This window comes from Leptodactylus fuscus, chromosome 7, assembly GCF_031893055.1.
Source record: "Leptodactylus fuscus isolate aLepFus1 chromosome 7, aLepFus1.hap2, whole genome shotgun sequence".
In the NCBI taxonomy this organism is placed as follows: Eukaryota; Metazoa; Chordata; class Amphibia; order Anura; family Leptodactylidae; genus Leptodactylus; species Leptodactylus fuscus.
This window is the reverse complement of record NC_134271.1, coordinates 7,184,566-7,328,744: the sequence shown is the minus strand read 5'-3', so window position 1 is coordinate 7,328,744 and position 144,179 is coordinate 7,184,566. Positions and strand designations below refer to the sequence as shown.

At 45.5% G+C, this 144,179-nt stretch overlaps 4 protein-coding genes across 5 annotated transcripts in view; 1 reads left to right on the top strand and 3 right to left on the bottom strand.

Moving 5' to 3' along the window:
* The window catches only part of DEPDC7 (DEP domain containing 7), a 14,027-nt gene extending 7,145 nt beyond the window's left edge, over nucleotides 1–6,882 (bottom strand). The window contains exons 1-2 of the mRNA XM_075283611.1: nucleotides 6,802–6,882; nucleotides 1,286–1,697 (exon numbers count right to left, since the gene is read on the bottom strand). Of these exons, the coding sequence (XP_075139712.1) occupies nucleotides 1,286–1,697; nucleotides 6,802–6,874 (485 nt within the window). The 5' untranslated portion in view covers nucleotides 6,875–6,882. The remainder of the gene's footprint in view (nucleotides 1–1,285; nucleotides 1,698–6,801) is intronic.
* Nucleotides 6,883–25,197: 18,315 nt separating this feature from the next.
* Nucleotides 25,198–55,577, bottom strand: QSER1 (glutamine and serine rich 1). 2 transcript variants are annotated; one of them, XM_075280895.1, is made up of 13 exons: nucleotides 55,298–55,577; nucleotides 40,678–40,790; nucleotides 40,093–40,296; nucleotides 35,370–38,888; nucleotides 33,929–34,194; nucleotides 33,454–33,570; nucleotides 32,536–32,669; nucleotides 31,925–32,139; nucleotides 31,163–31,303; nucleotides 29,688–29,785; nucleotides 29,161–29,313; nucleotides 27,400–27,495; nucleotides 25,198–26,610 (listed from the first exon to the last, which is right to left on the bottom strand). In XM_075280895.1, exons 1-13 carry the CDS (start codon nucleotides 55,399–55,401, stop codon nucleotides 26,470–26,472), a joined length of 5,301 nt encoding a protein of 1,766 aa, XP_075136996.1. In that variant the 5' UTR covers nucleotides 55,402–55,577; the 3' UTR covers nucleotides 25,198–26,469. The 2 variants fall into 2 exon arrangements, with proteins under 2 accessions (XP_075136996.1, XP_075136997.1); XM_075280896.1 differs by having other exon boundaries at nucleotides 40,135–40,296.
* Nucleotides 55,578–70,448: 14,871 nt separating this feature from the next.
* On the bottom strand, nucleotides 70,449–81,509 carry PRRG4 (proline rich and Gla domain 4). Its single transcript, XM_075280908.1, has 6 exons — nucleotides 81,390–81,509; nucleotides 77,168–77,274; nucleotides 76,110–76,273; nucleotides 74,578–74,620; nucleotides 73,884–74,016; nucleotides 70,449–71,174 (listed from the first exon to the last, which is right to left on the bottom strand). The coding sequence occupies exons 1-6, from the start codon at nucleotides 81,428–81,430 to the stop codon at nucleotides 70,943–70,945; spliced, it is 720 nt and encodes a 239-aa protein (XP_075137009.1). The 5' UTR covers nucleotides 81,431–81,509; the 3' UTR covers nucleotides 70,449–70,942.
* Nucleotides 81,510–93,487: 11,978 nt separating this feature from the next.
* LOC142212815 (solute carrier family 13 member 1-like) lies at nucleotides 93,488–120,723 on the top strand. The gene is made up of 16 exons (XM_075280869.1): nucleotides 93,488–93,827; nucleotides 101,458–101,586; nucleotides 102,340–102,476; nucleotides 107,008–107,183; nucleotides 107,714–107,750; nucleotides 109,569–109,614; nucleotides 110,807–110,845; nucleotides 112,644–112,792; nucleotides 113,338–113,457; nucleotides 114,490–114,588; nucleotides 115,759–115,860; nucleotides 117,434–117,534; nucleotides 118,205–118,332; nucleotides 118,430–118,591; nucleotides 118,779–118,916; nucleotides 120,084–120,723. Exons 1-16 carry the CDS (start codon nucleotides 93,651–93,653, stop codon nucleotides 120,222–120,224), a joined length of 1,881 nt encoding a protein of 626 aa, XP_075136970.1. The 5' UTR covers nucleotides 93,488–93,650; the 3' UTR covers nucleotides 120,225–120,723.
* The last annotated feature ends 23,456 nt before the right edge of the window (nucleotides 120,724–144,179 follow it).

Sequence of the window (144,179 nt, the reverse complement as noted above, 5' to 3'; positions counted from 1 at the left end):
GTCGCTGCATAAAACAGAGAATTGTGCAGAATTATCCAGTGCACGGCCGAACACCAACAAACCTCACGACTGCTGAAAAGACCAGAAAAACCGCCTGAACTGGATAATTCACACAATGCCGGACTAGATAAGCGATCGTAGACGAGGAGGTCATGAAAAGAAGTCAAAATACTAAAAAGGACACAAAACAAGTCCTAGGAACTGGGTCACGAAACGTCCGTGTGCTCGATGTTCAGGCCAGACAAGTGTCAGACTGCAGAGTGAAAATTGCAAAAAAATAATTGCAAATAATCGAGTTTTAAAAGGATTTTTGGAATTTTAAGCTGCCCCAAGAGTAGGTTGCAATTCTAAAAAAGAAAGTTGCAATACTAAGGAGCGAATACATTTCTCAATCTCCAGCTCTTGGTAAACCTCCTAGAAGGCGTCTAAATCCCTAAATCATCCGTCAACCTTAGAAAGTTATTTCAGTGCAGAAAAATTTCATAACATTTAGGATTGATAACATGTTCGATGGCTCCTAAAAATATCTAAATTATGGAGTGCGGCGCTCGCTGTTGGCGCAGAGCCATGATGGAATCTCAGAACAATAGACACCGCCCGGTGCCAGGTCCGCACAAGATGTGACCTGGACTACAAGCTTCTCCGCTGAGGACCCATCAGGTCATCGACTCTTGCCATTAGTATTTTCTTAAAAAGGGCATCTTTGTGGGATTTTTGGCTTCCAATGAAGAGGGGTCAAGGAGTCTACAAGTGAGGTTAGGGTAAGATCTGTCAGCACCGTCATTAGAATTCCAAGACGGGTTATCAGGTCAAGCAGGGAGAGCGACGTGTGCGAGACATTATACAGAAGGAAAATAACATGGCAGCACCCCTGTCCACAGGATTGGGTATTACAGCTCAGTCCCGGTTACTTTCCAGGGGTGCAGGGTTCCTGTATAAGCCCTATTGAGACCGGCCTCAAAGGGGTTGACCAAGGAGGGTTTTTTCAACTTCCCTTTTTGACCCGAATCTCGATCATATGATTGGATTGGGTCCACCTCCTCTATAGTCTTTGCAGATCGGTTCCTATACTATGGGGTCTGGCAGACTATAGTAAATCCAGCCCCTATAGGACAAGTAACTAGTAGTAATGATGGGAGGGGGGCGAAAAGGAGTAACAGCATGATCCAGGGTCGGAACCCCTTGGTGCAACATCTAAAAAGACTCCCTGAACAATCCCTTTAACAGAATGGGGCACTTCTAGACCACTCTTGTCCAAGACATCATAAAGCGAGTGCCCCCTTACCTTCCGGTATACCTCTGTGGCGTGCAGTGCCCGTTGCCCTTCTCGATCATTCCTGCGGGGTGACTGGGCACATTGACAAATCTGTACAGGCTGCAGCTGCTGTCCTCGAACACCGAGCGCTTCTTGTCCTTCCCGAACATACAAGTGGTCAGCACCGACTCAAACACTTTACAGTCCATGAGAGCCTGGCACACTCGCACCACTTTGGAGCGGGAGATCTCGGCATCCCCAAAATACTTGTGCTGCACCAAATGGGCGAATATAACGTCCACGGCATCGGAGCCAATGAAGCAGTCGGGGTGAGACTTCAGGTGGTGCCGTCTCTTCTTCACTTCGACCTGGGTGTGAAGAGCGTGGATGATGCTGCTCCAGATGTACGTGGCTCTGAAAGGCTTGTTGCTCAAGTTTGGACCTGGGGGTAGAGAAGAGACATAGACTGAAGGCCAGAATACAATATGGAGAAGGTTGCTGGTCTACTGGAATCACAGAGTAGCCACGTAAGGATCCAGTAAGCAGCCAAGTTATAGGTGCTGCACAAGAGGATCGCCCGCACCATATGGGAAAGCAGATGCCATCAGCATACACTACACTTTTTTGGGGGGGTTAATCACTGGATCAACTTTTTGCTACAGATCAAATACAAGAGCAATTTCAGTTCTGATATTAATGCAACATTAGAAGTTATAATAACGGGGGCCCTTTGTCTTGTTACCCCCACAACTGCTAAAGCAAAGGCAGTCTTGGGAGCGACAAGCATGGCCATATACATTGCATTCATTCCTACCAAACCTGCAGATTTCGCAGAAAGACAAACCACCAAATGTATACGGAGACCTCCCAAAAGCAAGGCAAGAAGGATCGGGCTTTTGGATTTCAACATGTGCAATTATTTGGTCTATCAGTCGGTTATTCCTTTATCTAGTGAGTGCACATGCATGCTTGACCAAGCAAACATACGGTATGCAGAGGGTACGGGATCAGGAGCAGAGGCGTACCTTAAAACTTATTGGCCCCAGTGCAAAGTCTATAATGGGGTCCCTATTAGATGAAGTCCCTATATAATATGAGGTGTACATAATAAATACCGCAGTCTTACAATACTAGGGAGAAAATCCAGGACAGGATCTCCATGACGGGGCCACAACTACGCCCAGCACTCCGCACTTGCCCCACAGACATGGAATATTACAGATTTACTTCTGCTCTCCGCTATATTTCACCACTTGACATTTTTACAGGTAGAAATAACAGTCGAGTTCCTTGTTCTGCAGAGAAGAGAAGGGAATTCTCAGACAGCCGTAAATCTCAGCGCCATTACAGAGGTATTAGAGAGCCCGGAGAGGAGAAGTGCCGGGACCACCGTGAGAAAACTGCAGGGGACAGACGGGAAGGGATTGCAAAAAGTTACAAAAACATGGCAGAAAGAAAATAAAAATAATCGCGCCTCCTGTCCTGCGGGCTGCGCCTGGTAGTGCAGTTTAGGTAAGGGGGAAGGCCGCTTTGGTCATGCAGGGGTTAAGGTGAATATTCGGCTTTGCACACAGAGGTAGCACCATGTAAACATAGACCGTCCCTATGGACCAACTGGTTACTAAACACAAGAATACCCAGAGGGAGAGATTAGAGGAGAATACGAGGCGGCCGCACGCAAAAAGTTACAGAGCGCTCTAACTAGTATGGGGAGGGGTAAACCAAGTCATGTGACCCGGGTACTGGTTGTTATGGGGGTGCCAGTAACTATTTCTATGGCGAAATCTGCAGCAACAGCGATAAGAATTCTGCATTGATGTGGCTTTGGCTGCAGCGGCTTTTCCACTACAGGAAGTCTGCAGCATATCGCTCCTGTATGGTGGAGTTAACGCAACAGTCTGCAGTGGGATAAATTGCTACAATGTAGACAACAGGAGTCAATGGAACGTCAGAATCAACGTTTTTAATGGCTTTCCATCGACTTTTGTTGTCTGATCAGATACAACGTTGTAGAAGGTAATCCCAGTGCAGAAAGTTGGGTTAACTCTGCCACCTTTGTACCGTTAGAGGGGTCCGGTCACCTCTCTGCACTTGGCACATCCCTGCAGTCCCCTAATAATTCTGATGCATCTTTCCTTAAAGTTCTGACGTACCTGGAAGTTTAGGAAAATCTGGGACACGTCCTTATACAAACCTATCAGCAGCAATGGTTTCAGATTTACAAGGGAACACAAAGTTGTCAATTATTTTGATACATTTCCAGGAGGAACAACAGAGGAACGGTGCAATAAAAGTGTTAAGGAATGGTTTGGTTTTTAATAGAGCAAAGTATTTACTGACACAGAGGTGCCAGGGGAGCGGACAGGTTGTTTTTCGGGATATTCTTGCAGGGTATACATCACCATTACTATATGCAGGTCTATAGGGACACAGACAGATCTCACATCCACGTTCTTCACCTTAGCCAAGTCGTCTTCACATACAGACTCTACAAGGGCCATTATATTCTGCCAAAAGGATTTGTCCTGCTCGGACTTGACTCAGATTAAGATGCGCATACAAGGTGTGAGAATACAGTGGAGGATAAAGACACTTCTGGCATTGCTCAAGGAGGAACAAAGACACATAAGCCCATATTCAGGGAGGCCTTACTATAGGGAAAATGGTGCACCAGCCCATAGGGCAGTAGGGGGCGCCTTTCAGCCATCCCACAGTCAGTGGGACAATACCACATTTCAGGTGCAATCCCAAACCAGAGAGGAGAAAACTCCACTTACAAGATGTAGTCTATTACTGTGTCACCCAAATATATGGCTAGTGAACACGGTGTGTGACTAGGCTGACATGATCCTGGGTAAGGAGCAGCTTGCTGCCTCAGAAATCTCCCCCATCAGTAACAGAAAACATACAAAGCAAAGTACGGTATATTCTATCCAGCACATTCCAATGAGAATTTTTCTGCCCCTTTAAGAACACATTTTACAACTGCGCTGCAAAACTGATCAGTACAGTAAACAGCAGGTAAATCATAAGGTGGCGGACTCTGGACTTCCACAGAACGCAAGGTCACATTCAGATCATGCAATAAATACCTGCGCTTTGTCCAGGTCTTATCTGTGTCCCAGGCGTTCACCTATATTGGGACATTCCGCAGATTGTTACAATATTGTCAAATCTCATCAGATACTGAAGCCATTTCCACGTCGTGTAACTTATTGGGGTTCTATAACAAGGAAGGTAGTTGCTGGGTCTCTGACTAGGGGGTTGGGTGCAGACCACAATAAAATTTCCTCTTTTTGGGGTGTTGGGGTCTCGGTTCTGTAGAACAGATTTCCTCCATCATGTTGCCCTAGGATTGTAAGGGACAGACAAGATTCTGCACCTGCTATGACCAAAAACCAACCTGTCCAATAAGTGGCAGATCAAATCTACCAACCAGGCTATAGAAGATTAGATGAAGATTTGTAAAATCTATCACCTTGCTCGGCTGCTTCCAGATTATCAGGCAGGTCTGAGTTGGATTTCGGATCATTTAGTGCCAGGTTACTTTATCCCTTCTTACTACATTGGTATTTGTAGCAAACATGAAACCTATGGATACAATGGAAGTCTAGAGAGATCAGATCCATGGGCGGGAAGCCTCTAATCTGATGGCGGCCGATCAGCTGTGTGTGCCATATGGAGACACAATTCCTGGTGCCTGAAGGTTTACACAGACGCATCCAAAGAATTTTCTGTTTAAATATGTGAGCGGCGTCCTCAGGCTGACAGGAAGGCACAAGCAGCACAGAGGAAATGAGCACATTCAATTCAAAAGCCGCCCCAGTCACATTCCGGCAGCTGAGACATCACATACCTGGAGCACGTAACCGGCAGGGATGGCGAGGGCGACTGTGTCACCGCCATAGGTGAGCGGATTATTACAGGGACTATCCTACGAAAGCATAAACTACTCAAACACTGACTAAGGCTGCAAAAATCAATGAGTGACAAACAAAGAGTCCAAGGAGATCTGGAGATGCAGGGGAAGGAAAGATACAAGGAATGTAAAAAGTAACTAGATAGAGAAAAGAATATACAATGTATAAAGGAACACTATAGAGAGAATATACAATGTATAAGGGAACACTATAGGGAGAACAGAATATACAAGGTATAAAGGAACACTATAGAGAATATACAATGTATAAATGAACACTATATAGAGAATATACAATGTATAAAGGAACACTATAGAGAATATACAATGTATAAAGGAACACTATAGAGAGAATATACAATGTATAAAGGAACACTATAGAGAGAATATACAATGTATAAAGGAACACTATAGAGAGAATATACAATGTATAAAGGAACACTATATAGAGAATATACAATGTATAAAGGAACACTATAGAGAGAATATACAATGTATAAGGGAACACTATATAGAAAATATACAATGTATAAAGGAACACTATAGAGAGAATATACAATGTATAAGGGAACACTATATAGAGAATATACAATGTATAAGGGAACACTATATAGAGAATATACAATGTATAAAGGAACACTATAGAGAGAATATACAATGTATAAAGGAACACTATAGAGAATATACAATGTATAAAGGAACACTATAGAGAGAATATACAATGTATAAAGGAACACTATATAGAGAATATACAATGTATAAAGGAACACTATAGAGAGAATATACAATGTATAAGGGAACACTATATAGAAAATATACAATGTATAAAGGAACACTATATAGAGAATATACAATGTATAAGGGAACACTATATAGAGAATATACAATGTATAAAGGAACACTATAGAGAAAAGAAGAAGATGTGTAACAGGAAAAGTAACTAGAAATGGATACAATACAAATATAAATAAATACAAATTGTTACATAATAACCTTGTAATAAACCAGATTAGAAGTCTCTACGTGACAAACCCACAAGATGATAAAGTAATAAACTGAATTGTTTCGCTCACTCCATGGGATAGAAGTAAAACCGACAAACATGGAAGAACCAACAATATAACCGGCAACAACATAAGGGGGAATGTGATCATTTATATTCGAGAAGAAAGTCATTAGTGATGTGGAATATATTCCTCGTGCGTCAGCGGGCCGCACATTATACTGAAATAAGACATTAGAACGGACCCTGCGGGGCAAAGGGGCAAAACACAATAAATAAAGGCGAGAGCGAGGCCAAGGCTCAGAATATAGAACAGACGTAGGGTTAATAGTCCATTCATAAATGCAAGAAAAAAGAAATAGAGTTGTGATGTTTTGTGTAGGTGGAATGTATAATATAGATTATATGGAGTGTGTGTGTATATATATATATTTAGATTTTTATACACACATATCTGACTAGCTCCCTCTACCAGTATACACCTATATACAGCTATATACCACCCAATGCCTTGTACATACTATAGGTGACCTATACACTACACAAGCTCCCGGCCAGCAGTACAATGTCTTCTCCTCACACCGGCCATATATACCGTCTCCCAGCCCCGGGTTCTGCTCTCACCTGGCGGCCTCTGTACCGGGCTATAAGCCGAGCTCAGATTCAGGGCCAGCGCCTTCTCCCGGACCGTGGCCATCGCGACCTCCTGCAGCCCGTCTGAGCGGGAGGGCGGGGCGTCTGGTAGACTTCTACTACAGGAGGGGGCGGGGCCGGCGACGTCATCATGTCAATAGAAGCTCGCGCTGTGCTGAGGCCACGTGCTGTGTGCATACCATGCGGTAATTGACAGCTGGGCTCAGACTGACCGCACACGACGTCTGATGCCGCATCATGGCCGCTATAGACAAACATTAACGCTGTGTTACATTTAACCCTGCCCATATACAATTGAAAATTATTTAGTGGGGCCAATAGCCCTGTGTCGCCCCCCCCCCCCCCCCCCCCCCATATGATATACTTGGGTCTTTGTAATTGCCCCATTCCTGGCCTTCCTATTGCCCCGGTGTGTTTGAGCATCGCACTTTGTGTCTGTTGTCCCTTTAAATCTCGGGCTTCACGACCACTTTGGCAACCACAGCTGTTTTACGAAAAAAGAACAACAGGTTTCCCCTCGACGCCATCACTAATGTTACTGAATGGCTTCGCCTTGCGACCCCCCAGTACACGGAGACTGCGACTTCTAGTGTGACCATTTCATAATACGGGGACACAGTGAGAGGTCATTCACTAAGTTTTTGGAAGGTGTTGGAGGCGTCTACAGAGGGCATCCCTGGGGGGCTTCACTAGACCCCTGCCTGCCATGTGAAGGCGACGAACCACTATGACCTCATTCACAAAGGTACCAAAGCCTAGAGGAGGAAGTCCTCTCCCTCCAGAACCTTTTAGATCCTGTGGTCACTATTGGCAGGGGCATCTAAAAGGTTTTTGATGGAGGGATCTTCCTCTTCTAGGCCTTGGGAACAAGATCATATAGGTCCGAAACCTTCACGTGTCATTTCAATGCTCTGTAGGAGGAGAAGACAACTCAAGATGAAGAAACAAGGAGGAGTGAAGGTCAACTTGCTTTTGGAGGGTCCTATAGTGGGGGCAGCAGCCACCAAACCCAAGCAAATTTGGAGAGCCATTGACTGCCATGTTCGTAGTGAGGACAAATGGAGTCACCTAAGCTCCTCAAGGTGGCTCCTCTGTGGAAATATGTCTCTGATGTCCCAGACTTACCATATTTCACCATTTGCAGTGTGAACCAGGTGTCCATTCTTCTCCACTGGAGCTCCAGGTGACCTGCAAGGGGTGGAACATCCTGGTGGTGGCTTTGCAAGTGCTGAATGGAGAAAATTTGTGACGACTAATATGGGAAGGAGGAGCGGTGCCGAAACATGGAGCACCATATCACCAGTCTGCCCTGGGACACCACGGGACCCCCCACCATTACACCGTGGTCATCTCACCCAGACCCCACCCAGACCCCGTCTATTGATGTGTAGCATACAATAGAACTGTATACCGAGCAGCGCGGTGTATATTGTGGCAACCAGTTGGCTACTGAGTATACTGTTAGACAAGTAATAATTTAGGCTGCCCTTGTTTGGTTGCCACAAGTAACAGCCCGCTCGGGACCTTTGTACTGTGTTTTAGAAGTTGTATAAATCTTTAATGGCTGCCCATTATCCAGGCTCAGCTCCTGCACACGACCACCAGAGAAGGTCAAATGAAATAACATCTTTTGGAGACCCCATTTAGATGACCCATGACTTCTCTGTGTACATGAACCCTAAGGCTGGGCTCCTGGTTGGTGGGTGTTGGAGGTTCCCTCAGTGTCGCAACTGATCCCTGAAATGTTCTAGGTGATTTAAAGGGGGGTTTGGAGGCCAAATTCATTAACCCAATTCTGAAGAACTTTCTGTCCTTTAGTCAGAGTGTCTCTTGCTTTGGAGGACCCAACAGATTCTCGAAGGACTGTGGCAACATATTGAAACATTGAGCACTGTGTAATACTCTAATTCCCCTGTGGAGGAGCTGTGGAGAAACTGAACACTTGCAGATAAGTTCTTCATTACACTACAGAAGTCTTCTGGAAGTCCAAGCAGATCAATTTATCAGGAAATGCCTCTAAGGCTAGGTTCACACTGCTATTTTTCAGCCTGTTGTTCTGATCCAACATAGGATGGATGAAAATGAAACACTTCCCGTTTATATGTGTCACCGTTCACTCATATTTTAAAACAAAGATGGAAGCTTTCTAGAGTAAATGGTTAAGAATGGAAACAGGGCGTTCTCTATCTGTCTCCATCATTCTGTCAATGGTTCAGTCTGTTGTTCTAATCCTATAACAGATCAGTATAACGGACAGAATGACAGCAGTGTGAACAGAGCCTAACAAAGAGGAAATGTCTAAAGTAGAGAACCCCTTTAAGGGTATGTCCACATAGGATGTATCTACTGCATACGTATTGGTCAGGTGACATACATCACCGATTCCTTACCGATGAGGCCACGGATTGGTTCATGGCTTCTGACTCTGCAAGCCCCAGTACGTGAAGGGAACGAGTGCGGGACAGTGTCGGGACAGGCGCGGCCGCCTTTGTTTTGTCTTTTACATTGACCCCTGATGTTGCTCCAATTCCTGGACATCCCCTTTAAGGCGCCTTGTTTTTTGTTTTTATTCTTTTTGTTTCGGTAACAACATCGTCACTTTGTAAAATTCCACAGCGAATCTGCCACGTATAAGAAGCGAAACGTTCCGTCTTCTATGGACATTCCTTGGATACTTTTTGTGTTGCGCAATCCTTTGTTTTTGTTTAATTTGGAAAAACAAAATTAAAAAATTTCCAGTTTGGGTCAGAAATAAAAGCCCTCAATCCTGCCCCATCTCCTCCGCGGGAACGACTGGCGCTTCGGAATAGGTTTTTGTGTCTGAACTTTTTAATAAAAATTTCATTTGAACATAGAAAGCGAGAAAATGAATGGCGTGAAGGAGGTCTGTGGGCTCGGTGCGTGCGCTGTTTGTGCTGGCGAGCGCCTGCCCCCCCCCTCCCCCGACAGCCGGGCTTAATTGTGTTTAATCACTTCTGTCCTGATTAAGTAATAAAGCAAACATTGTCCTGCCTGCGAGTTTACCTGCGAGGACTTTAACTCTTGACAAGAACGTCCTGTGACGATTCTTCCAATACTTCGCCCATTGTCTCGTGTTTACGTCTTATTACCGGGTCATTAACACCTTGGTTACTGTTAGGTGTCATGTCTATTGCACCTTGCGGTATTACTAATCCACTCCGTTTCCTTATGATATGGCGCCATCATCCAGTGCCAGGGAAATTTCCGATACTATTTCTGCACAGTCAATGGAGATGGAAACAAAATGGATTCCGATATTTCATCCTTGACTTGAGAAATTGTTTTGGAACCCATAAGGGGCTCCTACTCCTGGGCGGCGTCACCTATATGGATGTCAAAAACATTTCCCACCCCCGACTCCCAGCATTAGAGACCTTCCCCGGAGCTCTACTGTCCTGTGCCAAAACCTTACAGAATGGGCCCGGGGACCCGCAGGGACTCGTAGCACTGTAGATGACTATGATGCTTTGAGTCAGAGTCCCAGCTCGGGGTTTGGTCCTGAAATTGCAGCCAACGTGGCCCAAATCATGTTTCATACTGAGGACCTATCAAGGCTGGGAGGACCCGCACCTGATACTAGATGTCCTACAAGGATCAGGTGCAGGTTCTATCAATGAGGACCGTGATGCAAAAAATGGTTGCACTGATTGTGGCTCATGGCCACCTATCTGTGCCAAATATGGCCCTCTGAGAAGGAAATGTTGGGGGCCATTACTTTAGGATATGCTTTGACTTTAGGATCAGTGCTGGGTTGGACCTTTGGGAATGAAGGGTCTGGGATGATTTAGCAATGCATCGCCTCCTGTGTTCCTTGCATGGCAGCGCTCCCCGCCATTGACGGTTGCAGAATTGGACTTTAAAACTTTAAAGAGAGAGTCCAATAATTTGAGATAATCCCCTAATCTACTAGACAGGGGATAACTGTCCAATCGCTGGTCATCTGACTGCTGGGGACCCCACTGATCATGGGAACGGAGCAGTTGGTTGCACATGAGTGTCCACTCACTTTAATGCCAGGGATAGCAGAGTACAGTGCTCAATTATGTCTATGGCCTAGTGCATAGGACTGAGTGTGCAGGTCTATGGGGGGATTTGATGTTCTGGAATGGAACTCCCAATTAAAGTCAATGGGGTCAGATGGTCAGAGGATATCATCCCAGTGTATTCCACTATAAAGTCAACCCCCCTTGACATACATGCTCAACCTGCCCCTCCAGTAAGACGGGTATACAGGACCTGTTTATCCTTCACCTGGTTCTTGCTCAGTCTCTTCAGTTACATCTACATACAGGGTCTAATAGGGATCATTTTCATCTGACTATCCAATTGCTTTTGTGTTTTTTTTCCCTATTGTCTTCGGTCTTGTTACTGTATCTGTCTTGTATATATAGGATGAGTTTAATGCAAATGAAAGTTTATGTTACAATGAGCCAGATAGCGACAATGTAAATGAGGGGCCGCTCCCTGCCCGCAACGGTTTCATCTCTGCACCCGTTGTATTGTGACACTGTTACCCATTACCTTCCATTGTATGAATACATTTGACCATAAATCGGGTGCCCCTTTAATAAGGACCATTACTTGTAGTCTGTGCATTTGTGCTTATGTAGAAGTTTTAGAACATGACATGTAAATCCAGCAACGACATAAACCAATCCGCACCACTAGTCCTAGGGCAAACCGTATAGACAGGGTGCGGGACATGTAAAAGATAAGAAAGGAGGGGTGTAGAAGGAAAGGAAAAGGATACGGGGAAAGCAACGGAAAAGGGTCATATCATAGACGACGCACCTCCAGAAAAAGGAAGTAGAGGGTGCCCGGATTTGGCCGTATCACAGACACCCCTGAATGCCATAGGCAGGAGGCAATGGACGTCCATGGGAGCCATATTGGGTCGACCTGGGAAGAACAATCGCCGCTCTTCAGCACACAGAGGTTTCTTTACCAACAAAACCCCTCCAAGACCTTTCTGACAGTGGCGCTGCCGCCGGGTCCTTTCTCAACACAGAGAATTCAGACCAGAGCAGCAAGAAACCGGGGAAGTGACTATTGCTCCTTATTAACCCCTTCCGTTTGCGGACCTTTCTCCCCACCAGACGACCCTTTTAACCTTTCCTCCTACGAGACGCCGGAGCCTTATATGCTCACCGTAAAAGTTTCCAACCTTGCTGTTGTTTTTGGCCGGCGCCGCACATTCTAATATCACTTCATAGAGAAATGATTGCAAAACAATTATGAATGCAGAGAGGTATGCGGGAGAAATCACTTTATGACACGGAGCGCGAGCGGCTGGATTCATTATAGGTCACCTAGACGGGGGAGAAGTAACAGCCAAACCTGGGGCTTGTGGCAGGATCGGCATCTTATATGGACGGGACCCCCGAATCTGCTCCAATAAATAATGTCAGGACAAATACGGGACAGGCTTATCCCCCCTCCCAAGTGTGCATGTATATGGGGGAAGGGGGAGGAATACCTGTCAGCTGGGCCATATCCAGACACCAGAGTGTATACTAAGATATGAATGCCTTATGTATCCCAAAACATGACGTGACCCCGGGCAGTGCAGGCAAGAAAACACATTCAGGTGGAAATTATTCTTATTACTCAGGATCTGAAATATGCAACAGGCTGGTGAGATCGGGGGCAACGAATATGTCGATATCCAGTAAGTGCACCCTCGAGGTGCTCACCTGAGGTGCGGGGTGCTTATTAGACCCCATAATTATCAGGATTTGGTGACACTTGTGTCTAATCTGATCTGCAAATATCCAGAGATGCAAAGTGTCCAGGAGATAAGAGCGCTGGTGACTTCATGTCAAGGTGACCGGCGCTAGGAACCGGATCAAACACCATTGGAAGGATCTAGAAGCCTCCACTTCACACCTACAGCTAATCTCAGCAAGTCATTTATCACAAACACCCATCGACTTCCAAGGACATGGAAACGTACATATAGGCTGCGGGGGCAGATCCGTAATGGGCAGGTGGGAAAGTCCTGCAAGTCCACGATGTCATCCAAGAACGGATGTGACGGATTCAGTTATAGTAATGGGGTCCTTCGGCTTGTAGGGGGTTGTGTCACTATGGACAGGTATGCCTTATTGACAGGACAGGGGATAAATGTCTGATCAGATGGTTCCAGGACAATTGAAGGTCCCCCTAAAACCGCCTTGTGAATGGTGCTCCAATGTCCCACCAATGCTCCATCCTCTTCTATGGGGCTGCTGGAGGTTACAGTCACCCCGACACCGATGGGATCCCTGCCGTACACATATCTTTATACAGACAGCGCCTTGTTTTCTGGCCTGTCATAAACAGGGCGCTGGACTTAGCAGGGTGCTGTATATAGAATGATGTAGATCCTTGGCCAGAGACCCGCACCGGGCAGGATACATACATTGTGGACCCAGAACACTCTGCCCTTTGTTTACCTACCATGCTGTGACCGCGCTCACGGGACGCAGGGTTAGTCGCGGCCCACACTAACAGTTATGTGACTTATATGAATATTTATGAAGGTTTCGCTTTATACAACAAAGGACTCCATTGGTGGAAAATGTTACACAAAAAGTTACCCCAAAGTCCAGATCACAATAAAAGCGTCTGTGCATTGATGGAAACACAAAAATATAATAGACTTTATCAGCTTGCTTACAGGATAGGGAGAACTCAGGGGGTCTTAAAGGGAAGGTGAGACCAGAAAATAATAAATATAACAATTTTTGATGATAAACTAAAGAATTTTCAATGTCATTATTTACAGTTTAATAAAAACGCAAATTCTGCAATTTTCACTTTGGCCACTAAGCCTAATAATAGACTGACACTTGTTACTTTTGTAGGGCTCACCATAGACAGGATTACAATAGACAATAACACCTTTATAGATAACACCACTAACTCATCATTACAATACTACTGACCATAGAGGATGTCACAGCCCCTCCCCTTCCCAGAGCACATCTAGAAACAGGGTGAACACGAGTGAAGGGGTGCACTAGGTGTGACCACACCCCCAATGCACCAAGAAGCTAATTTGCATATGGATTAAAAGTGCAATTTTTGACAAATGCCAACACGGTCTTACAACATCCGGGGTTATATTTGGAAGCCTATTATTGTGTCCTGCACAGCTCTGTAATTACTGGTGCGGGGATCGACTCCCTATAATACTGGAATTGGCCGGAGCCGTCAGCTGTGTCCAGGAATCCGAAAGAAGAGATTGATCCTGATAGATCCATAGCGAAGGGCCTGAGGAAGTGCAAGGATTGGAAAGTTATTGGCTGCACCCAAACTGATAGCAGGAGAGCAGTCACTATGTGGCGGAGTCAGCGGGAATCTCACTGTCTCTCCCAGGATTTACTCTGAATTTTACTCCAAATTTCTGCTTCAAATTGTATAAACCCGTATATCCTACTATTAGGCTTCTCTTCCTCACATGTAACGCCATATATCACACAGCTCAGCTTCTCTCCTCTATCCTATACCCCTATATATCACACAGCTCAGCTTCTCTCCTCTATCCTATATATCACACAGCTCAGCTTCTCTCCTCTATCCTATACCCCTATATATCACACAGCTCAGCTTCTCTCCTCTATCCTATACCCCTATATATCACACAGCTCAGCTTCTCTCCTCTATCCTATAACCCTATATATCACACAGCTCAGCTTCTCTCCTCTATCCTATAACCCCTATATATCACACAGCTCAGCTTCTCTCCTCTATCATATACCCTATATATCACACAGCTCAGCTTCTCTCCTCTATCCTATACCCCTATATATCACACAGCTCAGCTTCTCTCCTCTATCCTATACCCCTATATATCACACAGCTCAGCTTCTCTCCTCTATCCTATACCCCTATATATCACACAGCTCAGCTTCTCTCCTCTATCCTATAACCCCTATATATCACACAGCTCAGCTTCTCTCCTCTATCCTATACGCCTATATATCACACAGCTCAGCTTCTCTCCTCTATCTTATACCCCTATATATCACACAGCTCAGCTTCTCTCCTCTGTACTATAACTCTATATATCACACAGCTCAGCTTCTCTCCTTTATCCTATACCCCTATATATCACACAGCTCAGCTTCTCTCCTCTATCCTATAACCTATATATAACACAGCTCAGCTTCTCTCCTCCATCCTATACCCTATATATCACACAGCTCAGCTTCTCTCCGCTATCATATAACCCTATATATCACACAGCTCAGCTTCTCTCCTCTATCCTATACCCCTATATATCACACAGCTCAGCTTCTCTCCTCTATCCTATAACCCTATATATCACACAGCTCAGCTTCTCTCCTCTATCCTATAACCCTATATATCACACAGCTCAGCTTCTCTCCTCTATCCTATAACCCTATATATCACACAGCTCAGCTTCTCTCCTCTATCCTATACCCCTATATATCACACAGCTCAGCTTCTCTCCTCTATCCTATAACCCTATATATCACACAGCTCAGCTTCTCTCCTCTATCCTATACCCCTATATATCACACAGCTCAGCTTCTCTCCTCTATCCTATACCCCTATATATCACACAGCTCAGCTTCTCTCCTCTATCCTATACCCCTATATATCACACAGCTCAGCTTCTCTCCTCTATCCTATACCCCTATATATCACACAGCTCAGCTTCTCTCCTCTATCCTATACCCCTATATACATATCACACAGCTCAGCTTCTCTCCTGTATCATATAACCCTATATATCACAGAGCTCAGCTTCTCTCCTCTATCCTATACCCCTATATATCACACAGCTCAGCTTCTCTCCTCTATCCTATAACCCTATATATCACACAGCTCAGCTTCTCTCCTCTATCCTATACCCCTATATATCACACAGCTCAGCTTCTCTCCTCTCTCCTGTTCTCAGATGGCAGGTCTGATATAACTGATGTTGTGATTCTGGATTGTTTTCTTGCCCCGCTTTTCTCTTCTTGGGGAATGTTTCGGCTCTGGGTCAGTGACCTTCAGTAGTTTCTATTTATTGGCTTGTGATGTATTTTATGAGCTTTTATGTGGCCAAACCAGTATTACAGTCAGGTCGATATGTTCATGTTTATACCCAGATCCTCTCCGTGTGACCTTACACCATGGAAATTTCTGTGAATCGGCAAAACTATGTTTTTCCCAAAATACGTCTGCCATAAATACAATAAATTCCCTGTAACGCTTAAAACCTCGCAACCGTCCCGGATACCACAACCTGTCCCGGTCAGCTTATCTGCACCCAGAGGGCGTGAATGAGTCGAATACAATGATGAAGCCTCTGCCCGGGAGCTGCAATACCAAGCATAGCCACTATATAATGGATGGCGCTGTACTTCATATTTGGTGAAGACACCATAGAACTTGTCAAACCTTGCAGCCCCATAAATCTGCTGATCTGTGAGGGTTCCGGGTGTGAGACCCCCAGCGACAGGTAAGAAATATCAGTCATGGCGCGGTTCAGGACGGTCTAGTCCGAGTTTGCATTTTCTAATATGTAGACAGAATTAGTAAATCTGTCCAAAAAATATTTTGGAATTCTCTAACGAAAACGAAGGTAAAAACCCAAAAAGAAACAAACGAAACCCCAAACAAATCTTTGACAATAATCCACATTGTTGCAAATTTTCAATAAAAAGCGGATTCTGTTTAATGTGTTTCCGTTACAGCAAATTATAATACAAAACAGTTCTATTTACAATGATCGATATGAAGAACGCAGATCTATATCTACATAGGACAGCGGCAACGTCTGAGACGCCAACGCCAAACCTACACGTGGACGAGACTCAATAAGGTTCCCTGAATGCATGAGGGAGGGCTAGGAGCGAAAAATAAAGGGGCGAGACGGGGCGTCTTGTAGTATTTAAGGAGTTGTATCATATAATATATTGTAAGACATAGCTGATTTTTTTTTTCCCCAGAAAGAGCGCCACCCATGTCCATAGGCTGTAGGTGGTATTGCAGCCCATCACGATTTAAGGTGATAGGGTTGAGTTGCAATACCAGACACGGCCTATGGACAAAGGTGGCGCCATAATCTCATACTAAACCGAATAAGATGCAATGACTATAGTAGAGCAACTCTAAAAAGGAGATGAAGCTTTGGGGGGACCAAGAGACGTGCCCAGAAACCAGGGACGGACCAAGACACGTGCCCAGAGACCAGGCATGGACCACAGGGACCAAAAAACCTGGAACTAAACCAGACGACGTGTAAGACAAAGCACAGGCTCGGGTCGTATGTACCAGAGTCATAAACACGTATCGATGGCTGATATCATTGAATGCAACGAGAAATCCGAGGACAGTAACGGTTGGCCCATTTCCAAAGAGTGGTGGTGTCAGACCCTTGTCCCACTCTTAAAGGGGTCATCCATGATTTATTAAAGGGAGTGACACCAGCCTATCAACCCAGCCCTGCAGATGGTTTGACTTGGGTGATCCTAACCTCATGAATCGGCTCCTCCATTGCTGAGATATCACAACGAGTTCTTCGGAGCAATGGGGGCGTCGTCGTTGCTCCATAGAGTTAGGCATTGCTCCAAACAGCAACGGCGGAAGCGGCTCACAAGGGGACAACACTGATTTAGATGACCCTGACCGATCTATATGCGGGGCCGGGTGCCCTTTAAGAAATCACACACAACCCCTTTAAGAGTGGGCAAGTCCTACGGTTTCCAGTCGATAAGAAAAACAGCTGATGAAGCTTTAACCGGAGGGAAGAAAATCCATTAAATAAACTTACTAAAATTTCATTTCTGGCACCAACAAAGGACATTTTCGTATCGTATTCACGACTCCGGTCCGCGGTTTTAACCCCTCACGTGTACAATAAAGGCTGCTCTACCTGTATACGCCACATAAAGGAGGCAACCAAAGCAAAACCCTCCCCGGCCAGGTGCAGCGATGGCTAGGGGTCATGCATTTTTGGCCCGCTTCTTCCCACAAGGAATCCTTTGTCTCCCCGTATTTGACGTTACCAAGTAAATAAAGGATGAAGAAGATGTCGGACGTCTTACTCAAGAAGCCGGAGATTTATGCAGGGTAATTACGGCATCGGCGTTGCGGCAGATTTGGCACAGCTTTGTTGCTGTAGTAAATCTGAGGCTGAATGAGCCAAACCCTGAAGTCTACAGTAAGGTATTGTTGTCTTCTGCAGCCCTGAAACGACCAGAAAAGGAAAGAGCGGGGAGAAGACGAGATCCAAACACATCGCAAGACAAAGGCTGGATTCACCCAACTGGTTCCCCTCGCAGATGTGCGACGTATGGATATTGTGGAATAAGACTATAATGTTAGGAGCGCAGGGGGGCAGTAAGGGAGCGTGCACACTGGGCAGCTGGGCGCAGTTATAGGGGTTGTACAGGGAGTAGTCATTTACTTACCAGGACCCGGGGGATTTGGTGACGTCACAACCCTGTGATCCGAAGCAGTGTTCCATCCCATGCCCCCATTTCATAGGAGGAGGGGGCAAAGCACTGCTTTGCATTACGTGACCTGGAGGTCGTGACATCCCCGAAACTCCTGGATCCAGGTAAGTAAATTACTACGCACGTGAAAACCCCTTTAGATCTGCAATGCAAAAAATGCATCAGGTTTTAATAAGGTTTTTACAAAGTTAAATTTTGTAAATTAAGAAACTGCATGCAATTATTACTGCAACATGTAAATGAACCCTTAAAAGGGGCTCTCCCACCTCTGCATTCAGTATATAGGCATGTTCTGCTGCGCTGGGCATGCACATAAGGGTAAAGTAAGAGTAAGTGCCAAATACACTGGGAGCAGAGACACGGTGCTCAGATTTACCTTCACCTATACAGAAGCAAAGAGGCACAGAGATCCGGGACAAACCCTCAACATACGCCACCCAACAGAGATCCATCCTCTACTAGTCCGAACAGAGAACTACTACAGAAGACCTGCTCCTGATCTGTATCCCACGGTTATTACCAAGATGGACACCATGTAATACCACACTCCGCCAGTAGGGATCACTGCAGCAGAAATGTGTCTGTCCACAGCCTGACTTACTGATCACAGCTGATGAAGAGAGCACCGGAGCAGAAGGTGCACGTAAGAAAATTAGGCAATGGAGCATGTTCCAACCAGTCGTTGTCTTGCGTAAATTTGGTTTGACCAGTAATACTGAATTTGGGCCTTCACTCCGAGGCCACGGCAGTCACCTAAATGGTCAATTAATTACATTTATGTTCAATTCAGACAACAAAGTCTTTCCACGCTTTGCCCATTAAGTCGATTCCTGTTTCTGCGCCGCACGGAGAATTCCCCGGACCAAGGAAAAGAGATGGGAACAACTGGCAAGAAATAAGAAGCTCCTGCGACTCCTGGAAGACGTTTGTTTAAATAAAACTTTTATTCTCATGTTAAAAAAAAAAAAAGGTATAAAAATCCATCTTCATGTAGTCAGAACATCTTAGGTGTTACAGAGGACGTGGCGCCGTAGTCATAGGGTATTGAACACACGGATACCAATAGACCCTGCACCAATACTATGGAGGTGAAATAAACGTCGCTCTGAGTCCACAGTCTTGTAGGAGAAGTCTATAGGAATAAGAAATGTATAAGACGGACAGGAGAAAACCACAATGTTACCAAATCACAAGTGAGTCTGTGCAGTAATGTAACCCACATGTAGCATCTCAGGGATACCAAGCAGAACGTTACATAATAGCAGAGTAAGATACAAATACAAATGTATCAAACATCCGGTCAAATAGTAGGGGTGAGCGATCAGAACCTGATCGGTGATCGAGCAAATTTCATAATCGGCTGGAAAATGATCGAAAATCTGATTTTAAAAATGATCCTGAAATCTCAAGATCGGCTCAATCCCATCCAATAGACAACTCTAAGGGACTGACCACATCAATCCAGAATATCTGACACCTCAGGCCCTTCCTATAATCCGCCAGAAGTGACCTCCTGTATACGAACAGGGCTGGAAAATACAAATTCTCATTGTGGCCGCGAGTTACGACGTAGAACCAAATTGTGATAGCTGGTGGAACACAGCAGATCAGACCTGGGCATTGTACGGACCCCCGCGGGCCACATCCGACCCTTTAACTATCTCTGACCGGCCCGCTTCAGATTGTTGAAGTCAGAAGTAAATGTGTAACCACAACACCTTATAATCCTGAGCGTTCCCTGAACCATGTGCAGGCGCGCTACTCTGATCCCAGTGCGCAGCCGCAACCTATCGGCCTTAGGCGTTTTTGGAAGTAGCGATGGGTAAGTACAACTCAAGATGAAAGAAAATGAACGTATAAACCTAAAATTTCCATAGCATCAGTCCAATACATCCAAATTTATACTTCAGTGCGCTCGGACTATATATTGTACTATGATTGTATTAAAGAGAACTAAGACAGAAGATGGCACACGGTAATAACTAGGACAGAAGATGGCACACGGTAATAACTAGGACAGAAGATGGCACACGGTAATAACTAGGACAGAAGATGGCACACGGTAATAACTAGGACAGAAGATGGCACACGGTAATAACTAGGACAGAAGATGGCACATGGTAATGTGGGTGACGTTATTACAGTGATTTGGTAAGAATGTATCTAGGCAGTCTCGCTTATAAACCACAATATCTTCGGCTCTGGGATCCCTTTCTGTGGTTTTAAGATGCTTTTTCGTACTTCACTTTCGTAGAGATTTGGTAACATTGTGGTTTTCTCATGTCCATTTTATACATTGCTTGTTTCTATAGACTTCTCCTATAAGACTGTGCGCTTGCTTATCTCATCTCTGTTGTATTGGTGCGGTCTCTTGGTATCCGTGTAGCTCAATGTGCTAGGACTATGAAGCCGCGCTCTGACACACCAAAGACGTTCTGACTACATGAAGATGGGTTTTTCTGCTATTTTTTTTTTAAACACATCAATAAAAGTTGTAACAAATGTTTTCCTCGAGATGCTGGAACTTTTTTTTTTTTTTCCTTGCCAATTAATGACAATTATACGCCAGTCCACGATAAGGTCAAAATAGGAAGGGAAGGACGCTGGTCTCGCTAAGGATTTGGTTTTTGCGTGCAGATTTTTGAGGCAACTCCTCAAACCTCTCTCAATTCTCCCGTTCGTTTCAATGGGAGTCGGAAGGAGTGACAGAGGGATAAACGCTCGCTTTAGGATGCAATTTTTGCAAAAACATGGGAGCCTTGTTTTAGCCAGCTCCCATTCATGTCAATGGTCTTTGCAAGGTGAAATCCGTCCAAAGATCGGTCTCATGTAGCCAAAAAGAGAGAACAAAAAATAAAAAAAAAAAAATCTGCAAAAACTGGGTGAACTCCCCCTTTGTTATTTTCGGGTCTCCCCCGATTGCCTTGTGTATGGGGACATCGTAAATACTTCTAGATGTCACCTGGCAGGGGTCGGGGTGCAGCCCCACATGGATCAGACATCCACATAGACGGCCATTAGATAATATCCGCACACGGAACATTCTGCTATAATGGAAACACTGTATCAAATTATGTAGGAAGTGACAGAATCTCTCAGCGACATATCGTCCATTCACCTATAGATACTGCAAGGGGCACAAACTAACCCTGTCCAAAACTGCTGCTGCTCCGCCCCATATTACACATGTACATATACTGTATAAGGAACAGAATGATATTCCCTACGCCGATGACAAAAACTGGACGTCCCCTATACCGGCCCATACCCTATAGGATTGCTGATGAGAATTAGAGTGCTTGACTATCATTGGCAGCCCCATAGGATGGAACGGAGGGACCGAGCACAAACAAGGGGATGCGGGACCCAAGTTCTTATGGCCCAGCGGCTGGACCGCCACCGATCAGACATCCCTGATACAGACACACACACCACCACTTCAAAATAGCAAAACAAAAACATCCACCCTGTACAGAACAGGATAAGATCGGCCACACTTTCCATGCAGAAAATAAAAAAATAAAATTTTTTTTTGCCTTGCTGCAGGCTACATCTAAAATATGGATCTGATATTTGGGTTTCGGCCTGGGCCCTTCCTGAGAACTCGAGGAAATTTTTAAAGAAAACAAAAATACCCCTCATACAACACGTCATGACAAAATAAAAAAGTACCAGCGAGATATTTGCACATTTTGGGTATTTTAGCATTTGTACCAGTGACATATACACTTACTGCACGTCCACTGGTGAATAGGAATAAAAAAACAAACATAAAACTAAAAATACAAAGAGGCGGACTCAGTCAAAGCATCGGACCGGATCACTCACAACCAACAAGTAGATCAACAACAAACAAAATTAGATTATAGGCCCAATGCACACAGATGGCGTTTCTATAACGGTCACATCAGTAAGTGGACTTAAAGGGCGCTCTCACCACCTTAACTCATTACAGCATTCCATAGCCGCCGCTGAACGGATTCTGGATCAGTTGGAATTTTTTCTCTAGCCCCCACCGTTCCCAAGTAATCATCACTATTAGTTTCTGCACAATTATAATCTCTTCGATCAGGTGGGCGGTCCTTAGCTGCAGCAGAAAGTCAAGGACCGCCCACCTGATGGCTTGCAGCATAATTGTGCTGAAACTATCAGAAAGGATTGCTCGGGAACGGTGGGGGCTAGAGAAAAAATTCCAACTGTGCTGGAATCAGCGGGAAGGCGACTATTAAAAGCTGCACCGAGTTTGAGTTGGTGGAGGAGGAGAGAGATCCCTTTAAAAACATGTAAAAGGTCATAATGGAAAAAATGAAAACAAAAAGTGACAATAAAATTTATAGGCAAGTCTGGAGGATTATTTGCCATTTGGTTTCCCCAGTTCCATTGGGGAGGGGGGACACACACACATGATCTGTGACTACGTTTCTGCTACAGAATCTACAGGGAGTCTAAGGTAATCTGAGACACGCCTTGCCTTCTTCCATCAATTATGGCAGGGTGTGGCAGAGCAATGACAAGACAGGGGGCAGGTTTCGGACACCCCAGTCTAGTTGTAGACTCTGTAACCAAATTCAGTCACGGACCAACGCTCTGGGGAAATGGAGGCTATAAAGTAGCCAAGGAGCAAGATATGAGGACACACCCCAGTGCTTGCACAAAGTATAACTTAATGGTAATGTCTTGACCAATGGACCCGAGCGAGATTTTTCTCCAGATTCAATATCTGATCAATTACCGACCACACTGAATAAACGGAAATTAAAAGCAATTTATGTAACAGCTGAACCCCAAAGTAATAGAATCCACTGCACAGAAAAGCAAAAACGGGGGGAAATCTAACCTTAATAGGGACCTCCAGGCACAGCCCTGAATCTGTGACAACACCTACAGGTGAATTTTGGGCTATGTTCACATCTGCACCAGGTGTCTGCCCTGCACTGAGGCCATCAGAACCATGGATCAAACAGCCCCGTCCCCTGCGAGGTAAGGGCAATAAAAATAATGCACCCTGACCGTTTCTATTATAAGTGAATGGGGCTCCTCGGGATTCGTTATCAATTATTAGACGGACCGGTTTTCCGGTCATGATGATGCAGATGTGAACATGACCTTACCCCTTATCCATGTCAAGGGTGAAATACACAGTAAAAACCCAGACATGCCAACATCAGTCACCTGGTTGCCACTGTGGCTCTCCCATGCCACGAGGTTTAACCTTTGCAGTGCAAAGCTTAAAGCCATGGCCGAGCCCTCAGCAATAATGGACATGTTGCTGGTTTTGGACATGATGTATGGATGAGGCTTAAAAGGGTTACAAGGTTGAATAATTTAGGACCTATCAGTTAAAGAAAGGCAGGGGAGAGGGGGTCTGGGACCCAGGCTGATCAGCTGTCTGAAGAGGCTGCAGCCACTTCACTACTTACCAAGCACAGGATTGTAACACTTGTATAGCAACACAACTTAAAGGGCTTGTCCAGGATAATCGCTTTTTTGTAAGGCAGTCGATTCTGCTGCTCTTGGGGTCTTCTCCTTGAGGAAGTCCCCACTATAGGTGACCATTAAGGAATAGAGATGTGACATCCCGTGTCCTTTCCTTAGGCCGCAGATTGGCCTCAGAGGTCACGTACGGTGGGAATGTCCTGTGCACCAAAACACGTTCTTGGGGCAGCAGAACTGGACCTCGGTCGGAGACATCACAGCATGGCGGACAGGAGAGTATGGCTGTTTTTTTGTTTTTTTTTTTTCACCTTCCCCGGCCCCGTTGCAGAAAACTGATTATCCTGGGCAGCCCCTTTAACCTACTCATTTAATGGGTTTGAGCTATTATCTGGCCATGTGGCTGATGGAACGCGACATCACGTGGCCGCTTTAATCAGCTGATCCGCAGGGGTCCTGGGTGTCGGACCCTTGCTGATCCCCGTTTGATGACCTATTCCCAGGGAAAAATATCCATTGATTCTCATTCTCTATTATGGTACTGCACATCATAGCGGGATAGAAACCGACGCCACTGCAACCGCACCCTGTATATCCCTGCACTGCTCAATGCTGTGAGCGCACCCTGTATGTGCCTGGCCTTACTCAGTCAATGCTACGAGTGCACCCTGTATATCCCTGCACTTAGTCAATGCTGTGAGCGCGCCCTGCATGTCCATGGCCTTACTCAGTCAATGCTGCGAGTGCACCCTGTATGTCCATGGTCTTACTCAGTCAATGCTACGAGTGTACCATGTATGTGCCCAGCCTTACTCAGTCAATGCTGCGAGCGCACCCTGTATGTCCCTGGCCTTATTCAGTGAACGTTACGTGTGCACCCTGTATCTCCCCGGCCTTACTCAGTCAATGCTGCGAGCACACCCTGTATGTCCCCAGCCTCTATATATCCCTGCAATTAGTCAATGCTGCAAGTGTACCATGCATGTCCATGGCCATACTCAGTGAACGCTGCAAGTGCACCCTGTATTTCCCCGACCTCAGTCAATGCTGCGAGTGCACCCTGTATGTCCCTGCCCTTAATCAGTGAACGTTACGAGTGCACCCTGTATGTCCCCGGCCTTACTCAGTCAATGCTGTGAGCGCACCCCGTATGTCCCCAGCCTCTGTTTATCCCTGCAATTAGTCAATGCTAGTTAGTCAGTCAATGTCAGTGCACCCTGTATATCCCTGGTCTTAATCAGTGAACACTGCGAGCGCACCCTGTATGTCCCCGGCCTCAGTCAATGCTACGAGCGCACCCTGTATGTCCCCGGCCTTACTCAATGAACCTCATCTATCTCTCCCTCAGAGACCTCACTCGCCACATCTGCAGCCTCCCACATCCTGCGACCTGAAGGGAAAAAAACCACGAAAACACGCGATAAAACTTCCGTCAATCAAGGCTCCATTCATGAAATACATGTTAAGTCATTTATTTCCAAGGATCAGAAAATCGGTTGCATTGTCTACATTGTAAAAACTATAATAACCCGCTATACATTTTGCCGGTTAAAACTGCAGCTAACATCTAGGTGGGAGGAAGAAGAAGGAGGAGGAGGAGGGGGAAGGGCAAGGAGGGGGATAGAAGCATTGCTTAAGATATATTGCATACAATGTGAAATCAACATGTAAAATGAAGGGGACTTACTGAAGAAAAAAAAAAAAAAAAAAAAAAAAAAAAGAATTAAAATAATAAAAAAAAATAAAAAAAAATAAAACACAACGGGGGAGGGGTATTATTACAAAGACCCAGGAAAACAGAATTATAACCACAATATTTTCTCTGTGAAAAATACAACTATTCGTGAGATAAAATGTACAATTGATTTTTTTTTTTTTGCTTTTTTTTCCTTAAAGAAAAAACACAGTATAAAGGAAAATAGTTTTTCTTCAAAACAGGGAAAATAGTTAATGTCATTTTTTGTGTTTTTTTTTTTTTTTTATCCATTATAATATAATTTGACACAAAAAGCAGTCAAAGGATTGCACCAACTCCGCGTCCAGTCTCCTGAACCGAAAAAAAAAAGAAAAACTTGTAAAAGGAGTCCGTAAAGCATAACCAGTTTTTTTTTTGTTTTAGTTTTTTTTTTTTTTAATCACGTCGGCGATCATAAAGTGATTTCTCGCAAAACTCTGTTTTACAAAATGTACAATAAATGCGGCGGCCTGGAAATAAAATGCAGATATTGTTCCGGTTACCTCCGCGCCTCTCGTCGGTTTTTAGCAGGGGGGGGGGGGGGAGGGAGAGGAGAGAGGGATTATTTTTTAATTTTTTTTTTTTTTTTAATTTTTACAGATGAAGGGGGGAGGAAAAAAACAAAACAAAACGTAAAGCAGTTAAAGTGTTAACGCTATAGGTAATAAAGTAATTAATTCTATACTTTAGTGCATGCTGTATCAGTTTGCCTGGGAAAGAACAGAAAAAATTGCAACAGTGTTACAAAATGAATGGGGGGAGGGGGGGGCAGGAACGTGCTCGACTCTCCCAGGGGGGGTCCGGCTCCGTACGAGGCTGTGTTCTGCAGGGATCGGCCAGAGTCTCTTGTCTCTCTTTTCGGTAGGTTAGTGCTGTCTGAGAGGGGGTGGGTGGGATATACTGGGAGGAGAGCGGTGAGAGATGTACATAAGGTGGTGCGGGGGAGGGGGGTGTCCAGAACTTTAAGAAAAAAAAACAATATAAGCCTGGCTTTTAAGAGCATGTCTGTTGCACCCGGCTTAAAAGTTCACCAAATTTTTCAAAAAGATCCTCCACCCACTTCATGTTTTTCAGACAGTGGTTAACAAGGTCTGCTTGCTGTAGGTCCCGATTCGATTTCTGAACAGAGGTCACCTGAAACGGGAGGGGAAAAGAAAAAAAAATAGCAAAGAGATAAAATATAAATTCGGAGGTAAAACGGAAAATCAGCTCAACACTGCCCCCTAATGTGCAAAGTTGGAACTGCATTTATGCATTAAGGCCCGGGCAGAATGGATTGGAAAATCCAGAACCTATATCAAGTGAATTTCCCTGTTTGAAGCCAGTTATAGTGATCCATGATGATGAGGGGAGCAGGGAAGGGGACGCCTTGGTCTCAGGAGTCCTACCCGACATCCTCACCAACATAGATTTTAATTGTGGTGCATGAGACCTCCCAGGGTGCACCAGAATTATCAGAAGGCCAGAGCCTGATATGTCATGTCTACCACCAGCCCTTACAATATTATGGCTGACACATGATATGACATGATAGTTTTCATAAATGACCCCTTGCATGCATGAAAAATCCAGCTGACCATACACAATAGATAGAAGTCGGCCAGACAACCATCTAATGCAGGGGTAAGGAACGTACGGCTCTCCAGATGTGGCAAAACTACAACTCCCAGCATGCATACTTGCTCTGCTATTCTTGGAACTCCCATGGAAGTGAATGGAGCATGCTGGGAGTTGTAGTTTCACAGCAGCTGCAGAGCCAAAGGTACCCTGATCTAATGTGTATGGGGTCTCTTGGTTCTCCCACAACAATACATGTCAGGGGAGAGCAAGAGGGGGCAGATGGCTTTACCATCCCCGATCTATTCTGAGGAAGAGAAGCCGCCATAAGGCGTAGAATATTAGCGGCATTGGTAAAGGACTTACCTCATCTTTGCATATAAGGTATATGTGGTACTTGTAATGGTGGAGTGAATGATAGAGGGAGCACAGCTGAGATTTCTCGGGATCTACAGTGAACTCCTGGTGCAAAACAGAAGAGAAGAAGTCAAATAAAACAGGTCAAGAAAAGACAATGCAGCAGGCTGCAAAGTACAAGGGCTCAAATACATGGAACAGAGCAGCACAGGGGATAGATTACCAAGGCTGTATCTATATAAAGCTAGAGTACTCATAAGAGGGTGCACAGGGTGCAGTCACTCAGGCCCAGGACCGCAGGGGCCCATAATAGGTCTCTTTCTGCTGTATACAATACATTATACAGGTATGTTGGGGAGCACGGGGCAGATTTTGCATTGGGGCCCAGCTCAGACAATGGCCTGGTTAGTTGAGACTTGTAAATGGCTGAGAACAAGCAGCAGTGGTGCAGAACGGTCCTAGGACAATCCCTCCTGGCAGGGCTATACAGGGAAATTGGCACACGGCTTCCTCTTAGGCAGGCAGCCAAAGTCTTGTGCTCAGTCCTGGAAGAATTTTCTTTTTTAATTAATTTTTTTTTTTAGGATTATACAGCAGGTAGAAGAGGCCATCACTTTATAATCATTGGGACCACGATGATCCCCAGCAATTCTGAGAATACAGGGGCTGCAGTGCAGAGTTACAGCTCTGTCCCCATTGAAGTTTTCCCGACACAGAGGCGCTGGCAGTCACCCAGTCGTGCCCGCCCAATTTACAGCAGTTTCCTGCACACTGGGTGGCCGGGTCGCCTCTGCTGAGCAGGGGAAAATGAGTGAAGGAGCGACAAAGCTAAAAATGTAGTGAGACCCCTTCACTGGGTAGAGATCACTCACAGTAACGGCATACGGATTCCCCGGGGATGACCCCACTGATCAGGAGAGAGAATACTGTATTCTTCACGGGCAACATCACTCATCGGGGCAGAGAAGTGACACTACTGTATTGCCCAAGGGACTGCATTCCTTATAGGAAGGGGGTTCAGGGGGTAATACTACACTATTTCCCCAGGGGCGCCACCAGTCATTGGTATTGATACCCCTGTATTCCCCAGAGGTGACCCCAGTCATTGGTATTGATACCCCTGTATTCCCCAGAGGTGACCCCAGTCATTGGTATTGATACCCCTCTATATTCCCCAGAGGTGACCCCAGTCATTGGTACTGATACCCCTGTATTCCCCAGAGGTGACCCCAGTTATTGGGGTTGATACCCCTGTATTCCCCAGAGGTGACCGCAGTTATTGGTATTGATACCTCTCTATATTCCCCAGAGGTGACCCCAGCCATTGGTACTGATACCCCTCTATATTCCCCAGAGGTGACCCCTGTCATTGAGGGTGATACCCCTGTATTCCCCAGAGGTGCCCCCAGTCATTGGTATTGATACCCCTCTATATTCCCCCGAGGTGACCCCAGTCATTGGTATTGATACCCCTGTATTCCCCCCAGAGGTGCCCCCAGTCATTAGTATTGATACCCCTGTATTCCCCAGAGGTGACCCCAGTCATTGGTATTGATACCCCTGTATTCCCCAGAGGTGACCCCAGTCATTGGTATTGATACCCCTGTATTCCCCAGAGGTGACCCCAGTTATTGGGGTTGATACCCCTGTATTCCCCAGAGGTGACCCCAGTCATTGGTATTGATACCCCTCTATATTCCCCAGCGGTGACCCTAGTCATTGAGGGTGATACCCCTGTATTCCCCAGAGGTGACCCCACTGCTTACACACCTGCGATTGCTTAGACGCGGTTTTCGTGGGCCGCATCGTCTTCTTGTTGTACCACTTGCCGTGCACTTTTATTTTACACACCGCGGCTCCTCCCGATTTTCCTTTCGCGTCACGATTAATTGTGGTTATATCTGGATAATTTTCCAAGGCATTCTAAGAAAACACAAAGTCAAAATCAAAACGAGAATTAAGCAGTCGGTGCAGAATCCCTGCGTGTTAATATTTCATGACTTCTCCGTCCTGTTGTTCCAGTGAATTGTTTATAGTGAGTGATGGCCGCTGTGTGCGCGGAAACGCAGGCGCCGGCTGTCAATCCCTGCAGAGACGGAGAGGGGGGATGGGGTGGAGGCGAGCGCTCCTCTTATGTCTATACCAGACTCATCGTCTGATCGCTCCGATTAGGAAAATTGCTCAATTTTGGTGCGGTTTTGGCACATAGGAGACCGGTTTTGCCCCCGTTACAGAGGCCGGACAAGTCTAATAGGAGATCCCGAAGGTAACTATAATAAAGTGCTAAGTGACTCTACCTTCAATGGCTGTTCCATCTGCAGTTTTGCGAGCAGTCGCCTCCTGTTCTCATTTAACATCCCTTCGATCTTCCTCATGTGAGGCAGAAGAACGTCGTCTACGGGGCAAGAAGAGTCAGGAGTATAAAGCAAAGGCAAACCAGAAGCGATGACGTAGAATGAAGTATACAGGTAACACAGTATGTATAGGTGTGTACTAGCACATGGCAATGTCACATGTACGGGCCGTGTACAGTCCTGAGGGTCCGCCGCTCACTGGTACATCCTCTATAAGTGCACCCAGTAATATGGCCAGCAATACAACCCACCACTACTTCTTCTAAACCTCCTGTGCTTAAAGGGGTTGTCCAGGCTTACTCCATTTTTGGTTGTCTGGACCACAACCAATCAGTAGGAGGCGACACCCGGCCCCCAGACTGATCAGCACCATACACAATATGGTTGGAAGCAGAAAGCTCCGTCCTGTGTATAGCTTCCACTGCCCATATAGCTGATCAGTCCAGGTACCCGTGGCCTGTTCTCAGGGTGAAAACAAATTAAGACCCGGACAATCCCTTAAATCCGAGGTCTTGGGGGTTTTTTTGGTTGCAGATTTTGCTGCGGTTTTTTGGAGCCAAATCCAGAAAAAGGATTGTGCAGGAGGGAGAAGTAGAAGAACTTCTGTAAAATTTCCCATTCCTTCTATAGTCATTCTCGGGTTTGGCTCACAAAACCGTAAGCTATGGGGCGACGCGGTGGCTCAGTGGTGAGCACTAGAGACGAGCGAGTAGTATTCGATGGAATACCTCGCTCCCATAGGAATGCGTGTAAGCGGCCAAACACCAAGGGGTTAAGCGCAGTGAAAATTCGATGCGCTTAACCCCTTGGTGTTCGGCCGCTGACACGCATTCCTATGGCAGCGAGGTAATTCATCGAATACTACTCGCTCATGTCTAGTTAGTACTGCAGCCTTGGAGTCCTGGGTTCGAATCCCGTCAGGAACAACATCTGCAAGGAGTTTGTATATTCTCCCCATGTTTGCGTGGATTTCCTCCCAACGCAGCATTTTTGGATGTTGCAAAAACACAGTCAGAATAAAACACAGATTTTCAGAAAAAATGCTGCAGAAAAGGTTGCATATTCATCGTACCCCTGCAAAAATGAAAATTGCATTAAAAAACCAGCAGCATTTATGGCCGTGTTTCGCTAGGTGTGGCCTCAGCCTAAAGGGGCTTTCAGTGCTTTATTAATGGATGACCTGTACTTAGGATACGCAATCAACTGAAGATGATCAGTGAGGGTCTGAAACCTGGGACCCCCACGGGTCAGCTGCAGCGGCCGCCCCACGACCACGGCGTCACAGGCCAGGAGTCTCACCGATTTATAAGCAGTCCATAACAAAATCGGAGGCACAAAAGGGAACAATCCGGGACCACAGCAGGTGATGGAGTCGTAACACAGATCAGGTATAGGATATAGGACTGTGCAGAATTTACCGTTATCTTTCTCCAGGTTTTGCATCACATCTGCGTCCAGTGCAATCCCCACCAGCAGCTCGACATATCCCTTGAAAGTCTCTTTCATGGCTCTTGTGTTTAAGAAGCGAGTAACAATGGGGGGTGGCGGAGGCTCAAACTCTGCAAATAATACAATAAGGGACAGTAAAACTGTAAGATCACATGGTAGGAACAGGGGGAAACCCAAAAAATCGAAACCATAAACAGAATCCTAATACAAGTCACTGGAGTCCATAAGCCATATAACTAAACTAGAGAGATTAAAGGGTGCCCCTGGTTTGGCATGTTAAAGGGGATGTCTGGGATTAGAACACATGGCTTGCTTATTCCAGAAAAAGCACCGCACTTGTCCTTGGGTTGTATCTGGATTTTGCCTTCGCTCCAGTGAAGCTGCAATACCACACACAATCTCGGGTCAGCCGTGGCGCTGTTTCTGGCTTGGTTTATCTAATCCTCTACAACCCCTTTAATGAACTGACATAATAAAACAGGATAAAGCAACAGCAGCTAACCTGCTTGCTGACAGTTTCCAAATTTTCTTTTTAATGCAGTTAAAAGGATATGTGCAGGACTTCAAAAACATGGCTGCCGTCTTCTGAGGAAGGGACAACATAACCCTTGGTCACATGGCAATGCCCATTAAAATGATTGGGACTGAACTGCAGCATGGCCATGTGACCAAGGCAGCCATGTTTTTGAAGTCCTGCCCCATTGGATTGGATGGCGGCCCGTTCCCCTCACCTTCCTCATCGCTCTGCATGTCCGGTGAGGAGTCAGACTGGGACGATGAGAATTCCTCTTTCCACTGTTTCCTCTTCTTTGGTGGAGGTTCAGCCTTCGTCTTTGGCTGTTTGGCTTTTGGTTTTGCAGCCACGACTTTTGGTGGGGGGTTTTTCTGTGCGGGGGGCTCGGTGGACGTCTTGTTACTTGCATTGACCTTTGTGTGAGTGTTTCTACTACAATGAGAAGGATTAGAGGACAGGTCAGCACCAATGGACGTCGCTACTGACGGGAGGGTCACAATACTGACTAGCCCAATATCTGATCTGTGGGGGTCTAACCCTCAGCAACCCCGCCAATCAGCTGTTTAAAGGGGTCATAGCACTGGGCTGAATGTGGCGCCCTCTTCACTCTACCAGGGTGCCCTGTCCTCAGTGACACCAGCGCTGGCTCTTGCAGTTTCCTTCCAACCTTGAGAATAAGAAGTAGTTGTAATATCCTGCACTGGCGCTACGAAGACGATGGAGCGCAGGCGGACAGACCGAGGTAAACACCACAATGGCGGCCATTACAATACAACATCCTAAACTATCAGGAAATGCATGAGAGACCTCACAGGGCGGGCAAGTTACCTGGGCACGGGAGCAGCCTTGCTTTTGGGTTTCTTCGAGCAAACCCTCACGTACTCCTTTTTGTTTGCGTTCTCCACGAATTTCACGTATACTCGCTTGTATTTCGTTTTGGCATCTCCAAAGTAGCCGAGATACTGCGCAAGAGAAGAAGAAGTGCAATGTGAACGAGAATCGCTTATATCTGAGCGTCAACTAAGACGGAGATACAGAAGATACGAGGAGGTCTCTATATTGGGGAGAGAGTCCGGAGGGGACAGAACCATTGATCGATATAGATAGATAGATAGATAGATAGATAGATAGATAGATAGATAGATAGGAGATAGATAGATAGATAGATAGATAGATAGATAGATAGATAGATAGGAGATAGATAGATAGATAGGAGATAGATAGATAGATAGATAGATAGGAGATAGATAGATAGATAGATAGATAGATAGATAGATAGATAGATAGATAGATAGATAGGAGATAGATAGATAGATAGATAGATAGATAGGAGATAGATAGATAGATAGATAGATAGATAGATAGATAGATAGGAGATAGATAGATAGATAGATAGATAGATAGATAGGAGATAGATAGATAGATAGATAGATAGGAGATAGATAGATAGATAGATAGATAGATAGATAGATATATAGATAGATAGATAGATAGATAGATAGATAGATAGATAGATCATAGATAGATAGATAGATAGATAGATAGATAGATAGATAGATAGGAGATAGATAGATAGATAGATTACTAGGACTGATCGATCGATCCCATGGATTGGTCACCAGTATCAATAACCTTCATCCCCTTTATTATACAGCAGTGATGTCGGTCTCCCGGTGCACGGACGTTCCTACAAGGCGCTCTCTTACACCTGCATTGCCCCAGTTCTCTTATGATCGCAGCACTTACACTGTTTGTGGCAGCAAATGACCTCTGACCTTCTCGGATCTCGGGGATAAATTTCTGCAGCAAGGCCTTTTGGACTTTCCAAATGGCTGGAGGTTCCTTGCCTGTACGCAACGCATCCTTAAAGGAAAGGAAAAGAAGTAATGGCAGATTAATAAATGTTCATCAAGTGGTCTCAGGGCAGAGGGGTTTTGCAGGGTGTACAGGTCTAAGGACTATCCTAAGGGAATATCTCATTGTGGGGGCTGACGGCTCTCCCCGCACCAGTCAGGGCACTCATACTATATACAACATGAGGATGGCAGAAGAGGAGTCCATGTTCTATATAGGAGCCGGGCGCTGGTCCTGCACCCACAGGCTCCAAAACCTTCCACCCACCATGTCACCCTAAGCACTGGATCAGTGACATAGGACTAGGATCGGGACCAAGTGCTCAGGAAAGCGTGACCATCACCTTAGTGTAGGTCTGTAAACTTACTTTTAGCAAGTCTATGTCTTCGATCTTGACGACAAACTCGTCCCGCTCCCGGTAAATCCCCTCGCCGCCGCTTTCCGTGCCCTCTTCGTCGGTGAAACCTTCGAGCGCCACGGTGTCCTGCGGCTTGGCCTGCGGGTCGGTCTGCGTCAGCTCGCTCTGAGTGCTCTTCTGCGCCTCTGCCACTTTCGGCTTCTCCTGTGCGGTTCTCGGGGACGAGACTGGAGGAGAATCCTGCTTCGCCGGAGCCGCCGCCTTTTCGCCACCGCCTAAGGAAAACAAAAAAAAAAAAAAAAAAGCGTAAAAATCTCTGAGATTCCCACATGTAGAGCGGCAGGAACGGCTTTGAGGTTACAGATCAACCACGTGCTAATATTTTCTTGGCTCGGTTCCCCCCGGAGGGATTAACCTCGTAGCTCACCCTTAATTTATGGAAGGCAGTGACAAGTGAGCGGAGTTATTACCAGTATTAGTCTAACGCGGCGGCGGCGGGATTAGACAACGCTGCCAACCCGGCCTGTCAAAATGTGATAAACAAGAGAGCAAAAACATTCCCCGTGATGTATCGCTGCTATAAATCACGGCCGGGGTAAAGGAATCCTCTTATCCGACAAGACACCGGAGGACCTGAGCTTCTCCTCTGCAATACTGATCTACTTTACAGCACAGACATGGCCATAGGCAGCCATAGTCTGGAGCGGACTCAATGAGGTCTATGGGAGAGTTCTCTGGGCACGCTCTGTGCAGGGAGGGGGCGGAGATAACCTGTGACACCATCTATGGTCACTCTATTATTAGGTTTAGTAGCCAGAGTGGAAAATTGCAGAATTTAGTAAAGCTTTACTCTCTATTCACTTCAATGGGAGTTCCAAGAGTGGCCAAGTCCGTCTGCTCTTCTAGGAACCCCCATATAAGTGGATGGAGAAAGCCACCAATGCACAAAGGCCTCTCCGATCCCAGCGCCCACCAGAGGGGGGTTAGGAGAACCCCATTCGCTAAATAGTGGGAGATTCTATCCTGTTAACACGTCAAATGGGAATGACCCTTTTAGGGGTAGCCTTTCAACAGTTGTACCCCCTAATAACTGCAGACGGCACTATATAGAGGATATGTAATCCTAACGGAGATGGCGGCCATGTTGGCTTCATGACCAAGAAATCCACATTTTAATGGCCCCAGTGCCCAGAAGGTAGCCCTATCATGTGCCGAGAACGCTCCCCAGCACCGCAACGGCTCTCTCAGCCCCCTGACCGAAGAGGTAGGGGATCCTCCAGCATATGAATGGCCCCCCACCATACAGATCCTCAACCAAGCCCCCCACATAGGTTTACCTTGCTCTCCCCATCCTCTATCCAGCACAGACCAATAACTCGGACCTAAGCTTTTTGCTTTTCGGCCAGTATTGGTGACCCGCGGCGCCCGCAGCTCTTCAGGACACACTCACCTGCTTTAGCCTTCTTGTCTCCGTTCTCGTCCAGGGCGGACAGCGCGGTGCTGATGCTCTTCTGCAGATCATTATTTCCTCCGACAGAATCATCATCGTCAGACGAGAAGGACGGCAAAGCCTCCAGGTTTTTCTTGAACTCCTCCTCTGTCTTTTTAGGAGAGCTCCCCATCTCGGATCCCGCCGTCTGAGGCGGAGGCAGCGGGCCGGGACACGGGGTCTTTATTACTGGGGTGCACGGCCTCCTGATTCGGTTCGGTACCCGTACGGCAGGAGCCGAAAACTGCTGTTTTGGTCCGGTCTTTAAAAAGTCCAAGAATGAGGCAATGAAGCCGGTCTTCACTTCCGGCTGCTTCTCCTCCACTTCCTTGATCTTCTGCCTCATCCTTTCTTGGTGCTGGTAGCTATCGTAGTAACCCTCAGAAACGTGGGTGGAATAAGTCATGCCCACCTCCGGCCCTTTCGACAAGGGCCGTTTCATTTGCACGTTGCGTTTCGCTTGCTTCACGTTCGAGTTTTCGTCGTCGGGAAACTGTTTCATTGGCATTTTGTCTTTTCCCTTGATCTTTTGAAGGCCATCTTGGGCGAGATCTTGGCAGTCTTCTTCCATTTGGCCGCTAGAGCTGCTCCCTGCTTGAGCGTCGGTCTTGGACATGTGCCCCGCGCTTTCATCCGTGTTCATAATAAAGTCTCCATCGGACGTTGCGTTCTCCTCATTGAGGTTCTTCGTACTGGCCAAGAACTCGGTCTCTCCCATATCTCCTCCGCCATCATTAGTGTCCTTGGATTCGTTCTTCTTACCCATCTCAGAATTCTTCTCGTGTTCCTCCTGACTGGTCCCGAGCACCGGTGAACCCATACCGCTTGGTAAGTCTTGCTCTAAAGGCTGAATCTGGTTTTGATCAAGACTTGAGTTTTTGGAATGAGTGGTAGAGACGGTAGAGAGGTTTATTGCTGTTTGGCCACCATTTAACGAAAGCGTGTTTAGATTTTGCTGCTGCTTTGGGGGTGTAAAGTTCGCGGGAGAATTCCTTATATTCAGGGACTGGAAACGGGACTTGGAGTCGTCCGGTTTGACGGACAAGTTTTCCTCACCAGAAGACTTGGCAAACTCTTGGGCTGCTGTCGCGGCTAAAATGTCATCAACATGAGACAAAAAGTTCCTTTCATCGCTGAGCAATATGGACTCGCTAAAACACATTGGGTTCAAAGACTCAAACTGGTTCTTCGGCCTCTGGCCAAAATCTTTAGGCTGTAAGTGTTGCTGCAGATGCTTTCCGTCGGAGGTGTCCATTTTGATGACATCGGAGCTTTGGGAGTGGAGAGACTGTTGGGGTTGCCCTCCGTTGCTCTGGATAATGTGTCCATCCATCTGAAGGAACTGCGGCGCCACTTGTTGAGGACTCTGAATACGTTGCATGGAGGCTGGCGCCTTGGCTTGTCCCAAGTTGGATTGTAAAATGGACTGCTGAAACATTTGCAAATCCGAATCGAGAAGTACCTGCGTGCCTTGTAGCTGAAGATGCTGAGGGTGCCTCAAAACGGCTTGGAGCTGGGGGGACGTGCTTGGCTGCTCCGGGAGCTTCGTTTCGTGCACCTTGTGTAACATGTTATGTTGACTCAAGTCTTTCGCGCTAACTTGGGCGGGTTGGATCAAATCTGTGGAATTTTTAGCATCATGGCCGGTTGAACTGTTCATATGGCCGACGTGCTGAGACATATGGCCGACGGGGCTCATCATCCGCTCGTCTTTTTTGGGCCCTTGAAGGCCAAGAACTTGGTCTTCCAGACGAGAATTGCTTTTGATAACACTTTGAGAATATCGGTCGTCCGCCTTGGACACACTGTACGCCGCCTCCGGTGTACTCATCTCCCCATCATTGAGTCCTTGGGTAGAAGATTCGATATTGGTTTGTTGTTGTAACGCCTGCAAATCCGGCATCTGAAACTTCTCCTCCTGTTTCACGCTCGCGTACAGGTTGGTTTCAGACTTCCTCTTCACGTAGGATTTGGAGTCCGTGGTCGACCTACTGTTTTGCAAGGCTTGTGAATGAGGAGGGGAAGAAAAGGAGGACGAGGGGACGGTTGGCAAAAACTTCTGAGACTGTGGAGAAGTGGAGTCTTGAGTGGCCTGGGATGAATGCATAGAAATGTAGTTTTGAGTAGGACTCGAGGCGGGAAGAGTCTGTCCGCGAGAGGAAGAAGAGAATGGAAGTGACGGGGAGGATAGTGGTAGGTTCTGTCCTGAATTATAACTTTCCGAAGGACTGACTGGCGACATCACCTGCGACTGAGATGAATAGCTCACTTGGGATTGACTGACCGGAGTTAGGCCCTGAGTGTTACTGGAAGAATAACTTTGAGTCTGGTTCGCCGAAGACAAATCTCTCGTTTGATCGGAGTAGTTCTCGCTGGAAACTGAAGGCAGATCCGTCGAATAACTTAGTGTCTGGCTGCCGGAGGTTATGGTTTGGGATTGGCTAGAGAAAGCAGTCAGTGGTTTGTACAGAGGCGGCAGCTTTTCGGATTTGATTGTTGAAAAAACTTGCGATTGACTAGCGGAGGGCAGGTTGGGGGACTGGGTGGAAACGTAGCTGGGGGACTGGCTGACGGGTAAAAGGCTACTGAGCTGTGCTGTGGAGAAGGCTTGTGCTTGGCTTGAAATGACCGAACTCTGGTTCTGAGAAGACTTTATGTAACTTGGGGTCTGCCCAGGAGACGCTACACTCTGAGATTTGGGGGTCTTGGATGACCTCGGGGGTGCCTTGGTGGGACAGTTTTTCGCTTTCGTAGACGAGGGAGGGAAACCAGGAGATGGTATGACGGATGGGTAAGATTGAGATAGTTCCACGGAAACTTGAGGGGTTTTCTGTACCGGTCCGCCATTGCTCACCTGAGTAAGAGCTCCGAGCGGAGCACATAACAGAGCGGACTGTCTCGAAGTGTCCTGTAAAGCAGCCCCGGTTGCACTTGTTAAATAATTCGGCAAGGAATGCTGAGCACCGGACAGCTGCGCCTGTACAGACTGCGTACTAGAAGGCCTCTGATGGTGTTTGATAACACTACATTCCCTCTGAAGCGCTCTTTCGATGGAGGCGGTAGAACCGGTGAACACTGACGTACTGTATGGCTGAGCGGTCTGCTGGGTCCCGCCAAGGGCCGACGGCAACAAACTGAACTGGGGTTGCAAGAGATGCGGCGCAGATTCCTGGGCAGACCGATAGGTTGAGGATTGGGGTATGCCAGTGCTTAGCACGGCGCTGCCAAGACGTTCGAAGGTCAAGGCGGTGGGAGTCTGTGACGTCTTGATCTGCAGCAAAGGGTCGTGAGGAGAAAGCAGACCGTTGGTCGTAGCGCTGAAGGTCCCGTCTTGCAGGGTTAAAGATGGAGTCGTGGCAAAGTTTCTAGAGCTGAATGTATTTGGGTGTTGATAGGCGGAGAGTGCAGATGTTGGAAAGGTTCCAGAGGTTTGCAAAGCTCCAGTAACAAACAGTTCTGTCGCTGTCGAGGAATGCATGCCTGCGAACAAGACACAACAGTCAGGCGGACAAGCCCCTTACCACTGAATGGACATAAAACACTTTATACACTGCAACAACTAGCTACAACTATACGCCCTTCTAGGAGGTAACACATATACAAACATGGCATCAGCGATAGAGGGGTTATAGACAAGTGGGCCATCAGATTCCTAGACATTTAGGATTACTCGCTGGTTCTGTGGGTTAGGTGGGAGGTCTACGTAGGGCGATCACTAGACATAGGCCGTGATGGAAAGCGGGTTTGTTTATTCACGGTTCTGGCAGATACTAGGATGTGAGTATATAGTTGTGGCCTCCCATAGTAATAAGATATATACTACAGTATGTTGTGTCCTGCTGCATGCAAGAGTGTAGCAGATAATACGGGAATATATAGGGGGCTATGCCAGCACATATAATTCCAGAATATGTTGTATATGGGGGGGGGGTGTCTACAGGTTAGTTTGGGAATATACCTGGTTCTATACAAATAGGAAGATGTGACCTTTGCATAACATCTGTTTAGAGAGAATGTGTCCCCCTGACATGCACCAGGACCCCATCCACCTACCCTGACATGCACCAGGACCCCATCCCCCTACCCTGACATGCACCAGAACCCCATCCACCTACCCTGACATGCACCAGAACCCCGTTCCCCTACCCTGACATGCACCAGGATCCCATCCACCTACCCTGACATGCACCAGAACCCCGTTCCCCTACCCTGACATGCACCAGGATCCCCGTCCACCTACCCTGTCATGCACCAGGACCCCGTTCACCTACCCCGACATGCACCAGGATCCCCGTCCACCTACCCTGTCATGCACCAGGACCCCGTCCACCTACCCTGACATGCACCAGGATCCCCGTCCACCTACCCTGACATGCACCAGGACCCCGTCCACCTACCCTGACATGCACCAGGATCCCATCCACCTACCCTGACATGCACCAGGATCCCCGTCCACCTACCCTGACATGCACCAGGACCCCGTCCATCTACCCCGACATGCACCAGGACCCCGTCCCCCTACCCTGACATGCACCAGGACCCCGTCCCCCTACCCTGACATGCACCCGGACCCCGTCTCCTATACTCCCCATAAACAGCAACACAACGTAGAGCTGTAACTATACACTTCATAACACTTATACACATATCTAGCAAAGACCAAGAGAGTTGAAAGTCTGCGTACAACCAAATGTCCAGAGGTGATCTAGTTCTGAGTTGCTATTACCAGTTTGCCATGATGGAGCCCTGAACTGTGGCAGGAGGGTAGTGCCTGAAGACGCGGCCTGAGCCGTCCGAGACTCTATTGCAGATAGAAAGTTCATCACGGATGTTTCTGTAGTGTTACCGCCGGCCACGTGCAGGCTGGTGTCAAATATGCCGGATAGACCTGCAAACAACAGGAGAGGTTCATTGTAAGACATTAGAATAGCAATCCGTCCTATGTGATACCCTGAGGCCAAGTCCTCAATATGAAGCCAAAAACACGTATTGCACACGTTACAGCCTTGTGCATAGTCTGTGTGCGAGCCATGTTTATCACAACTAGCACACTGACCTATATTCTGTGGCCCCATACGCAAAAACTCAGGACAGGTCCTAGAACTGTATATTGCAGCTGGGTCTCACTAATGCAAATGTCTGGGGACGTGGACATCTTCATGCAGATTTGTGAGGTCTCCCATAAAACACTATAAGGGGGACGTGGGTGGTGGAGTGTTTGGAGGATATATAATTCGATTCCCTAAAGCTACGCTATGACGTGTAGTACCTGTAGGATGGTGCGTGGTGGCGTATCCGGGGAGCTGATGAGTGGCTGCATAGGTCTGCCGGTGGAGGAGCTCCGTTTCTGAATGAGAGGGGTGTCCCGCTCCATAGCTCAGACTGTGGAAACACAAAGAGAATACTTGTCAGTTGTCAGATTAGAACTGCACAGACATCCAGATAAGTTAAAGAGGCGACCACAATTTATTTAGTCGTGGCTGAGATGTGAATGACACCCCATGTGGCGGCCGGGAGCAGACCGGGTCACATGACTGCAGAGACCGAGTCACCGCGTGTTGTCACCGCACAGATCCCTGACATGCAGGGATGTCATTGCACTGATCCCTCACCAGTGATTGGTCCATGCAATCACGTGATTCTCTGCTTCAGGTCCATCATGGGAGGGAACATGGGTTGCAATTGTACAATGGGGTGTGGCCTAAAGATCCCTGAATACATGCAAAATGCATCAATGATGTCACTGCCCAAACAAGTCGGCGACATCTACAAAATTAGTAAACGCAGTAGTGATAGCGTGACCGCGCTCGTGTACAACCCCGGAGACATCCCAGCCCCGGGGCCGTGCACAGCGCAGACAATGGTTTCCGAGACGGTGTAAATTGCTGAGCAGAAGACATAACTGCTTTCTGAAGACTTCCATCTGGAAGAGATGAGGCAGAAACACTGAAAATAGCAGCGGCGCGCACAATCCTGGCCCGGCATGAAATGCGCCGCACAATAAAACCGTAAAGTATAGCTCATCACAGTCCATAAAAAAAAAAATCCCTGACTGCTTATGACAGTGAATGTGGATGTTCATGAGCTCATAGTGTGTGGCAGGCGGCCAAGGCTTATAAAATACAGACAGGAAGCCTTCACGGGCCCGGGCTTTGCAGCGAGGCGCTCGGATATGGCCAATCCATAGATTGAATTGTCGGCACGGACTTAACCAGGGCCATTGCCTCAAGAACGTGGAAATTAAGACCTTGAGAGACGATCGGGATCCGAGACAGATAGGTTAACGTGGCAAAGGAAGGGGACGCAAAATCTGCAAGTGTGAGCTCATGCATGATGTAGTCTGCAGGGGGAGGGGGGGGGGGGGTTGTGGTGAGATGGAAAAATTATCCTTCATACTGACGTGCGGAGCATTTCATAGCACTTAATAAAAGAAGAAAATGTCATGGCCGACTCTACGCAAGGATTTGGCATTCTGGTATCCTTATCCACCAGACTGGTCCAGGTGTCAGATCCCCGTGGTTCATATACAAGTTGGGCATGCGCACATTAAAAGGGGTTGTCCAGACCCATATGATATACTGATGACCTATCCTCAGTATGTAATCAACAGGATTCCAAAACCTGGACCCCACACAGATCAGCTCTACCACAGGCCTCTGGAGCTGGAAGGTGAAGCAGCGGATGAGGAGCGGTGCTGCGACTACGACGCGCCCTCCATCAACTGCATCCAAAACAGCTGATCTGTGCGGGGTCCCGGAGTAGGGCGAACTATCCAAGAATCCCATAGACGGCAGAGTGGTCCTTGCCGACAACCACAACCGACTCCATTCATGCTCATCCATTCTTATGACCTGAAATTAACCATCTGAGGATGCTCCTGGACGGTTGAGCGGCAAAGTGGCCGATCATGCTCGGAGATTACGGTGCATGGGTCCAATTTTAGTAACTTCGACTTGTTCCTAAGATTTCCTAAGGCGCGGTATGGTTACCACTGCAACCGTGCCGTCCAGACTGCTGCACCATTTCACCACATCGGGCCAGGTTGGATGAGTAGTGCGGCCATACCTTAAAACAGAGATTCCCAAACTCGAAAGGGTCTAAAAACTGGAAAACATGGGTGGGGGGAGGGGTCATGTGTCCTTCTGTTTGAATGAAGGGGTGGTCGAGCAAGGACACCACCAAAGAAGAGCACTGAACATATTGGGAAGTCCATAGGATTTGATTAGGACAGCAGTAGATATGGTTGACCATCGCTCCATGGTTGACCATCGCTCCATTCATACTGGGCAGGGAGACCCCTGTTCTCATGGTGGTGAGGGTCCCAGTGGTCAGACCGCACCACCATTGAGCGAGAAGAGATTACCATATGGAAAAGCCATTTTTAAGCTAATAGAAATGGACCGGTGACCATGGCCGTGACTTGGTTAGACACGGAGGTCATGAGGCTGGAGTGAACGGGTCCGATAAATCGGCCAATGGTTTCTTCTTTAATCCGGGAATTATTCGTCCGACTCCTAATAGATTCAATCACCAGGAACAAGATGGAAGGACGGCAGCCAAGAAATCGAGAAGGAAGCGCTAAACCCCTTAAACAGACCAATCTATACAACCACCAAAGGTTCAATACTTGGGACGACCATGAGATCCACCTCTAGGACTGGATGTAGTGGGTGGTCTCGAAGTGGGACAGGGACCACACATATTATGGCCAAGGGCGACAGTACAATACGAAAGGGTCTAGTCTAGTTTTTGGCACATGGAGAGGTCTGAGAGGATGAAACATCTCCAGCCAATATTGCTCCGACCTTACGACACTCCCCAAGGGGCGCAGAAATGAACGATAAAATATGGCTGATTTTCCGGTTGTATCTTTCAGCACCACATGTAGAATTACAAGAAAATGACTGGGCATGGCGGATAATTATAGTAACTGGATCAGACTGGCTTTAAGTAAATCCATAAGGAACGGAAACTCATCTGCAGTGAACTCGATCGAGACGTGCGTCGCTGAAACGTTCTGGCCGACAACTTCTAATTTCTACAGGAAAACAAATGCAAAATCCGAAATCATACGGAAGAACAATGAAGTGACCCGGGGCTACCATGGCCAGGGAAATACACCAAAGTCAACTGGAAAACAGAGGAGTTGGAGTTGGGGGATTGAGCTACCAACGACTCAGCCCTGAGCTGGTGTCGGATGCACAAGCACCTTCCATAATTGGGGCTCATCTTGGGCCAGAAATGGAAATTTTGAGAACCTAGAAGGGCCAACTAGACATCAACACAAGACCATGCCCTCTGGGGTAGACCAAGCGTGCCCAAACACAATGGAAGGATCCCTTATCACAACAAAGGCAGTCATCCGATACCCAGTTTCCCTGGAAAAGCCCCAAATTGGGGAAACGCAGCGTTTCTGCAACGTGGAGCCTCAGACTAAAACGAACTCACCGTGTCTATAGAACTGAGGTTTATCAGGGTTGCAGCATACAGACATGCTATAGGTTTGGAGGCCACAAACCCGATGAACGGTGTCTTTTAAAAAGGGAAAAAAATACAAAAATTTCCACCTACACAACAGTTCACATCTGCAACATAAAAGGAAAAAAAAATCCTGGAAGACTTTGACTCTCTGCAGGGCTCTACCCCGGCCAAACACCTTCTTATGACAAATGGGGAGATAATTGAATAGTCTAAGACGTTCCCTGGTGGGGAGTGTAGGACATTTTCAGGAAGGGGTCCTGGAAGGCGGCCAGCAGATCACATACACTGGCAGCGCTGCCTGATCTCAAGCCGACGCGCCAAGCCGAGAGCCACAAATTGTCCCCAGACTGTCAACGACAACCACGGCAGGCTTGATATGAACGTGACGCCCCCCCCCCCAATATCAGGAGTCAGATACACCGAGCTGTCAAGTGTGAGACTGTACAAGGGTACGAGCGGAGAACAAGGCTCACTGTATACTGGAAATGTACAAGTCCTAATCTGAAGTACAAGACGCAACGATATTTGGCGGGTGGGTCCAACAAATCCATCAAAAAGCCCTCCAAGAATAGCACTTGGATGAGTATTATATGCTCCACAGTATGCCCCCCTCACGGTATTATATGCTCCACAGTATGCCCCCACACAGTAGTATATGCGCCACAGTATGCCCCCCACACAGTATTATATGCTCCACAGTATGCCCCCCACACAGTATTATATGCTCCACAGTATGCCCCCCACACAGTATTATATGCTCCACAGTATGCCCCCCACACAGTATTATATGCTCCAGAGTAGGCCCCCCACACAGTATTGTATGCTCCACAGTAGGCCCCCCACACAGTATTATATGCTCCAGAGTAGGCCCCCCACACAGTATTATATGCTCCACAGTAGGCCCCCACACAGTATTATATGCTCCACAGTATGCCCCCCACACAGTATTATAGGCTCCACATTAGGCCCCCACACAGTATTATATGCTCCACAGTAGGCCCCCTCCACACAGTATTATATGCTCCAAAGTAGGCCCCCCACACAGTATTATATGCCCCACAGTATTCCCCCCACACAGTATTGTATGCTCCACAGTATGCCCCCCCCACAGTATTATAGGGTCCACAGTGGCCCCACACAGTATTATAGGTTCCACAGTAGGCCCCCCATACAGTATTATAGGCTCCACAGTATGTCCCCCATACAGTATTATATGCTCCAAAGTATGCCCCCCACACAGTATTATATGCTCCACAGTAGGTCCCCTCCACACAGTATTATATGCTCCAAAGTAGGCCCCCTCCACACAGTATTATATGCCCCACAGTAGGCCCCCCACACAGTATTTGCTCCACAGATGCCACCCACACAGTATTATATGCTACACAGTATGCCCCCACACAGTGTTATATGCTCCACAGTAGGCCCCTCACATAGTATTATATGCTCGGCAGTATTACACCCCCCCCCCCCCAGTATTATATGCTCCACAGCTGTTCTCCCCCCCCCCCCCCCCCCGTAATATATACTAAAAAAAAAAAAAAAAAAAAAAATGTATAGTGGCTGCACTTGGTATGGCAGCTCACTTGAATGGGATAGAGTAACAAACTGGTCACATGACTGATGAACATGACATCACCGGCCTGTGAAGTGGCAGCGGGGCTCACCCAAGAGCTGCTCTGTGGGGGTCTCCCGTATCGATCCCCACTGATCAAATATGGATGAGGGGCAGATACGACATCTATTACCGGGTTTTGGCTCCTACATGTCAAGCTGGTGCTTGTAGGGCCCCAACCCTGCTGACGGGTTCGTAATAAAAAAAAACAATCATCATAAATTCTATCGCCATCCGCACCGGCGCTTTCTGCCGTCCTTCATGCAAATGTCACGACTAGAGCAGACGCGCCTGATGTTTGGTTAGCAGCAGATTGTTAGTCTGTCGTCTCCATATATGCAAATAGTCAGAGCCATAACCCGCATTATAAATAACACCGCAGGTTTGGGGAAGTGGCGAGCAATAAAGTGATAAATAATCGAAACACGTGACCAATGAGGTGGCAAAGACCTCCGCCTACAAGAGCTTACAATCTAACTGAGCCCGGGTAAAAAAAAAAAAAGCAGTGTAGACTGAAGAAGTCCAGCACATAAGGAGTCCATAAAGCGGCTTTATATGAAGTTTTCTTTGGACCCACAATGCACCTCCATAGTAATATTCTATCACCGGATTCATCATACAGAGTCATGTGATCCCAGTCTCACTACCAGTACAGAGTTTGCTTCCCGTGCAGACAGGATGTCAGTCTCTCCTGTGTGCAGAACTTCCGGTGGACTACTCTCAGTCCCATATTCTCCCTACCAAGCTCCACCATCCTTGTTCCTCCAGATGTCCTCCCCCATATAAAGTATTGCAGAAGGCATCATTACTGCCTTATAAAAGGGAGCAGTAAAACACAGGTAAGTCCCTACAATGAGATATAAAACTCCCCCAACTCACATTTCCTGAGTACAATCTAGGAAATGCATCTTCAATCTGATCTCTCCCCTTCTGCTAGTAAACACAGGGAGGTAAAAAATGTATCAAGAGCAGGAGGCAAGAGAGAGAAGTGAAGCAGAATCACACAGGATACACTGAAACTGTGCACACAGCACCGACAGATAAAGGAAGTAAATCAGGGCAGATTGATAACTATTCTGGTCTTCAAGCTACTTTCCCTGCCTCCTGCTTTTTAATAGGTTGCTCACCATCACCTCTTACAAGCAGGAGGATCACATAGGTATGAGGTGCGAGTTGGGGGGGGGACAGCATTTTAGCATCATGGCACAAAATGGCCAAAAAAACCCCAAAATTTGCCGGAGTGCTTTTTTAACATAACTTCTTCTGCACACCCCATCACACAACAGTTCACCTTCCTATGGATATTTTTGCTTTCTAGCCTGGTTATTACTAGCGGCACCCAAGCAGAAGGCACATTAAAAAAAAAAGCTGCTTAAAACCAATGTCTATTTCGTGCGCTGCCCAGTGAGGCGATGTCAGTGCTGAGTCGCTAATCCCGGCCTCACCTGCTTCCCGTCCGTCTACGCTGCCTACACTACATGCACGAAGTCCCAGCAGCAAAGAAAATGCTGGAAAACGGCTCAGCTGGACGGAATTAACATTTTCCATGAGCAACATCTGGAGCGCAGAGCCATAAGCGCCCTGGCACATCGCACTCTGCGCTGCAGAGATAGAGCCAGTCACATGGTGCACATTCTATAGTCAGACCTTGGCGCGCGGGACACAAGCTTCTGCACATGAACTTTGACAACTCTTTCCTCTCTACCTGACCTGGAACCAATGAGAGTAAGATGTGCAAATCTGAGGAGCCGACCTAATGCCAATGGCTTATTAGTGCATTAGTCTTAGGCTACCCAGCCCCCCTGCTGAGTAACATCTCAGGGCTCCGGCTAATGTGTAAACCAGCTGCTCAGCGGAACGTTGTCTCACTTGATGGGTCAGACACAATGTAACTTTCCCCTCTTGTCCCCAATGTGTTCCTCCTTGGGACGCCTCTCCTGCACCCAAACCATTCCCCAGCCAATCCCTAATGTCTCGAACCAATATAAAGCAGGATCACGGTCCGCCCAATGCCTGAGCAGTATAGGTTCTTAGCTGCAAGATCCCGCTCGCCCTTCCATATTTTGGCCCAGACCTGTTTCCCAACCAACGTCTTTTGATCTAGTGTCTGACTACTGAACCTACATGGCCGCCCTGACCTTCTGAATGTCCACGACTCGAAACCTATTCCGCCTCCCTATAGCCTTGACCTGTATTAGACTACTCTAATACTCTTCGCACCACCGTCACTCCAGCCTTGACCCCCTGGGACCGTTCTGAGTGGTAGAGACCTGTTAGTCTCCCAGCATTGAAGTCCATATCCCTGTACAGAGGTTAAAGGGTGAACATCAGGAGGTCACGTACTACGCCCTTGAGAGTGACCCCGAACTGAATACTGTTAGGGGGTACGGTCCGTGAGCGTGTAAGATGGACACACCAATAATTTCAATGGGTGCCATACAAGGCGTCACTTACCCTGCTGTACAGGAAACAAACACTGGCTGCAACAATTCACCACTGCCACCTGCTGGTGGTGGAGGTCACCATGAGCAATACAGGATTTGGTGACCTTTCTAATGAACACGGGGTAAGAATTTGTCTTTTCTGGGACCCCTATCCTTAGAATAGTAGGAAGTCATGCACAGCTGTTCCAGTTACTAGCGGACAGGGATCATGTGCAGCACGGTGCTGCAGTTCCCCAGGACCACTATGCAGTGCCCAGGGCTCCCTCCCTCTGCTTCAAATATGAAAGAAATATGGGGCTGGAAAACCCCTTTAAAGTGAATCTCTGCTGCTTATTTTCCACTGTTTATCGCACTGCTACCCTCTGTAGTCTCAAACACAGAAGTCTATGGAGAGGAGACAGCGGCTGATCAGATTTATTGCCTTGTTCTGTGCAGCCGTATCTTGTAGACACGGCAGTGTCAGGAAAGCTCCCTCACCAAGGAGCAGCTGCAGGTATTTGTGAGTCTTTTCCAGCAGGCTTCTCCCTCCATAGACTTCTATGTTACAAAAAAATATAAAAAATGCTCTTGGCAAGTGGAAGGAAACAGATTTCATTAGTAAGATACATTACAAAGCTTCTCCTATTGGCCTCTACTATTCATTTATGACCAGTGGTTTTATAGCTGGAGGTCCATTTACAAATAGGGTTAACCCAGGGGTGGCGCTGCCGGCCCATCTAAGGAAGGTTTTAGAGTTTCAGCTTTATATTTCTGCCACCGATTTTCCGAAAAATTCACCCAATCCTGTGTGAACACGGCCCTTATAGCAATACTAAAGGATAATCCAAGTCAGAGCGAGTCGGGAATAAGGAGAGAAGATCATAAACCGAAGAAACTCAATTGGGAGATAAAAGGTCTAAAGTATTTATTACTCAGCCCAATAAAACGTATTTGGGAGAATCGGGGAGAGGGGGGGAGGGGAGGAGGGGGCACTATTATATTACACGTACGGAGAGGTTATATGTTTATACAGAAAGCTTTTATATTACATACAAGACTTGTAACCAGGCGAAATATATACAAAAGGAAACCAAAGAGGGCGACATGTCCGGAGCAGAAAGAGGGGAAAGTGGGTGTGGTCTACTGTGATAGCGGGATATATATATATAACACCAGACCCAGCATATCACCCCAGTCCTGCAGATAGATAGGTTACTGTCACCAGAACCAGCATATCACCCCAGCCCTGCAGATAGATAGGTTACTGTCACCAGAACCAGTATATCACCCCAGTCCTGCAGATAGATAGGTTACTGTCACCAGAACCAGCATATCACCCCAGCCCTGCAGATAGATAGGTTAGTGTCACCAGACCCAGCATATCACCCCAGTCCTGCAGATAGATAGGTTACTGTCACCAGAACCAGCATATCACCCCAGCCCTGCAGATAGATAGGTTACTGTCACCAGAACCAGCATATCACCCCAGCCCTGCAGATAGATAGGTTACTGTCACCAGACCCAGTATATCACCCCAGCCCTGCAGATAGATAGGTTACTGTCACCAGAACCAGTATATCACCCCAGCCCTGCAGATAGATAGGTTACTGTCACCAGAACCAGCATATCACCCCAGCCCTGCAGATAGATAGGTTACTGTCACCAGAACCAGCATATCACCCAGCCCTGCAGATAGATAGGTTAGGAGTCCACTGCCTGAGGTCACCGAAGAGCCGCTTCTGGCAGATTGCAGACATTCTTGTATTTACGTGAAAGCCATTCATCTGAGATCACCGTGTAATACCGCTCCTCCCCTGCAGTGGCCGCTGTGAATTTTCCTTTTTTTTTTTTTTTTTTTTCACACTTTTTGCACATCTCCTTCCCATCTCTCGGCCGTCTCTTGTGATATTACAGGTCTCAGCACTGACTGGTTATGTTGTGGCCCTGCCGGCAGTACTAAGCAATAAGGATTAGTGTGAAATCTGTATATATTCCCAGCGAGCGCCCGTATATTCCCTTATAAGGCTGATGGAACATTCCTTCTATGCGGGTCTGTCATTAAACCATCAGCTGAAACTAATAAATCCTAATTATCTGCGGCGTGTAGACTATAATGACACCGGGGCTCAGTCACCACCAACATGGCGGCCGGCGTCACCCTGCTGGCCATGTACATACGGTGAGTCTATCATGTCAGCGTCACTGTATAAGATACGGTCCAGTCTCTTGCAGCAGGTTCCGTTGTTCTGGTCCGTCAGAGGCTACAATATTGGGATAGGTGACCATTATGTGATCTGTTTGGGCTCTGACACCCGCTGTAGAGGACCGCTCCATTCTCTGTCTGGTGGGGGGTGTCAGACCACCCCCACAGATCAGGTATGAGCACAGGGCGCGTCCATCTCAGACCCTGGAGCGAGCCGGGCCTCCGGCTAACAAGCCAACAGCAAATGGATGATTTATTTTCTCTATTTTTTTTCCTCTTCCTGGATTACATTAAAGCGTCTGCTTATGAATTATCATCACGTCATCGCTGTCGGCCATTAACCAATTTTAGAGAAATGCTGCGGGGGAGGGGTAGGAGCGCTCACATTAATAGCCGGACAGAAACGCGCTGCGCTCTAGAAGAAGTGACGGGAAGATCTTTATCAGAGGCTGCTCAGCGTTACAGGACATGTGAGGCTCCCATCTTAGCATATAGGACAGCGGTATAGGAAGATAACCCCGCCCCTACTGAGCGACAAGCTCCGCCTATTGCGGGGTCTATAGAAGGGCACAAGGTGCAGCCGAATCCCTAGAAGGCTCCTCCGGACGGGCTGGGTGTGACGTCATTACTCACCAGCACGCTGATGTAGAAGCCACATGGCTCCAAACACACACAAAGCTGCGGCGTCGCAATAAAACAGGGTGTCACGTATGGAAATACCTCAGAACCCTGGTATAGAGAGGACGGGGAGAGCGGTATAAACGCCGTGCGTGACTGATACACGGGTCGCGAGCGCGCCCACACGGCGAGCGTCATAGTTCCTCCCCTCTGGCCACAGCGACTACGCTCATGCGCAATCAGCGTAAGGGAGGTGGGAGAGGAAGATTCGGCCACCCCCTTCATGTGCGGTGCCCTGGGCTATATCTGGGGCCCTGCTCATCGCACCACCAAGGACATTAAAGGGGTATCCAAAAAAAAAAGGGCGATACTCCCCTTCCCTCTGTTCTCTATTCCATTCTGTTCTCACACTGTTGGGGGCGCTACAGCTCTCCCCATCCTATACAGACCACCACCAGCAGTCCGGAGGCGATTTTAATCTTCCAAATTTTCACTCTAATTTTTGGGTTTTTCCATCAGGCTACCCAGGCCCTGTATACTACTATAGGGGTACATAGCGGGATACATCAGGGAACAAGCCCCGATCCTACAGGGGCCGCGGGGTCTGGGGGGCACCGTCCAAACCCGTACTGGCAAAGCAAACTTTCCCAGGGGTCAGAGGTTATCCCGCAGCTCATGTGCCCATAGACGGCTGGCAGCTATTCCCCCCATGTACATGCATGCACGGCTCGGCCGAGTGCATAAGGCAGCTCATTTCCCTGGTGCGGAAATTAAACATGGCGGATCTTTCCAACCCCCGACGTGATCTGATAGGGGAGTCACAGCCCTGTAGTGAAAGCTTTGCGCCCCGCCGGCAGGACGACCCTATAAATCCCCCGTAAATAATCCATCACATAAAACACACAGACAAATGGATTGATGCCGAAATGTAAAACACAAGGACGAATGGAGGAAAGCTCCGATCCAGACAGGAGAGCCGCGGCCCGTCCGTGAATACAAATGATGGCGGCGACGTCTTATGGATATAAATGAACATACAGCATGTCTAGACTCAGACGTACCACAGGTGGCGCTGTACAGACGCTATCTAAGCATATAGCAGTGGAACAAACACGCGGCATGCTGGGATTTGTAGTGTTAAAGGGAATGTTATAGAGCAGATTTACGGCAACAGATTCAATATAATGTCATCTATTTCTATCAATTCCTGCTCGCTCTGGGCTCAGGAGAACAGTGGGCGGTCTGACAAGTAGCACCGCCCACTGGACTCCCAATGCCAGAGCGAGCAGGATTGAAAAGCAATATGGAGGCAGCCCTGATTCTATTGAAGTGACTCGGAGTGGGGCTGATCCCTGGCACCATCACTACAGTATACGGCGCTCTGTACACTGTATATAGCTTCCAGCTCTGTACACTTTAGTGATGGCGTCCGGAATGGCAACCCGTTCCTATGCACTTAAATAGGATCAGGATATATGGTTAGATCAATCGGGTGTCGGATCCCAACTTATCCGACCGAGCCCATGACTAGGTCCTCAGTATCAAATAACTTCAGATCCTGGACAATCCCTTTAAATACAGATGGCTTCCACTATTTTTCATGCCTTTGTTTTCCTACTTTCCAGTAATGTTGGTGTCGGTCTATACTGCACCTCCGTCATTGTATACAGGAATCAGAGACGTTCGGATAGACTGTTCTGAAGGTTTGATCTGAACGAATTGAAGAATAACCCTAAAAAAGCAAATATAGAAAATTCCAAACATTCTTCAACTAGAAATAAGATCCCAAACTAGTTCCTTAAGACTCCATGAAGGTCGAGAGACAGCGGGCGAATACACATGTACACAACCCCCTACCCCGGGTACTGGCGGCCCCTCCACGCACCTCGCTCGCCTCTGGGGCGACTTCTTCGCTTTACGGGATGAAGGGGAAGGCCGCTTTCCGGAAGGAACAGATCTGTCTTTATGAACTCCTGCGGAGCGACCCTGAACTGCTGAACCGCCGAGACGTCCTGCCAAAATCTGCACTATTAATAGCACGAGCTAAGAAAAAACAAGGATTGTCTTCTGGTGACCGATTTCTTCTATTTGATCCCAAATGTAACAAGGGATGACGGGTGATACTTCTCATTGCAACGGTGCGGGCGTGACGATACTTTACCCACAGTTTGAGACGCGGCGCCCTGCGGACTTACTGAGGGTAAAGTCGCCCGACGGCGGTACAAGATGCTGTCACAGGGACGCTGGGGGTAAAAGCAATTCCTGCACACAAGGGTTAGTGCGGTGCAACGGACACCGGACGGCGTAAAGTGATGCTGCAAAAAAGGAAATCGTCACCGTTGCAAGTCAATTTGACGTTCTTAGGTGCCAGCATGCAACAACAACCTCCGCAGCAGCCAAGATGTGGCCAGTAGTAAGTATACCCCAGGGGGCACGTCGTGCAGGCCCAGGGGGCACGTGCCATGGCTGAGGACCTGATCAGATTCCCCATTGAGATGCAGGGCACCTGATGGACACCAGAGACCTCAGCGGGGGTATTTGGTTGGAATTTTTTTCACACAGGGGTACTTGGCTTAAGAACCTCTGATCAAGGGTACATGTAACGGCCGCACTCTGGTGCGGGGTAAGCCATATGGCGGTGACAAGTAATGACTTACCCTGTGAGCAATCCCTAAAGGTCACTTCATGGAAGACAATAGAAAGAGACAAGAACGAGGGGGAGAAGACAAACGCCCCGTCCTGTGAGCGCGAGTCACGGGCGATCTTACACAAAGCACCAAAAGTTACAAAGGTAAAAGAGACATGAATACGGCGGCCCCGCCACGAGCCGACACCAGTGGGCGCTACTTTATTCTGCTCCATAAATGCAAATACGGCCCAAGTGGGAGTGACGGCCATTATCTTCTGACCGCACAATGAATCGCCATAATGGAATACCGTACAACAGATGTCAGGAAAGGGTTAAAGGAACTGTCCACATCGCACGCCATCCTTTTCATAGTGGTCATGTGATGTCATAACAGTTCAGTCCCTTATAACGTGACCAGGCTGTAATTACATCACTTGACCACTGTGACACAAGTGGCGTGCGATGTAAACAGTGAGGAGGTCATAACGCCGGTGAGCACCGCAGCTCCTTCAACAGCTGATCAGCGGGGATCTCAGGCGTCAGAACCCTGACAGATCTGATATAGATAGATTCTGCAGATTTCCGAATCCCCCATTGGCCTCTGTATCCTGACGTTTCGATGCGGACATGTGACTGGTGCAGCGGCAACAACAGGACTGTGTCAAAAGGTCATCACTAAAGTCCAGGCCAGAGGGGACTGGTCAGGTATTACTCAGCTTCAAGGGCCTGGACAATCCCTTTAAAGTGGATGTTTCATTAAAGGGATAAGGGATAGGGCATAAGTGTCCCAATGTTTGCAGCAAGGGGGCCAACACTGCAGCCTTGCAGCACTGGAGTCCTAGGTTCGAATCCCATTTGGCGGTTTATCAGGGTATGTACCAAGGATGGCGCTGGACGGACATAAGACAGTATGGCCGCCCTCCTCCTCCTCATGACCTGACCTCAGCGGCTGCAACCTGAGATGAGAAGAACCTCACAACAGGATTTCCTCCACTTATGACAAGTTGTCTCTCAATGGCGGATTAGAAGGAGGTCAGTAATACGCGTCCCCCCCTCTGGTCACCCCCACACTGATCGGGACCTTTATCATGAGCCCTATATATGGGACAGTGACCGATCAGGTCTATAAAGCGCTGCAGTATAGGTTGGCGCCATACAGGACGACTAATAAGAACACATTGCTGCAATGGCTACACTGTAGCAGAGAATGTATCAAGGCTGGCGTTCTGTACGGTGCGGGGCGAGCACCCCTGACCCTCCCCCGCCTATATTCGAGGACGCATCTTTGGCGCAAGGAAGGGACAAACGAACACCCATCTACACCAAAAAAAGTGTCGGACCAGTGACCTCCACGACCCCGGCGCTGCAAGAAACCGCAGACTGTACGTAGATTCACGACTGGTGCTGTCAATCCCAAAGTTACCGGACCCCCGAACACCCACCCCCTCCCAAATATCAGGACCACATGTAAAATGAACCTTTTGCAGGATGTTTCGGGCCCTGTCCCGCCAGGTGTTGTACCCGCCATGCCAGCTGTCACCGGGCACACCAGGTGGTGAGGGAAACAAGAACTCTGCAACCTGTGGCTGGCCAGGGCGGGGGGGACTACAACTCCCAGCAGGTAGTGAGTGTCTGTGTCAGTGCACGCTGGGAGTTGTAGTCCCAGCACAGGTGAAGGTGACAGGACATGTGTCACTGCCGGGTCACCACAGCCTGCTCGTACGCCCGGATCGGGTGTCAGGCCCGCTGCTGGGCTGGATCCCCGGGCTATGGTGTCTGTCCTCCCCTCGTACAGATCACAGTGCCGCGGGAGCCCCTCCCTCCGATCCTCGGTTGGAGGGGAAATCCCGGCCTGGAGGAGTAGGCCTCGCATCCCCGGACTTTCCTAAGCCCTTTCCCCGCCCGGCTCGCGGTGCTCACCTGGGTTTAATCCCGGCCGCGCTCCGCTCGTAGGCCCAGGCGGCGGGGGAGGCTGGGGCCAGCGGGTCGGTGAAGGTGGGAGTCGGGTAGTTCCTGTCCATCATCCGGGAGAGGCTGCGGTCCTTGGCTGGCTGCCCCCTCACATCGTCCCCGGGAGGCGGTGACGCAGTGGGCCGTGTTATGGCGGCGGCAGCGGGCGGGGGGGTCACGTCAGGCTCTCACTTCGTGGGATTGAAGTGCACGGAGAGCCCGGAGCTGCTCCCCATGTTGGTTTATTTCCCAGGATGCACCGGGCATGGCGCCTCCTCCCTCTCCCTCTCCCCCTTCTGGTAGCAGCGGCCTAGTGCAGGCCTCAGCCCCGCCATGAGAGGGAGAAACATCTGGAGGGACCTCACCCCCATCCTCATCCTCATCTCTGCCAGGGGAGCCGGGGCTGGAGATACAGCTATATACTATACATTATATATATACACAGTATACAGGAGCCAGGGCTGAATACTATACAGAATATATATATATACACAGTATACATGAGAGGGAGAAACATCTGGAGGGACCTCACCCCCATCCTCATCCTCATCTCTGCCAGGGGAGCCGGGGCTGGAGATACAGCTATATACTATACATTATATATATACACAGTATACAGGAGCCAGGGCTGAATACTATACAGAATATATATATATATATACAGTATACATGAGAGGGAGAAACATCTGGAGGGACCTCACCCCCATCCCCATCCTCATCCTCATCTCTGCCAGGGGAGCCGGGGCTCTGGATACAGCTATATACTATACATTATATATATACACAGTATACAGGAGCCAGGGCTGAATACTATACAGAATATATATATATATATACAGTATACATGAGAGGGAGAAACATCTGGAGGGACCTCACCCCCATCCCCATCCTCATCCTCATCTCTGCCAGGGGAGCTGGGGCTCTGGATACAGCTATATACTATACATTATATATATACACAGTATACAGGAGCCAGGGCTGAATACTATACAGAATATATATATATACACAGTATACATGAGAGGGAGAAACATCTGGAGGGACCTCACCCCCATCCCCATCCTCATCTCTGCCAGGGGAGCCGGGGCTCTGGATACAGCTATATACTATACATTATATATATACACAGTATACAGGAGCCAGGGCTGAATACTATACAGAATATATATACACACAGTATACATGAGAGGGAGAAACATCTGGAGGGACCTCACCCCCATCCCCATCCTCATCTCTGCCAGGGGAGCCGGGGCTGGAGATACAGCTATATACTATACATTATATATATATACACAGTATACAGGAGCCAGGGCTGAATACTATACAGAATATATATATATACACAGTATACATGAGAGGGAGAAACATCTGGAGGGACCTCACCCCCATCCCCATCCTCATCCTCATCTCTGCCAGGGGAGCCGGGGCTCTGGATACAGCTATATACTATACATTATATATATATATACACAGTATACAGGAGCCAGGGCTGAATACTATACAGAATATATATATATATATATACAGTATACATGAGAGGGAGAAACATCTGGAGGGACCTCACCCCCATCCCCATCCTCATCTCTGCCAGGGGAGCCGGGGCTGGAGATACAGCTATATACTATACATTATATATATACACAGTATACAGGAGCCAGGGCTGAATACTATACAGAATATATATATATACACACAGTATACATGAGAGGGAGAAACATCTGGAGGGACCTCACCCCCATCCCCATCCTCATCCTCATCTCTGCCAGGGGAGCTGGGGCTCTGGATACAGCTATATACTATACATTATATATATACACAGTATACAGGAGCCAGGGCTGAATACTATACAGAATATATATACACACAGTATACATGAGAGGGAGAAACATCTGGAGGGACCTCACCCCCATCCCCATCCTCATCTCTGCCAGGGGAGCCGGGGCTCTGGATACAGCTATATACTATACATTATATATATACACAGTATACAGGAGCCAGGGCTGAATACTATACAGAATATATATATATATATACACAGTATACATGAGAGGGAGAAACATCTGGAGGGACCTCACCCCCATCCTCATCCTCATCTCTGCCAGGGGAGCCGGGGCTGGAGATACAGCTATATACTATACATTATATATATACACAGTATACAGGAGCCAGGGCTGAATACTATACAGAATATATATATATATATACAGTATACATGAGAGGGAGAAACATCTGGAAGGACCTCATCCCCATCCCCATCCTCATCCTCATCTCTGCCAGGGGAGCCGGGGCTCTGGATACAGCTATATACTATACATTATATATATACACAGTATACAGGAGCCAGGGCTGAATACTATACAGAATATATATATATACACAGTATACATGAGAGGGAGAAACATCTGGAGGGACCTCACCCCCATCCCCATCCTCATCTCTGCCAGGGGAGCCGGGGCTGGAGATACAGCTATATACTATACATTATATATATACACAGTATACAGGAGCCAGGGCTGAATACTATACAGAATATATATATACACAGTATACATGAGAGGGAGAAACATCTGGAGGGACCTCACCCCCATCCCCATCCTCATCTCTGCCAGGGGAGCCGGGGCTGGAGATACAGCTATATACTATACATTATATATATACACAGTATACAGGAGCCAGGGCTGAATACTATACAGAATATATATATATATATATATATACACACAGTATACATGAGAGGGAGAAACATCTGGAGGGACCTCACCCCCATCCCCATCTCTCATCCCTCATCTCTGCCAGGGGAGCCGGGGCTCTGGATACAGCTATATACTATACATTATATATATACACAGTATACAGGAGCCAGGGCTGAATACTATACAGAATATATATATATATACACAGTATACATGAGAGGGAGAAACATCTGGAGGGACCTCACCCCCATCCCCATCCTCATCTCTGCCAGGGGAGCCGGGGCTCTGGATACAGCTATATACTATACATTATATATATACACAGTATACAGGAGCCAGGGCTGAATACTATACAGAATATATATATATACACAGTATACATGAGAGGGAGAAACATCTGGAGGGACCTCACCCCCATCCCCATCCTCATCTCTGCCAGGGGAGCCGGGGCTGGAGATACAGCTATATACTATACATTATATATATACACAGTATACAGGAGCCAGGGCTGAATACTATACAGAATATATATATATACACACAGTATACATGAGAGGGAGAAACATCTGGAGGGACCTCACCCCCATCCCCATCCTCATCCTCATCTCTGCCAGGGGAGCCGGGGCTCTGGATACAGCTATATACTATACATTATATATATACACAGTATACAGGAGCCAGGGCTGAATACTATGCAGAATATATATACACACAGTATACATGAGAGGGAGAAACATCTGGAGGGACCTCACCCCCATCCCCATCCTCATCCTCATCTCTGCCAGGGGAGCCGGGGCTCTGGATACAGCTCTATACATTATATATATACACACAGTATACAGGAGCCAGGGCTGTATACTATACAGAATATATATATACACAGTATACATGAGAGGGAGAAACATCTGGAGGGACCTCACCCCCATCCCCATCTCTCATCCCTCATCTCTGCCAGGGGCTCTGGATACAGCTATATACTATACATTATATATATACACAGTATACAGGAGCCAGGGCTGAATACTATACAGAATATATATATATACACACAGTATACATGAGAGGGAGAAACATCTGGAGGGACCTCACCCCCATCCTCATCCTCATCTCTGCCAGGGGAGCCGGGGCTCTGGATACAGCTATATACTATACATTATATATATACACAGTATACAGGAGCCAGGGCTGAATACTATACAGAATATATATATATACACAGTATACATGAGAGGGAGAAACATCTGGAGGGACCTCACCCCCACCCCCATCCTCATCCCTCATCTCTGCCAGGGGAGCCGGGGCTCTGGATACAGCTATATACTATACATTATATATATACACAGTATACAGGAGCCAGGGCTGAATACTATACAGAATATATATACACACAGTATACATGAGAGGGAGAAACATCTGGAGGGACCTCACCCCCATCCTCATCCTCATCTCTGCCAGGGGAGCCGGGGCTCTGGATACAGCTATATACTATACATTATATATATACACAGTATACAGGAGCCAGGGCTGAATACTATACAGAATATATATATATACACAGTATACATGAGAGGGAGAAACATCTGGAGGGACCTCACCCCCACCCCCATCCTCATCCCTCATCTCTGCCAGGGGAGCCGGGGCTGGAGATACAGCTCTATACATTATATATACACACACAGTATACAGGAGCCAGGGGTAGAGCTGTATACTATACAGAATATATATATATACACAGTATACAGGGGCTGGAGCTGTATACTATACAGAATATATATATATATACACAGTATACATGAGAGGGAGAAACATCTGGAGGGACCTCACCCTCATCCTCATCCCTCATCTCTGCCAGGGGAGCCGGGGCTCTGGATACAGCTATATACTATACATTATATATATACACAGTATACAGGAGCCAGGGCTGAATACTATACAGTATAAATATATACACAGTATACATGAGAGGGAGAAACATCTGGAGGGACCTCACCCCCATCCCCATCCCCATCCTCATCTCTGCCAGGGGAGCCGGGGCTGGAGATACAGCTCTATGCTATACATTATACAGAATATATATATATACTGTATATACATAATGTACATGAGCCGGGGCTGGGGATACAGCTCTATACTACACTATACAGAATATATATATACACAGTATACATTAAACATGAGAGGGAGAAACATCTGGAGGGACCTCACCCCCATCCTCATCCCTCATCTGTGCCAGGGGAGCCGGGGCTGGAGATACAGCTCTATACATTATATATATACACAGTATACAGGGGCTGGAGCTGTATACTATACAGAATATATATACAGTATATATAATGTGCATGAGCCGGGGCTCTGGATACAGCTCTATACTATACTATACAGAATATATATATATACACAGTATACATGAGCCAGGGCTAGAGCTGTATACTATACAGAATATATATATATATATATATATATATATATATATATATATATATACATAATGTGCAGGAGCCGGGGCTCTGGATACAGCTGTATACTATACTATACAATATATATATATATATATATATATATATATATATATATTTATACACAGTATACATGGGCTGGAGATATAGAGCTGTATACTATACTATACATGAGACAGGGCTGGAGCTGTATACTATACAGTACATATATATATTATATACTTACTATACAAGAGATGGGACTAGTGATACAGAGCTATATACCGTACAGTACATATATATTATATATACATACTATACATGAGACAGGGCTTGGGCTGTATACTATACAGTACATGAATAATATATACATACTATACATATATACATGAGACAGGGCTGGGGATACAGAGCTATATACCGTACACTACATATATATTATATATACATATTGTACATGGGCTGGGGTAAAGAGCTATATACTGTACATATATAATATATATGAGCTGGGGCTGGAAACACAGAGCTATATACCGTACAGTACATATATATTATATATACATATTGTACATGATCCGGGGCTGGGGATACAGCTGTATACTGTACAGAACATATATATTATATATACCAGAGACAGGGCTGGAGATACAGAGCCGTATGCTATACAGTATATATATATATGTAGTGTTGATAACTTTGAGTTTAGTGGCAGAAATGGCCAAAACACTGAACTACAGATTTCCGTGAGAGCCCCCCACCCCCCACCCCCGAGGACATTCTCCTGACAACTTGGTACAATGTTTGGCTACAGTTCACACAGCAGGGTTTGATGAGGATTTTTCGATGGTTCTCCAAATTCTGTCCCTATAGAATCCACGAGGGAAGACCCCGGACACGGCTTTGTCTCTCTGCTGCGGGTTCCCTTACAAATAGATTAACCCCTTAAAGGGAATGTACCTTGTGGGGTGGGGGGTGCTGGTGGCGTTATACCGTAATACTGTGCCCGGCCCCTGAACAGGACTGGTAATATACAGTATATATATATATATATATATATATATATATATATACACCTCTATCGCCCAGATATTGGCTTTGGGAATATGCAAATGAGCTCTCTGGGGCAGTGGGGGCGTCGCCTTTGCTCCAGAGAGCTCATTGTGACATTACGGGTGACTTCAGTACGTCGCGCTCCTCGTCCGCTGCTGCTTTTTTGTTTTATAGGCCTTTATCTGCTGGATTATGTCCTGACACTATTTCACATCAGGACATAGTATGCAGCGCCCCTTGGAGGGGGAATGGGGATAGGAGCCTAAAGTACCTCTGTGGGGGCCGCTATGGGGGTCAGAAATATTTTGTGGTGGCCTGTAAATGTGGGGACTTTATGGGGTCTCTAAGAGGCCCACTTACTGCAATGGAGCAATTAATGTTTAGGGGCCTGTAATGGGGCTCTCACTGTTTGAGGCCTGTAATGGGGTCGCTCTCTCTTTGGGGGCCTGTAATGGGGGCACTGACTGTTTAGGGGCATGTAATGGGGGCACTGAGTGTTTAGGGGCCTGTAATGGAGGGGCTATCTGTTTAGGGGCCTGTAATGGGGGTCTGTTAGAGGGACAATATACTGTATATGGGGCGATATACTAAAGGGGCAGTATACCATGTGGGGGGCTCAGTCATGTTTTTCTGCATTGATGTAGTGCGTCAGGCCGGGTATCACCCAGGTCAGTAATGTCCCCTGCACAATCATATAGCCGGTTTTCCATATCTGTTGCCGGCCCAGTCTTGTCCCCCGGGTGGTCCGCAGAGCTGCAATTTACAGCGACACCGAGGAGCAGAGAGACTGAAAAACATTTGGTGCGAGGATCATAAAGATGCAATTAGTCAGCGCTCCCGAGAGCTTGTGATCTAATTGTGGAGCCTGGAGGCACAATGAGCCTCGCGCAGTATGTCAGCCTCTGCAGTTATCTGGAATCTGACAGTCATCAGCCGCCCCTCCACCTGAGGAGTCATCACCCCGCAGGATCAATAATCCCCCGCGAACACAGACCTGTCCTCAGAATGGGATTAGCGCCATCACTCACTTTCCATATTTAGCTTTCTGGTTATTTCTGATGTCACTTGAGTTGTCTGCAAAATCACATTTTACGGTCTGTATTCTATAGACAAGTGCATATAATGTGAGATGACAGTGGTCTTCTGGGGGGGGTCCTCAGAATGAAGATGGCCGGTGTGCATAATGTATGGTGGGCCTGGGTAAGGGATGCTGTGCTCAAACGGGTGAACCTTTGGAGATGTTTCACTGTATATTAGTGAAAGGGTTTGGCCAAGAGTTAATATTGATGGCCTATCTGTAGGATATGTGGTGGTCTAATACCCAGCACCCCCACGATCAGCTGTTGTGGCCACAAGTGAATGGGAGCCAATCTGTAATAGAGCAGCATGACCACTAAACATTGTAAGGAGCCGTCTGCTTCTAACCCCATATACTGTTCAGATGTGGTGGCTGCAGCAGCTGATCGGTGGGTGTGCTGGGTGATGCACCCAAAACTGGTACTGATATTTACTGACAGCTCCTTACACTGTGTAATGATCAGGCTGCACTGTTGCAGATTGGCTCCCATTCATTTGTGCAGCTCTAGTGGCCACAACGGCTGATCATCAGAGTGTGTTGGGTTTCGGACGACCTCCTATCTGATATTGCTGACCTACCCAATTGATTGGAGCACGTTTCCATTCAGTTCACTCTCCACTCAGTACTCAGATATCTTCAGCAGTCCCCAAGACCTTAAGCAGCACTCCGGAAGTTTCTTCTAGCCATGCAAAGCAGTCATGGAAGTAGATTAAGACTCTGCTGTCACCCATATCTAGTACCTGCACCCATGTCTAGTACCTGCACCCATGTCTAGTACCTGCACCCATATCTGGTACCTGCACCCATGTCTAGTACCTGCACCCATATGTGGTACCTGCACCCATGTCTAGCACCCGTACCTATGTCTAGAACCTGCACCCATGTCTAGTTCCTATACCAATGTCTAGCACCTGTACACTTGTCTAGAACCTGCACCCATGTCTAATACTTGAACCCATATTTAGCACCTGCAGCCAAGTCTAGTACCTGTAAATATGTCTAATATCTGTACTCATGTCTAGTACCTATACCAATATCTAATAATTGTACCTACATCTAGTGCCTGTGCCCTTTTTTTTTTTTAGCATGTACCCATGTCTAATACCTATACCAATATCTAGCACCTGTACCCATGTCTAGAATCTATACCCATATCTAATACTTGTACCTACATTTAGTGCCTTTGCCCATTTTTTTAGCATGTTCCCATGTCTAGTACTTGTACCAATGTCTTGTATCTGTACCTATGTCTAGTGCCAGTACCTACACCTTGTACCTGTACCTATGTCTAATACCTGTACTCATGGCTCATATCTGTACCCATGGCTAGTACCTGTACCTATGTCTAGTACCAGTACCTACACCTCATACCAGTACCTAAGTCTAGTGCCAGTGCCTACACCTCGTACCTGTACCTATGTCTAGTGCCAGTACCTACACCTCATACCAGTACCTAAGTCTAGTGCCAGTACCTACACCTTGTACCTGTACCTATGTCTAATACCTGTACTCATGGCTCATATCTGTACCCATGGCTAGTACCTGTACCTATGTCTAGTACCAGTACCTACACCTCATACCAGTACCTAAGTCTAGTGCCAGTGCCTACACCTCGTACCTGTACCTATGTCTAGTGCCAGTACCTACACCTCATACCAGTACCTAAGTCTAGTGCCAGTGCCTACACCTCGTACCTGTACCTATGTCTAGTGCCAGTACCTACACCTCATACCAGTACCTAAGTCTAGTGCCAGTACCTACACCTCATACCAGTACCTAAGTCTAGTGCCAGTACCTACACCTCATACCAGTACCTAAGTCTAGTGCCAGTGCCTACACCTCGTACCTGTACCTATGTCTAGTGCCAGTACCTACACCTCATACCTGTACCTAAGTCTAGTGCCAGTGCCTACACCTCGTACCTGTACCTAAGTCTAGTGCCAGTACCTACACCTCATACCAGTACCTAAGTCTAGTGCCAGTGCCTACACCTCGTACCTGTACCTATGTCTAGTGCCAGTGCCTACACCTCGTACCTGTACCTAAGTCTAGTGCCAGTACCTACACCTCATACCAGTACCTAAGTCTAGTGCCAGTGCCTACACCTCGTACCTGTACCTATGTCTAGTGCCAGTACCTACACCTCATACCAGTACCTAAGTCTAGTACCAGTGCCTACACCTCGTACCTGTACCTAAGTCTAGTACCTGTACTCATGGCTCATATCTGTACCCATGGCTAGTACCTGTCTCTACAAAATACTGCAGAGCTAATGTTAAAAATGGACCTTTGACATCACCAAAGGTCTGAGAATCAGGGACAGATTCCTCCCCAATCCTGCCTTCCATTGTATTCAATAAGAAGCAGAGATCGGAGCAGAATGCTGAAGAAAATTCCTCTGGAGCTGACCATCGGCAGAATTCCAAGGTTAGAATACGGAAAGGAAAACGTCCTCCTGAAATTCCTCTTCATTTTCCACCCTGTGATCCTAAATTTCCAATAAAAACGACTAAATTTAATGTACACAAATAAAAACATAAATATTTGTTGTTAATTATTGTTACAATGTATCGAAGTAATAAACCCCGCTCTATGCGGCCAGGTCTGCTCGGACTCGCCGTGCACATCAGCGTACAGGGTTAATTTATAAATAATGGCTGAAATCATTCACATATGTTTTTTTCCCCCTTTAGCAACAATATAGGCTGAAAGCAAAAGGAAAAAAAAATCGTGGCACGTTGTTGCGGAGCGGGTTGTGTGGCAAGTCTGTGCCTGCTATTTGTTTAAGAACAAAAACATTCCAGATCATTAAGCAGTTTCTGCTTTTTCAATAGAAGGCTGACAAATACCGAGCCGGGAGCTGACATAATACAATATACAATGTAAACTGGGAAAGAGACTTACTAATACCGCCCGCCGTGCAAGGAGAACTTTACATTTTTCAGTATACAATGTATAGGAATGTGCAAAAGTTATAGGCAGGCTTGGAAATTGCTGCAAGGTAAGAATACTTTCATGCTTGCTCCAATCCGTCTGTCTCTTCATGTCATCCCAGACAGACTGGATGATGATGAGATCAGGGCTATATCTGTTATCACTTCCCGGACTCCTCCTCTAAAGGGTAAAGGTCACGGCAACTAGTCATGGACTTTACATTTCTCTTCATCCACTTCAATTTGTTAATTGACGAATATAAACTTAACCCTTCTATTTCTGAAGGCATTCATACTATGCAGCCATCCCATCACATCTGCCTAAGACTTTTGCACAACACTGCCTATACAGGCCCCTAACAAATAAACCCCCTTTTCCCAAAACAGAGACCAGGCTCCCTGACTACAGACCCCAGAGCAGACTTCTGGAAAGCAGAACACTACAATGATAAACTGTAAGAACAAACATGGCCCAAGGCAGATGAAGATAAAGATAAGAAGTAAGAACTGGCAAAGCCGTGTAAGGTAATAGTGTGCGCCAGCCAGATAAATGTCAGATAACTATAGGGGTGTATTCAGACCGAGCAGCTAAAGCTGCATAGGAAAAAATGTATTTTTGGTCTGGTTTTTAATTGCACCGCAATCAAATCAGCAACTGTGGCAAATTTGGCAAAAATTCCTGCAATTTTTATGCAACTTGAATTTAATCCAACTTCACTGTTAGGACAGACCCTCTAAGTGACAACATAGTTCTGCGTTCTCCCTGTTCTGTCTTATAGAAGGGGGTCCCAAGTAGGTGAACACCTTCTATGGTGTCTTATCTGTTTTGAACCTAAAGCAGCAGGTGTGGACCTGGCTTGGGCTATTTCTGGGGGATCCCTTTAACTCTTGTTTTGGGGATCTGGACTTTGCAGAAGAGAACCGCCAGATCACTAACTCTAGGAATAGTCTCTGTTCAGTGATAGCTGAGCCCTTATTGTGCATAGAACCAAAGGTAACACGCAGAGGCCTGGCAAGTGGATGAGCTGAGGTCAGGGCAGGCAGAGTTTGTTCATCATGGTATACAGGCCAAAGGGCAGGGCAGTTGGCACAGAGTCAAAGTGGACAGGCAGAGGTCAGGACAGGTGGCACAGAGTCAAAATGAAAATCAGTCAGGGCAGGTGGAACAGAATGAAAACAGAAACCAGGCAGAGGTCAGGGCAGGTGGCAGAGAGTCAAAATGAAAATCAATCAGAGGTCAGGGCAGGTGGCACAGAGTCAAAACAGAAACCAGGCAGAGGTCAGGGCAGGTGACACAGAGTCATAATGGAAACCAGGCAGAGGTCAGGGCAGGTGACACAGAGTCAAAATGAAAATCAATCAGAGGTCAGGGCAGGTGGCACAGAGTCATAATGGAAACCAGGCAGAGGGCAGGACAGGTGGCACAGAGTCAGAGCAGAAATCAGGCAGAGGTCAGGGCAGGTGACACAGAGTCATAATGGAAACCAGGCAGAGGGCAGGACAGGTGGCACAGAGTCATAATGGAAACCAGGCAGAGGTCAGGGCAGGTGACACAGAGTCAAAATGAAAATCAATCAGAGGTCAGGGCAGGTGACACAGAGTCAAAATGAAAATCAATTAGAGGTCAGGGCAGGTGGCACAGAGTCATAATGGAAACCAGGTAGAGGTCAGGGCAGGTGACACAGAGTCATAATGGAAACCAGGCAGAGGTCAGGGCAGGTGACACAGAGTCATAATGGAAATCAGGCAGAGGTCAGGGCAGGTGACACAGAGTCAAAATGAAAATCAATCAGAGGTCAGGGCAGGTGACACAGAGTCAAAATGAAAATCAATTAGAGGTCAGGGCAGGTGGCACAGAGTCATAATGGAAACCAGGTAGAGGTCAGGGCAGGTGACACAGAGTCATAATGGAAACCAGGCAGAGGTCAGGGCAGGTGACACAGAGTCATAATGGAAACCAGGCAGAGGTCAGGGCAGGTGACACAGAGTCATAATGGAAATCAGGCAGAGGTCAGGGCAGGTGGCACAGAGTCAGAGCAGAAATCAGGCAGAGGTCAGAGCAGGTAGAATAAGTGTTTTGGGAAATTAGGTGTAGGCCAAAATACAGGTAACCAGAATTACAATAGAAAAAACCTTCAAAGGAAGTATCAAGATAGGAACCTTGTTGCTCCGGCACCTTGAAGGTGTCTTATATAGCCCACACGGGGGCTGAGAGCAGATTAATGGATTTAACATCTCTTTAAAGGGTCAGCACTTGGGCAGAGACTGGAAAGTAAGACCCACATCATAGGATAGGAGTATGGCCAGAGAGAGGACACTGCCAGCTGCAGCCAGGTGGCGCTATACAGATGGCGCCAGATGACTTTCCTTGACAGCAGAGGAGATAAGAATCAGGCAGTTGGATTTCGATAGCCCATTTCTTTGGGTATCAGTTTGGCTTTCTCCCCTCAGTACTGCTCAGCTGAGCCAAGTGTGCATGTGCATCGGGGATAGAGCAAGATAGCAGCCGGCCATACAAGCCTTTGGCTGAGCTCTCCTTCACCTGACCAGACACTTGCCAATACTAGAAGGTATAAGCCGCAAATAGCGAGAAGTAAAATGTTCAACAAAAAAAACCCCTCAAACTGCTGATCTGTCATGTTTTTAGGTAATTTGTCACCACGAGCTACAGAACATGGAATATAGGTCACGTACAAAGTGTCAGCAAGTAACACACACTCCACAAACATAACCTTCTCATGAAGGAAATCTGAATATCGGTCACTAGACGACGTCTCATAAGAATCCGACCAGAAATAAGTAACGGGGCAGATTTATGAAAACTGTCTAAGAGCTTGTTCAGACTACTGAGTTTTCATGCTGGCAGAAATCCAGACTGACCCTCATTGGGTTACTGACGTGGATTTGTCTTCAAATTTGAGCTTGGAAATATCGGTGCTTGGCAAATGCCCACTGAAAACATGGAGGACAGAATATACACGCTCCGAAATCTGCAAGAATAATCAGCAGTCTATGAAACATTGTTTCAAAATTGAATAGTGCAGGTGAATAGAAGAAACTTTGTAATAGATCTTATTAAAGAAATCAGTTTCCTTCTCCACTATATTCACTCAGTCTGTTAGTTTACATAGAGTCTGTCTCGCACACAGAAGTCTATGGAGTGAGAAGGTGTCTGAAAAAGTCACACAAATAACTGCTGATACACTGTTGCTGAGAGAGAGACACGGCTGGATCTTCAGGATAAGACTGCACAGAAACCAAGACAGACTCTATATAAACAAACAGTCTGAGTGGAGATAAGGAGGAGGAGGAGGAGACAGATTTCCTTAATGTTTCTTATATTCACCTGCACTATTCATTTCTGAGAAGCTGTCTTGTCTTTGGAGGTACACGTAAAAGAAGATATTGTCTTATATTTGATGTATAATCTTTATTTAGTTTGGCTCTTTGGAGCATAGGATTAAGTCAATCAAACAAAAGAGGAAAAGTCACTGAACAAAGACCCAGTTGTCTCAGTAGGTCACCTCGGAGGAGAACCTGAAGCTACAGATGGTCTCCTATCTCCGGACATCTTCTAGTCCAACAAACATAGACATTGTCCCTTCTCATCCAGAAGTGGCGCAGCGCAGGGAAATAGTCTCAGGATCTGCGATGCTAAAGCGCCATCAACAAGTGACTGTATATCCCTGTATACGCTGTCACTGGCACTTGCAATAACCCTTTGAGGGGGGCTCCAATTATAAAACCTCATTTTATAAATTAATAGTACAGGTGAATATAAGAAACTTTGTAATATATCTTGTTTAAGAAATCAGTTTCCTTCCCCCCTTATTTCCTCCTTATCTTCACCCATTCTGTTAGTTTACATAGAGTCTGTCTCTGTATGGACAGTCTATGGAGAGGGTAGGGGAAGGAGGAGGCCGTTAATATATTTTTTGCCTCATTCTCAACTTTGCAATATATTAAGAAATATAGTTCCTTCCCCATTTATGAAGGTGAGATACTATTTACATATTAGCCTATGGAGAGGGGGGGGGGAGGAGGAGGCAGCTGGAGTAGGAATACTAAGAGCAGCTGCTGTTTTACTCTGCTGTGTTTCAAGATAAGACTCTGCACTGCACAGATGAGGGGAAAAATATATTATCAGCCTCCTCCTTCCCCTGCCCTCTCCATAGACTGTCCATACAGAGACAGACTCTATGTAAACTAACAGAATGGGTAAAGATAAGGAGGGGAAGGAGACTGATTTCTTAAATAAGATCTATTACAAAGTTTCTTCTATTCACCTGTGCTATTCATTTATGACAAGTGGTTTTATAATTGGATGTAAGATTATTAGCTATAGACATCATATTAATGTCAGCTGAACTCCCCCATTATGGTGCAGCCAGCTATCCATGCAATGTGTATGGGGCCTCCCGAATTTCCCCAACCGAGACTGATGTTCTTCTTATTCTCTCTCCCCACTGTGAGCACCTACTCACTGGGCTGAGCTGAGTGTGCATGTGAACAAAGTAGGGATATGGGAGAAGACACTGGGCTATCCTTACCTTGCACATAATAGAGGAAACGTATTAAGACTGGCATTCGGTACACCAGTCTCTGCCTGACCCTATCCGTGCCTGAGGCTCTGGTCTCCTAACAGGGTGCACACCCTGAAATCGAAATCTTGGCCAGGCAAGAACTGATTTCGATATCCAATAGAACTTATGCGTGAATTAAAGTAACTTTGTTGGGCCTCAGCGTCCCCGTCCTGACCCGCTCGGTCAACAGGGTCAGAAAGACGGAAGTGGCTTATCACTGGTGCAAATAAGCCCTGTCTGCTAAAAATGAGCCACAACTGTTCCCATCTCCGCCAGCAGAGAGAATACTAAATTCCCACCCAATTTGTACGACATAAGCAGGGCAGCAGTATACAGCAAGATCTGCAATATAGTCGTTTATTCATCTTGTCTAATGACTTTGCCGTGCAGTAATAATTCACAGGATCATTTGTTGGCAGAGCAGAAATTAATTCTAAAATTTTCTGCCAAGTTATGCAACAAACTGAAAATACAGGAATACACAACATGTCCGTAGCCAACTATTCATAAAATAGCTCCCGGCATGGAGCGCGTCCTCCAAGAAAAGCCTCGTGCATCTTGTACACGTTTAGGTTCTTGTTTATGCCCTTGAAACCTTCATCGTCTCAAAATAAGACGCAAAATCCATCAAAATTCCATTCCATGTTCAGTCCATGTTTCCAAGAATTCCAGGAGATATGACTTACATATGGACGTTCCCATAAATCCACCATGGTTGAACATGTTCCTCTCCACGATGACCCGTTTCTCCTTCTTCTAGGCGGGTGAACGGGATTTCTATCCTTCCCACCATCTTATATCTTCTGCGGTTACAGTTGTATCTCGACCATGTCCTCTACGCACTCAGAAACCATGTGAAGCAGGAATCGAGAAGGACTTTCTGTAGATTTTTGAGTCGATCTCGGTTCCAGGATAAGGCGGTGGTGGGGTATCCAAAGTGACATCCATTGCCACGGCTTGAGCGTAGGACGGCGGTCCGTTTTGTGTTGGAGATGATACAGTCGTCTGTAGTGGAACCATCTCTTGTGTCCTGGATCTGATGGACGTCGTTCTCAAGTCGTGGTCTTCTTCAGGACTACAATGTAAAAGAAATCACATGTCATTGTTGAGCGCATTGTCAAGTTTTCAAGTCCATTACAATAAGGTTGTCTGCAAATAAAATTTATAAAACTTATCGGGGGAAGGAAAAATAATAACATAATGGGGTCTAGGTCTCTTCATAATTGTGGGCCTGTGCCATGCAACTGAAATGTCAGCTAGCTCGGAGATGGCTATCTAGACAGCGTCATACTTGGTGGAGGGAGACAACAATAGTCTTCTTGGGAAAAGTTAGGTATATCAGTATAGGCCCAATGCTGAATAGGAGGTATGTATACATGGTGACACCAATATGTTGGGTCACCATGCTCTTAGGCTCGCCATACATATGGACTATAAGAAGCTGGAAGCCAGTCAAGGCTTGGTCATCAAGAATAGTACTGGTGGGCTGGAGGCTGGAGTATAGGCCCAATGCTGAATAGGAGGAATGTATACATGGTGACACCATTATGTTGGGCCACCATGCTCTTAGGCTCGCCATGCATCTGGACAGTATAAGAAGCTGGAAGCCAGCGAAGGCTTGGCATGCAAGAGTAGTAATGGTGGCCTGGAGGCTGGAGTATTGGTCCAATGCTGAATAGGAGGTATGTATACATGGTGACATCATTATGTTGGGTCACCATGCTCTTGGGCTAGCCATACATAAGGACAGTATAAGAAGCTGGAAAGCAGTGAAGGCTTGGCCAACAAGAGTAGTAATGGTGGGCTGGAGGCTGGAGTATAGGCCCAATGCTGAATAGGAGGTATGAATACATGGTGACACCATTATGTTGGGTCACCATGCTCTTAGGCTCGCCATACATATGGACTATAAGAAGCTGGAAGCCAGTGAAGGCTTGGTCATCAAGAGTAGTACTGGTGGGCTGGAGGCTGGAGTATAGGCCCAATGCTGAATAGGAGGTATGAATACATGGTGACACCATTATGTTGGGCCACCATGCTCTTAGGCTCGCCATACATATGGACTATAAGAAGCTGGAAGCCAGTGAAGGCTTGGTCATCAAGAGTAGTAATGGTGGGCTGGAGGCTGGAGTATAGGCCCAATGCTGAATAGGAGGTATGAATACATGGTGACACCATTATGTTGGGTCACCATGCTCTTAGGCTCGCCATACATATGGACTATAAGAAGCTGGAAGCCAGTGAAGGCTTGGTCATCAAGAGTAGTAATGGTGGGCTGGAGGCTGGAGTATAGGCCCAATGCTGAATAGGAGGTATGAATACATGGTGACACCATTATGTTGGGCCACCATGCTCTTAGGCTCGCCATGCATCTGGACAGTATAAGAAGCTGGAAGCCAGCGAAGGCTTGGCACGCAAGAGTAGTACTGGTGGGCTGGAGGCTGGATTATAGGCCCAATGCTGAATAGGAGGTATGTATACATGGTGACACCATTATGTTGGGCCACCATGCTCTTAGGCTCGCCATACATATGGACTATAAGAAGCCAGAAGCCAGTGAAGGCTTGGTCATCAAGAATAGTACTGGTGGGCTGGAGTGGTTTGAAGACTACAATGTTGATGGTGGGTTGGCGGCCACCATTTGTATAGACAGTTGCCTGGTGTTTTTGGTTAAAGGGAAGCCGCTTGGTTCCTTCACCTAAGAAATCCTCCATGGTTCAGTCTGGAATTATCTGAATGGGATTTTTGACGTTTGTAACATCTGGTTACTGTAGCGAGATAAAGCAGCCAAAATACAGCACAAATAGAACATGTCATACGCCGAGCGGTTTGTGGCAGGAACTATTATTCTGCAAATTCATCTTGTCCCAGTCTGACAATTGTTGGGTTTGCAGTGGGACCTGATGGGTAAGGTATGGCATATAGAGCCATATACTCGCCATATGTCACATATGGCGCATGCACGGCACAGAAGATGGCCGCGCCTAACATGTACATTTTTTTCTTTGTCTTTGCTGCAGTTGTCCCTAAGTTAGCAAGTGAAAGAGTGGAGGAAAATATTAGATATTCGGTGCGATGTCCCCGGCTGTGTAATTACAGGGGGATAATTGTACGCTATATATGTTTTCTCAGGCAGGCTAAGCTATTATTTTGCTGTAATTACACGGTCCTGAATTGTCTTACTGCAGGAGCTTTAAGACACCAGGAATTTCTTTAGTAAACTGCAGAGATCTGGGATGTTATCTCTCTCGTGAACCTAAAAAAAGGAACTCGCTGCTGCGCACATTTCACGGTCCCTTGCATTTGGATCCAGATCATATGTCCCACAATAAACTGGCCCGACAACTTTTCTTTGTTTTATGGGAAGAAGAAACGACTGTACCGCAGTTTGGCCACTAGGGGAGCTCAAGATCTCTGAGTAGAGAAACTTCAGTGTCGCACCTGGGGTTATCCTTGTGTTATTCTGCCAATAGAATGGATAGAAGAAGAGATTTCACAGGTTTGGTAACACTTTCCTTATCATGTAACCCTTTGCACTCTGAAACATGCCTATATACATATCCCTTTAAGAAGTCCCTGTCTGCTTGTGCTTATAGTCTATTAGATGGAATAGATGACCAGTATTTATACCTAGAGCTCAAGAGGATTGGCTTACCCTAAGGAACTGGCAGACAAAGGATAGACACATTGGAAACAAATCACATATTCTAAGGAAAGGTTTCTAATCTCAGCCTTGGACTACTGGGAGGTAAAAGAGAAGCTGCGACGCCCTGTTGTCACTTACATCTGGCTGTGTCGTCTTGGGTTACAATGGAGGGTGTACCAATAGTAGCCAAGGAGTCCAAATATGACCAGGAAGGTCCCAGCACAGATGAGACCGGTGAGAAGCCCAATAACATCCAACTTTATACTTGTACCTAAGGGGGGAGATAGGAATAAAAGTTACATCAGTGATAGAGAAGTCTCCATAAGTGGTGTCTGGTAATTAAAGTGAATGGGGATGAGCTGCAATACCACACAGAGCCTGTGGACAACTGAGGCGCTGTTTCTAGAGGATAGTAGCCATGTTTTTTTTCTGATCCTATCATCATATCCAGCATTGCTCAGCATTCAGGCCACACACAGGGCACTAAAATTACAACTCCCAGCATGCATACCTGCTCTGCTGTTCTTGACACTCCCATGGAAGTGAATGGAGCATGCTGGGAGTTGTAGTTTCGCAGCAGTTGGTGTGCCGAAGGTTCCCTACCCCTGTCCTATACCAATGACTTTCTTCTTAGGTTCCACATTTCGAGGAAATCCTAAATGTGAAGCTTCGCACAAGATACAGCACAGCCATAGTCAGATCTAGGAAAAGATCATAGGCCCATAGACATTGGAAACTGCTAATGTGCCCAATGCCCTGAGCAATATATCCCGGCATCATCCTTATAAGTGTGCAGAGGTGTTACTTAATATGTATCAAAAATTGTCTTTACCTTCCTTCGACATTCTCTGTGAGTAATCCTTCCAGAACGCCACCTTAACACAAAGAGAAAATACATTATGGTAAGGGCCAAAATGGCAACTACTAACACACTCCAAGCCCAAGCACATCACCCCAGCCCTGCAGATAGATAGGTTACTGTCACCAGACCCAGCATATCACCCCAGCCCTGCAGATAGATAGGTTACTGTCACCAGAGCCAGCATATCACCCCAGCCCTGCAGATAGATAGGTTACTGTCACCAGAGCCAGCATATCACCCCAGCCCTGCAGATAGATAGGTTACTGTCACCAGAGCCAGCATATCACCCCAGCCCTGCAGATAGATAGGTTACTGTCACCAGAACCAGCATATCACCCCAGCCCTGCAGATAGATAGGTTACTGTCACCAGCACCAGCATATCACCCCAGCCCTGCAGATAGATAGGTTACTGTCACCAGAACAAGCATATCACCCCAGCCCTGCAGATAGATAGGTTACTGTCACCAGAACCAGCATATCACCCCAGCCCTGCAGATAGATAGGTTACTGTCACCAGAGCCAGCGTATCACCCCAGCCCTGCAGATAGATAGGTTACTGTCACCAGAACCAGCATATCACCCCAGCCCTGCAGATAGATAGGTTACTGTCACCAGAACCAGCATATCACCCCAGCCCTGCAGATAGATAGGTTACTGTCACCAGAACAAGCATATCACCCCAGCCCTGCAGATAGATAGGTTACTGTCACCAGAGCCAGCATATCACCCCAGCCCTGCAGATAGATAGGTTACTGTCACCGGAACCAGCATATCACCCCAGCCCTGCAGATAGATAGGTTACTGTCACCAGAACCAGCATATCACCCCAGCCCTGCAGATAGATAGGTTACTGTCACCAGAACCAGCATATCACCCCAGCCCTGCAGATAGATAGGTTACTGTCACCAGATCCAGCATATCACCCCAGCCCTGCAGATAGATAGGTTACTGTCACCAGATCCAGCATATCACCCCAGCCCTGCAGATAGATAGGTTACTGTCACCACAACCAGCATATCACCCCAGCCTGCAGATAGATAGGTTACTGTCACCAGAACCAGCATGTCACCCCAGCCCTGCAGATAGATAGGTTACTGTCACCAGACCCAGCATATCACCCCAGCCCTGCAGATAGATAGGTTACTGTCACCAGATCCAGCATATCACTCCAGCCCTGCAGATAGATAGGTTACTGTCACCAGATCCAGCATATCACCCCAGCCCTGCAGATAGATAGGTTAGTGTTACATCACTAGGTCCCCCATCGCCAACCCAGTTTGTTTTCCCCTTTGTTACTACAATAGCTTTAGAGAATCATATCCATTCTTTGTATCTGACATTGCAACTCAGTTCTATTAAAGTGAAGATGAAGCTAGGCTGCAATACCTCACACAACCTGTAGAGAAGAGCGGCAGTGTTTCAGAAGGCAGCTATGTTTTCCCAATCTTGTACAACCCCTTTAATAATAGACAATATGACATAAAAAGGTTCATTAAATTACCACCGAAGCGTCGTCTTCAAATATCTCCCGGGCTTCCTCATAGTTACATTGCTCCTCATAGCATTCTCTCTCCAGATTTCCCATGACGAACATTTCAAAGTCAAACTGGTTGAAGAGCAGTCTGCGACCCAAGAAGCTGCTGGCGTCCTCCCCATTTCTAAACACTGAAACGGACAGAAACATCTTAATAATTGCTAAGTGAAGATTGGGCAGACTGTTTAGGTCCAGCCGCCTCCTCTGATGTTTGGGCTTCTGCTCTGCCCCATACTTTACACTACAGCTCTGCTTTTTTAGGCTTCTGTATTTAAGCACAAGATCTCCAGGATGTCAGTGCAAAGGATGAAAGCTGCGGGAGATCTGCGGCAATATAAAAAAAATACCAGCAGAGTCTGCCCTGTGTGGGGCCCCAACCTTATAGAGCTGCATTAATCAGGGGCGTAAATTGAAGCTCCAGTCCCCAATGCAAAATTGGAGGTATAATGAGTGGATGCTCTGACAATTCTAACTCATGCATCCTGTAATAGCCGCTTCTGTGCTGATTCTGGCGTAGTTGGAATTTTTTCTCTAGCCCCTGCCATCCCTGAGCAATCAAGGTTGTTAGTTTCAGCACCCAATATGCTAATTAGGCTCCTTACTGTCAGGTGGGTGGTCCATGACTACTTACGCCAGCCCTGGACTGCTCACCAGTAGAGGATGTAACTAATAGCACCAATTTCTCAGGAATGGTGGGGGCTAGAGCAAAAATTCCAACTGCGCAGGAATCAGTAGAGCAGCGGCTACTGTAGGATGCAGAGTTGGAGTTGGTGGAGGTGATTAAAGATTTCCTTTAAGTGCAGTAATAACATAAGGTGTCATAAAGCCCTGCAGAAAGATGTAACTTTAAGCTCCTGGGGGTATGACATTTGCACTAGAGCTTCCCACTAGCCATGTGCCATATATAAGGCTGGTGCCTTTCTAAGTAGCAGACGCTCCTTCAGGCTCCCTAGGGCACCAGGGCACTGGTACAGCTGCAACCCCTATAGTCACAACCCTGCAGTAAACTAAGTCATTGTTCATACCTTCTTGATTCCCGGATCCCAGTAACTTTCTTGCACACGGTGGAAATCCAAAAACTTGACTGATAAGATGGAAGATGAGGAGCAAATGCAGAACGAAGGTCTGATATCTGCAGAGAGATTTTCTAGGCATTAATGTTAATTCTTGTAACCTTGTATTTCGGAGAGCGTCTTCCTTCTGCCTCCACTGCACTTGTGGTAATCTTGGAGGTTTAGCTGCACAGACAAGACATTTGGGAGGGTGCGGGAATGGCCAAGGTCTGTCAGGTTCTCACTGAGACGGTTCAGGTTATGGGGGGTTGTGTCCAGATTTCGGCACTTTATCCTGAATATGTTACATGACATTCTTGACTTATTTTGGAAACATTGCTTAACAATGTACAGAGAGGAGCGAGACCAGGGGGCAGGTAGGCAGATGGCAATGGGTGGTGCCAAGGGGCGTATTAATGAAAGGGACAAAGCCTGTCCATGGGGATTGGGGCATGCTGGTGTATCCTTACCAGAATATTGGGCCCCTCAGGGTCCAGGGTAGACAATAACTTGGCACTCTCTATAGCTTTACCACTCCCTTTGAAGATTTGTTTCCAAGAATGATGTTATCACAGACCCTCGAGAGTCACATTACACGTGTGTCGGCCAAGCCCACCAATAGCGCCAGATTCAGCCAAACATCTAATGTGTACAGGAGCCTAGACTTAGTCCCAACAGCAGATGTCAAGGGAGAGGTGAAGCAGATGCTGGAAGACAAACACTAACGTCTGCTACTGCAAGATCTGTAGGATCCGTAATCCAGCTTTCCACAGACTATGAATGTCCTAGGCTAGGGCTACATGATGATTTGCAATCATGTGTCCAAAGATTGCAATGAAAGTGAACATTGTTGCAACTAAAGTGGATACAATGTTGCAAAATCCAAACCGGAAGAATTTTTTGCTACCATCATGTTGCAACCAAAGTCGCCATATAGCCTTAGCCTAAATCCAAATTGTTACATGCATTTACATACACTTCTATCCTGCCGCTACTCAGTTCATAAAATGTACAGTCTCCATCACTCTCTTTATGAACCAGGAGGCTCAGGATGAACAGTCTTCAGGTGACCCTAAAATTTCCCATTAAAAAAGCAACAAAACTGAAAGGTAAAAAGTAACAGGGAAAGTTGTGCTGTGATGTCATCCATCTATATGAGGTCATCAGATGATTGTTCTTACGAGGATGACTATTAAGCTGGCGTACTCACATTACACACGTACAAGTGCATTGTGGGACGGAATTACATAAGTATTTTGTTTTTGTGGCTGACTCACTTCTCATTATTACCAGTAACTTACACATGTGATTCTGGAGGAGCCAGGCATGTCCTACCGAGCCCGAGCAGTCAGGTAAACGGAACTAGTCATTAATGGAATAATGTATTCATGTTTTATTCATGCCGCACACCTTGTCACAAAGCATTGTGGGTAGTTACGAGGAAATACAGCAAATGCTGGAAAGGAACCAAGGATTGCACCACACCCCGATCCCGATCAGAACGTTACAATACGTAGTAATGGCTGAGTATCCTCCGGCTCGCCACTATGGGAAGGAAGATTCTCCAAAGTGACCTTTCACCTTTATGGAGCTTTATCACTTTATAGACTGCTGCTTTATGATCTGTTCTAGATTATGGGCAGGGAGGGGCGCTGTCCTTGGCCACCAAGGAGGAAGTCAGCCCAAATGGTCCCCATTGTTGTTGTGTAACTACTATTCTCACCATGCCCTGTGCCCCAGGCATTTATTACACGTTATTGCTATCTACCCGTATACCGGCGGTTTCTTGTTGCCATTGTGAATACCAGGAGGTCACAAGACTGGGCCATTGCATAAGATGAAGGAGTGGCGACCACAGAACGAATGTCGCAAAGTCCAAGCCCAAGTATCACTCAGTTATGTGAGGTTACATAGTTACATCGTAGATGAGGTCGGATGAAGACATCAGTCCATCAAGTCCAACCTATAGAACTTATAGGTTCATTTGTGTATGGTTTTGGATATTGCAGCATGTTTGCAGCACGTATTTTCCACCAAGCGCAACGTTATATATTGTATATCGGCCATGCTTTATACCACTTGAATGGAACCAAGCTGCAAACAGCCCATGTGATCGATGAACGCGACATCACGTTGGCTGAGAATTGGAAGCAGCGATTATGGGATTACCATTACCATTTCAAGCAACTGGGACCCCAGGTTTCAGGCACCCGTTGATCTGTAATTTATGACCTATCCTATGGACAGTCAACCCATTAATAATGCCAAGAAACCCATTTAAGGCTAAGGCCACACGTAGCAGACTGCGGCAAAAAAACCTGGCGGTGGCAACATGTTTCTGTATTTGTGTGTTATGTGTGTGTCATTGGGATGCATGTATTATATTGTGGCATGTATGTACTGTGATAGATTGTGCCCTGCCCTGTCTGAGCATATTAACGCTTGAGCTGTATTGGGGTGGTGCCCTATCGGAGTATTTGGGCATCGGTAAGGGGTTTCTGGCAGGAGGTGCAGGATTCGGGAGCATCTGATGCTGTGTAGGTGTAAGCATTGACAAGCGGCAGCACAACACTGGTACGAGGACCTAGTATAGACAAGGACTGAGATGACATGTACCCACCGAAGTCCTAAGAGTCCACGTTTAGGCTGGGCCTACACAGTAACATGGGTTGTGTCCAATAACGTTGCATAGAAATAGTCACACAAATAAAACAGTTGTGCGACTTACAACTTTTATAGAGCTATTTCTTGCAGTACATGCTGCATGAGAGTCACAGTCACATGCAAGTTCCATTGAAGTCTATGGTAAAAAAGTTGCATGCGACTTGTGACCGGCAACCAAAATCCAACAGGTTTGGATATTCTGCGACTGTCGTGTTACAGTCAAATGTCGCACGTTGCAATAGAGAAGCATTGACATTGTTTATGTGTGATACATGTCACTGTATAACTCCGCAGGCTATGTCTATATAATAGGTCACTTGAGCCCTAAGGCCTCGTATTGTCACAGTGTCAGTTCTATGGCCCTATACACACGACTGGTTTTTTACAGGTCTGTGTATGGGGTATGAGCTTGGGGCAGAGCTCAGGACAGGTCTTATTCCTGTCTGGTTTTTTTTTTTTTTTGGGGGGGGGGGGATCATCCAAGTGCCAGCCAACCATGGCCCCGCTTGACTTACACTTGGATGGCCCTGGTGCATGTACATGTGTGCATGAGGCATAAGGATAATAGATTATACTGCTAAATGATCATGGTCATTACCCAGGGTCACGTTTTACTGGACCTCATAGCATCAATATTCGGTGTGACCTTTGCCCTTTGCCCCCCATCAATTCTTCTCGGTGCTTGCAGACAGTTTTGGCAGACCTGGGCAGGGAGGTTGTTCCTGTCGCCATCTTAGAGAACTAAGCCCAGATCTTCTGTGGATGTAGGCTTGCCCAATCCGTCTGTCTCTTCATGCCATCCCAGACAGACTAGATGATATTAAGATCAGGGCTCTGCAGGGGCCGGATCATCATTTCCAGGACTCCTCCTCCAAAGGGCAAAGGTCACACCAAATATTGATGGGATTTACATTTCTCTTTGCTTCATTCACTTCCTTATGTTAATAGACAAAAATAAACTATTAACCCTTCTATTTCTGAAAGCATTTTTACTGTGCAGTATTTTTCTCACACCTGCATAAAACTTTTGCACAATGCTGCATATTCCATTATTCCAGATACTTGCAGGATTGCAAAGTTATTGATCATGTGTACCCTGGAATATCTGTGAGAATAGGTGTTAGATACCCTGGGAAAAGAGCGATGCAGGGCCCCAGTAATGTTAGATGTTGCTCCATTCGTTTCTATGGGACTGTAGAGATCGCCATCCCAGAAGTCCCATTGAAATAAATGGAGTTCTGGCCAAGTATGCATGTCACAACTCCATCCATGTGGGACACTCGGGCGTCCCCTGTTCCCCATTATGAATTATTCTTCTGTTCTGTGAATAGGCAATAAGTGTATATAGTGGGACAACACCGACAACACCAATTGCCCAGTTTGCCCCTAAAACCAGCCGTATACCCATCAATGGTGCCAATTACAGTAAGGTGTCTATTAAGATCATTGGCTGTCTCCTTCATTGTTTCCAGAGTAACTTTTCTAAAGACTAGAATCCCAGGTAGTAGATACATCACTGCCACTGACTTACCTCAATGCAGGAGCCCCGGACACATTGTCGAATAGATTCATCAGTACCTGGAGCCCTGCGGTCTTAGGAGGGGGGAACACACGTCTTCTCTCCAAATTTACAACTTCTCTACAGACCAGAAACCAAAGTCCAGGCAGCGCAGTCGCAACGACTCCAAGGCAGGTCTATGTGTATGTACAGACCCGGCCAGGACCAGCCCATGGGAATCTGTATCAGCCTCTGTAGCCGGGGATAGACAAAGTCCCTTCTAGTCTTACACCAGGAAGTCAAGAGTCAGACGACTCCTCCTCAGGTACCTGCCTTGTCTTGTGAGACGCCTGTGTCACTGCAAAGGTATCCGACTCTTCGGATCACGACTGGCACTTCTGGTTCTTTATTATTCCTATTATGACTCTATAAGTCGTAATAACTTACGTAATGTGAATATAAAGTTATATCAGGAGAGAAAAGCAAATCACAAAGGCCAAAACCAGCACTGAGATACAAAGCGGCAACCTGTGACATTGTATTCTATCACAACATATAAACATCAGCTTTCCCAGGCTCCTGAAAGGCATATCAATAGTTTGGCTGTGATATACCCTACGTGAAGAGAACCTGTCGCCTCCCCAGGCTTGTCTGTGTCAGTAAATACTGATAATGTAACAATTCTCAGAATCCTGTATTATGTTGTTCCTTATTTATTCCTCCTGGAAATTTGTAACAAAATTTGTAATGGATAAAATGTTACAATCCTCAAACCTCTAAAAATGTGTCCGGTCAGGAACCAGGGAAAGTAGCGAGAAATATATAAGGCAAACTTCAACAAAGGAAACTAGATACATAGGTAAATGTATGTATCTATATGTATATGTATGTATCTATATGTATATATATATATATGTATGTATCTATCTATATCTATATATATGTACTGTATGTATCTATATGTATATGTATGTATATATATATATATATATGTATGTATCTATATGTATATGTATGTATCTATATGTATATATATATATGTATGTATCTATCTATATCTATATATATGTACTGTATGTATCTATATGTATATGTATGTGTGTATATATATATATATATATATATATATATATATATATATATATATATGTATCTATCTATATGTATATGTATGTATCTATATGTATATATGTATATGTATGTATCTATATATAATTTCTTGTCCTGGATTGTTACTACTAAACCTTCAGGGATTTTTTTTTTCTGCATGTTTTATTATTGCACAATTTGTGATGATGCAGATGGATTTCTATCACACCCTGTACACACAGGACAACGTTACCTAACCTGACAGAGGACATAATATGATACCTGCTAACATGACTGATCCCTGACCCATCAGATTGTGGTCGGAGGCGCAGCCTCACCTTTCGCTCCATACAATCGTTTTATTGCCAGGACATCAATGTGTATTAACCCTGCATGTGAATATTGCTGTTTATTGTGATCCTATCTCTAGCCCTATATCTTATAGCAATGTATAGCACTTGTCCCAAACCTACAGATATCTGTGAATACAACAGGCAATTATTCAGAGATACAACAGGTTTTCCACAGGAAGTTGTTAATACTTTACTGACACATTGTATATATTGTATAGGTGGAAGCTGTGACACTGTGTATTGTGCAATAGCTGCAGGGTAAAGGGGATTGTGTAAGAGGAGGTCACGTGTGCACGTGGGGGGGTCATGTGTGCATGTGGGGGGATGATATGTGCACATGGGGGGATCATATGTGCACGTGGGGGGATCACATGTGCACGTGGGGGGATGATATGTGCACATGGGGGGATGATGTGTGCACATGTGGGGGATCCCGTGTGCACATGGGGGGGATCACATGTGCACGTGGGGGGATCACGTGTGCACATGGGGGGATCAAGTGTGCACATGGGGGATCACGTGTGCACGTGGGGGGTTCACATGTGCACGTGGGGGGTTCACATGTGCACGTGGGGGGATCACGTGTGCACGTGGGGGGATCACATGTGCACGTGGGGGGATCACATGTGCACGTGGGGGGATCACGTGTGCACATGGGGGGATCATATGTACACATGGGGGATAATTTCCATATATGACTGATACAATGTGTTCTGATTTAGAAGGGCTTGTTGGGGTGGAGCAGGACACAGGGATTCTTTATATGGCTGGTTATAGGACATTCCCATTCACAGTTTCCCATTGTCAGTGATATTGGAATATTCACCTGATAAATCTATTACTATACAGATAAAGATTGATCTCCATGCAGAAAGTTCCTAAATCTCCTCCACACTGGACACAGGACCGGGTTGTTCTTTTCTTCAGGGGTAGTCTCTACTCTCCCCTATTTACATGCATGCTCAGCTGAACACAGTGTGCCTATGTATGGGGGATTCTAGCAATCTTAGTGTCATAATTCCTATGTCATAACTTACAATGCCCCAGATTCAGTGATGTCACTACGTCCCATCTGCTGCTAAGGAACTAGAGTGGATTTTGTGGCCCCTGTAATATAATGTGTGGGGGCCACAAAGGAATATTATAATAGGTGGGAGCCAAAAGGAGGAGGCATTAGACTGCATAGGGGGCCGCAAAATGGGGCATTAAAATGTGTGGGAAACACAAAAAAGGGGGGGCATCAGACTGTGTGGGGGCCACAGCGGGAGACTACACCGAGTGGGAACCACAAGGGGAACATTGTATGGCCTAGGGGCTACAAGGTAAGATGTTATAATGTGTGGGGGCCACAAGAGGGAACTGTACAGTGTGGAGGAGACCAGGGGGTGTGATATCATATGGGCACACTAAAGGAGCATTATAATGTGTGAGACACTGGGTGGGACTGGGCAGAGTCCAAGAACATGGGGTCACAGGCTTATGATAGGTAAAAATTGCAGCAGCACAATGCACACGCAGCAGATTTGATCTCTCTTTCTGTCTTATGAAAGTTATGGGGGATGTAAATATGGCGGCTGGATCTCTGGGCCCCCACAATGTCTCAGTGGTGACTGCGACCTCTTCTCCCTCTATAGCGACGCTCTTGGCTATCCTGATATTACAGGCTCATGTTCACACTCATAGACTCCTGTAGTTTATATGTGACTGTTCATAATGACCCAACAGGACCCTAAGCAAGATCCCTCCCCCGAGCGGCCTGTATAAGAAAACTATAATCCTTCAGTAAAATCCCCAAATCTAACATTTAGTTTTGTTGTCTCCCTTTAACCCCCAAACCCCCATGTGATCCAGGCAGGGCTCATCCCGGTGCCTATACACGAGGCTCGTCTTATACCAGCTGCACCGATGTAATTATAGAATTTGCACATTTATAATTATACACCATAGCGTGTCCTGTATCATTGCTGCACATATTATATCTAGTTAGGATATCAACAGACCCTGTGTGTGATATATATATATATATATATATATATATATATATATATATATATATATATATATATATATACTGTATACAGACAGTACATATATGGGAACACTAAGGGGTCCATTGATCGACTTCTGGAATTATTAGAACTGTTACACTTGAGTGTAACAAATCAACAGCGCGGGCGACTGTAAGAAACATAGTAACATATTGTATCAGAGGAAAATACAATACACAGGTCTATAGAAGTCTATAGAGAGGTAACAGAGCAAAGATAGAAACAGGAACAATCTGAAGGTTCATTCTGATGCTGGAGCTATATGGGAACTTTCTACCACAGTCTCGGATTTTGCTCATACGGTATGATCATTACAGGAGACCATGAGGGGGTCTGCTATATGGACTGGATACAGAGACCTCACCAGTCTATTAACCATAGAATGGAACGAGCAACATGGCACTGATCAATGAGATATGTCAGAAGTGGCTGGCCTGCTTGTTGATGGTTTCCAGTTACTATATCTTTGACGACCACACATCTGAAGAGATGTCAGCAACACCTGACCTGCTTGTTGATGGTTTCCAGATAGCATATTTTTGCACCCTGTGCACTTAGTAAAAACAACCTGAATAAAGTATGAATGATAATATCAGCAATAGTAACAAAGTATTGATAACAATAATAACAAACAAAAGAGTAACAAAGTATTAATAACACTGATGAATGTCAGATAGTCTCCTATTTTGCCACGTATAAATTCTATAAGAGACAGATTAACAAGGAAAGAATTTAGATAAACATTATATGAATAATTACCCCATAGATATAACAATGTCGCCTCCTGTCAATCCACACTGGAACAAGGGAACAAAACAAAGCTGTGAACAGTCTTCTGCTGAGATGACGTATTTGTGATCCTTTGATGAATGATTCAGCGGGGTTGTCACTGTAGATGTCTGGGAATCAGATCGTGGTGGATTTTGTCACGAAGGCTCTACAATAAGGGGATCGTAAAACGCCCAACCCATATAATACAGGAATGGCGGCTTTACCTATATCATGGGCGACCTTATGATACCCCGGGGAACCCTGGAACCAGCATGACTGTGACCTGAAGGGACCTTGGCTTACAGTCTCAGCATAAAGTTGTCAGGGCTGATGGACTATTTTAATTTGAATGGGGAAGTGCTGACCCCTGACAAATAATATAGAAGAAAGGATAGGACATACTGAATTACAACATGCCCGATCCTTTGCTCTCATGGAATATAAAGTGACAGATTCTTATTAATTACTTTGTTTTTCTTTGGACCTGAATGTCGGAGAGCCCAATACAAGTGTGAACCTAGTCTTACCATAATAACCTCTATTAATGTCATACTGAAATATTACATTTTACATTCAAATCTTAACAATTGAAATTTCACTTTTTTCATATAAATAATACATAAAATTACGTTTACTCTTCCCAATAGGCTGAAGGAATATCCGGCATCACCTGGTAACATTTTGGTAACATTGCGAGTTCTGTCTATCTGCACTAGTTTGGCATTTACTAACATAAACACTAGAGGGCGCCAGGACACCTCACCAGGAACATACTGTACATTGTTCTTCCCACTCATCCTTTTGTTCTTCTTCCCTTTGGTCATTTCTATAATTGTGGAATAGCCTGGATTAAAGGAATGGCCGTCTGGATCCTCTTAACCTTGAATGTTTTTTCCATATCTTGTACTGTATACAAGCTGTCACAAAATATACATGATAATTGCACTGACACGGCAGGGGTCAAGCGACAGGAGGGGGGGCAGCGGTCCCACATAAAATAGCCTTGGAGATACCGAGCACAGGAGACCATAAGATCTTACTCAACGTGTCAATGAGCTGCAATAAGGGCAAAATTTCACATGTATGGGGTCACTGACATTCAGGAGCTCAACATTTTCAGTGTGCAGGGGAGTGTTCTTGATCTTTTACAGATTGGTCACATGACCCTAGTGTACTGTAGAAGGACCCTCCATATGGTCACATGACCCTAGTGTACTGTAGAGGGACTCTCCATATGGTCACATGACCCTAGTGTACTGTAGAGGGACTCTCCGTATGGTCACAAGACCCTAGTGTACTGTAGAAGGACCCTCCATATGGTCACATGACCCTAATGTACTGTAGAAGGACCCTCCATATGGTCACATGACCCTAGTGTTCTGTAGAAGGACCCTCCATATGGTCACATGACCCTAGTGTACTGTAGAAGGACTCTCCACATGGTCACATGACCCTAGTGTACTGTAGAAGGACCCTCCACATGGTCACATGACCCTAATGTACTGTAGAAGGACCCTCCACATGGTCACATGACCCTAGTGTACTGTAGAAGGACCCTCCATATGGTCACATGACCCTAGTGTACTGTAGAAGGACTCTCCATATGGTCACATGACCCTAGTGTACTGTAGAGGGACTCTCCATATGGTCACAAGACCCTAGTGTACTGTAGAAGGACTCTCCATATGGTCACATGACCCTAATGTACTGTAGAAGGACCCTCCACATGGTCACGTGACCCTAGTGTACCGTAGAAGGACCCTCCATATGGTCACATGACCCTAGTGTACTGTAAAAGGACCCTTCATGTGGTCACATGACCTGTGTGTGCAGGTCCTGAAAGCGGCAGAATGTAAGCGTCTGGGTGTGAATACATTTAGATGAAGTCTGGTCTGGGGTCCGACGTTGGGTCTGAATTTATTTAGGGGGTCTTAATTGGAGATTTTATTTTGGAAGCATGTTCTGGGGACCTTGATTTGTGGGGTCTGTATTTATTTTGGTGGTCTGTGTTCAGGGTCTGATCTGGGGACTGTAATAACTTATGGGGCTAGGGTTTGTATTTGTTCTCCAAAGACATCCTGATAGGGAATGTAGATTGTGAGCCCTATATGGGACAGTGACCAACAATGTCTGTAAACCACTGCAGAATATGTTGGCGCCTTACAAATAGAAATACAGTATAAAGGGTTTATTCTGGGGTCTGCATTCATCTCATTTAGGGGTCTGGGGTCTACAATTGTGTTGCTGTCATGGCTGTGGTTTGAAGTAATTAAAGGAGTTATTAATCTTTACAAAACTGATGGCCATTGATTTTAGATCGGGGAGGGTCTGACGGTCAGGATAGCCCTTGATATGAACCTAAGCGCCGCCATTGCTCAGGAATGGTGGGGGCCAAGGGAAAAAATCCAACTATGTTTCGGGATCCGTTGAGTGATGTCTATGGAAGGATATAAAGACTTGGAGTTGGTGGAAGAAGTGGAAAATGAATCAGAGCAGAATTTGTATTTACTTAGATTAAAAGTATGTTCATCACAAGCAGACACTACTTTGGGTATTGCCATAATGGGAATGCAGGATATACCATAAGTACCCAAAAGATTCAGGTCCCATCCCTATAAACAGGGGTCGCTGACCTCCATCCCAAGGTCACACGTGTGCATCGCTCTCCATTCCCTTGTATAGGAGTTCCGAGAGAGTGTTCTTGAGATAGTTGCGGGTTCCAGTGGAGGGATACATATCCATCAGGTAGTTATAGCATACCCTGTGGATATGTCATCTATACCCAAGATGGTTCTGTCCCTTTAAACCCCTTTATTCTAGTGATCTGTGGGGTTCCTGCTCACTGACACACATACATAATATACATAATAACGCACGCAGATTTACAATATACTCATAATAAATGTCTTCATTCCGTCTTAAGTCACTTTCTGAGAGCTCCTTCTTATTTCTGCCTTGGAAATGCAAACAGCATGATCATCCGCTACCAGAAAGGACAACAATCTGTCAGCCTGTCATGTCCACGGCGGCTGCTGGGAAATTTCTTAATAGTGCAGAGAAAAGACTGACTGGTAACAAATGTGTGGAAGGTTCTGCACAAATCCAGGGATTGTCGATACAAAGTCACCGGACGAGAGGCCACTGGTCAGCCCGACGACTTATGGCATCATTGTATACTATGTGTGACCACATAACTACATATCCCAACAAGATGGAGGTGAGAACAGAGCCCAAGGAAGGTTAATCTTATCACTGCTATGGAAACAGTCAGCAAAGCAGAGACATTGGAAGTAAAAGAATGTAAACGAGTGGACCATGGAGAGGAAAATGTCTACAGAGACCCGAAATACATCTCACCAGCAGACCCCCGCCTATCTATAAGGTCACATGGGGTAACTACCAGGGTAGCAGTTATGGGGCCCAACAAATAAGTGGAACAAAACCACTGAGACCTTAATGATCACTATGGATAATGGGAAGGAGTGTAGAAAACTGGTCGCACCTCCATTACTGTACTGGGACAACATTGTATTTACTTTCTTCATATGCTGTAATCAGGGGTGAACTATAGAAAGGAACCTTCCCCCCCAAAAGTACAAACATACCCACCCAGCTATCTTTGATTAAGAGATGGGACCCTTTAATTAGGACACCTTGCCCCATTGGCAGATCAAAAAAATCCCCTAATAAGGTCCCAAAACAATATATAACCAATTTTTTGGCTTTTCTGGCCCATCACATGGTATATGAAATCCTTTTTTTTTAGCCCACCAGATGGTATTTGACCCCTTTTCTCCCCCTGCAATATATGATCCCACTTTTTATTCCCCCCCCCATATGTGACCTCTTTCTTTAGGCCCTCCACACTATATGACCCCCTTTATTGCCCTGCATACAGTATACAACCCCCTTTTTTACACCCCCCTGCCCACCACCACCACCAGCTTGTTTAGTATTCACTCACCCCATGGATATTATATCTCCAAAATATTCTCTCCACTGAAGATACAATGTATTTACCTGCCTGACCTTGTTACATTATCTCCTTGAACGTTCACACTGAGATTCTATGAGAGTTTTTCTGGCTAGACCATTGCCATCCTGACGTTTCAGTCTTACTGTTTTGCTGAATGTAAGTAAAGAATTTCCTGAGGTGAAAGAAATAAAAATAGAAAGTGAGAAAAAACGTGATTTGCTTGAAATGTAAGGAGTGAGAACACGAGTGATGTCAATGGAGAGAGGATCCTGTATAGTAATGGAACCAACTCGTAGCGTAATACATCAGACGGCTCCTGCTCCAGTAATAACCTCTCCTGAGATCTGGTATTGGGCTCTTCTGGCTGAAAAGTTTCCTTAGAAGATCTTTATTTGTTCTTGAACCTTGCAGAACATAGGTCGTCCTATTACTATATTGGGCCTTGTTTCAGTGCGCAGCAAATTTCATGTTTCTTTCCACATGGTCATCTTTTGCAAATTCTCTCCATGCCGGTATACATAGTAAAGTGTGTCCAGTCCACATGTGCATGTATGATGTGTATGTACAATGTACATGTATGATGTGTATGTAGGATTGTGATGCTATCTAGTTACTTTGTATATTTGCACATGTTAATCACGACTGTTTCTTTATTTGCAGCAAACAGAGACATTTCACATGACTAGCCTCCTCCTCATATGCTGAAGGGTTTGTGTTTACTCTCCTGCGAGGCTCGAATAAAGAGACAATATCCATCACGTCTAAGGATTCCGTAGGCTTCAGATACGGACCCACCAGTAGTTCAGATGTACCAGGGTGATCACCATATCGCCATATCCCAAAAACAAGGCGCACCATGTATCCACTGCATGCATCTGAGTCTATGGGATTTGTCATGTTTCAGATCTACAAACCTATCACAGAAGCCTGGGATAGACTTTGGTGGGAGGAATCCCTAAAGTGCAATTCTCAGAATATCCTACTCTAGATAAGGACAGGTCGTTTCGGACTGAGGTTCCTTGGGCTAACCAGATAAAATAATTCTGGGAGGCCACCATCCAACAACCCTTGGAAATAGACTTTAGTAGCCTTCAAATTTAGGTGTCTTCTACTGGACATTTATTGTGTTACCACCAGATCTGGTTCTTTGGTGGGCCAGTCCAACACCAAGGACAGGCCTAGGTCCATAGCGTAAAGTATGCAGAGCAAAATCAGAGAGGTAGACCGAACCAATATATAAAGAGAAGGAGATGGAGTCAACGTGAGCTGGAACGTTCTTTATTATGGGTTCCACAGCAATGTCAGACTGGCCCAGTACCAGGTGTCTCCACCCCAGCCCACTTACATTCGCACTCTGTGGTGGGCAAGGTATGGATTGGGGCTCGTGGCGCAGGAAAGGGCCTTGTGTTGAGGATTGATAAATTGCACCTATGAATGAGAATGTTATGGAACACCTCATTCACAAAATGTTGGAGCGTTACAAAGGTTGAAGGATCTCCTGGATGTCCTGGTTCTACTCATCCCTGTTACATGATAATGACCACATTATACTCTCCACAGTAGATCCCAATGACACTTAGAGGTAAGAAGGAGAGCATATCGATGATCCTTCACTATCATCCTTCACCAAGATCTTGTTTTGACCTCTTTAGTCTATGAAGAGTCTCAAGAACTCATCCTTCTTTTTAGAGAACACATCAACATAAATGGAGTCCTGTGGAAGAAGTTCAGAAGAAGACTCTAGCAAGAAAAGAAACAGGAGGAACAACAACTTGTAGTCATCTCTGGAAGCAGAAGAATCCCCAGCAAATAAGATGTTTAGTTTAGATCACATGTTGCACTGTAAGACCTTCTTGAATGGGGTAGTCCTCACTCCTTCACATATGTTAGACAAAGTGGTCGATTTGGAGGTAACAAGGAAGCCTGCAACTTGTAGACCAAAGCAAGAAGTTCTCTGTAGCTCCTGAGTCAATGATCAGTGGTAAAAAAGTATCAGAAGTATCATAGGAAGGAGTAAGTCGGCCTTAGGTGATCCAGCCCGTCTAGCCTAGGTCTAGGGGGATGAGACAAATCTAGAGTAGAAGACACTTCTGGGAGGAGTAAAGGCCCAGACCCAGAGACAATCTCCTGTACCTCTCTGAGGACACAGCATGTATCTTTAGTAAATCATTAAGTAACTAAAACATCCAAGAAGAATGAAACAATCATCGACGCTCTTTGCAAGACAAGAGGCGCTCACAGCCCCCTCCCAAGATGCCAGGAACTTGAGAATATGATTCATTTTTACCTCTTTGTTGAACATCTGCTAGATAGAACTTCATTCATATAAATAGTTTCAGGTCTGAGCTGTTACATTGTGAAACGGCCTTGAGGATTTCATCAGGCTTTAAGTGTCTTAAAGGGATTGTCTCATCAAAGACAGCCCTTTAAGACTAATTGGGCAGTGTCAGACTGGCCCACCAGAGTACTAGAGGATCCTCCGATGGGTCCAGGCTCTGACACAATAATGGTCCAGTAGAAGTCACCCAAATTTGAAGGGTGCTATGGTTTTGTTGGAGGGGGGGGGGGCCAGAATCATTTCATCTGATGGACCCAAGAAACCGAACCTAACACTGTCTTTGGGGAAATTAGATGCGGCCATTCAGATATCACCAATGGCCAGAGGGGCTCATAGATGGGTCTCTCTGTGATGTCCCTGTTGGAGAATAATTGTAAATGCAACAAATATCCTTGAGTCACCAAGTCAGCGCCAGGTCTTAAAGGGATCATCCAGCCCCTGGACATTTATACTAAATATTTAGAATGCTATAAAAGTAGCAAACTGAATAATACTCAGTTAAAGGGGATGTTCCACAAAGTGACATCAGCAGGAGCTCTCCCCTGTCATATATTGATGACCCTTCCATAGGATAGGTCCTTTATAGTTCAACGGAGCCGTCACCGGGGACCCCACAGATCAGCCGTTTGAACAACGTTCCTATAGGTCTATGAGGCAGACATATACTATAAGTGTGTGTTTGTTTCCTATAATAGTAGACAGATCTGATGTCTGACAAATGTGCGTACAATTTATTTTAGGACGTGAAACCTCACTTCCCCTTCAAAAAGCAAAAAAGGAAAATGTCTTGTAGATAAACACAGTATGCTTCGCAAATATGCTATGGGGGCAGCTGGAGGGGGGCATTATACTGTGTAGGGAATAGGAGGGGTCATTATAATGTGGGAGCATATCACGTCAGGGTGACTGTAGGGGCATTATACTGGGGGGTAGCATGAGGGGGCTTTATACTGTAGACACACCAGGAGAGGGACATTGTACTGTGGGCACACCAGAAAGGGGATTATAATGTGGGGCAGACCACGTCAGGGTGACTGTAGGGGCATTATACTGTGGGGGCAGCTTGAGAGGGTATTATACTATGGGACAGACCACACCAAGGTGATTGTAGGAATATTAGACTGTTTGGGGGCACAAAGAGAAATGGGTGGGATCCGCGACGTCATATTGTAAATGGGTGGGGTGAGTTCGCTGGGCGCGCACCCTGCACCTCACATTTTGTTCCTCGGTCCTCTGTATGTCGGTTGGCTTGGTCATACACTGTGTGGGCAGAGGCCATCAGAGGTGAAGTTTCCCTTTAAGAATGTGCCCTGAAGCCAGACAGGAGCAAGTGTGAATACATAAGGAGGCAGAGCTGGGGGGTGCAGCACAATGCAGCATTTCAGCAGCAGCAGCAGCACAGGCCCCCCAGCTCTTGGTGAGGGAGGGTTCCCCGGGCCTATAGGGTGATCCCCGGGCTGCTGGGGGCGCTGTCAGTGACGTGGCCACATTGATATGCAGGAGCTGCTAGTCAGTGACAGACAGCCGGCTGTGTGAGCAGTCTCAGCCTCCCTCTCCTCTGAATGCCTGCCCATTATATGGGGGAGGGTCTGCAGCCGGCCTCATTCTTCCCCCCTTGTGCTTGATTTGCAGAGCCCCAGACATGCTGAGGTGAGAGAGGCTGCAGAGCTCCGTCCTCCTGGTCCCCGGCCTGACTCCTCCATCTGCCCCTCTGGATGCATGCATGCCCCGGCCCTGCCTCCTCTGCAGCATCCCCTGCCCGTCTGGATCCCGGGCTTGCTGTGTCTTCACCTGGCCATGTCTGTGTTGCAGCAGCTCTGGCAGCAGAGGGATATCCTCATCACTTTTGTGCTGCCCCTCCTGCTCCTGCCCCTGCCTCTGGTAGCACAGAGCAAGGTAAAGGGCTATGGGGGGAGGGGGGAATGTATGGAAATGTATAGGCCCCCTGAGCTGATATTGGGGAAAGTTGTGGTGGGGGAGGGTGGACTGCGAGCTCTTGGGGTCAGCCTATTGTGTCTATATAGTAATATATCTCTATGTATCGATTGTGTTCTATGGCGTTTACTATGTTATTTCTTGCAGGAAGGGGGGGGGGGGGTGGTATTATAGAGACAGTTGTACCCCATAGTACTGTCTATGCCCCCTCCATCATGGCACCCACCTGCAGCGCCTTAGTTTTAGAGAAGTTTGTTGAATTTGGGGTGACTATAAGGCCCGGCTGCCATAGTAAGCAATTGTGGTGTCAGTAAAGTGGCAGAGCTCTACGTAAATATGGTGTTGGGTATTGCAGTAGAATTGTACGGATATATCTATGGGGCCGGGTTTTCAATAGTTTGGACTGTGTGCTTAAACTTTTGGCAAGTCTGATGTCTTATATATGGGGGGAATTTATTAAGACTGGTGTAAGAAGGTGCCCAAGTGTCAGGAGACGCCCCTGAATTATTAAGGGATCTGGTCCTGGACGCGCGCCTGTCTGCCAGAATGGAAACCGATCTCAGTGCAGAACTGATATAAACTGACAATTGCTGGGCCGACCTCTGGTCTTCACCCCGCTCCGGCCAATGTGGCCCATTATTGAGTTGGCTGGTGTGTGACCCATTATAGCCCATGGGCTCATAAATAGGGGTACCCCTATAATAGTTACTGCAGGTGTCCCCCTCAGTGCGGCCATGTATTATAGGGTCACCCCAGTCATTGTAGGAGAAATTTGTGTATACCTGAGCATCAGGTGGTCGCTATTTAAGGCTCTTGTATATATTAAAGTTGTCCTCGCCTGACCTGGTTAGCTCATGTGTATATGGGGGGGGGGGGGACCAATGGCTTTACCCCCAGTAGAGGTCATGTGTACAGGAGTGGTCCTTGATTAAACCATTTTTGGTAAGGTTGGAGAAAACCCCTACTCGCCTGTACCCAATGCTCTGGTGGTCTAGGGTCTTGCTTTGGTAGAAGTTCCTGCTGTGTGTGACTGCTGAGGCCAATCAGCGACCTAAGAAACTGACTTGAGACGTCGCAGGTGATGTCTGTGAGCGATATCTTGGTTCCTTGCCTTAGGTTGCTGGTTGGCCTCAGTGATTGTGTGGTGGGGACTGGACTGTGTTTGGAGATAATGGATCACCAGGGACAGGCGAGTATGACCTTCCCCACCCTCCTTGCCAAAATGGGTAATCCTGGACAACCCCTTTAAGTTACAGAAGAGATGTATAGCAGCAGCTTGGTACCTTCTCCCATTGAAAACATGTGTGTATATGGCGGAATCAGGAGGACTGGTGGACCTGCTGGAGGTCTATGAGCCCCATCAGAAAAGTGGCTGTCCTGATAGTAAATCCTCCTTGTGACCTCATATGGGATCTCTCCATAGGGCAAAAAGTTTTGCATAGTCTTATTCTCATCACAAACTTCTATATGCTTATCCATGACAATAAGGCCGCAGTTTACAAGTGTACACTGAACTCTTCTGAAGATGCCTAGCAACGTTCAAGAAGTACAAGAAAAGTCAGGTTGTCTCCTTTGATGGCCCGAGCGTCCATTACAATTTGGGATTGTATAGAGTGGTCACGAGCACCGAAACTCGAGAGGACCAGGGTAATATGACACGAGACTTGTACACGTTGTCCTAAAAAAAACTCTCGCTGTGTATATTATACACAAAACATAAAAAAAAGAAACCTTAAACATTTATGTATCTCTTATGTTTCTTTATATTTGTGTCTAGGTCTATACATTGTATCTTTTACACTTTTGTGTGTCCATCATACAATTCCGCGCCATTGTGTCTACGTCTGACATTGATTTAGTTATTGATCGCTGAGACTTATCTGGTTAACCAGTCAGTGATTCCTAACCCAAGTCCTCCTCTACCCCTGCAGGTCACTATTTGGGATCTTTCCCGTAAGCAGTAATGTCTGACGTCGTATTTAGGTGTAACCTTATTTTAGACTACAAAGACTCGCTGTCCTCAGGAGCTTGAAAGTCCCTTCTAAATCTTTCCAGTCAAGCGAGACTGGTGAGGAGTTTTTGGTTTCTGGAATTTCCGAGCAGCAAGGGTTACTTGAGGGGGTGTCCGGAGGACGCAGTGTCTGCAACTAGCCAAACTGCAAATAACCTTATAACAAAAAATACAACCTGTCGGAGTTTGGTGAACACTCAAGTTGAGAAACTCCAACATAAGAGACCTCCATAGGAACTACTGGGAATTTCCATTTCTGTAAGTTCTTGCCTCAGGCAAAATGACTGATAGTGATGACCCTGCACCCCCGCCCAGCCTGGACTTAAGCCTCATGCACACTAAGCAATTCACTTCTATGGCCGCACATCTGATCCTATATTATCACAGGGCTCTGAGGTCCTATTCCTGTCCATTATGGGGCTGCAGGAGGCACACAGATGTTATCTATATGGCAAGTAAGCAGTGTAGCTCTTGGCACTGGGGTTGTCCCGGAGCTGCTGATCTGTGGGGGTTCAGACCTTAACAGTGTTTTTGACACAAGTTTCCGCAAAGGCTGAAAACGCTAATGCCTATGTGTGGCCGAAGACCCCTTGCATATGACCGTGGTGTGGGTCCGTGTGCTCTCCATGTTTATCTCAGATAGCACGCTGACCCATTATACGGGCCAAGAGTCCAGGCCGCAAAACTCAGCACAGGTCCTAGTCCTGTCTGCTTCTGTGGTCATGCTTCCATGGCTCCCATTTATTGAATGAACGGGCCGTAGAAACACAGGCGTAACACAGGTGACCTGTTCAATCATGGCCGGCGGTCGTGTGTAATCGGCCTAAGGCTAGAATTGCACATTTTAAGTAAAACCAGAAGTGGAACTTCTTGTAAGGAGAAGTAGAACAGTTTTCTTTGTACTTCTCTCTTCCTCTTGCTTGAGAAATTCCAGCTCAACGCTGAGATAACACGACTGAGTTTGTAGCTGATTTTTGAGACACGTTTTGCCCAAGGTCAACGGCAAATTGTGACTGTAACCTGCTGGGAAAAAAGCGTCCAGTGTGACTTTTGCAGCTGATTCAATCACTGACTCCCGCACGTTGCAGGAAAATCCCTGTAACGGACTCTGCGATTTCCAAAACCGTCGCAGCATCTTGGTTATACCTACAGAAATGCCGGCGGTTTTCCTATAGGTATAATTGAAGCAGAAAGTCCACAGTGTACAGATCAGGAGACTCCATTCACTTCCCGCTGACTCTGACTTGTATGGCCAGTTTTAGGATCGTCCTGTATCGCTTGCATTAGGGTAAGTTCACACCTGGTGTTCTGGTTACAGAGTTTGTACCAATAAGGGCCAGAAACTATAGTAACTCCTCTGTGTGACGTTGTAATGGCCGCTCCTCCTGTTGTCAACAACTCAAGGTCTTCACTTTTTTTTTTTTTTTTTTTTTTTATCCACCTGGGTCAGCAGATTGACGGCAAGCAGAAATCTAGAAAACCCGAGAGGAATTCATACAGAAAGTCTATTGGAGAACTTTCCCTTATACAAACCGTAACCTTGTCTCCAATATTGGGCTGAACCTGGACATTCCCTTTAATTTGTTGTGTACTTTAATTTCCTTGTACCTATTGAGGTTCCCAGCAGCGGGACCCTGTGAGCAGCTGATCTTTGAGATTTAGGCATTGTCCAAAAAAATTAGCCTTTTAAGATTATCTTTTAAGTCCAGGATTTATGTGAATGTGATCCATGGGGGTCCGACACCTGTTGGTGTTTGAAGAGCAGCACATCTTCAAGCCTCTTCCTTTGTCACATGGTACAGCATCAGCTCAGTCCCATCCAAGCACTGTGTACAGCTCTCTGCTTGGTATTCAACCAGCTGATCTGTGTAGGTCCTGGGTGTGGGACCCTTAAAGGGGTTGTCTGGGTGAAAATGGGCATTGAAGTACAGGGACAGATGAGGGTTTTTTTTTTTGTTGGACAACACCTTTAACAATCACATATTCAAGGCCAATCCTAAGAAGTGACACCAATGTGCAAGTCTCAGAAGACTCCTTTAAGTATTCAATGTACAAATGTCACATCTTGTAAAAATAAGAAGGTGAGAGTTTTGAAAATGGAGAATTTTTTCACTTCTTTCACCCCTTTCTGGCTTGCAGGGCTATGGGTGAAGCAGTAAATTACCGTATATATCGCCTTGTCACATTATACAGACAGGCCCCTGGTCTGATGCAACGTGTAAAGCTTATTTCATCCTTGCACGTATACCGTATACAGTCGCCTTGTCTGTCCAGTAACATTATATCCTGTAGGATCGTCTCCTCCCGGGCACAATGAGCGCTCTGTCCCGGGCTCTATGACCCCACTGTTCACATTTGCAGCTGAAGTGCCTACGTTCATCGCAGGAGGGCCTCAGTGCGGAGCCCTGTTAAAATTAGCACACGGAAAACATTAGAAAGCGGTGGTCTGACTTCCAGGAAGTTTGGTTACTCAGTGCTCGCATGAGACTTACAGTCTGCGCTTGCTTTCGGTGATCACTGAATCATTCATTCACTCTGATAAATGAGTCTCGTAAGAGGTTTCTTCCTAGATATTAAACCAACTTTTCCACCTTCAGCTGACTCACCGACCTGTCATTGCTGAACCGTGAAGATCTCCATTTTCTGATTATTTGCAGAATTTTAGCAAAGGTATGTAAAACAGGGCGCAGAGGCGACTACAGCGCAGTGTAGTGATCAGATCTCCGGAAACAGCGCCTTTCTTATCCACAGGCTGTGCCTGGTATGACACATTAGTGAATCAGACTTGGTTGCAATACTAGAACCTGCCTATAAACCAGAGGGGCGCTGTTTCTGGAGGAAAAATTATAATGTTGGCTTTTATTCTTAGGGCTTGAAGTGGACGTGCGGCTTGGATACTTCTCTCTTCACTGTGGAATGGCCTATACCAGGGATAGGGAAACTTCGGCCCTCCAGCTGTTGCAAAACTACAACTCCCAGCATGCACACTTGCTCTGCTGTTCTTTGAACTCCCATGAAAGTGAATGGAGCATGTTGGGAGTTGTAGTTTCACAGCAGCTGGAGAGCCAAGGTTCCCTACCCCTGGTTTAGATGAATGGGAAGTCGCGAGACGAGCCTGTAAGACACAGCTGCAATACCTACACCCACCGCTACCGTATGTACTGTTAAAGTAAACTATACTGGGAGTTGCAATGACGTGATACAGCTGATCTGTGGTGGTCCCAGATGTCCCACCATTGTAATATTGATGGCCAACGCCACTAGAAACCAGGTGACCCCTGTAATGAAGCATTCACTTGAATGGGGCTGAGCTGCAAAAAGTTCACATGACCTGAGAACACGATGCTTGCTCTCCTCTCCCTGTCACTTCAGATAACCCCATAGACTTTTGTTTGTTATAACCCCCTCCTCCATTATCAATCAGAAAGCATACGTGTCGTTTAACCTCTTGTATGCTGCACTCAATGCTGACTGCAGCACCTAAGTGGTTTAAAGACGTGCTTACAAAATACAATATATTGTAATGTAAAAAGTTATGAACAGCGGAATGCAGAGAGGGATAAAATGTTACACGTTTAAGGCTAAACTACACTAAAGGGTTAACTCCAGCGCCTTATGTACATTTAGGGTTCACAATAGCACTGGGCTCTGTTATTCGGGTCCTCCCGGGGAGCAGAATGATGGAGAACCTGCCCGCTGAGGCACTGGACCCCATAGACTCTGTGCAGGATGTGAACCCGGCCTTATGTCCCAGCAAAATTTATTTGAGCCATAAATTTAAAATCTGCAGTAAAAGTGACATTTTCGGGAGTTTTTGCAAATTTAATGTGACTTTTCAGGGGTTTAGGTCCAATTTTAGGGGCCAAATGGCTGAATGTTCATTCCCGATCCGTATGAGGGGATGTGCTGCTGCAGTGTGCAATCTGTCCGGGGATTAGGGACGGTACTGACAGTCACTCGTCTCTCTCGATATTGTTGACCGGAGCTTTATACGGACAGGAAATCTATCCATGTGAAAAGTCACTTATTCCTGGAAAGAGTCAGCACTCCGGGTAGCAGTATTATGGATCTGTATTGGCAGCACAGTAAACGTCCCACGTCACGAGCTTATCTGTCACGTTTCGGGTTCTGGTAACCACCAGTATTAGTAATACCAAAGATCAGAAGCGGCCATGCTTTTCCTGTTTTGCTTCCTTTATTGCACCGAATGTAATCCTCATTGAAACAAAGGTAAATATACAGATGACGTGAAGACGACCTGCCAGATTTCCTGTTATGTCTGCTGTATTGTATTAAGGAGCATATTCTCTTGGAACGCCCTCTGTTATTCCTCCTGGTAATGTCTAAAGCTTGAGTGTTTGCCGTTGGAGTTTCTCTGACCCTGTCCGCACTGATGGGTCAGCATCATAGTATTGGAGATACAACCTACTGACTAAGGAAATGGGAATCCTAATTTATTCAGATATTCCAGGAGGAGTAACAGAGGAACGACACAGCGCAAAAAAAAAAAAAAAGCGCTCCCACATTGTCAATACATGGGCAGTACAAGCAATTACCACAACTGGCCTTCAGCCCCTTGGGATGCTAAAACCTTTATCTTAAAGGGGTTGTACAGCCCCAAATTGAATTTTCATACTGATAACAATCAGTCTGGGATCTATCGGGGTCTGACACCCGAACCTCAAACAGATCATGTCTTCTAGCAGCCTCAGGGTTCCAGAAACTGCTAGTGGATGAGCAACACATGCTGCACTCCTCCTAGTAAAGTCATGGGAGCGGTGCTGCAGTTCACTGGAGCCACCACTATGCTTTGGGTGGGGCTGCTGAGTCGCTCTTATTACTTACATAGGAGCGGTGCTGTATATGTCGCCCGTCCACTAGCAGTTTCTAGCTAGGCTGCTAGGACCCATTCAAGAGTCAGATCCTGACCCCATAAATTTGATTTGGGGCCGGACATCCCCTTTAAGGCTGTATTGTCGTCTCCATCCGATGTTTTGTTTGCAGGCTCTGATGATTTACTAACTGGGCTGTGTAGAAAGTGGCGAACGATACTGGTGTAGGTTTGGGTTCAGGCGCAGCCATGTGCCCAAAGATTTGTAAGAGGCCTCTTAGTAATTCTGGTGCATTTGGAAATAAAGTAAAACCAGCACAAATTCCTCCCCTTTTTGCACATTGTATCACATTTGAAAGAAAATTTCCCTGCACGGGGGTGGCACGGGGTAGTAAATGGAAACCTATAGTCTTGGGGCTCATGCGACTAGTAATGGACACATTAAAGGGGTACTCCAGCTATAAACGTGTTATCTATCCAGTGTTTTGATAACTGGGGGTTCCAACCACTCGACTGGTTGGAATTGAACCTTCGTTGTCCCAAGGACTGATGACCAGGGCGCAGAGAAGTTTGCAGAGCGGTGGTCGAGCATGTGCATTGCAATATGGAAACAGTCAAACGTTGGTCAGGGCAGCAGGGCCCTTCCTTGACCGCCACTTTAGGCTGCTCCTATGGATGACCTCTCTGCTTTTGATAAAGGGTCGGTAATGTGTCTTCTTAGATCTCACCCTGACTTCCATGTTTTGCAGGAGGCAGCATGTGCTTACATCTTGCTGGTCACCGCTTCCTACTGGATTTCCGAGGCCATCCCTCTGGGTGCCGCAGCGCTGGTTCCGGCTTTTATGTTTCCCCTGTTCGGCATTATGAAATCGAGTGAGGTTAGTGACTGCTTATCCTGGACGTCCCCATGGCGGGGTACACATGTAATAAAACATACATTCACTATTCAACACTATTATTGCTGTTTTATATGTAGGTATTCTAGAAGAATGTAAAGAAATGTATCTTGTACTGAGGGCATGTTCACACACTGCAGATTTTGTTGCAAAAATTTCTGCCACTGGGGCCTGCACGTGGATTTCTGCAATAAAATCTGCTTCAAAAATACACCTTAGGACGTGTTCACATGCTGCAGAGCTCCCTCTAGTGGTGGTGGTACTTAGACAGAATTTATCATTTTTCTGGAATCTCTATATTGATGGTCTATAGATAAGATTGTGAGAGCACCCTTGCTGATCAGCCATATGAAGGGACCAGAGGACTTGGCCGAGGACGGTGTACATAGGTCTGTCTGCCTGTATACAGTCTCCCTAGTGGTGGTGCAGGGTATTGCAGTTTAGTCCTTTTTAGTCCAGCATGCGCCCCATCTTCAGTCCCAGAAACTCAAACACTGGCCCCATTGTGAACCGCAGACCCCACGGCTATGATGCACGAATGCACATCCCCCCCCCCCCCCATGGTGTACATTGTGCTGTGTGATCTGTTCCATAACTGTGTCTGTGCAGGGGATCGCAGACGTGTGTACCCCTCTCGTCCTGGCCTGGTCTCGTCCTCTTGGAGCTTATTATTTTGCTGTAGGTTTTCTTTGACGTCTTGAAGGTTACACAATCCTGGCTTTGTTGTTCTTGCAGGTGGCTTCGGAATACTTCAAAGACATCCACCTGTTGCTGTTTGGCGTTGTCTGTCTGGCGTCCTCAATCCAGAAGTGGAACTTACACAAGCGGATAGCGCTCTGGATGGTCCTGTCGGTGGGAAGTCAGCCCGGATGGTAACGCTCTATCATTTTCCTGGAGCTTAAGTGCTCTCTGCCTGCTCTGACATGTCCGTACCTAGATGACAATTAACCAACGCACACGGGAACTCTGCTCCCCACGGGTCTGATGTACCTGCGGACCAATATAGTGCGCCAGCTCTTATGTCATACATAGCATTAAAGGGGCTGCAGATAGATAGGTTACTGTCACCAGAACCAGCATATAACCCCAGCCCTGCAGATAGATAGGTTACTGTCACCAGAACCAGCATATCACCTCAGCCCTGCAGATAGATAGGTTACTGTCACCAGAACCAGCATATAACCCCAGCCCTGCAGATAGATAGGTTACTGTCACCAGACCCAGCATATCACCCCAGCCCGCAGATAGATAGGTTACTGTCACCAGAACCAGCATATCACCCCAGCCCTGCAGATAGATAGGTTACTGTCACCAGAACCAGCATATCACCCCAGCCCGCAGATAGATAGGTTACTGTCACCAGACCCAGCATATCACCCCAGCCCGCAGATAGATAGGTTACTGTCACCAGAACCAGCATATCACCCCAGCCCTGCAGATAGATAGGTTACTGTCACCAGAACCAGCATATCACCCCAGCCCGCAGATAGATAGGTTACTGTCACCAGACCCAGCATATCAGCCCAGCCCTGCAGATATAGGTTACTGACACCAGAACCAGCATATCACCCCAGCCCTGCAGATAGATAGGTTACTGACACCAGAACCAGCATATCACCCCAGCCCTGCAGATAGATAGGTTACTGTCACCAGAACCAGCATATCACCCCAGCCCGCAGATAGGTAGTTACTGTCACCAGTACCAGCATATCACCCCAGCCCTGCAGATAGGTAGTTACTGTCACCAGAACCAGCATATCACCCCAGTCCTGCAGATAGATAGGTTACTGTCACCAGAACCAGCATATCACCCCAGTCCTGCAGATAGATAGGTTACTGTCACCAGAACCACCATATCACTCCAGCCCTGCAGATAGATAGGTTACTGTCACCAGAACCAGCATATCACCCCAGCCCTGCAGATAGATAGGTTACTGTCACCAGAACCACCATATCACTCCAGCCCTGCAGATAGATAGGTTACTGTCACCAGAACCAGCATATCACCCCAGCCCTGCAGATAGATAGGTTAGGTTGTTGGGTTTTTGATGGAATCTGATATGGAGGCTCCTATTGCAGATTATGATGGAAATGCAGGGCGAAATTGAACCGTATGCTGCACTGTTTTGTCTGGTAAGATGCCAGGCCCCCTGATGGAAACCTTATACTCAATGGGGTGCAGCATTAGACCCCCCTTAAGCTAGTAATCAGGAGAACAGAGGTCTGCAAGTGCCTTGTGTATGCAGCTTTAGTGAGCATGCTTGGCCAGTCTCCATTCACCTATATGGGACTTCCAAGAGGGAATCCGGCATTGACAGTCCCATAGCAGTTTACATACGGGTTCACCCCCCTGTTCTCATGATACCTGAGCATCCTAACAGTCGGACCCCCCCCCCCAGTCAGGTCACATGTTTATCCCCTGTCCCTGAATAGGGAATAAATGTTGTTAGAGAAGAAAACCCTTTATGTATACTTTGTCTTCTCTGCAATGGAACAAATCTGATACATTTCTCTCTCTCTCCATTGTATGACTTTTGTCTTCCCCTCCACCCAGAGATAACAGACTCTATCTGCTTTAACAGCAAAACTTAGTCAGTGACATCTGTAACGGAAAGGAGATGGTTATCGTTTTTGTGAAATCCTCTGTTCTTGTACCTGCTATCTGCTCTTACCAGTAACATAACAGAAATCTGATAGCGACAGCTGTCACCTTATCATTGTGAGGCCACGTCTGCTGCAAGGAGAGGATGTAGACCCTTCCGTGTGACTACACAAATTACTAATACCTTTATAGATCTTTAATTGTGCCTCAAAATTGGCTTCCAATTCCTGCCATTGTTTTCAATGGGAGGCAGTGACGGGCACTCGTGTTAGGAATGAAGAGTCCAGTCCTGTCTGCGGGGCACAGCTGCAATTCCTTACATGGCCTATGATGGCGCTGTTTCTTCCTAATTCTGTACAACCCCTTTAAATTTCAGCTAATGCTGCCAAGTATCTACAGACTGGTAACTCGGCATTGCTGGCCTCCGCAGAACCTTCAGTGATATATAGATTTTTGCAGAGCCGCTGCAGCGTTGCACGGGATCGTGAAGGTTCCTCTCGCTTTTGATGATCTGCAGCATTTTCCTGAAATGGCCATTTAACGATTTCTCAAGAGAGAGGAAAATGAAAAGCTTTTAGAATCCGTGCGATGAGTTTTGTGTCTGTCGGCATTTAATTGCGGATCCATATGGCCTTTTCTGTAGCGATAGGAGCCAGGGCCTCACGTGGGTGTTTACCAATAACCGGGGAAGGGGGAAGTGATTTCACCCTGCAAAAGACGTCACCTGGACCCGGGTCGTGTTATAGAGTGACGTGACATTCCAGATGTGGAGACTGTGTGCACGCAACCCTACATTGTCATGGATTGTAGTGTGGAGATAAGGGGCTGCCCTGGTCTTGGCTTACATGGAGTTTAACCCCTTTATGGCTCTACTTTTAGGCATTTTCACACCATGTTTTTGCATTGTTTACCGCATGCACCAAGAAAGCACCTGGTGCATGCAATAAAGGGATCCTTAGACCTGATGGAGGGGCAGCTATAATCGAGATTTGATATTAGTTTCGAATAGCCCCTCAATATTCGACTATTCGAACGAATATTGAACCCCATTATAGTCTATGGGGAAAAATGTTCGTTTCAGGGGATCCCACTCTTCGACTCAGGAGAGTCACCAAGTCCACTATGGCACCCCAGGAAATGATGCCAACACCCTGGAATGGAACTGGGACAGCAGGGAAAGCATGCCTGGGGGCATCTAGCATGCCCAAGTACCTGTATTACGTCGGGATCCCTGTCAGCTTGCGATATGCAGGAGCAGGCTTTTTCCCATAGGAATGCATTGACCAGCGTTGATTGGCCGAATGCCATACAGAGTACAGCATTCGGCCAATCAACGCTGGTTCTGCTGGAGGAGGTGGAGTCTAAGATCGGACCACAGTAGTCTCCATTGTGGTCCGATCTCAGATGTAGCAGTGTTGAGCGAACAGATATAGCAGAGCTGAGTGTGCACTGAGCTCTGCTACACCCGAGATGCATCTTAGTAGTTTCAGGAGTGTGGAAGGAGCAGATTTGATGGATGTTCTTGAGTTGTAGACGGCAGGAAGTGTTGAGGATTTGAATGTGTCACTTGAAGGATAGGTCAGAGTCCAGTTTGGGGAGAGTTGCTAAATAGCAGGACCCTCCTCAGGATGATCTGGTCTGAAGTTATCCTGTATGGTCTATGGGGGCATGTGGACATCAATAAGGAAAGGGGGAGCGTAATGATGCGTATACCCCTGTTCATAGGATGAGGGATAAGTGTGAGGTCACTGGAGAGTCCTTTAAAGGAGTTGTCCCTGCCCAAGCGATCAGGAGAGACGGAGCCCATAAGTTCTTCTCTATGCTATGTGTGAATGGAGTCCTAGCTGCAGCCGGTGCTGTATTCAGTAATATGGAGATATCTGTCCCAGTGGCCCTATAGTTTTAAAGACCACGTTGGTCATAGCCAAGCACATCATTCACATGGAGCATTCGGGGGGACTTCCGGGCCCCGTCTTGTGATTGCAGGGGGTTCCCAGTGGTCGGACTGTTAGTAATCTGACACTTTCCTTGTAGATAAGGAGTAATTGTCATTAATAGCACATCCCCTTTAAGGTCTGCCGGAACTTGCCTTTGGAAAAATGGATCTGACAGTTATGGCCAATATAAGCCATGGCCCTAGTGTGAACCGAGCCTTAGCCGTTATCGTTCTGTCCTCCATGACAGCAGGCTTCCATAGGTATGACGTCCTGTATATGGCATAGGCTGATGCACTATATACACAGCATTAAATATTGATGCTATGTACATTGTGCGCAGCTCCTGACTCCAGACCGGGGATGCAGCGACTGGCATTAGCTTGAGGCCTCCAGGCGGTTTCATCGCTCACGTACAGGAGCAGCGGCTCTCGCCACATAGTCGTAGCTTACAATTAATGTCAGGACTCAGCGCCGCAGGTCTCACTGCAGCAAAGAGCTGTCACATCCTCTCCCTATATCGTACATGGGATTGTAGCCAAGCAGATGCCACAGACTGTGTATTGTAGAGGCCTGGTAAGCGTACGGTAAAGATTGGGGTTCTGTATCAAAGCTTAAAGTGAAAGTCAATATCTTGTTTATTGGCATGTGGGGGGATTGTTTTGTTGTTACAGCACCACTCTTGTCCGGTATTGCAGCTTAGTTTTATTCATTTCAATGGGAATGAGTTGCAGTACTGGCCACATCCTGCAGTCAAGAGTGGCGCTGTTTACTCTTCTAGTCCAGGACAACTTCTTTTCATTTTATTTAATCACAGTTTACTGTATTTTCTCCAACTAAAGTCCCCAATTCTTGTCTGTACTTCAGGCTTTTACTGGGATTCATGAGCTGCACCTCCCTGTTGTCCATGTGGTTAAGCAATACATCTACAGCTGCCATGGTGATGCCAATTGTGGATGCTGTTCTGTGCCAGCTCAACAGCGCCACCCCCGAGGAGAAAGCCTTAACCAACACTAGTCCAAGCCCCCCGCCTAACAATGAAGGTAACAATCTGCTTTATATGTGAATATCTTATATAGCAGTCAGTACCCCGTGTATAGCAATCTAATAAGACCTATATATGGTTAATCCCACCTCAGAGGGACCTGGTAGGTGGCAGATTATCAAATATTCTGATATCTATCTATCTATCTATATGAAAGAGGAGAGAACCCGGTGACCGATCATACAATGTAGAACACAGACACTGGATACGTCATTGTAACTTGTCAAAACTCTAAACATTTTTTTGTCCGATCAATTGTCCATTGGATCGTTCATGTAACTTGGACCATCGAGGTGTCAGAAGGGAAAACCACACGGTTGGTTTGTCCACAGTGACAACAGATCCACCAAATTCAGCAGAAAGAATTTTACTGTAAATTCTTAGTTTGCATTTTTAAGCAGAGGCGTGACCTAGAGCAATATTGTTCTTTGGCTCCACCCCCGAGTCTCCTGACTATCCTGTAATACATTGAGCGATATATTTGATTTCTTTGTTTGCCTAATGGATTCTTGTTCTTGTCACTTACAGACAATACAAAGATTGATCTGGCATCTTTTCCTGAAAGGTAAGCAGGCTGTGCTGTTCTCTGAAAGCGTTTCGCTCAAGGAATTGTCTATCATTATCTAAAATACAGCGCTGTGCAAGAATTTAGGCTGGTGTGGAAGAAATGCTGTAGGGGTAAGAAAGCTTCCAGAAATTGAAGGGTTAATAGCTTATTTTTGTCAAAGAGAAATGTAAATACCATCAAAATTTGGGGTGACCTTTGCCCTTTGGAGGAGGAGTCCTGGAAGTGGTGATCTGTCCCCCCACAGATATAGCTCTGATCTCATCATCATTCAGTCTGTCTGGGATGGCATAAAGAGAGAGACAGATTGGAACAAGATGATCTGGGCTTGGTTCTCCAAGATGGCGGCGGGAACAACCTCCCTGCCCAGTTCTGCCCAAAACTGTCTGCAAGTACCGAGAAGAACTAATGGAAGGCGAAGGGCAAAGGTCACACCGAATATTGATGGGATTTACATTTCTCCTTCATTCACTTTATTTTGTTAATTAATTGAAATGAAAAAAAAAATTAACCCTTCTATTGCTGAAATCTTTCCTTCTCCAGCAGCATTTTTTCACACCTGCCTAAAACTTTTTCTTGGCATATTATTGATATGTAACTGATGGAGGATGTTGCTGTTAAGATCTGTTCTCTGGTGTGAACATACCCTAACCTGTCCCTACACATAAGGTAATGATCAATTCTCCATCAGATCTTCAGTGCCAGGTTGATGTGAAAGATCAATTTGAAGCTGAATTTTTTTTCACTTGACCAAATTCTGCGGGTACAACAATGTGGGCTTGTACAAAGTAGCAAATTTGGCCTTTTATGCCACTTAATTGCACATACAGCTAAAACTTACAACCCTATGGCTCCAGTTTTAGAATCCTGCATTAGGCTTAAATTTCCAATTTGTGCAGACTTTTATATGCTGTCTATGGAGAGCTGTAGATGAGTTGGGGCCCGATCTCCGTTTTGCAGGTTTCCGTTTTCTGTCGGCAGAAGACGGAAAGCCAGCGTTCAGTGTGTGCCGGTGAGCGTCTTCTGGTCTCTGCGGCGAAACCTTTTTTTTTTTTTTTTTTTTTCTAAAAAAATGGTTTTGCCGCGGAGACCAGAAGACTCTTACGGGTGGACACTTTGCAAACCCATTCAAATGAATGGCTGCCGGTTTCCATCTCCTGTCCAGTTTCTTGGGCAGGAAACGGAAACCTGCAAAATGGAGTGCTGGTGTGAACCCGCCCGAAGTCACCTTCTTAAGGGCCCATGCACGCGACCCAGTGTACATCCGGGGTTGGAGGCAGTTTATCACACAATGCAGTCAGATGAAATCCTTAATCCCCCATAGACATGAATGTATAATAGAACGCACTCCGAGTGTCATCCAACTGCATTCCGTGGTTAATTTTGCTCCCAGCTGGGGTGCATGCTTGGTTGTGTGCCTGGATCTTTAGTTATCAATACTATATATGGGGTAATAATTGTCCATCTATATTCAGTCCGTCTTTGACCTCTGTTCTGCATTATGCACCCTGCAGAGGCACATTATGGCGGCACCTATAGCACAACCCTGCAGAGACCCTATATGACCCTGTACAGGCTCCGCCCACCTTTGTGCTCAGACCTGACCACTACCCAGTGTTTTACTTGCCTGAAAATATTTCCCTTTCCTTTTTGCCATGAAATCTACAGATACAATTGAAGCAGAACAAGAATCACTGTACCTGTAATTTCTTCAGCTGTAATTCTATGCTGGCGAGGAGGGGGGAGCGGGAACATCCGCTAGGAAAATGATCTTGACATTTGAGTTTCCATTTTTTTTTTCCTCTCCTTTTGTTTCAGCAATAATATTTTGGATAATGGAAACGCGAACACGGAAGAAAATGAGGTTTGTAGGATCTCTGCGTCCCGGCCCCCGTTCCTCCTGATTTATTTCTCATGTTTCCCCTGCGAGGGTCCTGTAACCTCATCAGTGCAGAAGTTGCCGGCTGCTTTTACGTTTTTCTCATCTGTCTATTTGGATATTAAAATACAGGCCCGGCCTGATGAGGTTTTTTTCGGGTTCCCGGGTCTATCATTTGTGCCTTTGCATCTAATATTATAAGCTGTTGCTAGATTCCAGAATTTGCAGATTACTGAAAAATGTGCAAAGGTTTCTGCTGTAACTTTTTTTTTTTTTTTTGCATGTGTGTTGGAATAGTCACATCTGTACAATATTTCCAGAATTTAGATGCTGAAACTTTAGCTTAGTGGTTCTTTAGGCCTTTTGCACACAGGTAAATGGAGGCCGTAAAATCCAGACTTGGTCAGAAGACTCGGACTACAAGTATCATTGTTGTCTGTGATGTTGGGAGTTGCTGTCCCTTATGGGGCATTGGAGGCAGAGGGTCTTTAAATCTCTATAATGCAAGGAGCCCTGGTCTCAGGCCTTGATTCAGTCTTCAAATTGCAACATATGTACGGTCTGTAAAATCCAGACTGTATTTGCCTGTGGGCATAGGGCTTAAAGGTTCAGCCATATGCATTGCAAATCCAGGGAACAATTCACATGTGTTGCATGCAGATTTTGCAGAGAATCTGCCATGGGTTTCCCCAGGAACAACATTTCAGGGGTGCTGAGGAGCCTCATGTTACCCATAGGGATGTCCCTCCCTATTTTAAGGAGGTCAGTACTATAAACTATACTGTATAGTTGGAGGGCCTTGTACTGATTTATCATTGGTGTCCAGGATTGCCATGTTATGCCTCTGGAGTTCACCTTGTGAATTGCCAGGGGTAAATCTACAGTAGAGGTTGCCAAAAAAAAAAAAAAAAAAATTCTGCCCCCCCCCCCAAAATTTGTAGCATATCCCCCATAGGAGACGAAATCCTTAAAGGGCGCCTCTTGCTTCTTTTGACTTGTCTGTTGCAGTAAATACTTGTATTCCTCATAAGAACTGTTTTTTTCTTGTCTTGAAGTTTGCCATATGCCATTCCTCTGTTATTCCTCCTGGAAGTGTATGGCTTAGTAGCACCAGGTAACAGAGGATACAATCTATGTACATTGAAATAATGAATGGATATTTTTTTTTTCTCTGCAGGAGGAGGCAGCCTTTGAAAGTCGGAGATATTCCAAACAGGTAACTTGTAATATAATTGGTAATTCAATTAAACAGGAGCTGGATGACCCCTCTTAGGATTGTATGGCTGTAGGATCCCTGTTACCACCCCTGACCAGTGGCGTAACTACCACCATAGCAGCGGTAGCAGCTGCCACAGGGCCCGGGACATTGGGGGCCCGGTGACAGCTGCTACCGCTGCTATCATTATTCTCGGAGGTCTTTTCGGACCCCCGAGTATAATGATCGGGGCCCCCTGTTGGTGGAATACTTTCCACCAACAGGGAGCCCCGAAGCTGCAGCAACGGCTGAGACACAGGAGCTGCAGCTCTGGCTCCTGTCAGCGCTTCAGGACGCTCTCCCTCTCTCCCCCCTCCCTTTCTCTGCTGTCCTCTGCCCACCAATGAGAGGAGGAGGCGGGGCTTATCCCTGCCGAGCTCCTGCCGTCTGCACTGGAGGAAGAAAGGAAGAAGGAAAATGAAACTAAAGCTACACAGGTACGTACTGGGGTTACTTATTAATGTCAGGCATTTGGGGTGATTACTTGTGTTTTAGTAACTCCATGTGCCTCATATTAATAGCAGTTAACCCCATCATCTCCCTCACATTAACCCCTGTTTGCCTCACCATAAGAGTTACTGATATGTGAGACATATGGGGGTAATAATAATGAAGATACTTTATTATTACCTCCATGTCTCTCACATATCAGTAACTCTTATGGTGAGGCTTACAGGGGTTAATGTGAGGGAGATGACGGGGTTAACTGCTATTAATATGAGGCACATGGAGTTACTAAATTGTAATGCACAGGGCCAGATTTTTTATCCACAATTTGTCCTGGTATAGCGGTCAGCGGGTGACGTGACAGTATTTAGTCCTGTAGGGGCCACTAAGGGACATAATACTGTGTGCAGTGGCCACTATTGGGTATAATACTGTGTGCAGTGGCCACTATTGGGTATAATACTGTGTGCAGGGGCCACTATTGGGTATAATACTGTGTGCAGGGGCCACTATGGGACATAATACTGTGTGCAGGGGCCACTATGGGGCATAATACTGTGTGCAGGGGCCACTATGGGACATAATACTGTGTGCAGGGGCCACTATGGAACATAATACTGTGTGCAGGGGCCACTATGGAACATAATAGAGCGCGCAGGAATGCATAGGAGGGACTCGGTCGAGATCTTCGGTGTCGGGGGGGGCCCCATGTCAAAAGTTTGCCACGGGGCCCCGCCATTCCTAGTTACGCCACTGCCCCTGACACTTCTGTTCCTGACACCAGTGCTTCTGTAGTAATGTGCTAGTTTGCACTTGGTCGGGGTTTCTATTTGCTCAGTATTTCCATAGACGAGTCTCTCCTCCCTTACGTTCTGCCAGGCGGGTTTGACCACCCAGTGTTAAGTCAGATTTTCCCGATGACACCCTTCTAACACTTCCTAATGTGTGGCACTGAGAGGACTGACCTCAGGGACCTCTTGTTGTGTTACGTGTCCTGAAATTCCTTCCATTGTCACCAGAGGATAGTAAGATTTTGTGATCTTCTACGCTTGTCTGCACAGCACAGATGTCTCCCAAATGCCACGAGGAGTTGGCACATCTGGTCATAGCTGAGAGATTAGAGGGGCACTCTGTGGTCACACAGGATCTGCTGTCATTTAATAATAATGTTGCACCATGTGGCGTGTAGATACTGATACTATTATGTCATATACGACCACATATTTGCAAACAAATGTACTAAGCTAAATCTTGCGATATACACAATTTTTTTTTTTTTTTTTTTTTTATTTTCTGCATGGTGTCATCATAGACCAAGTCTGGGCGTTTCTACAGGACTAAACGTGATCACATGATGTGCAAAGCTTTCTCGCTGGGCATTGCATATTCTTCCACCATTGGAGGGATGGCCACACTTACAGGCACCTCCACAAATCTCATCTTTATTGAACAGTTTGAAACGTGAGTAATATTTTATATCAACTTATTTCATATACATAATAGCAGTGATGTGTTTTTACTAACTCTCCTCCCCAATCCCCACCTCTCCCAGTTGCCGCTTCCTGTTCCCCTTGACACACAGGATATGATCACTTGGCCGAAGGAATGACCTGCCTCTGCCTGTGATTGGCTGAGCAGTCACTTCCTGTGTGTCAAGAGGGGGAGGAGCGGAGACCAGCAGGGCAGCCCTGGGAATGGGAGCAGCAGGGGATCGGTGAGGTGAGGATAGATGGAGTTCAGAACTATCTAAAAAAAACTATTAGCTCCTGGTCTAAAAGGGGTGCCAACTGGAGATAAATGATGTCACCAGCTGTCCATTCACTTGCACTTTGCGGATGTGAAATAACAGGGGGCAGTATGGAGCATGACAGATTATAGCCTTATAGACCAAGCCTAAACTTAGTTATCTGAAGTCACAGCACTAGTACTGAGTGTTACGTTCAGTCTTAGAACCTGCACACTTATTACTTTCGTCTCTTACCTAATATCTCTGTATCTCTCTGCAGGCGATATCCCGGATGTCAGTTTGTAAATTTCGGATCCTGGATTGCATTCTCTTTTCCCATTGCCTTTGTCATCTTAATATTTTCCTGGATGTGGATTAATTGGCTTTTCTTGGGTTTTAGGTAAATATTAAAATTCTGTAATGTAAAGGATGCAAATAAGAGCCTGGAATCCTTTCCAGCTATGGCTTAGAGGGCGAGGGCTTGGCTCTATACTTGTCTCTGCCAAAAAGCACCCTGAGCTGGATTGTGCTGTGCAACAGGTTCAGCCCGGCATCACAGCGGAGCCTGGACTCCGATATAAGTCAGTCAGGGGACTTTGGTGTTCATCATGTGACAGATCTGCACAACTACTGAGCATTTCCCTGGAATATGATATCCAGTATCTCGGGGTAATCCTGGCGGATTACACACCACACAATGATGACCAGTGTATTACACAGTCTATTCCTCTCGTGTCCGGCGTCGTAAAGTCTATTGTGTTCTGTTAGTTTAGTTACCTGAACCTCAGTTATGTTTCTGGTTTCACAGTATAAAATGCCAGAGAAAAGCAGTGATCAGCAGCAAGACCTGGTGCTAAATCCATGTAGTGCAGCAGCCACTTGTGTAGTCTAAAACCAAATACCCAAGACAGGGCATGTTGGGGTTTATGGTTCCACAGGTCCTGCAATCTATAGGTCACCTGACATCACTGTGTTCACATATAGACACAAGATATTTTTTGCATGTAAGCAATGTGATTTGAATGGAGCCTTGGCGGTCCACACATGTTTCAGTAGAATCCTTAGTACTAGCCAGTTATGTAATGTGTACAGGGGCCTGCATAGGACAAAAACAGATATCTATGAAAACGAGGCAGCTATTCACAAGGGGAAACACAAAGTTTTGGATTTAGGTGACCCTAATCCAATTGAATTGATAAGTTGGGTTCTGATGACACCATATAAGGTCTATGCAATCTTTACATCAGATCGAAGCTTGATGGGCCTGTTGTTGGTCATGGGAGAAGTAAGGAATCTGCCTGATGGGTCATGAACATGACAGAAGTAACAACCCTTCTCCATGAAGCCTGTAAAAAGGCTTGACATGATGAAGGTGTGAACGGTGCCTTATTTGAAATAAATCTCTTCATTCTACCTCACATTTATGTTGCAGCCTAAAAGAAATGCAATGCTGGCGGAAATCCAAGTCTCCAAGTGATGAAGATTCAAGAAAAATTTTACGGCAAGAATATGAAAAATTGGGGCCCTTGAGGTAATTCCCTTTATTTGTATTTGAATTCATTGGATGAGGTCAATGTCCGGCTTGTCACTTTATGGCTCCAAAGACGTACGGATAGGGAATGTAGTCTGTGAACCCTATATAGTACCCTATATGGGACAGTGACTACAGAATATGATGGCGCTATACAAGTAACCGTAATAAATAACGGTTTACCGTGGATACTTATTAAAGAGCACTTGGTCCAGGTTCTGCAGCTGTGACCACTAGGGGGAGTTTGCGGAATTTTATGTAATTCAGTATATAAGCCGTGTATTGCCTTTAGGTATCCTGTATGGTGCCTCTTACGCCTCGTTCACACTGGCGTCACTCATGGAGGACCAGAAGTCACATACAGAGCTCAACAGACCCCATTAACGATTATGGGATCAATCAGGGCTCTGCTTTTTAAAACTGAAATCACCTGCAACTTTTTTTTTTTTTTTTGTCTGGTGATTTTGTAGACTCACTGCAATGGAGTCTCCCAACACAGATGTGAACGTAGCCTTAAGGCTAAGGCCCCACGGGTCGTAATTGCAGCGCTAAAGTGCTGCGGAAAGAACCGTGGCGTGAACGCATTGTGGTTCTTTCCGCAGCGCTTTTAAGAGAAAGTTCAGAGTTTTCCTCTGTGGACTTTCTCTTTAACATTATATCTACGGGAAAGCCGCTGGTGTTTCCCATAGATATAATTGACATGCTGCGATTTGCAAATCGCAGCGTGTCCGCGCTGCATTCTTTTCCGCAAAATGGAGATGGGATTCGCACTTTGCCTTGCACTGTACACTGTCCCGTGGGGCCGGGCTTAAAGGGGTATTCCGAGACTTTAATGTTGATGACCCATTCTTAGGATAGGTCATTATTATCAGATATCGGTGCACTGGAACTAGCACAGCGCCATACACTGTAAAATGGCTGGTAAAGGTACTGCAAGCTTAGTCGCAAGTGCAGCACTACACAGTGTACACAGCTATGCTACATCTAGTGAGCCATGGCTTCTTGAAGCAGTTGATCGGTGGGGGCACTGGGTGTTGGGCTTGCACCGATCTGATATTGATGAGCCATCCTTAGAACAGGTCAGAAGTTTTAGAGAATGTAGGGAATAATATTTTGGAATAGCAGAGAAGGGGCCACGTTACAATGTAACCTCATGTTTCTATCTTGCAGTTACCAGGAGGTGGTGACTCTCACAATCTTCTTGCTCATGGCCTTGTCCTGGTTCACACGGGACCCTGGATTTATCCCAGGTTGGGATTCACTGTTTGGACTGTGAGTTGTGCTAGGTGGATATAATTATTATATGTATATTTTATTATGTTACTGCTGTATTTACGGTGACAAAGTGTCAGTTCTTCCAAAACCAATGGAATGAACTTTTCTGACTCTCTCCACCCGCCAAACGTTCACCCCTGAGAGGTCCCCACACATTACTCAGTCTGTCCTGCTAATATCTGCATGTTCTCTGGACCTGTCACCTTTATATAGGACTGGACTTCGCTATGTGCTTTTCGTTGATTTGTTGAACCTTCCAATTGTGGCAGGACTGGCCGACCATCTAATGTGTATGGGGCCCCCCCGAGCGTAGATGTGCCTGACCCTTTTGTGATCTGTAAGATAACCTGTCATTAGAGGTTTCTGGCAGCCAATATTTCCCTCTTCCCATTCAGGGCACATGCACCCTCAGCCAAGCCGAGCATGTTCTCCTCTATCTAATGTGTCCACTCTATGTACAGGACTATAATATTCTGATCTGCCAATAATGACTACATGAAAATGCTCATTTAGCAATGAGTTGAATGTGACATGTGAATAGACCCATTCATTGCCACTGACTGACACTAAATCCTAAAGCCTGGCCATACAAGTTACTTGTATATGTGTGTGTGTGGGCCTCACCCATGTCTGCTAACTGCTTTCTCCCCTCTCACAAGTCAGAAAACATGCTCTGCTTTTCTAGGCCAAGTGTGCATGTATATGGGTTAGCCGGGCAGGATGGCGGCTACGTGATGTGTATAGCCAGCATAAGCCAATGTAAAGGTGGCCCATCTACTCCTTAGAGGCATCCCCTGCCCCAACTGTTCATTTTGCTGGGGATTACAGGCATCCATTGGAGATGTAGTGCTCCTGGGCAGCCATTGAGATGGCAGATCACCTGAGTGCACAACCATAGTATGAACCTAGCGATACCCCTGTTATATAGGTCACGTTTGTAGATTCGGTAAAAAAACAACAACTTTGTTCTGCAAATGAAGGAGTTGGTGCACTGGGGGCGGGCACTGCTACTATCTTCTCCTTGTGCCACCCTGTGCAGCGAGAACTGCTCTGCCCACTGTAATGACATCATCAATCCTACTTGATCGGCGCTCCCAGGGCTGAAGGCCCGCCCCCAGTGCACTTACTGTCTCATTTGCATAAGACTTCAGAGTTGTTTTTCTCTACATCTACATAACACAGTATATATTATTTGCCCCTGTGATGTGCTCATGTACACAATGGTTGCGGATGAATATTCCTGCAGTAGATTATATACTTCATGTAAGGATTCACGGTATATCCACCAAATGGATCATAAATGTCTGAAAAGAGCAGATCAGAAGAGCGGAGCACTCCCTTAAGGATTCATGACATTTCTGCAGCCTGTACCATAAGTGTCTGGAAAGAGCAGATGACATTTTGCCTACTCTATGTATCTGACCCCGGTGACCTCCGCTCACTGATTTGTGTTCTCCATTGAACCCTATGGAGACTGCAAGTCGATAAACACAGGTAGATTGTGGATTCTATAATGTGTCGTTTTTGTCTATTTTCTATATGTTTACGTTGGTTCTCTTTGCCCGGACAGGAAGGGTTACAAGTCGGACGCTACCTCAGCTATTCTCTTTGGCTTTTTATTATTTATTATACCTGGAAGGAAGCCCAGCTGGTGGTGCTGCAGATCTAAGGGTGAGCTCTTTATATAGCCCTTATATCATATATGATTCATTGCCCTGTATACCGCTGTGTCCTCCACATAAGCTGCAATTTATGTCCTATGGAGCAATGTATACAAATATAGCTCAGGCTGGATGCTGGATTCCCGCTACAGGAGAACTGTGTGTGGCAGAAGCCCTGGTGTTAAAGGGGCAGTACAACAGCGGCAAGGGATGGGGATTTTTTTAGGACACTGTGTGAGACTGTCAGTGTTTTCTCTGACCAATGCTATTTGTGGTCGGTGCCTTGGACAGACATGCAACTGACCTATTGAAGCAAATTGCAGGGTGTAGGGAAAAATTTGGAAGGTGTCTTGGTGTGTATGTATATGGATTCCTATTATAATCTCTATACACATATCTAGATCTGATTAAAGGGTTCTCTGGGTTATAGATATTGGCAACATATCCTGAGCATAGATCATAAATATCAGATTAGAAGGGGTCCCATGAGCTTTCCTTTTAGCTTGGCTCCTATTCTTTAGCTTACCCTTGCTAAGCTCCGCTACATTTAGTTACTAAGACTCCTTTTAACTCTACTATGTCTTGTAAGGTAACGCTCTAAAGTCTTCTCTGCACACTTAGTGATCATTTAATGTAACTATTTCTGTTCCAATAACTTTACCATATTGTCTCCATTCCAGAGAAGCCCAGGGCGTCGTCAGTGTCAGAATCCACGCCAATGATCACATGGAAGGAGTTTGAGGAATGTATACCGTGGCACATCGTGGTGTTGGTTGGAGGCGGCTTTGCTTTGGCGAAGGGCTGTGAAGTGAGTGATGTGTAGATGATCCTGGTGTGAAATGACACTGGCCATAGCAGATAGGTTGTACAAGTGATCGCTTCTGATGACTGTTTCCTTTTTGTAGGTGTCTGGCCTGTCCGTATGGGTTGGGAAGAAGTTGGAACCATTGAGCAGTTTGCCCGTCTGGGTCATTGTCCTGATCGTTTGTTTGTTGGTGACTTCCGTGACGGAGGTGGCGAGTAACCCAGCCACCATCACCATATTCCAGCCCATCTTGTCTTCAATGGTAAGAACATTCTTTAATAAATAGTTTCTGTAGACTTGCGTTAGGTTCACACTAATGTTGTATATCCTTTGTTCAGGTCCATATTCTGGTGGAATAAAAAAAAATCTGTGTAAATTTAAGATATAAGGTTCTTAATGCAAATATGACTTGGTTTCAACCCCCTACTATTTTTCTTTCTTTGTGAAAGGCTGAAGGAATTGGAGTCAATCCACTTCTGGTTATCATCCCAGCTACAATAAGTGCCTCATGTGCGTTCCTTTTGCCTGTCGCCAACCCTCCGAACGCCATTGTATTTTCCTATGGTCACCTGACTGTGCCGGACATGGTGAGTAGATTCTTAGCAGTTGTCTCCCCCTAGTGGCTGAAATAGAGAATTTTCTTTCTTTCCAAGATTTCCACTGTTAATAATTAGAGATGAGCGAGTAGTATTCAAAATACTTGTACTCGTTCGGATACTACGCCTATTTGCAGTAAAGATTCAATTCAGAACCAGCATTGATTGGCCGAATGCTATACAGTGTACAGTATTCTGCCAATCAACGCTGGTTCTGCCGGAGGCTCGTCTGTGACGAGGCAGAGTCTAAGATCGAACAACAATGGAGACTGCTGTTGTCCGATCTTAGACTCCGCCTCCTCACAGACGAGCCTCTGGCAGAACCAGCGATGATTGGCCAAATGCTGTACACTGCATAGCATTCGGCCAATCGACTCCGGTCAATTCATTCCTATGAGAAAGTCAGCTCCCGCATAACCGCAAGCTGCCAGCTCTCCCGACTAGCAAGGACGAGCCTTCTGCAGAACCAATGTTGATTGGCCGAATGCCGTACACTGTATAGCATTCGGCCAATCCATGCTGGTTCTGCAGGACGAGTAAGGGCCGGTTCACATTAGCGCTTGCCTCCTGTCCGGAAGGAGTCTGCAGGAGGACCTCCTCCCCCCCGAACGAAATATCAGCGCAACTGTTAAACTGTTTAGCTGCGGTTAAAGCGCTCAGACCCCATAGACTATAATCGGGTCCGTGCACTTTAACTGCACTTCGCTACTCCTAAACACTCTCCTCCTGCTATTCATGGACTTGGTGACTCTCCTTTAGTCGAATAGTGGTTTCCCCTGAAACAAGCACTTTTTCCCATAGACTAGAATGGGATGTGATATTCGATCGAGTAGTCGACAAACGAATATCGGATCTCAAATATTTCACTACTCGCTCATCACTACTAATAATATATTAATGACCAAACCTATCCTAGGAATAAGATTGGTTATCCGTATTGGACCAGTGGGGGTCAGACACCCTGACAACACCGCCGGTGATCTGATTGAAGCTGCGGCCTCTTCACCCAGCACTAGACTGTACATTGTAGCTCAGCTGTGCCTGGTATTGAAACTCGGTCACATTCTCATTCAATGTCCTAAGGATGGGTCATCAATCTTAAGATTCCAGAAACCACTTTTTATTAATGTGTCTTGTCTTGGTTCTCCCCATCCACAGATGAAAGCAGGCCTGGGCACAAATCTGATCAGCATGATCGCCTTGTGGTTTGGACTTTACACCTGGGGCATTCCCATGTTCGATCTGAACACGTTCCCGGACTGGGCATCTCACAACACATCAACAATTGCAACGCCTTGACCCGACTTTTTACGTCTACATTTCTCACGTGAAGATGACGGATTGTGATTGACTTCTAGGCATGAACATAAGCAATCTGAGTTCTCCAAACCTTCTCAGTCTGAGTATTATCTACTAGCTTTGGCACGGTGGGAATTGGCTGAAGACCTGGAGGACGCAGGTTGCCCCGGATTTAGTAAACACAGTAAAGCATTATAAACGGATTAGACGGAGGGTTTAGAAAGCATCACTAGAATATTAATGAACCTTTCAGCATTTACAAAGACACGTTGGCTGTGATGGCGATCCTTGTGATACAGCCTGGCACTAAGGGACAGCACCTTCATTCCAAAAACACACATGACATGACCCCTTGCTTTATAACCAGTTTTGGAGCCGCCCCTACTTCCAGGATTTCCTTACATAAGTGACCCCCTACTCTGTTCCACTGGTTTGAAACCTGAGTATATGAGGTTTCACCTTTGCCCAAAATGTATAGAAACACTAATGAAAACTAACATAGCGGCATCTTGCAAATTTTTGAGTTTTTGGATCTTTTTGACTATACCAATCCTGTTTTAGTTTTCTTAAAAGGAATTTGTCAGCAGTTCTAACCTCTTAAGGCTGCTGATAACACTAGATAACCAAGGAGAAAAGCAATTTCCAGGCTATATCCATTGATCTATCTTTAGGATAAGTCATGAACATCAGTAGTGGTCCGGCACCAAGGCCACCCATGGATTAGCTGTTTAAAGTGGCAGGAGCGCAACAAGTCATGTGATATCGTGTTCGATTTACAGCTCAGTCCCATTCAAGTGAATGGAACTGAGCTCAGATACCAAGCACAACTTCTATACAATATATGGTTCTGTGCTTGGTTTTGTCTGAAGAAGCGGCAGCGCTCACCTGAATCTTTAAACAGCTTTGTCCCAGGTGTCGGAGCCCTGCACAGCCTATCCTACAGATATCATTAATTGGTAAGCCCAGAAAACCCCTTTAAACATACCTCAGTTGATAGTCTTGCGTCACCCAGAAATATGACTTTTAATTCCTCTTTGAGCTGCAATTGCAGTTGTCGTAGGGGCGGTGCCTTCTTGTGCGGTGTCCTGGCCTTCCTGCATTGAGTGCCCTCTTGGGTGCTGCTGTAGTATCCAACCAGGAGACCATTAGAGTTGTCACGCCAAGGGAAGGAGTTGGGGGAGTGTTAAATGCAGCGAGCCTGATACACAAGGACCGCTGCATGACTCTTGTGACTGTATAAGAGGGTTAAGGCCCCATGCACATGTTGGCTGGATTTGCTGACTCCTTGCATAATAGCAATCCATAATGTTGGGAGTCCCTGCGCGAGTCTTCACTGTAAACTGTTTTCTCAATAAGACAAGTATCTCAACTGAGGTATGTATAAACCCCTCGCCTCTTGTATCTAGTGCTATATAAGGAATCTCATACTGAGCAAAACTTCCCAATCTTTCCTCCTTTATAAGTCTCACCAGCCGTGTCCTGAGATTTTGATCTCTTTCAGAACACTGTGAGAATTTTACGCCCGGTTTGAGGCAGATGCTATACAGAGAAGGGCACCGTAGCAAGATTAAAATGTTCTTCTCCTAGTAGCTGCCTCTAAGCCAAGCACCCTTATATCTATATGTATCCTGGATTGACCAGCATATCCCGGTTGGCCCAAAATTGGTAGCCCTATGGGGCTGTGCAGATTTATCCTTGTCTATAGTGCCAGGCTTTAACACTAGAGCACCTTGGTGGTTCTTTACTACATGGAGCTATAGTTGGTGCCTGTGGTGATCGCCCCAGCAGAACACACTATTAGTACATGACCTTAAAGGGAGACTGTCAGTAGTTTTAGCCCCTTAAAACATGGAAAAAGCAGTGTAAATGTGCCAAGGGTGATGGTCATGCAGGTGTATGACCAAAAAAATTCTCCCCTTGGTGCCTGGATTGCAAGTGACCGGGTGGCGGCCCCTTCGTGTTCAGTGCCCCAAGCTGTCTGCATTAAATGCATCCCCGTCCCTAAAGAGGGGCTAAGGAGTGTTCAGTGCAGAGAGTCTTGGGCACTGCACATAAAATGGGTCTGTCTCCGGGGCACTTGTGATTATGCCATCAAGGCATTAAAAAGTGATGTTTGCTGGGCTTGCACAGCCATTAACCCAAGTAGGATATCACTGCTATCCTCTGTATAATGCTGTAAGGGAGATCCAACTTGCTGACTATCTCCCTTTTGTCTGAAAAACCTTCCTGTGTCAGTGAAAACTGCTAAATGTTTTACTGTATTGGGAAAAAAATGAATTGAAGTAAATGTAACCTTCACTCCTTACAGAGCTGTTACCTTTGGTGCTATAGAACATGTTTGGGGGGGAAAAGGAAGAGGGGGGAAAAAATATCCTAGATTTTGCTAATAAACTAGTTTTCCTTGTTTTGTACCTATTAGCTGTACAGTGCAGGACTCACTGATAGCGGGTATCTCTATTTATGTTTAGTGGGGAAGAGATTAACACTATAGTAATGATGGGAGGAGAACTACTACTGGAAATATCCAGATCCCCCTATGGGACAGGAGCATGACGCTGGTAAAGCTGTTCCCCTGATAATAAGGCTTTGATCTGCTCTTGTTGAACTGGCATTAATCGCTGTCTGTGAACCGCAGCCCTATGCCCAGATCCATTGTACGTTCCTTTGGCATGTGCTGGACAATGCTTTTTTTTTTTTTTTATTTGCACAGTAGGATAAAATACTTGCATTATCACAGGTCAATTGCACAAAGCTCATGTTCTGTTTTGGGAGGTTTTGTACTATAAATTATGTATCTTATTAACATGGAGAGACAGATCCGAGACTCCAAGTGTTTAATAATAAAGATTTTCAATAAAATGTAACGATTGTATTCAGTGTTGTCTATGAGGAATCCGGCGATGTCACTTCTGGAAGAATATTCTGCATGGCCAATAACTAACGTCTGAGGACACATAGAGGGAGAGTTTCTGTTGCAGATTTTGCTGTGGCTTTTTGAGCCAAAGCCAGGCACAGGTTTAGCAGAAGGGAAGTATTAAGTATAAGAGGTTCTTTTTTGTTTCCCATTCCTTTGGAAGCCACTCTTAGTCTTTGGCTCAAAATAAAATAAAAATCTGCAACAAAATAACACAGGTTATCCACAATGTGCGGCCTCTGCCATAAACAGGGAGTCTGTCATCAGGATGAAGCTTAGGAAAACCATCTACACAGTTAGGTTAGTCACCTGAATGTAACTAATATTTCCCAATGAAAATTTATGCCTCCATTTCTAACATATTTATTCCACAATATGCTAATGATCAGTCAGAAGCACCAAGGGCGGCTCCAGTGCTCTAATACGCCTTCCTCCTCTCTACCGTCCTTTGAGTGACAGGCCCAAGTCCTATAATGGAGTGGTTTGTCAGGTGTGTTGTGGATCCAGTAGGTGGCGCTGCCTTGGCTCCTTGAGTGTTAGTTGTGCAGTCTGGGAGTCGCTGCCCCCCATCTAGTCACAGCTCACGCACCCGGAGCCTCAGTATTTTCGGGTGTTGCATTCTTGCAATGGAGCCTATCTGGGCCTCTCCTATATGCAAACCCAACCGAACCCTAAACTACTATCATATCTTATGGGGGATTTATTTAAATGGTTTCCATCCTATTAGGAGGTTTTTAAATAAATACATATTGCTAATACTATGAGTTTTGCCCCCCCCGCCCCCCCCCCCCCCCCGGACACTGATATCTCTAATGCAAAGAGGACTCCAGGTGTAGGTAAAGCTTTGCAGCACCTTAGGACATATCCTGGCCCCTGACCTACAGTTTTGTAAGGATGGGGACTATAGTGAACAGGGCTTGGGCTTGTGAAAGCCACCAGAGACTCAATTAAATTGTATCTAATAGGATAACATCAGCTAATATCAGCCATTGATGGCAAATCATTCTGCAGATCTATGGTCTCTAATACATATCTCTAATATTAATCATAAACAATAACCCTCTAAAAGGTTAATTATATCAAATAGGAAACACTTAATATAAGATCTTCACAAGATGCAATTCTGTGTTTTGTTCACTAGAGGGCAGTAGAGAGATTTAAGTAAATTTGAAGGAGACTGAGTCATACACCAGATCCTTCAACAAACACAAGTATGTATGTGACTTGCTAATGGAAGATAGCTTTTAATTGTGATGTGTCCCATTAACGCTAATCAAATTAATTTATAAAATTAAGTGGAGAGTAAATAGAATAATAAGCCAAAAAAGTCAACCATAAGCTAAGCACAAGACTAACGTGATAAAAGAAAATAAGGTGTGAGGGTGTGGCTAATGGTGACCAATCAGAGCACTGCATTCATTTTATAATGACTATAATGTAAAAAAAAATATATATTTTTTTTTGGGACCTAACAAAGAAGAATGCGAAAAATAGATGAAAGCTTACATCATTTTTTTTTATTTTTTTTTGGCCCTTGGCGTGAATGCAGACTGACAGACAAATCTGTGGTTTAATGTTCATTGGTCTTTTCCTGTGACAGATGAGAGCAATGAACAATAAATAATAATGTGGGGCATCCCTAACACCCACAGTTGATGGTATGGACTGAATTCCCAGCCTTGCAGATAGATAGGTTACTGTCACCGGAACCAGCATATCCCCCCAGTCCTGCAGATAGGTTACTGTCACCAGGCCCAGCATATCACCCCAGCCCTGCAGATAGGTAGGTTACTGTCACCAGAATCAAATTGTGTTTTTCCCTGGTGAATCGCTGCCTCTGTTGCTGAGAGCCATTTTTGTCAATATACTAATGGGCATTTTTGAGAAATGACTGCCCACATTGCTCCAAAGAGTGCATTTGCATATTGATAAAAAGAAATAGCAATTCACAAGGGATAAATGCTGTAAGATTTAGTCCATCTAATGGACTTTTACATGGACTTTGGATTCCTTTGCTGCCTATTGATTCTGCTATTTCATGTTCATCACAGTAATACACAGGAAATAGCCGTATATTGTTTATGTAAAGCTCATATTTTATCAGGGAATGTTTTATTCTTCTGGGGACAATTTATCAAGATGTTGATAAAGGTCCCTAGAGAAACAAAATATACATTGTGTGCATTTCCTGTGACTCCTTTGATGGTGCGGATTATTATATTTCAATATTGTGAGATATAAATATTACAGAGAATATACAGTATATAGGAGACAGAATTACAAATTCTGGATGGGATACATTTGCTAGATTTTGTTGGGCATGAAAAATCTATGTACTGTTTAGTATTAGTTATTCTTCAAGATTCTGCCCCCACTCAAAATCACTTTGCCAATAATATATCTATAGCCTTTTTTTTTTTTTTTTTAGGTTCTCATTATTACAAATCTGCTGATGGCACTCAATTGGTGCCAAATTGAAATAGCAACCATGTCAACAATGTGATAGTCCTTCAAATTTGAATTGTGGTCACCAATTCTGGTACATGACAAACACCACTGGTGCCCAAGGGGACCCCCTTTGATTTATTATGGGGTACACTGAGTTCCGCTCATAATCCGATTTTGACAAGAACATTAGATCTGCTGACCATGCAATTTTTCCCATCCAATATAACAGAGCCTGTAAACGGAACTTCTGATGCAGATGTGAATAGAGTCTTAAAGAGGTTAAACATATTAATGACCCATCCTAAGGAACGGGAGAGGTCGGAGATCAGTCATATGAATACGGCTTTTGTATGTTACATATGTAACATAATGGCGGGATAAATCCTTTATGATAACCACCCCATGCTTCGCCACAGTTTGGCTCTTCCATAAATTTTTTTACTAATCTTTTTGCTCTGCTCTTTAACCACTTCCGGACTGCCCATAGACTATAAACATCCGGGAAGTGGTTTCCTAGTTCTGACAGGATGTACCGGTACGTCCAATCAGAACACAGCAGCTGCACAGAGATCGCGCAGCTGCTGAAGCTGGGAGCCGGCTGTATCTTCAGCCGGAGCTCCCAGAGAGAAGGCAGGGAAGGTTTATTCCCTTCCCTGCCTTCTCGATCGCTGTGTATACAGCGCTCAATGAGCACTGTATACACCACTATGGGCACCACCATGATGTGGCCGCACTCTGACCTGGCGGTCACCGGGCTCAGTGTCTTACAAGAGCTGCTGGACCCAGATCAGCTCTGTAAGTGTAAAGAACAGTGTGCAGGAGGCTGGATTCCTCTTGCAACTGAGGCTAAATATACCAGCCTCAGTTATAGGAGAAATCAACCTCCCTAACCAAAAAAAAAAAAAGTGTTCAGATGTCCCCAAAGGTCTCTTAAGACCTTATGGGGACACCATCTGAAAAAAATAAAATACATATATATATATATATATATATATATATATATATATATATATATATATATATTTTTTTAAAAAAAAAGTAAAAACAAAAAAAGAAAATAAAATAATTAAAAAAATAAATAAAACAATACACTAATAAAACGCCGTTATTAAAGGTTATAGCCCCACCCCCGACTACACCATACAAAATAAAAATTACCGTAACAGAGAGGAAAAACTATTTTATAAAGTTTTTCAGTAGCACAGTAGCATGTGTTATTAAATTTAAAAAAAATAATAAAGTGAAAACCAGACACAATTTCCCTCCTATTATGTTTATATTTTCCCGGATATAAAAAAAATTAAAACACATTTGAAAAAAAAATAAAGCCCTACGTGTCCCCGAAAAAAGACGCAAAAATTTGTTGAATGAGACGTAAGAGAAAAATGTTACAGCCCTCAAAACCGCACATACAAAAAAAACCCCGAAAAGTTGTCTGGTCCTGGACCACAAATTGGCCCGGTACTGAAGTGGTTAATTCCCAATCCTATTACACCCAGCAATACTTGTGCCAGAAGAAAAGCCGCACACACCAATGCCCCGCTGCCAAGTTCCGAAAGGATTCTTTTGTGTTTGCTTTAAGGGTGCATGCACACTACGTAACGCCGGGCGTGTATGAGAGCCGTACACGCCGGCATTACGGCAGACTGCCGAACACTTCCCATTCACTTCAATGGGAGCGCTCGTAACAGCGGCGTTTACGAGCGCTCCCATTGAAGTGAATGGGAAGTGTTCGGCAGTCTGCTGTAACGCCGGCGTGTACGGCTCTCATACACGCCCGGCGTTACTCAGTGTGAATGTACCCTTAGGTAGTTTTTGTTTCTGTGGTTTTGGTAATCTAAACAGTTTAGTCACATGTGATTTAAGAAAAAAAAATTTGAGCAAACGGGGCAAAATATTTTCTTGAGCTCCAGATATTTTTATCGCTGCTGAAGTATCTGTCAAGCAATGACTGCCAACAATACGCTGATAGCAAACTGGAAAAAGCTTTCAGTGTCTTATGATGTGCGAGCTGAAGGATGTATCGGCTGCGCCGCTATAACCATTCTACCTTTACATCAGAGAAATAATAGTGGAAAATATTTAGTAACAAAATATAAAAGGATGAAAAAAAATCACAAAATTTATGTTATCTGAATATGAGACATTATGGGATGATGGGGATAGTTGGTAAGATTTGTTTAACGTTACATTGTATATAGATTTATATTTGCACACTGGGTCTTGCCACAAGAGGGTGCAAAGGTGCTTTCGAATAAAAAGGCTCTCAGGCTACTTTTGGGTAGTGTACTTCTTGGTGACATATTGCTAGATATGCCTTTACCATGTAAAGACATTTTGCCCAGTTGGGGTAAATACTTGGACTGAGAAAAGCATGATGGTAATTTTGACAAATTGCTCGCCACTGAAGCTGCACCTATCTAGCTGTTAGGAGGTACTGGGAGTAGTGGTGAGGTGAGGGCACACACAAGATCAACCTAGATAGACCACCAGTGGTGAAGATTGACCGGTATAAGCGCTGCCACCATCCTGGCACCTTCTTTATACACCCCTTTTTCTGCCCAGGTGCTTAGTAGAAAGAAATTTAGGGTCACAGTTTCCATTACTTGAATATGAAATGGACTAAAATTCATCATTGGATAACAAATATGTATCCGCGCTTACTCTTAAAGTAAAACCACTACGCGTTTCTGGCAGGATGAGCCCTTCTTCAGGTATAAAATCTCAAGATACAGGTGTGTGGCTTGGATGCCAAGATAAAGAATAAGCATCACCAGCTCCAGTACCAGATTGGATGTAGGGTAGGATAAAAATCAAACCTTTATCTATAAATATAAGAGCTTCAATGAGGAAGTAAGTACCAGCCATTGAGGAAGAAGAGAACTTATAGTGGGGTTTAGGACAGCTGCTGCAGTCAAGGAAACCTTTGGACACCATCTTGTTGCTCCAGGGACGCTGATGACAACACTTCCTGGTCACTGGTGCTCCGGCTGCAGGAGTGCTGGTATGTAGTTATTTGTTCAGTACCACTGAGCATGTATCAGAGTTACTGTGGTGTAGTATTATTATTAGAGATGAGCGAGTAGGACTCGATCAAGTAGGTATTCGATAGACTACTACGGTATGCGAAATACTCGTACCCATTCGAATACTATTGCTATTCGCAGTAAAGATTCGATTCAGAACCAGCGTTGATTGGCCGAACGCTATACAGTGTACAGCATTCGGCCAATCAACGCTGGTTCAGCCAGAGGCTCGTCTGTGACGAGGCAGAGTCTAAGATTGGACCACAGCAGTCTCCATTGTGGTCCGATCTTAGACTCCGCCTCCTCAAAGATGAGCCTCCGGCAGAACCAGCGTTGATTGGCCGAATGCTGTACACTGTATAGCATTCAGCCAATCAACGCTGGTCAATGCATTCCTATGAGAAAAAGTCAGCTCCCGCATAACTGCAAGCTGCCAGCTCTCCCAACTAGCAAGGACGAGCCTGCTGCAGCACCAACACTGATTTGCCGAATGCTATACACTGTTTCTCCAGGATGAGTAAGGGCCGGTTTACATTAGCACTTGCCTCCTGTCCGGAAAGAGTCCGCAGGAGTACCCCCCCCCCAAATGGAATATCAGCGCAAGTGCAGTGCAGTTAAAGAGCACGGACCCCATAGACTACAATGGGGTCCGTGTGTTTACCACGCAATGCCCGCACGAATGATTCAAGCACATGGACCCCGTTATAGTCTATGGGGTCTGTGTGCTTTAACTGCACAGTGCTCCTCTTAAACACTCTCCTCCTGCTACTCATGGACTTGGTGACTCTCCTTTAGTCGAATAGTGGTTTCCCCTGAAACGAGCATTTTTTCCCATAGACTATAATGGGGTTCCATATTCGATCGAGTAGTCGAATATTGAGGCTCTACTCGAAAAGAATCTCGAATATTTCACTACTCGCTCCTCTCTAATTATTATCAATGGCAAACATTTAATTTTTTTTCTTATATAGCAAATATCTATCTATCTTTCTGTTTATCCATCCATCTGTCCCTATCTAATATATATCTACACCATTGAGCCGCTTTAATATCGCTATCATTACATCCATGACTGTGTTCCCGGTTCTCTGTCACTGCAGTGACAAAGCCCCGGGCTCCATGTGATTAAATGCCTATTAGTAGGTGCCCAGGGCATGAGCTGATGACGCTCCGTCCTTCATTACATCGCTGCACAGTATGGTCATATCATTTATAAGATAATACAGACATCACTTTGTAGCTGCTCGGAATGATTCCGCTTTATGGATGGTGTCCTTTAATTTTGCCTTTCATGGATTATAAAATTGCTTAATATCTGCTGAAGTGAATCATTGGAGAAGCAAATAAAGCTGCTGGCCCGGGGTCACTGTGTCATTTGTGATCCTGGAGACGTGAGCGGGCTCATTTGTCCCGCTCCGTGATTGATAACTGGATAGGTTAAATGGAGAAAGCTTGGCTTACATAAAAGGATCTTTGTGAATGGAGACCTCCCCCTTAATCTAAGCATGAGGTGTACATGGGGTTGTGGCTATAGGTTAAGTGAAACGCCTTCAATAATTACAAAGTAAGATGCCAGGGTAATTTCGCTACTCGGTGTCATGATCCCTATCGTGCGGTATAATCTGACGGGAAAAAAAAAAACACTTCGAAAAGTCATCCCTTATGTCAAACTTTATGTACAAAACTTTGGAGTTTACTCGTCGTCGGCCATAGAGGTAACGGCGTGGTCTCCAATAATCGGGGTTTGACATGGTGATGAAAATTATGGATGTGGTTAAAAAGTTACTTATTGGCCCGACAAAAGTCCCAGATTTTTCCTACACCCAATTAGGGTTGAATCGATCTTGAAATTTCAGGATCTTTTTTAAAATCCGATTTTCGATCATCTTCCAGTCGATCCCGATCGTGAAATTTGCTCGATCGCTGATCGGGATCTGTTCTTTCCCGATCGCTCAACCCTATTAATGATATATACATGAATGGGGGTGAGCCGATCTTGAGATAACCTCTAACCTCGATCCCGCCGGAAAAGATCGGGATCGGAATTCTGATCGCGAAATTTACTCCGATCTTTTCCAATCCCGATCGCTCAACCCTACACCCAATAAATATGTGAAAGGGGTTGTGCCGCTATGGGCGCTTACTCCCTAACCACAGGACAGGAATAAGTGGACGATCACTGAAAATATGTTTTTCCAGGACTTATATGATGTGTGATCAGTGGGGGTCTGACACCCCATACCCCTGCCGACCAGCTGGTTATGGAGGACGCACGGTTCAGGTGTTTGCAGCCTCTTGAAACAGTTGAATGGCAAGGACCATCAATCACATATTGATTATAGGAGCCACCGATCACATACTGATGATAGGATAGGTCATCAATACATGTCCTAGAAAACCCCTTTAAGCCCCATCTAGTGGGCTGTGGCAAAAAAGTGCTGTAGGAAAAACCGCGGCGGCAACGCATCACAGTTTTTTACGCAGTGCTTTGCACAGTAAGGGCGGTTTCCCACCTGCGCCCAGTCTCCGCTTTGTGGGTTTCCGTCTTCTGCCCGAGAAACTAAGCAGGAGGCAGAAACCCGGTGGTCAGTGTCCGCCCGTGAGCGTCTTCTGGTCTACGCGCTGAAACCGTTTGTTTTTTTTTAACTGGTCACAAAGTCCTGCACGTCCGATTAAAAAAAACGGTTTCGCCGCGGAGAGGAGGCAGAAGATGCTCACGGGCGGACACTTTGCAAATGAATGGGTTTGAAAACTGACAGCTGGTTTCGGTCTCCCGTCCAGTTTCTCGGGCAGAAGACGGAAACCTGCAAAGCGGAGACCGGGGGCGCAGGTGTGAACCCGCTCAAAGTCCGCAGAGGTTTCCATTAAACCGATAGAGAAACCGACTGCGTTTCCGTAGATATAATTGACATGTTGCGATTTCCAAAACCGTGACGGTTTGGGAAATCGCAGTATATCTGCTGTACGTATTTTCCTGCGGTATGGGAATGGGATTTGCTAGATACTCATACACTGTACAGGGACTGTAAAATGTGGTGATTTTTTTTCCGTGACCAAACCGCGGCGTTCATGCCACGAGTCCCCGGCTTAACTATGGTTACATCCATGGGGGAACCATTTTAAGGGTCATAATAAGCGGGTCCTTAAAGGGTTAAACGAAGATCTGACCAGATATAAACCATGAACGGGAGTGGACATGTTTTCTGGTCACATATACAGTCTATACATTATATATTCGGTATGTATAGAGGCCACAGACACTGACTGATTCCTTCTAAGATTATTTGGTCTCTTTCTTGATATTTCTTCCCACATTGACTCATTTTTAGAAGCTTTTACCTTAAAAACCCGTTTACATTAAGCAGACATGAAAGTGAACACTATAATATATATAGTAGTGTCTCAGTCCCGTCCCCATTCCCGGTATAAGACTATCTGTACGTCTATGCCGGAGACAAACCTTCACTTCCTTCAGGCAAGCACAAGATGGCGTCCGCCGCCTCCCGCCCCTGAGGTAAGTTGCGTGTTTGCGCGGGAAGAGAACGAGCGGGAGTGACGTCACGGCCGGCCGATTCTGACTGAGCGGGACCGACTGAGGTAAAATGCGCGCGGATCTGGTGCGGTCCGTGTAGTAACTAGCGGGTGTGAATAGCCGGGGCCGGGGCTGACTGCCGGGGGGATGGCTGCGTGTACTGACAGGAGGATTATTATCTTATTTATAGTTGTTCTCAGCTCTTACTAGTAGTAAATAGGTTCTTAGTTTTTATAGTTGTCGCTACATGCTTATTAGATTGTGTTTTATTAATCCTGAGATTATTATATTGCCTCAGGGTTTATTATGTGATGGATTATTTTATGTTCTGTTTGTCTCTTTCATATACAGATATATATATATATATATATATATATATATATATATATATATTACACACAGTATAATATATATGTTCTATAAAATAATATATATTAATATTTAATTATTATTATTATTACTATTTTTATTTTAGCCCTAACACTGCTTCATATTGACCTTAAAGGGATCGTCCAGGAATTTCAGGTTTCCTCATGAAGGCTGGAAAAGTTGATAAACGCAAATAAAAACCCCCATTCTGCCCCTGATGCTCCGTCGTCTCCCACCGCCGTCCCGTCCGGCTGCTCCCGAGTCTTGTTCCGGCAGGCGTCTTTACTAGAGATGAGCGAGTACTATTCAAAACTCCAGTTTCGAATAGAACGCACCCATAGGAATGAATGGAAGCAGCCAGCACGCAGACTTTGCTGGCTATCCGCTTAACCCCCTGCGTGCCGGCTACGTCCATTCATTCCTATGGGTGCGTGCTATTCGAAACTGAAGTTTTGAATAGTACTCGCTCATCTCTCGTCCTTACCACTCAAGACCTATCAGCGGCCTAAGGGCTAGTTCACACGGGGACATGGAGGCGGATTTTGACAGCGGAATCCACATCATAATCCGCTTTCATATAATGCTGGTCTATGTAGAGGGCTAGCTCTTTTTTTTTCGCTAGCGTTTTTTAACGCTAGGCGAAAAAAGAAGCGAGCTGCCCCTTCTTCAGGCGGAAGCCGCGGCACGCTGAGCCGCGGCTTCCACCTAGCGGCAGCACCCTCCAATGTCGGCTCATTCATTTGAGCCGGCTATGGAGGGGAAAGCCGCGACCGCGATGGTTGTGGCAGGCGGGTTTTGACCCAAGAGTGACACGGCTCCTGCGTCACTCTCTGTGCCAAAATCCGCCCCCGTGTGAACGAGCCCTTCAACGGGCTAGTTCACACGGGGACAAAGAGGCTGATTTTGACACAAAATCTGCCTCAAAATTCTCCTTGAAAACCGCCTCCTGTTCATTTCTATGGGAGTCACTAGCAGTTGTTTTTTTTTTTTTCTGTTAGCGTTTTCTTTCAACTAGCGGGAAAAAAAAGTGACATGACCGATCTTCAGGCGGATTTTGCCTGGAAAAGCCCACTGACTGTCCGTTCCCACAACGTAACGCAGCGCTTATTCTGACAAGTAAACACGTGTCAGAGCGAGCGCTTCAAAACAGAATCCCATTGACTTCAATGGGTTCCGTCTTACGCACGCTACACATTGAAATCAATGGAAGGCTTTTTAACCCATTGATTCAGAATGGGATGCAAAACATCCAGTTTTTGTGATTGGGGTGTCCCAGTGGTCAACCCCCCACCAATTAGTAAGTTACCCCCTATCCCATGCACATAAGGTAACTTGTTATCGGAGTGCTCTTTTATCATATTATGAATGTTGGTATAGTGGTTGCCTAAGTTTGATAACATATTTAAGGTGCAAGGACATAAATTATATTATATATTTTGCAGACTGATTTAAGAATGGCGAATGATGCCGCGGACCTCGAGAACCCTTCCTACACATTACAAGGATCCTCAGAAACCCTTCTTCCTATTCAGCTCTTTCAGTTTAAGACGCACTTACTAGAGACTGTGGAGGAGCTGCGGATGGGGCGGGTAAGAGACACTATGGAAGTGTATTAGGTACTCTATGGAAATCATTTAACCCAGGCTTACTAATTGATAACCTATCCAAAGCGTTTGGGTGAGTGCTTCGGCCTCTGTACATTTGTATAGCAACTGTACTTGGCATCGCAGCTCAGCCCATTCACTTGAATGAGACTGAGCAGCGAATAGGACATGTGACCAATGAATGTGACATCACATGTTCTGTAAACCGGAAGGGAGTCCTAGGTGTTGGACCATGTTGTGTATAGTATAAGTGTTGGTAGTGGCCCTATACAGTTCACTGGTACAGGGGCCACCTGATGGTCCCCCAATGATCAGATATCTATAGTCTATCCTAAGGATAGGCCATAAAAAATATATCACGGATAAGCCCTTTAGTGGGGTTTGTCGAGGTTCTGTCCGACATTTTAGCGCTGTTTGCTGTGCTATTTATCTTTGGCAGAGACTTTTAATGAGGTTGTCAATGCAGATGTGATCAGGGTCTACCTTGTGACAAATTTGTGGTCAATATTGAAGGCAATATGAGGGCTTCAAATGCTTGTGTATTGAACATAAGCTAGAAGATCCTCAATAAGCACTTTTTTAATAGGTCTTTAATAATTTGCTATTATTTTCTGTCACCTCTGATTATAGTTATACATACGGTAGTATATATGTATGTGAAGGCTTGAAGTGAACAAGTGGACAAGACTTTCCAGGCTGCCGCACCAGACAATTTCATACTGCAGGGAATTTAACAAAGACTGAAAACGTGAAAAAAAAAACGTTTGATTGAGTATTATGAAAACTTGGTTTATTTCGTAGGAGTCAGATTAAGTTAGAAAATAAAAAAACTTAGAAAGTGCCAATCAGCATTTAAGAGCTTGTGAAGACGAGCCGTCTGTAGTCTGTTCCTAAATCAGTTCTGGGCCATCAGCTAAGGGGCCTGAACAATTCTCTGTCCAGCTTGTAAAACTACAGCCTGGAGCAAAGCTTTGGAAGAAGACTTGACACTCTGTAAAGGTTAGAACTGGTAAATAAACCAACAAATTACTCATCTTTTATTATTATGGTAGTGCTTATATAAAAACACTTAAGTGCTTGTAGTCCTAAGGCCAGTCGTAAAATGAAACATCTTAAAGGTCTTGGTTTCTGCTTTGCAACACTTTTTTCATTTTATGTAATGTAGTTTGGATACTTAAACACTATTTTATCTTATCATGGAAACTTTCTGAAGTTTATATTCAATCACGGAGATGGTTCTTTAGATCTTTTACCAAGTGAGTCCGGGATAAGATATATTGTCTTTATTTAGTGAAAAAGAGTATTTGTCCTCTGGAATACTGAACAGAGAGATGTCCTAAATATAAAGGTGCCAGAGATGGCGGGAGCCGTTCAGAATGGCACCATGGGCCAAAGGGTTTGCCCCTCCTAATAGGCAGAATTCAGACAGTAAGTTTTTTAATATGTCTAATTTAAAAAAAAAAAAAAAAAACGTTTTAAGGGTCAGAAACGCTGCGGGAAAAATCGCGACTTATACAGTAACAGCAGAGTGGATGGGATTCATGCGAATCCCATGCCCACTTTGCGTTAAAATAAGTAGCGCGGACACACTGCGATTTCCAAAAACGCTGCAATTTTGGAAATCACAACATGTTAATTATATCTACAGAAATGCCAGCGGCTCTCCCGTACGTATAATGGTAAGAAAAAGTCTGCAGAGGAAAACTCCATGAACTTTCTGTTCAAAGCGCTGTGGGAAGAACCACAATGTGTTCCCGCCGTGGTTGTTCCCATGGCTTTAGTGCGGCGTTTCTGGCCTGTGGGGCCTTAGCCTAAAGGGGATTTTCGGGATTGGCATATCGATGGTCCATCCTTAGCATCAGCATCTATGAGTATTATATAGCCTGCAGCTGTCGGGGCCTGATGGGAGTTGTAGTTTTGCAATATCTGGAGAAACACAGTTTGGATTAGATCAGGGTTGAGCAACATGTTTAGGGCCAAGGGCCACATTGTTAGATGATGTCACTCCCTTGAGCCCAGTAAAATTTAATAGACTATCCCCATCAAACATATTGATACTATATGCCATAAATATGTGATAATATTTTAGAAATTACACTTAGGCCCCCTGCTACCCAATTTGTCACTACAGAGGTGAGCGCACAGAAGTGTGGTTTTCTCCATTGTAGGACATGTGAGATATGGAAACAGTCAAGTGTTTCACATCCTCCCTATATTACAATGGAGAAAGCCATATTAATACACAACCATCATTATACACAAGCATTGCTTCCTCTCTAGAGTACTGAACAGAGAGGAGTCCTACATATAGGGGGGGCCACAGATGCCAGAATAGCCGCAGGTTTTGCATCCTTAGATTTGCAGAATTCAGATACTATTTCATATGTTTAATTTTAGCAAATACATAGTGGAGGGGTTCCTCAGGATCAGCATATTGATGACCTGTCCTTAGGATTGGGCATTAATATCAGAGCAGTAGTGGTCCGACTCCTAGCACCCCTGTCGATCAGCTGTTTGAGACATCCATTGCCACTTTATTATTATCCACCTTTGTCTATCTACCTGCACACAATCTACTTAGTAGCGGTTGTGCTGGATTTTGCAGAATAGTCTTATTACTTTGAATGGGACAAAGAGGCAAAAACCTTAGACAGCCGCTAGTATATGGAAAGGGTGCAGGAAAACAGAGCAACATCAACTTGCAGCCCTATTCAAAGGAAGGTCCATGGGCGTAGCTATATGGGATGTATAGGTAGCTGTCATTACTGGGTCCTGAATTCTGGGGGGGAGTCCTTATGTCCCATAAAATATGTCAGTGTTCTAAATGAAATAATGTAGGTTACATAGCCTCATTACAGGTTTTGGTTCAAGGCTACAAGTAATTCCATTAATGTCTTTAAGAATTGACCGTGAATAACTCAATCCTGGAAATCCACTTTGAGTAAACGGTTCTATTTGTGATGTGTTTGTGGCTTCGTCTTGTCCTGACACTCCTTGAAGTCTTCTTTGTTTAGCCACCCAATGAGCTTTTTTTGGACTTTGGTTGATGACAGACTCTCTGTTAGCTCCTAGATATAGTATTTATTTGCATACAGTCCCTGGGATCTGCATAGAAATGCTTAACCAAAAAATTATGCAGAATTTACTCAAAGGTAAATGTAAGTAAAATAGCAACTGTCTACATTTACCCGAAGCAGACCTAGAAATCTGCCTGACTTTTCCATAAGGTGTTAGATTTACCTTTTGTTCATCCTGAAGGCCAGAACGAGTTGTGCTTTTAAGGGGTTAAAGTAAGATTTATATTAGTTATTGTTTATTCTAGTAACTATTTCGTTATATAAATGTTTTTATTTTTTTCACTTCTTTCCTAAAATAATCAATAATACAACATTTTAACACTGTTCATAAACTACTAGATCTCGTCCCCCACTTTTAAAATTGTTAAAAAGAGCAAAACAAAATGATTGTATTTTGTCATCCATGTGGGAGTGAGGCAGGGCGCCTCCTGGTGTAATGTTTACACATTAGTGATGGGAAATTATCCAGGTTTAATTGCTTCATTTGTTTTTTTTTCTCTACATTACCTGTGACTTAGTAATTAGCTCATCTTACTTTTCAGAGATCGCCATTAGGCATGATTGAGCCACTTACACCTAAAATCTTTGTATGATCTCCCTGTGTTATACCCCTTAAAGGGAGTCTGTCAGCACCTAATACTGCCCGGAGCTGTGAGTACAGTGCCATCTTTTGTTTGTAGAATGGGGGAGAGGGTAGAATGGTTAGGGGTGTTTTGGGGTGATTGAGGTTTCCTCTTGTTCAATACCTTTCCCATTAAAACTGATATAATCAGAACTTTCCCCCGCCTCCTCCTGAGCAAGAGGAAGATTTTTGCAATGCTCAGCCCCCAAGAACTTACCCTCATTGCGTTCTTAGCTCAGTTGCATAAGAATAAAAAGAAGCTTTACATCAAGATTAAGCGTCCATCTACAAATGCACGATAGCACTGTGTTCACCGCTCTAAGCACTTTATTGAGGCTGCTTTAATAAGTTTTTTGTTGCTGACAGACTCCTTGTAAATATCCCTCTTATAGCAGATTCATCTCTACATTTGACCCGAATCTCTGTGTCCCTATTTGCTTTTTAAAGAGGTTGTCTGAGATCTTAAGATAGTTTGTCACATACACCTGACCTCTGCAGCTAATCACTTGCCTTGCCATGGTACTTGCAGGCACGGCCTTTAGACTGCTGAGGCCGGTGAAGAGGTGAGTTGTCGGACTACTGTGACAAAATGACTCGTACCTATGTTTTATTTTTCTCTATTTTCTTTCTTTTTCTCTCTTGCAGATTGCCCAAGTTCAATACGAAGAACAAATTAACAAGATTTTGATGGAGAAACAAGAACTAATGTGGAAATATGTAGGATGTTCTTGATTTTACTTGTGTTTTAATGACTTTGGTTAAGAAACTATTTGCATAATAGATTGCTCAGCATCATCGGTCAGCAATTTTTATTTTTTTTGTTGCAGATTTAGCTGTGCTTTTTTGATCCAAACCCAGAAATGGCTACAAAAAAGAAAGGGAAATATAAAGGAGGCTCTTATACGTCTCCCTTCTGTTTAAACCACACCTGACTCAAAAAAACGCATCGAAATCTGCAACAAAAAAAGCCGCTTTTCTGCCAATGTGGGGTCTCACGTATCAGACGGCTGAAGCACGACTGTACATGAACTAACATAAAGCTGCGTACCATAGTTTTCCAGCCAGCTGTTTGGGAACTTACTATCATGCTATGAGATCCATAACTGAGTCGTTCATGATGTTAAGGATGCTGCCCTCTATAGGGTGGTGTACAGAGTGCACTCTGTTCTCCTAATTCCATCCAGGAGAATAGATTTGCATATTTTTTACCCATAATCCCTAGCGGAGCAGGAATGACTTGTAAGTCTCCGTACTGCCTATGTAGGCACACACTCTCCCTGATGTGGACGAGTGTCCCCTGACCCTGGTCTATAGTCTCTCACTCTGCCAAATCAGTATCCCTACGCTATGCTGAGGATGGCCCAATAGGCCAAAACAGCGCTGTCCATAGCTGGGAATCTGTTCCTTTTGGGACAGAAATACTGATTTAGCAATTAAATCCACATCATGATTAAAAGACTTTATAACTGAGTCGTTCATGATGTTAAGGATACCGCCCTCTATAGGGTGGTGTACAGAGTGCACTCTGTTCTCCTAATTCCATCCAGGTTTTTTACCCATGGTCATGGTAGTGCAGCAGATGGTGTTTCCTAGACAGGACACGGCCATATAAAAGCAACCTAATCTATAGGGGAAATCCTGCTGATCTATACCGTTTACTGAAGGCTTGAGTGCAGTATGCACAGAGCTCTAGTGTAAAAAGCAAGAAGTAGGGAACACATGAAAGGGACCCAAGGTATATACCATCAATTATTAATATTATTTTTTTTAGGAATCTTTATCAAAACAGGAAGAAATTGTGGAGAAAAAGCACAGTGATTCTCTGTCTGCTTTAAAGAAACAGGTAGTAAAACATTGATGTTTATTGTGGATATCATAATAAGATGTAAAAGTATACAATACCTACCTTTAGTATTGTGCAAGATGCAAGTTCCTTGTTGTCACACGGAGCTTACGCTCTGCTCATTCTGAACGTAAAACTCGTTCAGAGTGAGCGGCGTAAAAAACAGATCCCATTGACTTGCATGGGTCACGGCATACGCACGCTCTCCATTGAAATCAATGGGAGGCTTTTTTACCTATTGCTTTCAATATGATACGCGCGCATGCCGGCACCCATTCAAGTCAATGGGATCTGTTTTAATGCCGCTCACTCTGAATGAATTTTACGTTCACAATGAGCGGAGCGTAAACTACGTGTGAAGCCTCCCTTAGTCTGTACCTCTAAAAAAGAGAGGGACATGCTGCAGTGTTGTTATGCAGGCACAGATATTTTGGCATAGGAGTTGATCATGGGAAATTAACTCCTTTATTGTAGACAGTAATAAGGACTAAACCTCTAAAACACGTTAGATAGTTGTCAGTTGTGTCAGCCTTCACAACTCAACATTCAATGGATACGATCATCAGTGCAGGAACTTTTCATTGATTTCATCACAGTACATGCATGCAAAGTGAACCCGTGCCACAGTAAAGAAATTATGACATTGAAAGTTCCTGCATTTATGGTCGTATCCTTGGCAAGCGATCAAGACAAGAGATGTCACAAGTATGACACATATTACAAGCTAGGTACAACGTAACCTGCAAGGGGGAGCAATGGAAGCACACAGAGAAAATCTCTGAAACTCTGCAAAATTTTATAATTATCAATATTTGGAAAATGTTTATTAATTAACTACAAATTTAAATATTTGTTATGTTTGTGGGGAAACCCTTTAAAGAGGAGTCTACCGCCTCTCTGAATCCCTTATAGGCTTCTGTAGGGGCAGGTACGAACATACGTTTTTGTGTCAAAACACAATCTTACTGCTAAGAAAATCAACTTTTAATCCATTTGCAAACGAGCTGTTCAGTGCACTTGGCGCATGGCTGAGCTCACCAGAACATCTGTTTATGCCATGGTCTGAAATAAAGATTAACAGGTCCTGATGAATGGCATCCTTGACCAAAAACATATAATTTGGGCAGATGCACCAATGCCCTGAGTGCACCAAACAGCTAATTTGCATAGTAATTAAAAGTTTGAGCTTTAGTGTTGGTAGAGTCCCTTTAAATTTAAGATTTTTCCTTTTATTTTTTTTTTTATAGTTGCAGGCAAAGATGTGCTTGATTGAAGAGGAAAAAGTAAGTTATTGCAAAATAGTAAATAATCATCCTTAATTATGCGTATACCGGTTATATTCCAGAGAACATTGGGGGAAATTTATCAAAATGTTCATGTCAAAAAAACTAGCACAATATTGTCACATCACTTTGTCGCTTTTCTGCCCCTGGGGATGCCTCGACCTGACGGATTTACTGTCATTTGAGAAAACTAGTGTAAGTTATTCCTAAAATTTCGATTCTGGAGTTCCTGACATATGTCGTATTTATTAAAGGCCTAAATCTCTTAGTAATTCTGGTCCATCCCATGCCAAGATTATTGGGTTAGGAAAAAGTTAGGAAACACCTTTTATAAACAGTCTTTTTATAAATTCCCCCATTGTTGTTAGCGTTTGATCACATGCAGCATTTCTGTGACTGAAAAATGTTTTTTTTCCGCAAGGAGTTCTTGAAGTCCCATTACAGTCAATGTAGAAATTCAATACAATGTTGCTTGTAAACTTAAAGGGATCCTATCAGTCAGAGACAATTTTTTGTAGGTACCACGTCGGAATAGCCTTAAGAAAGGCTTACAATACTGTTCAAGCGGCCATTTTCTCGTGGCCTGTGGGCATGCGCAGAGTTCTCTCGCAGCATTGGGGACGCCCCCAGTGCTGTCTGAGCGCTGGGGCTTGCCTCCAGTGCTGCGAGAGAGCTAATTTGCATACAGACAAGAACCGGGATTGTAGGCGAACGTGGGCGCGGAGAAGACGACGAAAGGTAGGAGACGAATAGCCTTTCTTAAGGCTATTATGACGTGGTACCTACAAAAAATTGTGTCTGACTGATAGGATCCCTTTAATCTATTCTTGGTTCACATACAGCACAATGATTCTGACCATTAAATGTGCGTGTGCCTTATGTAAATTTTCTTGCAGCTTTTAGTGTGAGTATAGTCATGGATTTCACGTGTGTCATTGTATTAGATTAAATCTGCTGTGAAAATCTGCTAAATTTCTAGAGCAAATAGTGCATTCCGCCTGCAACATGCCTGGAATATGCTGTTGATTTGTTTGTGAAAAAATGAAATTCATTCACTCACTTTGTAAGGTAGTGTGTTTCCACTCAGGGTGTTCACCTGCATGCATTCGAAATCAGAGATTGCTTCGGCTCATCTGCTGGAATTGCTGCAGGTCCACGACTGAAACCTGCAGTAATAATGGACATGCTGACATTTTAACACTTGCAGCATGTGCATGAGATCTGTACATATTGTAGCTCTCGGTGGATGTGTTCACAGCCTAAGTGTATTTACCCTAACACCATCTTATCAAACTGGGATTGTTGGAGGATTCATCAAGACTACCATGTTGTATGCCTGTCTTATTAATCCCTGTGCTAGCTAATTTATGACAAGGTGCATCCTCGGCTGTGCCATGTGCCTACATTGAAATGTACTGGCATAGACTTTACTCATCATTCATGTATTTAGAGATCTACGTATTGCTTATTGTATTATTCAGTTATGTCACCTGTATTTTACCTTGTGTATTTTCCCACTTAAGGGTCAGTTCCAGCTGGCGGCAGAAGCCAAAGAAAGGGAGAACATTAGTTTAAGAGAAGACTTAAAGGCATTGCAGGTGAAATACAGATCCATGGACTAAAGAGAACCTTTCGCCACTTCCGCCATGTACAGATCTTTGCCACGTTACTAGGCGCTGCTCTGCTGATTCCTGCACTATTTACATTTACAGGTGTCAGACTGGAGCAGGCAAGGGGGTGGGATTCTGAGCTCTGACACTGCCCTTTAACTGGAGCTCAGAATCACACCCCGCTCCTACTCCTGCCTAACACCTCCCACCTGACAGTACAGAGCCGAAGTAATTTATCAGGCACCAAAACTAACTGCATTGATTGCTTGGAAACGATGGGGGCTACAGGAACAATTCCAACTGTGCTGGAAACAGTAGAGCGCCACCTAAGGTCTTCTTTAACGTAGGTCAAACCCCCTGATTTTGGGTTAGACCCGCTGATTCTCTATTATTTATGGGGATATCCAGTTTTCCCCTATGGCCAAAATTGTGTGACTTCAACGTGCTTCACCCTCTCTGTTCTTTGAGGGATATGCCCTTCTACCCATTCAGGACACATTCGCTTTGTGGATTTGGGAGTTCCTGTATATGGGACAGTTAGAAGGAATCGTGGTCAGCCAATCATTTTGGCTAAATACTTGCTAAAGTGTACGGCCAACTTAAATCCTCTGCGACTATTTTGTGATTTCAATGTGAACAGAGAAGGATTCTGGGAAATAGGGTGAGCCCATAAGTAAATGTGGTAAGTTTTATATGCACACTTACAGATCTGAACTTAAAAAGGAAAAAAATCCTCGAGAAATAAAGGGATGTCCAGGAGTGTGATGGATTAGCTGTCATAAAACCCCTGTCATGTCCCTGTGTTCTCATTTACAGTTTAGCAGCAAATCATCTCGCCATGTACATCTGCAGACCTAGACCTATAGCTATTGTTATTTAGGGCTATGGTTAGATAATCTTATCTAGTAAAGGTATGCTGTACATTTGATTCCTATTAAAATTCTTTACAAATAGATTGTTTTCTCTGTCACCCCGAGCACGCTTAATCATCTTCTTAATGCTAGTTGCATTTTGGAAGCAAAGTAAATGCCCTCACAAGGATGACCTTATCCGTGAGATCATTTAGGATTTGTTTTGCCTTGTTCAGTTCATGCCACAGCAGAAGTGATGTATAGTGTATCTTACGGTCCGCTGCTCCTGATACACAAGACAGATGAGAAATCGAGGAACAGCCTTTAAGTGAAAGAATGACATTTTATACTAAATGATATTCTGACCTGTGAATGAAACAATGATACCTGCCACAGTAAAATATAATGTTGTGCTTGTAAATAGTTGACCCATTCCTAAATGAGAATAATAAATATCTGGGGGGGTAAAATAGACATTTGCTTTTGTTGCTTCCTTTTAGCTGTGGCGGAGACATCGAGAAGAAATATCAACTTGGCTGAGTAAATTATTGTACCAAAATCCATCGGTCTGTGCATTTAATGCTTACTTATTATACGACCCGCTGGGTAAAAAAAATATAACTGGATTAAAAAGTTAAATTTCTCAGGTTTTTTATTTTGGGGTGTTTTTGTGACTTCATCGCTACAAAGTAGTTAATGAAAGGATTAGAAAACAGGTTTGCTGCAAGTTGAATTCTGTTTTTAATTACTATTAGGAGATGTTATAAAATTTTATT

Coding starts and splice junctions, on each gene's coding strand:
- QSER1 (XM_075280895.1), bottom strand. CDS start 55,401: ATGATGGACAGGAACTACCCGACTCCCACCTTCACCGACCCGCTGGCC. Junction 40,297..40,677: donor CACCACGCACCATCCTACAG/GTACTACACGTC, acceptor TGTTGTTTGCAG/GTCTATCCGGCATATTTGAC. Junction 34,195..35,369: donor AGACAAGAAGGCTAAAGCAG/GTGAGTGTGTCC, acceptor TGTTTTCCTTAG/GCGGTGGCGAAAAGGCGGCG.
- PRRG4 (XM_075280908.1), bottom strand. CDS start 81,430: ATGAATCTATTCGACAATGTGTCCGGGGCTCCTGCATTGAG. Junction 77,275..81,389: donor TCCGGGGCTCCTGCATTGAG/GTAAGTCAGTGG, acceptor ATCTCTCTGCAG/ATATCAGACCTTCGTTCTGC. Junction 76,274..77,167: donor GGGATCCGGGAATCAAGAAG/GTATGAACAATG, acceptor TGTCCGTTTCAG/TGTTTAGAAATGGGGAGGAC.
- LOC142212815 (XM_075280869.1), top strand. CDS start 93,651: ATGCATGCCCCGGCCCTGCCTCCTCTGCAGCATCCCCTGCCCGTCTGG. Junction 107,184..107,713: donor CCCCCCGCCTAACAATGAAG/GTAACAATCTGC, acceptor TGTCACTTACAG/ACAATACAAAGATTGATCTG. Junction 114,589..115,758: donor GAAAAATTGGGGCCCTTGAG/GTAATTCCCTTT, acceptor TCTATCTTGCAG/TTACCAGGAGGTGGTGACTC.